General features: G+C 34.3%; 6 protein-coding genes, 1 long non-coding RNA gene and 1 pseudogene across 8 annotated transcripts; 5 read left to right on the top strand and 3 right to left on the bottom strand.

Annotated features, from left to right (window-relative positions):
- Positions 1–1,400, top strand: part of LOC114194817 (uncharacterized) — a 3,017-nt pseudogene extending 1,617 nt beyond the window's left edge.
- Positions 1,401–38,042: 36,642 nt separating this feature from the next.
- LOC146884123 (uncharacterized) lies at positions 38,043–39,368 on the top strand. Its single transcript, XR_014983956.1, has 2 exons — positions 38,043–38,587; positions 38,663–39,368. It is a non-coding gene; the product is annotated as an uncharacterized LOC146884123 (long non-coding RNA).
- Positions 39,369–44,241: 4,873 nt separating this feature from the next.
- On the top strand, positions 44,242–47,190 carry LOC114193211 (myb family transcription factor). 2 transcript variants are annotated; one of them, XM_028082931.2, is made up of 2 exons: positions 44,242–44,396; positions 45,211–47,190. In XM_028082931.2, the coding sequence occupies exons 1-2, from the start codon at positions 44,394–44,396 to the stop codon at positions 47,065–47,067; spliced, it is 1,860 nt and encodes a 619-aa protein (XP_027938732.2). In that variant the 5' UTR covers positions 44,242–44,393; the 3' UTR covers positions 47,068–47,190. The 2 variants fall into 2 exon arrangements, with proteins under 2 accessions (XP_027938732.2, XP_027938731.2); XM_028082930.2 differs by having other exon boundaries at positions 45,196–47,190.
- Positions 47,191–61,127: 13,937 nt separating this feature from the next.
- On the bottom strand, positions 61,128–68,652 carry LOC114194063 (receptor-like serine/threonine-protein kinase ALE2). Its single transcript, XM_028084106.2, has 8 exons — positions 68,186–68,652; positions 65,417–65,506; positions 65,242–65,340; positions 64,203–64,571; positions 63,853–64,119; positions 62,654–63,043; positions 62,309–62,549; positions 61,128–61,999 (listed from the first exon to the last, which is right to left on the bottom strand). Exons 1-8 carry the CDS (start codon positions 68,253–68,255, stop codon positions 61,339–61,341), a joined length of 2,187 nt encoding a protein of 728 aa, XP_027939907.2. The 5' UTR covers positions 68,256–68,652; the 3' UTR covers positions 61,128–61,338.
- A 14,500-nt stretch (positions 68,653–83,152) lies between these two features.
- LOC114194815 (uncharacterized) lies at positions 83,153–84,370 on the top strand. The gene is made up of 2 exons (XM_028085227.2): positions 83,153–83,608; positions 83,660–84,370. Exons 1-2 carry the CDS (start codon positions 83,153–83,155, stop codon positions 84,368–84,370), a joined length of 1,167 nt encoding a protein of 388 aa, XP_027941028.2.
- Positions 84,371–100,724: 16,354 nt separating this feature from the next.
- Positions 100,725–112,405, top strand: LOC114192990 (uncharacterized). The gene is made up of 7 exons (XM_028082675.2): positions 100,725–100,987; positions 101,062–101,155; positions 101,341–102,387; positions 102,713–102,775; positions 102,852–103,069; positions 110,895–111,013; positions 112,092–112,405. Exons 1-7 carry the CDS (start codon positions 100,928–100,930, stop codon positions 112,186–112,188), a joined length of 1,698 nt encoding a protein of 565 aa, XP_027938476.1. The 5' UTR covers positions 100,725–100,927; the 3' UTR covers positions 112,189–112,405.
- Positions 112,406–128,993: 16,588 nt separating this feature from the next.
- On the bottom strand, positions 128,994–129,449 carry LOC146884122 (uncharacterized). The gene has a single exon (XM_085665862.1). The coding sequence runs from the start codon at positions 129,447–129,449 to the stop codon at positions 128,994–128,996; it is 456 nt and encodes a 151-aa protein (XP_085521988.1).
- Positions 129,450–132,129: 2,680 nt separating this feature from the next.
- LOC146884121 (uncharacterized) lies at positions 132,130–134,141 on the bottom strand. The gene is made up of 3 exons (XM_085665861.1): positions 133,509–134,141; positions 133,121–133,434; positions 132,130–133,036 (listed from the first exon to the last, which is right to left on the bottom strand). Exons 1-3 carry the CDS (start codon positions 134,139–134,141, stop codon positions 132,130–132,132), a joined length of 1,854 nt encoding a protein of 617 aa, XP_085521987.1.
- Between the last annotated feature and the right edge of the window lie 10,038 nt (positions 134,142–144,179).

Here is a 144,179-nt window from a genome sequence, read left to right as displayed (position 1 = left end):
TTATTAGCTTTGCTTAGTAAGCTATTGAGTTATTTATTGTAAGCATGGTCAGTAATATACGGAGAAAAATTGAAAACTGTCACACACCAAATGAGGCGATGGAAGCCATTATGGTTAGTGTTGAAATAAGGGGCATATAAACTCTCTTGTACACACTGCTGCCATTGTTTGGATTATGAGTCGTAACATTTGTATTGAAAGATGCATTAAACATTTCCAAAAGATAACCTTTTAAAGTATCTCTCATGGAACAAAGCCTTTTATTGAATAGCACAATAAACCAAAATATCAAAGAAAGCACTACATGACTAAATTAGATTGATTTACATTTGATAGCCATAATATTGGCTCGGTTAAGTTGTGTTCCCTATCCTAAAAGATTGTAATTTACACATCAAATATGGAGAAAAATTCCAACCCATGTGTGTTTTAAATTTTAATTAATATATTCATTATTTGATTCATTTATTTGATATGACTTGGTAATCTAGAATTTTACTTAGATCTTCATTTTCAATATCAATTTAGTAGAAAATCATGATTCATGACATATCAACTAGAGTATTATTAAAACAGAGAAATAATTACATAACAAATAGTTTAATGGAGTCCATGAGGTCAACACTGATGCATAGATAAACTAAACATGTAATGCAATTGTAGCCTTATAGAAAGATAAAATATATCCTACTTTAAGCCAAATAATTTGATCATGTCATGCGAAGTTTCTATTTGTAAGTTGTTATATTATATATCATTGTATTGTTAAATTTCTGTTTGTAAAATGTCCCTAGTACTAAGTACTAATCTGCAACATACCAATAAACTTACCTTAATGTTAAATCTAGCCTGAACTACAATTCCATTTTTTGTAGGAAAAAATTGATGATTTGATGATGCAAAATTCAGAAACTGCATTAGATATATCTCCATATGATCCGATTGGTATTATATTTGGAAAAGAGCATGCAGGTCAAGTTAGAGGATTCTCACATGGAGCTTGTCCTACCCTTGCTTTTAAAAAGTCTACTACAAGATTAAGTGGTATGAATTTTGCTTCATCTAGTGGAACTTCTCCAAATACAAATGACAAGTTTGTGAGGATATAAAATGAGCTTGAAACTATGAAAATCCAAATGTAAGCATTACTTGCCTACATTGCTTCTAAAGAAGATGTTCCAGAATACCTAGCTTCTATTGCTGCAAGTTTTCCACGTACCTTAGTTAATGAGGTGTAATTTACTTAAGTAAATGACTTAAAGTTGTTTTATTTCTTTCTTAAGTTATTTCAATAAAACATTACTTATATGTTTTATTTGTTGCAGGTACCAGATATTGGAAGCAGTGTGCCAGCTGCAAATGACAATGTAGGATCAAGTGCAGCAAGCAAGACAAATTGATATTTTGATGTTGATAATGTCTTGATATGTGTATTGTCTTTATTTTGGATATTGACATATGTATTGTCTTTTTTTTTTGGATATTGACATGGATAAGTAATTGTGTTCAAATGATGAAAATACTTTGTTATCTAAAATCATCTATAAAATTAATTTTGACTAATTTTTTGTGTACTTTTATAAGTTTATATTTTTGTATTTATTATTGAACAGGCTTATTATATTATGAAATCATAAATGTATGTCAATAATTATAAATAATATATTATTTTTAGATTATGATAGTTGAAAATATCATAATATAATGAAATAATGGCATTTTAGGCACCACAATTTACATTGAGACTGTGCTTTCAATGAGCTAATTGCGACAGTTTTAAATGCCGTTATTTATGTCTACAAAATGCCATTTTATACAATGCATCATATGGCGGTTGCTACGGCAGTTCATTACAAACCGCCACAATTTACTTTGTGGCGATAACATGTACGACGATTTTTGGAACCACCACTAGCGTAAATTATGGTGGTTCAAAATGCCGTATGTAACAAAAAAAAAATCATCGTAACTTACATCATTTTTTGTAGTGTAGCAAGTACTAAACTTAAAGGAAGGCATAAATCCCTCCCGCAACAGATGTTATTTGCACCATCAACAACAAACATCTACCTCAACCTGGGCCACACTAACAATTGGACAACTCCCTACATACAATACCTCAAAACCGGAAACCCTCCACCCAACACCGACAAGGGATGGCTGGTAAAAGCAGCACGAAACACAATGATAGGTTACGAGTTATACAAACGTGGATATGAACAACCCTTGCTTAAATGTGTCACAAAGGAGCAAGTTGAATATATACTTAGAGAAATACATGAAGGAATATGGGGCTACCATTCAGGTGCGTGGACCATGACTACCAGAATACTTAGAGTCGGCTACTTCTGGCCAACCATGGAGGCGGACTGTCAAGCCTTCGTCAAGAAATGCATACCATGTCAGAAACATGGCAATCTCATTCATCAAAAACAAGAACAATTGCACTCCATACTCTCCATGTGGCCATTCGCAAAATGGGTAATGAACATCTTGAGACCATTCACCCTAGGGAAAGGACAAGTGAAATTCCTCATAGTTGGCATTGACTATTTCACGAAATGGATGGAGGCTAAGCCAAGCCATTGGCCACAATCACCAACAAGTCCAACAATTTGTATGGAAGGACATCATATGCTGTAATGGAGTCCTACACACTATCATAACTGACAATGGCCTGCAATTCATAGATAAGGAACTCGTCAAATTCTACACCGGATTAGGAATCAAACACATCACCAACTCAGTGGAACACCCACAAATCAATGGACAAGTTGAGGCCGCCAAAAAGGTCATACTGGTCGAGTTGCGAAAAAGATTAGATGTCGCAAAAGGTCGATGGCCACAGGATTTGTTGGAAGTATTATGGGCCTATAGATGCACCCCTCAATTTATCACCAACGAATCCCCCTTCAGCTTGTTCTACAGGGCGAAAGCAATGATACCAGTCGAGATTAGAGAACCTTCCTTACACTGGCAAGTATACGACCACAACCAGAACCAACAGAACCTATGCACCCACCTATACCTGTTAACTAAGTTACGAGTAAAAGCATAAATCCAGAGTATAACGGTAAAACCGAGGGCAGCCAAAAAATACAACTCAAACATATGTCCACGAACGTTCATCAAAGGGGGCCTAGTTTGGAGAATGGCCAGTAGTGCAAGAAAGAAGGATGGCAAGTTCTCAGCCAATTGAGATGGTTCATATCGAATACGAGAGGATGCAGGAGGAGGCGCCTACAAGCTCGAGCAACTATCAAGAGAAGAGATACCGAACACGTGGAATGTATCTCACTTAAAGTTCTACTTTAGTTAAATTCTGACAATGTAATGAACACAGTTTGTAACACTAGCTGTACTCTTTTTCCTCACCTTGCATTTTTTTCCCTAAGGAGGGTTTTGGCCAAGGAGTTTTTAACCAGGCACCCAAACTTCATGAATAAAAGCAAAGGGTTTTTCTTCCACTCAACAGATTTGCAGATTACTTCTTAAGTTCCCCACCACTTACCAAAGTAAGCGACTTGGGTCGAACACAACTTATTAAGTTTCTTTCTTAAGTTCCCCACCACTTACCAAAGTAAGCGGCCTAGGTCGAACATCAATTATTAAGTTTATTTCTTTAAGTTCCCCACCACTTACCAAAGTAAGCGGCTTAGGTCAAACATCAATTATTAAGCTTCTTTATTAAGTTTTCCACCACTTACCAAAGTAAGCGGCCTGGGTCGAACATCAATTATTAAGTTTATTTCTTTAAGTTCCCCACCACTTACCAAAGTAAGCGGTTTGGGTCAAACATCAATTATTAAGTTTCTTTCTTAAGTTTCCCACTACTTACCAAAGTAAGTGGCCTGGGTCGAACACCAATTCTTAAAATTATTTCTTAGGTTCCCCATCACTTACCAAAGTAAACGGCCTAGGTCAAACACAGCTTGTCATGTTTATTTCTTAAAACTCCCCCATCGCTTACTAAAGTAAGCGACCCTGGGTCGAATATCAATATTATTGCGTTGTTTTCTAAAAAATTGTTAAGTGATTTTCTAAATTCCCCACCACTTACCCAAGTAGGCAGCCTGGGTCGAACATCAACGTTTTTTACGTCATTTTCTCAAATTCTTGATTATTTTCTAAAAACTTTCCCACCAATTAATGAAGTACACGGTCTATGACGCCAATATCAAACAGTTGTAACAAGTCCAAATCAACATAATCATCAAACAACGCGTGCCTATAACACGAGCTAGTGGCATTATACAACGCGATAGGTACATAAAGCGCATTCATCCGACAAATATATATAAAGCATTCATCATATTAAAAGAACAAGAGAAAAATGTACGAATTATTACAAACTTAGGATGAAAAAAGAAAATCAAATATTCAGGTCCATAAATCCTAAGTCTATATCTAATCCATGTTCACTTCCACGGTCGTGGCCTCCTCAGGGTTCACATCGGGTTCATCCGCCACCTTTTCAGCTTCTTCCTTTGGGCTTGAGTCCATTTCGTTCACGAGTTGCCCATCAACCACATCTTTATTTACGTCAAACTTGGTGTCAGACACATCTATATCTTTGTGGAAGAAGGTAGCTTGCCTCAAACCCTTCTAGAAGCTTTTAATATGCTCCTGAATGACATGACCCTTCAGGTCTTCCAGTTCACTCTCAAGCCCATCATGTTTCTCTTTCAGTTCATTATAATCGGTCTTCAGGTCACTTATCTTTTCATTAAGCTTTTTCTCAAAATGTAGACATCTACCCTCCATGACCCCAACTGTTTCCTCTCCTCTAGCCACTCCTCCTTCTCCTTCTTCCAAGCCGCCTTCTTCTCTGTGTGCTTGTCGGCTTGGACCTTCACCTCCTCTTTAAGGTCCTCTACCTTGGACCAATTATCCTCCTTCAACTCTCTCTAATACAAGCTACCCACTCTGTGTCCCAAGATCAAGTCCTTACTGCTAAACTCTAGCATAGCCTTGACCATGGCATTGGGTTCCATGTTGTCGATAGAATTAACTAGAGACTTCGCCAGATTAATCTCAATATCATGCCGGACGATAGTCTCCGGCAACTCGATCAGCTTGACCTCAGGCTTCTTTCCACCAGAAGAGAATCTCGGCCCCAACATGGTAGCCCTCACCCTCTTAACATCTTTGCCACCACCCTGCTTGGCGGGCACCTCCGCCTTCCTCTTCGTACCTCTATGGATATGCACCTCCACCAGAGGATCTTGCAAGTTAGGAACCTCTGTGTTCCCAGCGCTTTTGGCTTTCGCAGCCTTCTCTTTCCGCAATGCCTGAAACAAATTCAAATTTTTCTTCCCCAATTGAGCCATATGACCTGTAGTAGCGGTAAACACCGGTTAGTTTCCTAAAAAACAACATAGCAGTTAAAACACAAAAAGATACCTTCTAAATCAACAATGGGATGCATGGATAAATAAACTCTAACTAAGCCCTTAGTGGGCATCTTCTCATTAAACTTCATCAAGGTCTCCACCACCTCCCTATCAACTACTGACAACTTCTCCCTTTTCATATCCTTATAACGTCGGGGGTTGTCGGTCCAACTGAATGGGAACTTCATACTCCCTTCGTCGTTATAAAAGTAGGAACATCTTGGCTCCTTTACTACCACTTTAAAGAAACCATCTTTAAAGTGCTTAAATGATTGAGTAAAAGCCTCCAATCTGCTTATTCCTAGCCGACTTATCAACAACATCCAAGTAGTTGGACTCTTGGGTCGAGTATCATAAAAATATAACAAAGATTGTGGAGACGGTTGCAAATACAATGACTGGCACAACACTCGGAAAGCCTGCAGATATGCCTAGCTTTTAGGATCCAGCTAGGTAGCGTCAACATTCAACAATCGTAATACCCTCATTGTGAAATCCTCAAAGGGCAACCTCACGTACATCTGCGTGAAGTGGCATATATACATGTAGAAAAACCCCTCTGAAGCTCCCTCCTGGTCGTGGCATATGCAGTCAATCGCGCACACCCTGTCTAAGGCCACAATATCCCGCCTAATATTCCTCTCTAAAACAGGTATGCAGTTTAGCCAATATTTTAGCAGCCGGGACTATCTGAACAAAGAATGCTAGGTTCTCACATCCTTGACCACCCAACCATATCTAGATCTTGCGGCAAGCTGCTTTCTACTATCTCCTCTGGCAGATCCTCCCTTGTCTCAATAGTCACCTCCATGGGGATCCTCCCTTCACCGGTCAACTGGCCATTAACCTCACTCCCTGACCGATCACTACCTACTTCTCCTGAATGTTCACTCCTACTACCCAGACTAGATGATGACACACTACCGCTAGCACTTGACATACCTTTTCAAAATTTAAGATAACGGTAGAGACAATGAATATATCAGACATATTTCATGCACACAAATCACTTTTCTCAAACTTTTGCAAATGAAACAAGATGAACAAATATTTCTAACCACCTGTATTTATAATCAACGTTTGAGCCACTATAAATTTTTCCCGCCCAAATAATGAGCACACCAAACGTCACGACGAATGCGAAGCGTCACAGGTCTAAAAGTGGCTGCGCAAATCCCTCTGATAGTACCCCTGACAACTGTCGCCACTTCACCTACCTCCATCACTTTTGACATAGTCTTAGCAATGTTCATCACATCTCAAGATTGGGGGACTACTATACCATACCATACCAAGAAGTAATTTTTTCTTGTCGAGAACTATGAAAACCAACAGACAGATTGTCACATAACTTGCATCACCAAAGATCACCAGACCGGCATGTTGAACATACATCACTAGCACTGATGCAACTCGTTACTTACTCCAAATTGATAAGCATCCAAACCTTCGACGTGATATATATCTCTCGCCAAAGGCTAGGGGACTGATGTACTATACCTAGGCGAACTTGGATAACCATACAACCTAAACCGCCTACCTATAGTCTTATAATAAAAATAGTAAATGGATAGTCAACTAAACAAGATTACATAGCGGCCTAGGCCACCTACTATAAAATGTCACATTGTAATATATAGTTTTTAACTTCGAATTTAGGCCTCTCACAGATGCTCAGAACTTGGGCTCAGCCCAGGTCATAGAGAATCTGAATATTGGCCCAAAATGAATCAAGAGGGGCCAAACCCACAAGAAGGGGCAGACACATTAATGACTTTATAAATATGTGTGGATCCCAACAATTAAAGGTATGCTTTCATTAATTCCCTAATCTGAGATTTGACTTTTGAGAGCCTTTTGCTGACTTGATCGTCAGAGCCCTTTCCGCAGGTAACCCCTTAAGGGTCCAAACCGCCTACGTTATGAGACGACATGTACAAGACAAGAAGGAGCCGGCTTGAGAGGTTAAGGATTAGGGTAAGGCATTACTTGTGTTCCCTGACATCTCTTATTTGTTTTCGCAGAAACAATAATTATTTCTTTCTCGAGAATATTAGCCATTTATAAGCCCATAAAAGATATATATACTCACTACCTAACCTTGGCAATGCCGAGTAGGTATCGGATAGTCCCAAGCAATGGCAGATCTTCATCAAAATTTTTGGGGGAGCCAAAATAATATACTCAAAATTTATATATTTAATATTATTGTGACTAATTCAATAAAAGTGAATACATAATCAAGTATATTTATAATTATCAAAGAAATTACACATATATAAAGGAATGTCTATCGTTTTTTCATATTTTTGAACTCATGGTAATTAAATTATAATTAAATTTTTCAGTTAACTTTTTTCGATGTAAATAACGATATTATCTGCAAAATATTCATCTTCCATTTTATTAACGTGCATTTGATTTAAAAAATATTCACAAGCTTTCATTTCATTGTTATGCAATAAACAACCATATTATCATGTTTTCATCTTCACTAGTAGTTTCTCTATCAATTTTAAAAAATAAATTTATTCTTTTGTTTTTCATTAATATACCAATTCAAAAAATAAGTTTAAGACTAACAAATAATTTATCATAATCTAATCAAAAGTTGAGAGACATAATTACTAAAAAAATAACTAACATAATCAAGTTACAATTAAAAATTGACTATGAAAAATCACATAGTACATTGTTTTTTCTTCTATATTAATATAAAATAAATATACAAAAAGGTCATGTGATAAAAAATAATGCTAAATGTTAAACAAATAGTTCATTATCAAGTGAGACAAAAGAAAGTTACCTTATTTATTTATTTAATACTGGAAGAAAAAATATGAAAAAATGAGGATAGAAATACTGATTTTATGTCTAACTTTTTTTTAGTAACAAAAGAAAATAAATAAGCATGAGAGAAGAATACAACGTATGAAAAACTCAAAAAACAATGAAAGAGAAAATAAAAAATATCTTAATAATTTTTTTTATATATTTGATTTTATATTTTATTATTTATTATTGTACTTTATAAAATAAATAAAAAAAATACTTAATTTAATTTTTATTAATTTTGAATATAATATTATTTAATTTTAAAAAAATACAAATCATTTAAAAAAATTTAAAAATTTATATAATTTTAAAAAATTAAATAAAAAATAATGAAAAAAAAGTAAAAAAAAATTGGGGGAGAGGGGGTCGTGGCCCCTACATGCCCTTCCAACCTCCGCCACTGGTCCCAAGTTTGGCCTATGAATGTCATAGTCCAATGCACTATTCTGAACTATCCATATATTCACATATTTGGTAAAACTTCCTTAAACCCCACCATGGTCCCTGCCTTTCATCCCGCAGTGTACCAAACTATGACTTCCCAAATACAAACACTCTAACACTGGTCTAATCTCAACTTATTGAAACCAGACTTAATTGACATACTCTTGGATATTTTCAAAGGTCATGAAATGTGGATGACTATCAAATCATGTCATTGTATAAACTATACACAAAGAATATAAAATGTACATGTAATTTTCTTATATCCAAGCTCACTGAATAAAATAATATTTACTTTTACTTTACATTTATTTATTTATTTAATTATAAAATAATGATAAAATAAGAATCAAAGCAAGAACTTTAAATAAATAATTAGATGAGGATTAAAAGGTTATAAATTAATATAATAATAAAAATATAAATTAAATAGGACACGTGCGTAACTAGAGATATATTAAATGAAATAAATAAAAAAAGACTAGTTCATAACTAGAGATAAAATAAATAAACAAGATTAGTGCATAATTGGAGATAAATAAATTAAAATAAATAAATAGGACTAGTACATAACTAAAGATTAAATGAAATAAAATAAATAAACAGATCAGTACATATTTGGAGATAAATAAAATAAAATAAATAAATAGGACCAGTGCATAACTAGAGATAAAGTAAATAAAATAAATACACAAGACTAGTGCATAACTGGAGATTAAATAAAATAAATAAACAAGATCAATGCATAACTGGAGATAAATAAAATAAAATAAATAAACAGAACCAGTGCATAATTGGAGATAAATAAATAAAATAAATAAACAGAACTAGTACATAACTGGAGATTAAATAAAATAAATTAAATAAACAAGACTAGTACATAACTAGAGATAGATTAAATATACAAGATTAGTGCATAACTGAAGATAAATTAAATAAAATAAAGGAACAAATCATTACATAACTGGAGATAAATTAAATAAATATAAGAGGATAATAAATGAAAATAAGTGAAATGAAAATAAACAAAATCATATATGATTCAAAATAAATAAGAGATTAATATAACACTCATGAGTTTATCAAGATTAATATAAAAAGAGTTTAACATCACTCCCCCTTGCCTTATTGATTCAAGGGCACACTAGTAATAATAATATTTGAAGATTTGAAGAGGACTAGGATCTCTTCAAATCTTTTGATCTAAACTTTTTCTCTCTATATTCTCTTTCTCTCTTTGTTTCTCTTTCTCTTTCTCCTTTCTTTCTCTCTCACTTTTCTTTCTCACTTTCTCACGTTACTTCTCTCATCCATATATATATATATATATATATATATATATATATATATATATATATATATATATATATATATAAGCCATGCATGTGCTCCTTCTTTTTTTCAAATCATCATTACTTTCATTAATGAAAAGATAATGTTTATCTCTTTGGCTTATCTTCCTTTTTTTTCCTTTTTCTTTTCTTTTTCTTTTCTTTTTTTTTTCTATTTTTTTCTTCTTCTTATCTTCTCTCCTTATCTTCTTATGTCTCTTTAGAAGATTTTTTTTTAATACACACACTTATTTAATAATATTTTAATTAATATTTTTTTTAATATATATACATATTTTATTAATTTTGTTTTCTTCTTATTGTTATTTTCAAAAAGTAAAAACTACATCATGATAAAATATATTTTTAATGTTTAAACTACATCATAATAAAATACGAAACATTAGTAAAAAGAGAAGATTTTCTAAGTGTTTTATTTAAAATAAATAGTACAATTTATTAAAAGTAGGGATGTTACACTATATGTGCTAAGATTAATTCTATCATGCATTCTATTTCTATTTCATTTGTTGGTGCAAACTTTTGTCCACAGTATACGATTCTGATAGTTATTGGCATGCCTTTATCTTTGGATGACGCTTTTATGGATGATGGTTCAATATTTCCATTTCAATATATTTAGGAACCATCTTCCTTAGAGTTTGAGCCTTGTACTTTTTTGGATACAAATCATAAGACTTCAATTATGATATCTGGTAACCTTTTGAGGATCACGAGGAGACGGAGAATTTGTTGCATGTTTTCAAGGAGAATCAACTCAATGCATGCATGTATGGATAAATTTGAGAACATTGTTGAGCAAAAGTTAAATGTTCTTCAATGTTTACTTCCTACTTTTGTTTTTAGTAATAATAGTAGAATTTCAATGTACTTTTTTGTATATCCTTTAATTAATATAACTTGGAGTAGTAAATACAGTATAATAAATAATATAAAATATAAATTGTATAAAATATAAATTGTATTACATAAAATTAGAAAGAATAAGCTTTGACAAATAGCCACACCAGTGCAGGAAGGGGCTTTGGCAGCGGTTGTTTTTAATATTCTACACCGATTCGGGAACCGAAGCATATTGGAGATAGCTTTTGGCCTCGGTTAAGAACCGAAGCCATAGAGCCCCTTTCTGCCTCGGTTCAATGGAACCCGAGGCCATAGAGCCCGACCTTTTGGCCTCGGTTTTGGTTCCACCTGAGGCCATATGTGCTTCTTTTCTTTTTTTATAAATTCGGTCCCCTTTTGCCCTCGGTTTTCGTTGCACCCGAGGCCATATGTGCTTCTTTTTTTTAAAAAAAAAATTGATCCCCTTTTGGCCTCAGTTTTGGTTGCACCCGAGGCCAAAAGTACGCTTTTTGCTTCGGTTCTGGTATGAACCAAGGCCTAATATGTTGTTTTTTTTAATGCAGTTTTTGTTTTGGTGTTATTCCGACATTTAAACCTGTAAATTTTGTTCAGCACCCAGCACAGACCAGAATAGACCAGAACAAAATATTTTATAGCACATCCACAATTCAAATTCATTTAAAAGACAATTACAAATCATTGACAATCAAGATACATTTCCTAATCAATAGTATTGTACATTTCAATTATATATTTGGCACATGCTATCCTACCAAACTTGATGGACTTTGCGGGAATTGTTGTACAACTCTTGAATGTCTACAAAATAATAGATTAAGTTAAGTTAGTATATAAAAAGGAAATATTGCAAAGTATTCATTTTAATTCAAATATATATTACCGTTTCCCAATTTGTTGTAATACGAGCACGCACAGTGGTTGTCATCCATTGCATTATATAGTAATCACACCCATATGAGCCGGTTTATCTATTACACTACATTATATTAACAACTTTACAATTAATTAAGGAAGAAAATCAAGCAAACAATTATGAAGATATGGATAGAAATATCAAACCTGGAGAGAACACCATACAAGACCTTTTGCCTTAGCCGTTGATCTCCCTAACAACATGTTATGTGCAACAATTGAACTATGATATAGGGAATAAGTTAGGATATTTTTATATAACATGTCATATTCATAAGATTGATATTGAGGTTCTTACCAATCTATCACTTGTCTAAGATGGTTGGGGGGAGGGCGATGCAAAGAGCAAAACCACACAGCAAGGTTCTCCCTTAGGCAAACCACAAGTAACTGCCAATGACGCCTGATAAGAAAATAAATTCATGGTTATGCATTAAAATGACTGATTATATTCATAAGTTAACAAAAATGACTTACCCAGCAACATAAGGGACAAAATAAATTTCTTTTCCACGTTGAAAGCATTTAGTCACATATGCTTGAATGTCATCAAACTTGTTGCCTTCATGGATGAGTTGGGGGTCTATAAACCCATATAGATCATTCAGCCCCATAGTTTCAGTGACACCAGACAGATACCTAAACCAAAAATTGATTTGATATAAGTAAATAGATAAATATATCAAATAACTATAAATAATGACTAAAAGACTTACATCATCCATAACTGAATAATGGTAATATTGAGTTCCTCTTGTCCCCGTGCAAGCTCCAAGACATCTTGGGAATGCAAGTAAAGTGGGATGTCAAGATCTCTCCCAAAAATGTTAGCATCCCAAGGAACCTGCATCGACTTATCAGTTATGATTTTTGCAAGTTGGAGCAATGCACCAAGAGGATCGTCCAAAGAGAAAAGAATCTTCTTTGATTGAGGTTTTTCCTATATTGATGCAATTTCAGTTAAAATGGAATATAATTTAAGTTTGAATATAGTAAACATGTAAACTTAAAAATGTAGTATATTTGTGGGTTTAAGAGTCTGTACCAAGGGGTCAGTATCAACCAAATCTATAGGCTAGGCGAGGAAACACTAGATTCCTGTGCCACAGTATACACCTCATCTGTTGGCACAGGAACTAAAACATACGACATAAGAACCTCCTCTACCGTGACCTTAACCTCATCCTCTGATAACTCCATGCCATGAAGAACTGTGGCTGCCTCAAATACTTTTTCACGAGCCATTAGTGTCTTCTATGTACCATCCCAAATATATAGCTGACATGGATGAGTATCATCCATGTCATCCCCGGGTGGAGCTGAACAACTCCCATTTTTGCTTCTACCTGTTAGAGTCAACGATTTATTAATGTTATTCAATTACTTTATTAAATATCATATATTCAATTCATAACTTATAGAAAACAAATTTACCCGTGGGAGGCACAAAATGGGTCTGGTTCTAGCGGATGATCCACTAGCAAACGAATGCCATAATGCTCAAATTGGCGCATTAGTTCTTCTCTCACCTGCGCCGTGATCATTTCCTTTAGTCTTTGTTCATAATCAGCACCATGACTGCATGAAGACTGACGAAAGGAGGAACCAAAAAATTGGCGTATGCCGACTTCTGATCCAGCACCACGCACACGTCCAAGGTGCTCAGGTCGTCCAATTGCAGCAGCAAGTATGTCATGACGACCTTCTGGAATGAATCCTCCTTGGGAGGTCTGCTCAACCAACGAATCCTACAATGCAACAAAAAAATTTATAAATAAAAATACAATATAAAACATGAATGAGCAATTTAGATAAGAATTGTATCTTACAATTTTCTCAGAGATTTCTCGTGCAGAGTCAGAAGTGTAGCTGCCCGTTGAGCGTAAACGGGCTAACTTCCACTTCTGATGACGTGATTGGTCATATGTATATTTCTTCATCGTGATCTTCTCGAATTGCATGTACATCATCAACTAGATGGATTTCATCAACATTTATCGTTCTTCTAAATGGGTGGGTGACAGCAATATTAAGATCACTCATATTCTCTTCATTAGGATCAATCTGTTTTTTTCCATGAAGAGTGACAAACCAATGTTCAGACACATGATCTTTAACATAGAAAACTTGAGATGCTTGTTGTGCCATGATAAATGGCTCGTCTTGATAACCCACCTTTCGAAAATCCACTAGAGTCATTCCTGATTCATCTATTTTGACACCACTCTTATTGTCAATCCACTTACATTTGAACAGTGGAATAGTAAACATGGTATAATCAACCTTCCATATCTCTTGTATTACACCATAGTATGTCATTGATCCTACTACGGGATTTTGATCTTTAGATGTAGAAAATTGTAGCGACTCAGCTTCAAGACTAACTCCACTATTTTGTACTGTGCTTTTATCATCAAGAGACTTTGTATAGAATGTGCAATTATTGATTTCATAACCTGTATAACAGATGACATCAAATTTCAACCCATTTGCTAACCACATCAAAGTCTCAGAGCATTGCGAATCTTTCAAAACCTCAGATTTAAACCAAGGCATGAATGTTCTATTATGCTCCATCAAACGTCATTTCTCTGATTGTCTTGGATTGTTCTCTTTCACAATGACTTTGTGTGCAGATAAGTAAGGCATTACCTCATTTATGTTGTTCAATATGTATAGGTGTGCTTGCATCAACTCTTCGCGATTTTTGGTAACCACACTCACACCTCGTATGCTGTTACTTATAGTACACTTGTTCAACCATGATCTATGAGGAACTCCTATCGGTTTTGCTTTTGCCATGTAATCTGAACAAAACTCGACACTTTCTTCAGTAATATATCTTTCGATCATTGAAGCTTCTGGACGATATTGATTTTTCACATACCCTTTCAAAATCTTCATGTAACGTTCAATGGGATACATCCATCTTAAGTATACTGGTCCACAAAAGTTGATTTCTCTCACCACATGAACAAGTAAATGTACCATGATGTCAAAAAATGATGGAGGGAAAAACATCTCTACCTGACACAAGATGATAACAATTTCGGCTTGAAGTTCATCTAACTTTAAAGGATCAATGACTTTGCTACAAATTGAAGAGAAGAATGCACACAAATGCGTTATAGTTTGTCTAACATTTTTGGGTAAAATTCCACAAATAGCTACAGGTAACAATTGTTGCGTTAAGATGTGGCAATCGTGAGACTTTAGTCCAACAAGCTTCAAGTCTTGCATGGACACTAAACTCTGAATATTTGAAGAGTATCCTTGAGGTACCTTGACACTCTTTAAACATAAGCAAAAACTTATCTTCTCTTGTCTGGAAATAGTGTAACATGCAGGGGGTAAATAAGTGCGCCTACCAACCTCCCTTGGTGCCAAGTCTTCTCGGATCTTCATTTCAACCAAATCCAAATGAGCATTTACTCCATCTTTTATCTTTCCCTGAATGTTGAGTAGTGTATCAATCAAGCTAACACACACATTCTTCTCTACATGCATGACATCTATGCAATGCCTAACTTCTAACTTCGACCAATATGGAAGGTCAAAGAATATTGATTTTTTCTTCCAAGGGATCGATGCGGATGACTTCTTGGACGTTTTACCAAATACATGATGTACTTTATTAACTTTTTCATGAATTTGAATGCCAGTTAATGGAGTTGGTGCTTTGTCATTCTCTTGATGTCCATTGAATGCTTTCTTTAACCTTCGATAAGGATGATTAGCTTGTAAAAACCTTCGATGGCGTAGATACACGGTCTTCCTTCCGTTTTTCAATTGATGAGATGCAATGTTTTCTTCACATATAGGACAACACTGTACCCTGACAAATTACCATAAGCTGGAAAGTCATTAATGGTGCAAAATAACATTGCATGCATCATGAAAGTTTCAGAAGCAACAACATCAAATACTTCAACACCATCAACCCACAACAACTTCAAGTCTTTAACTAGAGGATTGAGATATACATTTATGTCATTTCCAGGCTGCTTTGGACCAGATATCATCATAGACAACATCATGTATTTTTTCTTCATGCAGAGTCCAGGAGATAAGTTGTAAATGAATAATATAATAGGCCAACAACTATGGTTTGTACTTAAATTACCAAATGGATTCATTCCATCGGTAGCTAAGCCAAAATGAATATTTCTACATTCTTCACCGAACTTGGGAAATTCCTGATCAATATTTTTCCATTGTATTGAATCAGTTGGATGAAGAAGGAGTCTGTCACATCTTCTCTCAGTTGCATGCCATCTAAATTTTTTAGCGTCTTTAGGATTTGCAAACAAATGCTTAAGTCTGGGCACGATTGAAAGGTACCAAACTACTTTCAAAGCAGATCCTTCCTTCTCTATTTGACCATTATCTTCACTGTTTCTTTTCTGCTTGTAGCGTGATGACCCACACTTTGGACATTTTTTCAAATCTTCAAATTCTTTTCTGTATAATATGCAATCATTAGGACATGCGTGTATCCTTTTATACTCCATACCCACCGGACAAAGAATTTTCTTGGCGTCATAGTTTTGAGTAGGTAGAGTATTTCCTTCGGGAAGCATTTCTTCAAGAGCACGAGCAATTCTGTGAAGGTTTTATCTGTTCAACCATTGGTCGCTTTCAAATTCATAAGTCTTAAAACCGCTGATAATCGCGTGAACTTAGTTGAACCAACATACAACGGAGTTTCCGCATCAGTAGACATCGTCTCATACACATGCGCTTGTGCAAAAGTTTCTGCGCCAACATCCCGTATCATGTCCTCCATATTGTCTTCTACTTCTACTCGCTCTTCAAATTGCTCTTCCCGTCGCTCTTCCTATCGCTCTTTCATGGAGGAATTGGCAAGATATTTAGTCCGAGAAATAGTTGGAATGTGTATTAATTCGCCATGCCATGTCCATATTGTATAACTTCTAAGGAAACCATCACAAATAAGATGTTCCCTAACTTGAGTTGCATTCAATTTTCTTCCATTCAAACAGTTGACACAAGGACATCTGAACTTCACCTCATCATCACTTCTCTCATCATAACGTTGCGCAAATTTTATAAATTCCTCTACTCCATTCTCATACTCAGCGCTAATACGTGGTAAATTAATCCAATCTCGATCCATACTGAAATTGCGTGAACAATTTCAATAATCTTTGAATCAATGCTCACGTCGTAATGAAGGTGTGACCCTATCCCATTTAAGAAGATTCACTTTCTTTATTTTATTGGTACATATTACTTTTAAAATACATATCTTAAATTTTACAAAATTTTGCCAACATTTCGCATTGGCCTTCAGGATACACGAAATGAAAGTGATTATAAACCACAATCAAATATGCACCTGATGATCAACACAAAACACAATTGACAAATATTCATGAATTTTAAGATATGTATTTTAAAATATATATATATATATATATATATATATATATGCACTAATAAATTACTAGAAAGTGATTAATCTTCTTAAACTGTCCAATCGGACAATTCAAGATTCAATACATTTAAATTATTAGTATTGTATCCCCTTATATCTAATTTAAAAAAAAATGTAGTTTTTTGAAAATGAAAACTTGGGGACAATACATAATTTTCGTATTGAATCTCAAACGGGAAACTAAGGCTAACTCACAAATCAAACAAATATTTATGTAAATAATAAACCACATATATATAACATATTACTAATACATAATAGACAACAAAATCTTACAAAATAATAGAATTAGGAACCTGGGAGCATGAAAATTGAATGACAATGGAAGATGATGCACACCCACGATACTAAGGTCTTCAAGAGCTATAAGAGACAATAAAATAAATAAGAGACCGTAAAAATAGCAAAAGAACAACGCAAAAATCAACCAAAAACCTCATCAAAATGCAAAACAATTACCTAAATCATAAAAAAATATACAAAACAAAAAAAAAAGAACGCGTTTTGAATTTACCCCGGGCAGAATTGGCGGTGCAACGGTGGCTGGAAATGGCGAAGGAGGCGCAAGATACTCGCCGGAGCAGTGACACGGAGCAACAGTGCAACGTTTGTCGCCAAGTGGTGGCTGTCAGGGACCGTGGCGAAGTGGGGCGACGGAGGCACGACAGAGGGCGCGACGTATGCGCGAAAGAGGGTGTAACCAGGGCGCAACAGAGGCGGCATGACGGTGGCGCGCAGGAGGGCGCAACGGAGGCGCGACGTTGGCAGAATCTGCTTCCTTTTCGCCTGTTGTTCAGTGGCGGAGCAAGACCGTCGACCCTAACTTCGTGGACAGAGTCACAATCGGCGATGGAGGGCAACGAAGGGCGAATCGTGTGGAGGGCACGGTGGCGGAGAGGGTTTGCGAGAGAGAAGATGATGAACAATGATGGGTTCGCGCGATTTGGGAACCTAAATAAAGGATATGGCCTCGATTTTGTAAACACCCGAGGCATAAAGCATTATAGGCCTCGGTCCTTCGCCACCCGAGGCCAAATCGTCTGTTATAGGCCTCGGTCCTTTGTTACCCGAGGCCAAATCATGCGCTGTTAGTGGCAATTTTGTAATACTGGGGGCCACAGATGGGTTATAGGCTTCGGTTGGTTGAGAACCGAAGCATAAAACCGGTTATATGCTTCGGTTGAATTTGGACCCGAGGCAAAATGCTGAGAAAATTTTCAAAAATGCCACCGCCTCCTTATAGGCTTCGGTCCCGCAGTAACCGAGGCCTATAAGGCGAGTTAAAAAACCCCAATCTGCACTAGTGCCATATTGAATTAAATGTCATATTTAGTTTTTTGCTTTTTATCTTTTCCTCTTAATTATTACATTACTAATATGTTTTATTGAACTAATAAGCTTTAATTATTGAACAAATAGCCATATTACATTACTAATAAGCTTTGACAGACACAATATTTGCAGGTTTCAAGTATGGAAATAATGCTTAAGTTGCTTTTATTGTACCTCCTTATACGTAATCATGCAAAATATTATGTTTGAGATCATCCATATTTGTAACACTTTATAGTGATCAGATTTTTCGTAGGTATTGTGTTTTTTACAATCAATTCTATTTTATACTTCATTTATGTTTGGCCACATGTTGAGATTAGCCACACAATCAGATTTTAGCAGCACAAAGCAAGTTTCTTGAACTAGTAGCTAAAGAGAATAAGGCTAGGAAAATAAGAAAAACTAAAAAAAATTATACACAATTGCAAGAAAAAGTATTGAACAAACTCATAACACTAACACTATCCTTGGAAACAATGACAATATGGTGACAACTTTGTCACCTAAACTGTCTCAAACAAAACAAAACTAATCCTCTTACTAATGTAGTGTAAGGATTAACTCACCTCAGTCCAAGGATATAACTTTTGAATGCAAAAGGAAATATTTTGGGTTTTTTCTATTTAAAAGATAAATAGAAAGAGAATGAACTGAATTTCTAAGCGATTGCATCGTAAATAACTAGGAAATCTGATTCATTCAAGATGTAGGACAACTACTGGCCTAATCTCAATCAAATAAACACAACTCAAGACTAGAACTTAAAGCAAAAACAAAATTAAGCTAATATAACCAATTACTAATCACTAACTCGATTTATAAGCTCAAAGAAATTAAGCACATGCATTCTCAACTAGTCATAAAACGAAATAGATATAGAAAGGAAAATAAGTCATGAATTATGCAGAGTTAAAACTGACTAGTGCAAAGTTAACAAGGAAGATGAATGACATCAATTATAACATAATGAATGGCCGAGCTAGTGCTCAAAACTCATCAAAATTGTTATCATAAGCCAAATGGAAAGGTTAAATAGCACTTATAAACAACACTAGCTAGAGCCTTTTGATTGAGAGTATGAGGTTAACACACTAGAAATTGGAATGGGAGTTAAAGGAGTTAAACTCAACATTCTACCAAGCTGAAAGATGCAAAAGCTGAGATACTAAACCAGAGAAAGGAAACAATTGAGCACAAATAAGTTAGAAGTAATAAGACGATGAACAATAGAAAGAATAAATTAAGAGTTATCAACATATTTAGAAGAGGTAATATCTGACTCATCTACACATATTTCATAGCAGAATGGAATGGAAGCGCAAGGTGACAAGCAAAAGCATAAATATCACATCTACTAGAGCACTGATCATGATTTTCAGTCTACACAAGATTAAAACAAGACACATATTAGGCTAAAGTGAAAAAAGTAATCAACATTGATACAAAAAATGGACAAAAGAAGGATTTCTTACAATAATCCACCCGAAAATCATCCCCCTTAATTCTATGTTAGCTATTCAAAACATAAAGTTCATAAGACAACACCGAGCCTCCTTTATGCGAAAAACAAAATAAAAAAATACCATCCTTAATAAGTGACACTTAACATCTCTCTAATTCCTACAAAAAAAGGAGTTCCCTCTCTCCATTTCACGACTACTGCCCTATGCCCAAAATCAAGAGATTTTGAAAATTCCAAAAGGTTGGCAAAAGTTGTTTTCTTATTTGTGTGAGAGTGTGTATGTGTGTGTTGCTGCCCATTAAGATTTTGGTTCATGTGTTGTCTCCTGATTTGGTATGGATGGTTACATTGCCCTAGATCGACCTCATTTGGACCATTCCATGTGTAGTTCAATAGCTCGTTAGATTGAGAGGAGGCCTGCTTTAACTTTGCTAATTACACCAGTATTCAAAGTAGGGGCGAAATTGTTTATGCTCAAGTAACTACCTCCAACTTCCAAATGAAACTTCATCTCGCCCAAGGCTAAAAAAAATGTTATGGTATTCAAATTGAAGCTCTTTAAGTCTCAAATCCAACGCAATAAGAATCAGCTCAATTGGAGACATGTAGGAAAAATTATGACCCAAACAACTAGCAAACATTGTTGAGTTGTGCTGGTCATGCCTTTACAAGTCGTCTTCGTCTTCCAACATGAACTGCAACTAGACTAGAGCTCCAAAAATTATGTTCTACCACTCAAATTAAAGTTATTTGAGTCTAGAATCCAATGTAGTAAACATAAACTCAATTGAGAACTTGTGGAAAAAGTTATGAACAAAATAATTAGCAATGGTCAGAGTTGCCAAGATGAAATTTTTAGCATTAAGACTAAACCATTGTACCATTTTCAGCTTTGAATTAAAATTCCTAAAAAGTGTAGAAACTACATTAATAATGTAAAATAGAAGAAATGATAACCTAAAGGAGTGTAATGAGTCTAGATATGAAAGTATGTAAATTGAGTATCACCAAGTATAATATTTATGTGAAGAAGCATTTGTTTCCAAGTTATGGAACAACTTTTGAATGTCAGGATCAGGTTGGAGATTGTTGGTGATTCTGTTTAACATAGTGCTTTCAAGTGTGAGAGTTATGATTACTTTACAGTCTATTACTTCTTGGCTTGATAAAGAATTTGCTACTACATTTTCTTTTCTTTGTTTGAACTCAATTGAGAAATCAAATTCCATTAATTTCACCAACAATTTTTATTGGATTGTTGTAGTCAACCTTTGACTTAGAATATATTGCTAGATTATGTGGTTTGTTTTGATAATGAAGTGAGCATTCAATATATAATGCCTCCACTTTTGGACTATAAAGACTACTACTAACAACTCTTTTTCATATGTGGAAACTAGCTATTGTTGCATATAGAGAGCCCTGCTAATAAAAGCAATTGGATGGTGATTTTGCATGAGCATTGCAGCAATTGCATAACCAAAAGAATCTACCTCAACCACAAACATCTTAGAAAGGTAAAGTAATGCTGATATTGGTGACTTCATTAGACTATCTGAAAAAATCAAATGCAATTTTTGCTTCCTTAAACTAATGGAAATTATTTTTCTTTAGCATGTTAGTTAAAGGCCATGCAATACCACCATATCCTCTCACAAACCTTCTACAGTACCCTACAAGTCCTAAAAATCGCCTTAATCGCTTCAAAGATATTGGTAATGGCCAATTTTTTATGCCATAATTTTTTTGAGTCAGTTGATACACCATCTTTTGAGATGAAATGACCTAAATACTTCACTTTCTCTACACCAAAGTAACATTTATATTTTTTTTATCATACAAGGAATTCCTTCTCATAGTCAGCAATACCATATGCAAATGAGAAAGGTGATGTTGTGAATCCTTGGTATATATTAAAATGCCACCAAAAAACACTAAAAGAAAATTTCTCAAATATTCCTTGAAAATATCATTCATGAGACCTTGGAAGGTGGTTGGTGCATTGATTAGACCAAATTGCATGAACAAGTATTCAAAGTGGTCCCATGTGTTTTAAATAAAGTCTTGTGAATATGATTGTGCTTTATTCTCACTTGATTATAACTTGAGCGTAAATCAATTTCGGAGAACATCTCAAAACGATTAACTCATCTAACAAATCATCCAATAAGGAACCTATACTTGATGGTTTGGTTATAAAGGTCTTTGTAGTCAACACAAAGTCTCCAAGAACATCTTTCTTGCCAACTATGACAAAAGGGCTGCTACTTTTCTATATTGGACCATAATTAAGATCGTTTTGCACCAAATTGACAATAACATCTTTTTATTAGTTAGCATATCGATAAGGTCTCTTATTAATAGTATTGGCCTTGGCAACCAAAGGAATTTTATGATTAGTGAATTTTCTCTTAGGTAGCAGTGTGGTAGGTTTCTCGAAAATGTCCACAAACTACCCTAGTAATTCATCAACATATTCAGAAATATCTTGATTATGGACATGTATGGTTAATGATTATAGTAGGAAGGTATTATTCTTGTCACATAATTGGACATGGATAAATACTAGAAGCAATTGTTTTCTATAAGTCTTATGCCCTTTACTTGTTTACCTTGAACATAAAATTGCATGGATAACCTATCAAAATTGTAGGTAATGTCTCCCAAAGTAACCAACCACTCAATTCCGAGCACCACATCACAACATCCCAAGGGCAAAAGAAGCATACTTTATGTAAAATCAATGTTGTGAAGCATTCAAAGGAATTGGTTAATTGTTGAAGTAATAGTTACACAAGCATCATCTACTACTTCCACACCTAAGGTGAGAATATTTGTGATAGGACAACCCAATTTCTTAGTCACCTTTCATCTAGAAAATTATGGGTACTTCCATTAAATATCAATGAGTATATGCAAGGATTTTTTTCTTGTTATAATAGCTTATCATTCTCATGATTTTGAAGCTAGAAAATATGGGTGCTTCTTGTTGTAAAAGCTGACAAATCATGAACAAAATAGCACCTCCTAAGGCATGTATATTCATTACCCTTAAGGACTTATCCGCAGTGTGTTGTGCAAGTCCCTCAGAATACAACAAGAATTTCTCGGATTTTTCGATGGTCTTAAAACTAGAAAGGTACTATAAAAAGAATAAATAATTAAACCAAGATAATAAGATAAAGAGAGAGAAAGAAGAGAAGAATGAAAGCTCAAGTTGCGTGTTTTTGGAGGAGGCAAATGACATATATTTATAGATGGAGGAGGAGCATAGTAATGGGCCAAAATCACATGGCCTGCGAGGAACTCAACAATGGTTAAAAATTTGTTGTAAAGACCAAATCAAAACGGATGCAACAATAATGACCCAATTGAAACTGAAGTTGCGAAACTTTATGGTTACAACAATGTAAATATATTTTGAAATATATTCAAAACATTGTTTTTATAGCAATCCCTTACATATTGCAAAAGATAAGAAAAAAAAAAGACTGAAGAAAATAATGGGTCTCATATAAGATGTCATGCATTAGAGTTGGTATAACAAGTTATATGAACTAGTCCTAGATTGAGAAACTTAACACACATTGTGGTTGTTATAGCAAGCTATATAAACCAAAGAAACTTGATGTGCATTAATGGTTTATCAATCACAAAACACCCAAAAAATCCTTGTTGTTATCGTTGTGTATCACTTACTAGGTCATGCACGTGCTCGATATTCATGAGTACTTTAGAGATCATACCAAGATCTCATACAAGCGACCCCACTTGACACTTAGATAGGTGATTTCATCATGTGTATGCAACAAATCATACACCACCTGTAACGACTCAAGAAATTTGATTATACTACTTCCTTGGGTTCCTACAATTTAGTATTAAATAGTACCTGACCATGTGATTAAAGGGAGACATACATAACCATATAATAATAGTGTAATTACAGTCCTTACATAGTCACAGTCTTTCAAAACTACTTAGGTTTATAAATTTTTTTCAAAATACACTTGAAAAAAAGTAATTACATCATTTCATATACTTATATACATACTTCGAAAATATCCTTTCCTTTAAGGACCCTCAACCTACTGGTTAGTCACATCACCACCTATAGTCCTATCTGCGCACACCATGATAGCGATCATAGCAAAAATAACATAATAACCAACACACAAAGAAGGGTAACCTAATGATAAAATTGAGAAATCATAACACAATCAAATAAATTTGAAACAATAATATTAATCATACACTTTGCAGTTTAGACTACATTCATAAACACATAACTTTTAGACTTGATTTTATTCGGATTTATGCATCGACTCAAATATAAGAAGTTATGCACCTGTCATACAAGTGGATTGCAGAAAAGGCTCTGGCTCCACTTGGCCTAACTAACATCAATCAATTTCCTTTAGATAGGGTAAGTTACTTATGCCATCGCCAGATTAATGGTCCCACCACCCCTAATCCCGCCATAAGAACCTCCTTCAACACTCACCACCTAGGTCACTACACTCTATATGAGTTTGTAAACCTAGTAGAGTATAGGATAGCTTTTGACCAACACATATCCTTAGCCAATGCATAACAAACTACTAGTGAGGATTGCACTTCTTCCTTAGAAGCACAACCCTTATACAACAAACAATTCAAATAATCTTTTCTCATTCCATTCCATTGATTATCTTTTATACTTATAACCTCATCACTTCTCCATAAAACATGATCTCACACCAAGTTCCTCATACTAAACAACCATACACAACTTATTCATCATATTCACATATCATATTTCATAATTTCATGTAATAAGCACATTGAAACATCAATGTTCAATAACAACTAGTAAAACTTCATAAACACAAAGAAAAACACAAATATCACACATGACAGAGGGGAAACAAGAGTTCATGTTAAAGGTCGAGAAAGCAAACATAAGGTTCCACAAGTAACTTGTGGATATTCCTACAACTTGTGGATTTGGCTCCAGGATGCAGAATTCACACCAACATGTTCAATATGTAACTAGTGGATATTTCCACAACTTGTGGATTCAACTACGAGAAGCATAATTCAAACAACGGGATCCACAGGTAACAAGTGGATATTTCCACAACCTGTGGATTCGGCTACGAGAAACAGAATTCAAACCATACAAGCAAAAACAATCATACCCATCACAGATCAAATTCATCAGCATGCATTCATTAATTTTTAAAATCACTACAAAGTAAAACAGCACTAGCTTCCCTTACCTGATTTAGAAATTCCTCTTCATCTCCCACAACACTTAATCGCTATATTTCACGAAAGTTTTAAACAAACACAAGAAAGAAGCCAAATTCAAAATCTAATATGCTATTAGACTCAAAGCATACTAAGAAATCTTAGGAGACATTCTGATAGCACATGCACAACCACCACCTCACAATCATGATAATTGATTCTTGATTCAAGAAAAGAGGAGAAGGGAAACTTACTCTTTTGGAATGACCTAGCGAAAATGAAGTTTTTCCCCTTTTTAGAGTAGGGTTAAAGAAGATGTCTGGAAAGGGGATGGGCTCTCCTCCTCTATGGTGTTGTTGTGCCATATGAGAAGAGGGAAAAGAGAGAAAGTGAAAAAAGTGGGGTGGTACGGGGTTTACACCACCTATAACAGATATGAAAATAATTAAAATCTTTGTTTAAGCTAAAATTCTTACACAGCGTAGAATTTTAAATACAAAGTTTAGCCTCTCAATAATGTAGTTTCTAAGACTTTCACACAAATAATAAGAGTGGACATAATTGATTTAAAATCAATTTAGTGTTATCATAACTAACAAGTGACTTTTTTTTACCCATATGAACCTTATTCATGGGATCTCTAATCACAAAGGTTAGGCTACCCTCATTTGTTTGTTTGCAAGTGGCTTAAGTCTCATTCCCTTCAATGTTTTCAAAATCATATTTCTTTTCAGGGGTTTTGTTAGAGGATCTGCTAGATTCCCTTTTGACTTCACATAATTAACGTAAATAGTTCCACTCATTAGTAGTTGTTTCACCAAATTATGTCTCAATTGTATATGTCTATTCTTTCCATTGTAGTTCTGAATGTGTTAACACAAATGGGGTTGGTTTCATTCCTAGTGGAATATTTTCTAAGAAGTTTTTCAACCACTCATCCTCACTACCAGTCATTTTTAGAGCAACAAACTCAGATTCCATTATTGATCTTGAAATAATTGTTTGCTTGGCTGGTCTCCATGTAATCACACTACCCCCAAGTGTGAATACATGACAACTAGTGCGTTTTGTCTTATTTGAATTAGAGATCTAGTTAGCATCATTGTACCCTTCTAGTACAACGAAAAACCCACTATATTCAATAATCCATTGAACCTCTTAAATATTTCATAGGTCTTGCAAGTGCATCCTAATGTTCTTGATTAGGACATTGAGTGTACCTACTCAGTCTGTGTACTACATAAGCAATATTAGGTCATGAAAAGCTCATTAAGTGCACTAAGCTCCCAATTATCTAAGCATATTAAGGTTTAAAAACAAATTCTCCTATATTTTTCATTAATTTAGAGTTAACATCATAAGGGGTGCTCACTAGTTCGAAGTCAAAATATCCAAACTTCCTAAGAAGTTTCTCAACGTATTTTTCTTGGGATAGTAATATATTATCTCCCTTAAGTTAACTATACAGTACTTAAAATCACATTGGCTAGAATCACATTGGCTTCACGGTGATAACTTAACTGTACAGTACTTAAGTTAACTATACTGTTTTAAACCAAAAATAACTGAATTATTAATAGTAAAATGAAACTGTATTGTGTTTTAGTTAAAGTTTGAAAATTTGTACTGCAAATAGTTAACTATTCACATCCAGTGCACTGAACTGTCATTTTTTCTTTCTCTTCAATCACAATCGGTCCACACACACTTTTGATTCAATCACCACCGAGATTCAACCACGACCAAGATAGATCCTATCTCCGTCGCCTCGTCGCCGTCGAAGGTTGTGCCACCGTCGAAGGTTTCGCCGCCATCGAAGGTTTTGCCGCCATCGAAGATTGCTGCCGTCGAAGGTGATCTCTTTATATCTTTAGGTTTTCATTTCGCTTCTTCTTTTTTCTCCAATTCGATCATTCTAATCTTTTATTGAGATGAACTTGTTAGGGATTTTTTCGTCAACAACATGAAACACAGTCGAGAAACACAACCCTGTGCACTTCAGATTTTATTGTCTCCCAATTAGGATTTTTGGCTTCCAGTTTCAAGTCAGTGAAGTCGATTACTAGAATAGATATGCTACATATTAAAACATTTATGTTGTTCTATTCTATTTTTGTGATTTGAACATTCTATGCAATAATAACTTGTGATTTGAAACAACCAAACATATCAGGCTGACACATAAAGCAAAATTAGTTGGGTTTCTGGTTCAAGCTCTGTTTTAGGCTCATGTTATGGAGTTTCTTACCAATCAATTTGTTGCAAACATTAAACAAAATAGGTTGGGTTTTGGCATCATACTCTTTTTTGGGCTTATTTTAATGTAATGATTAGTATAAAAGGCAATGCTCATTTGTGATTTTGAGTTTTGATTGAATGGTAGAATTCTCATCAGACTCTTTGTTATTTTTTTTCACTCCTCTTTATCTTCAATCTATGTATAAAAGAGAAAACACAACAAAAGCCTATACTCAGTCCAAGCAAACACAGTTGTTAATTATTTGGTAAAAGGGTCAATATAAATTTCTTTTTATCAAGTCCCTTCAATGTTTTCCCATACCAGTTTTGTTTTCTTATGCTTCTAATGTCTCTGTTACCAATTCCATTTAACACATGCCTTTCCAAAAATTTCACCTAATATATTTTTTTAAGCATAAGTCTTTTAGCTTTGAAAGCCTTATACGTTCAGGTTGAGCTCATGAAATTCAAAAATTTGCAGAAAAGGTAAAATCAAAAGACATGAAAGCATGGTGTAGTTTAGACCACTTTTAACGCTAGGAATGTTCTGTTTTCTTTTTTCTGAAGTGAATAAGCGAGCACAAGGCCATTAGCATATATATATATATATAATATATATATATATATATATATATATATATATATATATATATATATATATATATATATATATATATATATATTATATGTGTTTTGAAAGTGATCATAAAAATCCCCATTCAACAGTCCTCTCCCAAGGTAGATCTCCATAACCTCAATCCCCAAGTGTTTCTTTCCCTGTTTCCTTTGGTGTTTGATTACTTTGGTTATTAGGTTGTTCTCTTTTCATTTCTTGCTCTAGAATAAAACCATTATTTACCCATGTTAAAAGAAGAGACACAAGTGGGCTATCTTGTGCAAATATTGTTTATCATATAACTTTTACTTCCTATATACATAAAATCAGTTCATTTCTCTCTCATTTTGGTGCATGATGGGAATTTAAACCTATAAGAAAATATTGTTTTTTGGGCTCATGAACTTTCAAGAAACCCATGTCTTCTTTAGTTAGGACAACTAAAAGAAAAAGAGAGAAATTTCCCTTGCATAATATCATCCAACTTTTTTTATCACATACAACATGGGAATAAAAACAAATAAAGGTAAAAGAAGCGTAACATAGACACTTAACAAGATATTGAATTGAAGTCTTTTATTTACAATAATTTGTTCTCTTTTCCCGTTGAGTGAGTATAAGCTTTTTTTTACTCCATTTATTATTTTTTGGTTCTAACGATTATACTCCAACCTACTCTAGCTTGCTTTTACGTGAATTTAGACCATACAAAAGTTAAATGGTTAAAGAAAAAATACTATAAATATTATGGCTGCTAAATCACATGCTATATGTTCTTGATGTTATTCTTTTATATTTAGAGAGTTAATAGCTACAAGTTTCACGTTTTTGTAGCATGGTTATATTATATGTGATTTATATAGTTTATTCAAAAAGTAGTAGTTATAAATTTACGCTTTATAGAAAAATCAGACATGGTTTTTTGCTTTTCAATCAGTTTCTAAACAATCATTTTATATATATACTATATACATCTATGCATCATGAACTAACTCAATTTTCTCTTTTGGGTGGGGATTGTCTAGTTTTCTTTCCTACCTCGGTATTCTACCTTTGTCTGCTATCTCCACTCATACTTTTTAATTTTCTACTTTTCTTTTGCTCCCACTTTTCATCATTCCCTTGTTTCCTTTATCTTTGGCTAACAAATTGATAAATACGTGTAATAGTGACATTGTCTCTCGCAGGATCCAAGAAATCCATCTCAATTTCCCACCATATTATATTCAGAGACTTTATAGACTATGCAATGCATCCTTTTCACCTGATGGACCTGTGTCGGAAGAGGTCATTGACAAAGTTCGTGAGAAGTTAGGTATATTTCCTTTTGGACTTGCTTTTATAGTAATTTTTATGGTCAACTTTTAGAATGTTTCATGTTATACAAAAAGAGGTAGTTCTGGATTATTGATTGTTCTATACTTTGTCAATAACTTCAAGTTTTCTTTGTTTCTCTCCTTTTTCCTCTGGATCACTTGTCTCTATGTTTTCGTTAAAATCAGTTTGAAGCATGTCTTTTTAAAGGAGTTATAAGCTAAAGGTTAAATTTTGAGGGAGACTGCACTGTTAGCCTGCTTGCAATCGTTTTTTATTCCTTCTCCTTTTTTATCCCTTTGAAAAATATATTCTTCTGTTGGTCAACTATTACAATCAATTTTTGTTGTGTAAAATTTGTTTAGGTCTGCAGCCCAATATATCCTTTTGAAAAATAGATGACTTTGATCCTGCAACCCAATAATTTTTAGGTCTAACATATATTTTATTGATAACCTTACATAATGTTTCTACAAAGAGAATCAAGCCATCACATGTAGGTCTTGAACAAGAACCCAAACCACCCAATTGAAGAACCATTTTAAAGTTTTTAGCTTTGAAACTTTCCATGTAGGAGAAGCTCAGAACTTCAAAAGGGTAAGATGAAGTGGCGAAGAGAAGCAAAAACAGAGGCAAAGAAACAGAGAAAAAGAGAAATAGATGGATTTTACATTGCTAGAAACCGTCGAAACTCTCACACCAACTACTTCTGGGATTGATCCTTTACCTCCTTGTATGGCTACATCGTCAACTGAGCATAGTAAAGGTCGATCAGATGTGTGGGGGCATTTTACCAAACAAAATCCTTATTTTGAGAAGGCTAAGTGTAATTACTGTGGTGATTTGATTACATATTTGGCCGGAACAAGTGGGAGGAGGAATCATTTGATAAGATGCAAGGAAAATCCTAATAGAGAATCATTCAAAAGGAAAAAATTGTCATCATCAACTACAGAAGGGGCTAGTGTTGGCCCTTCACCAACTATTTCTAAGTTTGACCAGAATGCATCTCGAATGAAGTTGGTGAAGATGTTTGTGAAGTCCGAGCTTCCTTTTCGATTTGTTGAAGATGAAGACTTCCGTGACTTTGTACGATCCTTGCAGCCACGGTTTGAGGTCCCATCCCGCACTACATTGAGGCGTGAAATGTGGGAACTCTATGAAGAGGAAAAAGCAAAGTTGAAAATTTTTCTATCAAAGCAATGTGGGAGGGTTTGCTTAACTACAAACACATGGACTTCAATCCAAAACCTAAACTACATGAGTTTAACAGCTCACTTTATTGATGAAGATTGGAAGCTGCATAAGAAAATTTTGAATTTTTCTCAAATAACAGGTCATTCAGGGGAGCTCATTGCTAAACATGTTGAGGCTTGTTGGAATAACTGGGAGTTGAAATAAGTCCTTAGTGTCATTGTGGATAATGCTACAGCAAATAATGTTGGGGTCCAATACCTCAAAAGAAGGATGTTATCATGGAATTGTCTTGTCTTAAAGGGAGAATATGTTCATATACGTTGTTGCGCACATATATTAAGTTTGATTGTGAAGGATGGGTTAAAAGAGATAAAAGATTCAATTTCAAAAATTTGGAGTGCAGTTAAATATGTGAAATCTTCTCCAGCTTGATTTGCTACATTCAAGGCTTGTGTTGAACAAGAGGGAATTTGTTATAAAGGTCTTGTTTGCCTTGATGTTGAAACCAGATGGAATTCAACTTATCTAATGTTAGAGGCAAGCTTGAAGTACAAAGATGCCTTTGTCTTGCTAAATATGCAAGATAAGAAATTTGGTGCTGAAATGGCCAAAGTAGTGGTATGCCACTAGAAGAGGATTGGGAATATGCGAGGTCTGTTTTACCATTCTTAAAGATGTTTTATGACTCTACCATGCACATTTCTGTTTCTTCTTACGTCACTAGTCATATGTATATGAAGGAAGTGTTTAGAATTGGTAAAAAGATTTGACAATATTCTGAGAGTAGTGATGTGAGCATAAGATTGATGACAATGAGGATGAAGGGTAAGTATGACAAATATTGGGGAAATCCCAATGGAATTAATATCTTATTACTGATTGCTGTTGTGTTTGACCCTAGGAGTAAGTTGGATTTTGTTAATTACTTCATTGACTATATATTTGAATCTAGCATGGCCAGTGGATTGAAATCAAAATTATTGTCATCTTTAAAAACACTTTATGATCAATATCAAGGGGTTGAGGAGGGTTCTCAAAGTAGCCAACAAGAATCTCAACTAGATGATGAAGATGATGATCCTCATGGCATGAGCTTCTACCTAAGAGCTACAGGACGTAGATTTGATTATATATCAGAGCTTGATAAATATTTGAGAGAGGATCCTGAACCTTATACAAAGTCAGTTGAGCTTGATGTTTTACATTGGTGGAAGGTTAACTCAACTAGATTTCCTATCCTTGCAAACATGGGTCGATAGGTGTTAGCCATTCCTATCTCTATCGTAACATCAGAGTGTGCATTCAGTACGGAGGAAGGGTGGTTAATCCCTATCATAGTTGCCTAACGCCTAAAATAGTGGAAGTACTTGTTTGCACACAAGATTGGTTAAGAGGAACACCTTTCTCTATACTTTTTAATGAGGATCCTAAAGAGCTTGATGAATTTGAAAAACTTTATATACTTTTTAGTTGATATTTTTAAATTTATTTTAAGTTTTCAAAAATGAATTTTTTTTTTTAGATATAACTTCTCAATACGAAGTGGGACCTTCAAGTGCAATTAATTTAGATGATTGAAAATGTATTAAGATGTATTAACATTTTGATGTTGTTTATAGGAGAACTTACTGGAAAACCTATTTTGATTTTGGTGTATTGAAGTATGATGCATATTTCAAGTATTATTTTCTACGCACTTTCAAATGATAAACATTATATTGTAATTATAAACATTTTGATGTTGTTTATAGGAGAACCTACTGGAAAACCTATTTTGATTTTGGTGTATTGAAGTATGATGCATATTTCAAGTATTATTTTCTAAGCACTTTCAAATTATAAACATTATAGTGCAATTCGGTTCAAAATAATGTAATTTAGTTCAAAAATAGTGCAATTCAATTCAAAATCAATGCAATTTGGTTCAAAAATAGTACAATTCGGTTCAAAAATAGTGAAGTTTATTCAAAATCAGTGCAATTCAGTTCAAAAACGGTTCAAAAATAGTGTAGTTAAGTTAAAAATTAATGTAGTTCAATTCAAGAATAGTGCAGTTCAGTTAAAAAGTAGTGTAGTTCAGTTAAAAAATAGTGCAGTTCAGTTCTGACATAGTGCAGTTCATAAAACAGTTCAGTTCAATTCATATATAGTGCAGTGCAGTTCAGTGCAGTGCAGTTCAGTCCAGTTTATTTTTAAGAAAAATAGTTCAGTTTAGTTTGTCTGAACTATTTTTCAGTTCAGTGCAGTTCACGCGAACTGATTTTTAGTTCAGTGCAGTTTTTGGTAGTTCAGTGCAGTTTGGATTATTTTGCCCAGCCCTAGCTTCACCCATGTCTTTCATTGCAAATTTAAATCCTATAAATAATTTAGTTCTAAATGCATGTACCAAATATTAACATGTCATCCAAATATAAACATATAATGACACATTCACCATTTTCATATTTAGATTACACACATTTATCAACATCATTAGGTGGAAAACCATCACAAAGTAAGACGTTATCTAGTTTTTCATGCCACTATTTTAGTGATTGTTTTAACCCATACAAAGATTTTAAGAGTTTGCACACCATATTTTCTTGACTAGGGACAACACACCCTTCAGGTTGAGTCATATAAATATCTTCTTGTAATTCACCTTTTAGAAAGCAGTTTTAACATCCATTTGGTGTATCACTAGCTTATGGGTAGTTGCCAGAGCTAACAATACTCGAATAAAGAAAACCCAAGTTAGAAGGGCAAAAATATCAAAGTAATCTATGTTGAGATTTTGAGTAAAACCTTTTGCTACTAATCTTATCTTATATTTATTTATGGATCCATCATGATGATATTTTTTCTTAAAGGTCCACTTAAAACCACTGGATTTTTCTCCTTTAGGCAAATCTACTAAGGTCCAAGTATTAATTTTCTCATTTGATTCAATTTTAGTCCTAATGGCTTTATTCCACTATTTTGCATCAAGAGCATTAGTGCCTCTTGAAAACTTGTTGGATCATTTTCAACTAGATAGGTATAAAAGTCATATCCAAAAGAAGTTTCCTTCCTCTATCTTTTACTTCTTTTCACATCCTCACACACGGCATCATCATCATCATCATCATCATCTCATCATCATCATCGTCATTATTATTATTATTATTATTATTATTATTATTATTATTATTATCTATAAGCACTACAAAAAATTGAGTTAAATATGGTGGTTTTAATATGACAGTTCTAAAAAACTACCATAATTTTCTTTATAATATTATAGTTTTATAATTGCTACATTTTGTAAGCAAAATATGACATTTACAACTATCGTTATTTTTTTTTCTCATCTCGTGCTTATCTTTCTCTTTCAATCATCTTTCCCTCTACATCAATACTCTTTTTTATTGAAACAAAAGTTCCCTCTTATTAAATTCTTGTTACCCTAAAAACAAAATTTCCTAATACTATCAATTCAACCATCACTAGACCTCCATTGGAGCCAGCATAACACATCGCAGTCAACTAGATCTCCCTGAAGCGCTCACTTGAACTACTACGACCAAACAAGCAGTACTCATTGGAGCAAAACCACAAGTATCTCCACGTGTGTGTCGCCGAAAAGCCTTATAACCACCATTGTGACCCACACAACAACAACAACCACGCACGACGACTTCGACGATATTCACACACACCTCTTTAGGCCATTCACATGTACCGCATCAGGCCATTCACGCGAACCTTGTCAAGACTCACCAAAAACTTAAACCATCGTCGACCTGCTCAAGCCATTCACACAAACATCATCCCTCATCCTGAACCATTCACCATGGTCATTCACCGTTCATCGAAACCCAAACAATTCATTGTCACCATCATCCTCATGCTAAACCCTCACTACAGAACCATCATCGTTAGGATATGAGGTTCGCCCATCAAGAGCAAGAAGAAAAGGGTAACCCTATATTCCTCTTTGTTTTTATCAAGCATTTTTTGTTATGTAAATGTCCCAAGGGATACCTTTCTTAGTGTGTGCCTTTAATGTGCTTAATAGTTAGTATTTAGTACAAGTTTATTTAGTTGATTTTGACACTCAATTTGAAAACTAAAAATTGGTGGCATTTTGATGTAAAAGTGCATGCTATGTCGTGGTTTAGAAAACCAAGGATTCCGTTTGAATTTAAGATTGTTAATAGAATTACTTGCAAGGCTCTCACTGTTATGGCCAAAATTTTCTACTTATATTTGTGCGTTAAAGTTTTTAACAATTGCTAGAGGTGTGTTTTGGTTTATGTGGAATTGTCGATACATATAACAAGATGTTGTAAACAAGAAAATTAATCATTAACTTGAGACTGTTTAGAAAAATAATTTGATTACTTATGATAACAAATTTTAAATGATCTTAAAGTGGAAACCTAATGAACATTGGCTAAACCTTGTTATTGTTCAAGTAATTTCTATTGATCCCTAATTTGACTATAGTATTTGCTTAATTGTATATATATGCAAAAGAACTTGTAATGATTTTTAAAATGTATGGTTGTGTTTGAATAGTGAAATTGAAGAGAATGGATACAATGTTCGAACTGCATGGATTAACCCAAGCAAACTTTATCATGATTACCCACCTCATGAGCTTCTATATCATGCCATTTATATTGTTGTTCGAGTTAGAGCAAGCATTTCATGAAGGGAGTGGTGCTACATCACAGAATGACGTAAGAAGGTGAAGCAAGGGAGATAAGACTAGTTAGGGACATAACTATAGAAATTTAGGAAAATATGTTATAATAATCTAAGATCTTATTCATTTTTTTCAACATGTAAACTTTTGGATGATGTTGGAAAATATGAATTACGAATGAAAAAATTTGTGATTAAAAGTTCATCTATTGTAATTTTTTTTTTTACTTTTTCCTATATTATGAAAAACAAGTTAAATAAACTATGAGAATATAAAATGGTTGAAATAAATTTACATTCAAATTACGATAGTTCTAAATGTCATATTATATTTCAATGAAATGCAAATAATGGTGCTTATAGGTGTTGCCCATTGGAATTCTTTTAAAATAAACAAATTATGGCAATTTTAACAGCCATTATTTGCGTAGTGCATTAAATGGTGGGTGTTGTCACGGTTCGCATAAGACTGCCATATTATACATTGTGGCAGCAGATTCTATGGCAGTACGTGAAACCACCACACGTGCAAAAGACAGCAGTCATAAGCGCTGTTATATACAAAAAATAACCGTCGTATTTAACACGATTTTTGTAGTGAGGTTTTTCAAATGTATCACTAACCTTTGAAGGAAATATATGTTCAAAAAACTCAATATTTTTTGTCTCCACAATAGTATTATGCTCAATCACATCACTTTTAAGAACAAAAAATCTATAGGCAACATTATGTTCAGCATAACCTAAGAACATACAATAAAAAGGGTTTAGAGCTTATTTTCCTTTTCTTAGGATCAAGTAACATTACTTTAGCTAGGCACCCCCACACTCTTAGATATTTAAGATTAGGTTGATATTCTCTCCATAACTCATAGAGAGTTTTACCAGTTTTCTTATGGGGTATTCTATTAAGTAAAAAGCATGTAGTAAGAAAGGTTTCTCCTCAAATGTTATCAGGTGCACTAGAACTAATAAGCATGACATTCATCATATCCTTACTAGTTCTATATTTTTATCTCAGCTATTCCATTAGACTAAGGTGAATATGGTGGGGTTACTTCATGGATAATACCTTCTCTAACACAAAAGTCATTGTACATATTGACCACCTCTATCTGATCTAATCCTTTTAATCGTCTTATTCAATTGATTTTCTACTTCCACTTTGTAAGTTAAAAATACATAAAAGGCTTCTCCTTATGTTTGATTAAGTACACTTTGGTGTATCTAGAATAATCATCTATAAATGTTACAAAATAATTTTTACCACCTCTAGACATAATTTGTTTTAAATCATCTCTATTAGTATGAATTAACCTTAACAAATCAGTTTGATGTTCTACAAAATAACATGTTTTCTTTGTTATTTTAGATTTTACACATATATTACATTTAGCACTTTTTTTATTATGCATATTTATTAATCATAGTCGTTGCAATTTCATAACATATGACGAATTCACATGTGATCTAGAATGCCACATATCATACTAGTAAACGATATAAGTAGAAAAACCTGATTCATCAATAATTTATGAAATATTGAGTACAAAGAGACCTTGATCACAATATCCCTTCCCTACTAAAATATTATTTTTTTGTCATTACAATATTGTCAAATTCAAATGACACTTCAACCCTAACTATTTCTAGTAATGCTACAAAGATTAGATTAACTCTGATAGAGGGCACTAGAGTCTACAACCCATTTGCTCATATTGGTCATCATATTTCTTTGTGAAATGATCGCTGATAACGCTGTCGTTGATGCGATCAAATTAATACTACTAACCTATAGCAACGTCAGTATTGCTAAGATAATAGTCAACAAAATAGATAAGGTAAAGTAACCCAAAGTCGTCTCCCAACGAACACGGAATTGATTTTCAACAAATTATTTCTTATAAATTCTATACAAAAGAGTTAGTCAAAAGAAATAATAAAAATATAGGAGGATTAAGATAAACAAGAAAGAAATAGAAGAGATAAAAAAGGATAAAAACAATAGTAAAGAAAATAGATTGATTTCACTGCTTTTTCAAAATAGATTCATCATCGAATATCTAAAGATTATTGCTCAATTAGTTATTGTTGTAGATTTACAAATTAATCAATGTAAAGTCTCAATTAATTTGTTGGCGTTCTCACTTTTAACCAAAGTACAGTCTCAATTAAAAGTGAGAACTTTTAGATTATCCACAGTAAATTCAACCAAAGTACAGTCTCAATCAAATTTTACTATGCCTAATCATGTCTATTCTTTTATCTCCTCACCAAATAAAAAGCTTAATTAATCAAAGTAAAGTCTCAATTAATTGTAGTTAGAGTAAATACCTTTAACCAAAGTAAAGTCTCAATTATTGGTAAAAACTCATTTAATCACATGAAAGTTTCTAAATAAAACCAAAGTAAAGTCTCAATTAAATTTAAAAACCCTTGAATTATATGATCAACATGCATATAGATTTCAAATCATTACTTCTTACGTGATTCAAAGATAAAAGACATAGATGAATTAAAACCTCAACAATAATAAAATGAACAAAGAAATTATTTCATTCTAACCTCAAAATCCATAATGAAATTACAATGGAATCAACCCAAGAAGTTAGCAATCCATGGAATACAAAATAAAAATAAAAATAAAAGAAGAATAGAGAGAAGAAAAGAGAGAGAAAGAAATTAGGCCCCCTTAAGGGTTCCTCAATTCCGATGTGCCGAGCTTCCTTTTCTGCTTCTCCCTTGGTCTCTTTATATAGGAATTGGATTGAGCTTTTCTGTTGCTAAAACCTCTCAAATATCTTTTAAAATAAAGATAAAGATAAATATTCAAAGATATTTGGAGAGATGTAGACTATTTAACAAATATAGTTGGTTAATAATTTATGATATAATTAAATAAATTAATTATTTAAAGATATCTGATAAATTATCACCAAATAATATTTATATTAATTTTCTAAATAGCCCATTTTCAATTTTGTAGTCCAATTTTGCAGAGACATCCAAAATTATCAATATTTGTAGTTAAACCCCTCTCCTTTGACCAGTCTTTGACTTTTTTATCAGATTTGACCAACTTTGCTGCTCCATTGACCAGTTGACCAGATTTGACCAGTTTGACTATGCAATCAGAGGCTGACACGTGACGTAGAGACTCTCTCTCCAGAATTAGGGTTTCTGACACGGTGGAAGCTCGTTGGTGAGAAGGCGGAAACGCCGCTGCGTTCGTGGCGCGGTTGACGGCGAGGTTCGTGATTGGCGCAGGTCTGTGTTCTTCTTCTTCTCCCGCAATGTGGTCTCCTTTTCTGACGATGCTACAGTGATTCTTGCGCGTTGCAGCAGCTGTTCGTGAAGGTTTCAGGTGAAGGTTGCGCATCCATGGCTGACGATGATGCTGCCATTGCAGATGCGTTGAAGATGCAGTCTGATTCGTGCAGATCAGTGTTGCAGATGCAGTTCCTGATTTGCTCCAACCTGGTGCGTGATGGAGATGGTGATTCCATGGTGGTGCAATGAAAGCTTGCTGGTGCAGCGTCTTCTGGTGTGGACCGTGAAAACTGCAGGTGCTGCTGTTGTGTGCGTCAATGGAGGAAATGGTGTGGAGGATAGAGCTTGGGTGGCTATGGCAGCGTTGACGGTCCTGATGGGATCTTCAATGGTGGCTGCCGTCGAGATCCATGGTGGTTGTCGTGAGAAGAAGGTGCCTAGGGTTTGAGGGAAGAAGATGATGATGACGTGGCACTACTTCATTGGCTGAATTTTTGAGTTCTTGGATCATAACACGTGTCACTCTCTGATTGTTTAGTTTAATAAGTGAAGGATTGTCACATGGCATGATCTGAGTGCATCTTAGTTTATAAGTGGAAAGAGGGGTGAAAAAAAGACAAAGGCATGGGTGTAGAAGTAGATTTTCTACAACCCATTTGGAAAAGGGGAGTGTATGTGTAATTTAGGAGGTGCAAAAATGATTTTCTCAGAACTTGCTAATTTCAGCCTTATTTAAAGGTGGTTTGTAACTTCAATCAATTTATTTTCCCACCTTGAATGAGCTTAATCTTAATTTCAGCTGCATTAACAAACGTTAAAATATCCAAAAATAATTTATACAACTAAAAATCACTTTTTAACACATTTTTATCACACAAGGTCAAATGGCCTAATTATCAAAATTATCAATTAAATCACTCTTTAAGCACACAAATTCAATTAAATACCCAGAATTAAACATTAAATGAAGGCAAAAATACGCACTCATCAATCGCAATTATAGTATCTTCCCCTTGAGCATTAAGGTGCATGATGGCTTGACTTCCCAGATACGAAGCAATTACCTTTTTTCTTAAAGATGTTGTTAGATCCATTGGGATGGGAATTTCAAAAATTATTTTTCCTTTTGTGATCAGGTTTGTTCTCGTACCTTTTCGAAGCGAGTTTATCTCCTACCATGTTTGCTTTTGCAATAATGTTGGCTCTTGTAGAGCACACTCCTTCCTGTTGGTATCTTCAATTATGATGTGTAATGAGCTTTTGAAGCGTCATTTTCTTGTGTCTAGTTTCAACTGTTACTTATTGTCACTCTTGGATGGTAATAGTTTCTCAATCAGGAGTTATGAAACAAACTCATTGAGCATAGTTATATTCTCTGGTTTGGTATCTTCAAGCATCTTGTGATATTCGTTGATTTGAATCTTAATGTCTTTATCTTTAATCATCTACAAATGGTAGTAATTCCCAATGATGAAGCTTTGTTAGACAACGTCTTCAACAATATATTTAAGAATCAATGAATCACAAGTATCTTTTGCTTCCTTATATAAGCAATGAGCATTAAACAATTCATTAGACAAGACATTAAGTAAGGTGTATCGGCATACCTTGTTCGCATGAGTCCAGTCTTCAATTTGTTTTGCAAGGTTACTAGAGTTGGGTTTTGAAGACGTGAGAGCAGTAACAACTCCATACATGTCTAAAAGGGTATACACACGTTCTTGCCAACGTCGAAAGTTCTGCCTAGAGAAGACAATTTAAGTTCCGGAAATAATGTTTTAATCTCTGGAGTAGGGTTGTCATTGTTGTTATTGCTATTGTCAGCCATAAGTCCATAAGATTATTGTAAAAGCAGACAAATTATGAATAAAAGAGCACTTCCTAAGACGTATATATTCACTGTCATTAAAGACTTATCCGTTGTGTGTTGGGCAAACTCCTATAATACAACAGGAACTTCCTAGATTTTTTAAGAATTTCAAAACTAACAAGGTACTCTAAAAAGAATAAATAATTAAACCCAAAATAATAAAGCAAAGAGAGGAAAAGAAGAACTAATAGGACAGAAGAGATAAAAAAGAAGAATAAAAGCTCTAAGTTGTGTGTTTTTGGAAGAGGTAAATGACATTTATTTATGGATGTAGAAGGAACATATTAATGAGTCAAAAGATTTGTTGTAAAGACCAAATCAAAACAACTACAACAATGATCAAATCGAAACTTAAGCTGTTAAACTTTATGACTACAATAATAAATATATTTTGTAACATATTGAAAACATTTGTTTTCATAACACATCGCCTTTCAACAAATACTTCCATTGTCCCAACGTTATTATAAGGCTTAAATACCTTTTTGGTCCTCATTTTCGTAGTGTTTGTTGTGGATGGTCCTTATTTTGACCGAATGTTAAAATGGTCCTCATTTTTACCGAATGTTTAAAATGGTCCTCATTTTTGCAATTCATGTTTTATTTGGTCCTTTTCTGTAACGTCGTCTAAATCATTAACGAAACATTGTACAATTGTACAAGTGACACAGTTTGTATTAGGGTACACGTAACACACCCTAATACAAACCGTGCCACATGTACAATGCTCCGTTAATGATTTAACGACATTACAGAAAAGGACCAAATAAAACACGAATTGCGAAAATGATGACCATTTTAAACATTCGGTAAAAATGAGGATCATTTTAAACATTCTATTAAAATGAGGATCATCCGCAACAAACATGAGGACAAAAAGGTATTTAAGCCTTATTATAAATATGAAATCTTAAAAGAAGAAAAGACGCATTCTGAAATTCATTCTAATTCCTCTATTTTTTTTTTCTCCCTAACCGTTTGTCATCATATATTGTCTTCTGACACTTGTGCTGCACCTCCTCAAGGAACATAACCCAACCTTTTTGGTCTTGACAAATTCCCTCTGCCGCCAAATACAATTTCTCACCATTTTTCTAAAAGAAAACATGATTTTGTGTGAATATTTAAAATCATATATAACGCAAAAGTTAAAATACTAATTTAATAATTTTCATTCAGTACTCTATATCTTTCAATTTATATAACATTGTAATTTATAATATGTTTTGTTGAGGTTTTTCATAATTTTTAATATAATAATGTAACTCAATTGGGGTCAATTTAAGATAAACGTAGTCCAAGATAATATGATAGTTATGACTACTCATGAAACAATCCAATTATCTTCGTATTATTAAATTATTAAATCTGAACGTATTCTAATTCATGAAAACACACAATTTTCTAAAAAGACGTTTTTAAATTTATTGGACCACTACTATGTTTATTATAATATTTTATGTCTTTACGAATATCTTTCTAACCTTATGTCTTTATTGAAGCATAAAGATATAATAATGTATCATAGTAGTAATTATTTCATTCTTTGCATCTATATATATTGCATGCTTCACAATTTTGAAGGATACAGAACCAAAGAAAGGGAACTTCTCTTTTAGTAATATTTTGGACCAATAATGTTGTAATCTGATAAAACTGATACTATTTGTTTTGTTTTTTTAATTTGGTTATATGGGAGGAGTTTCCTAACATGTAATGTTATAGTTAAGAGTTAATAATAGTATGTTATGTTTAAAAGGACTTGTGTTTGGAAGACCCTATAAACTTCTTTAGAAATAACGTTAATGGTTTAGGTATTGTTGAAATTTGTAAAGATTTAATGTGTAAAAGTGCTTTTTATTATAATTAGTGAAAGAAATTATATTTGTTTGTATATCAATTTTTTTAATATATTAAATGGATTTTTTTTATTTTATTTATTAAGAGTAAAATGACAAAAATATTTAATTACAAATTTTGATAAATAGTTTGCAATTTAATGTATTGTTTAATTTTACAACTAGTTTAAGAGTGAACTTTGAAAGAATTATTATATCATTGTATTTAGTTCGTTTGTATATATTTAGAGGTTAAATATTTAATTAATAGTTTTAGATAAAGTAATAGTACTATTTTTATTATGAAAATCTTATTCATCATAAATTGAAATGTAATAAAAATTAAAAGTTACAAAACTATAAAGTTTATATATATATATATATATATATATATATATATATATATATATATATATATATATATATATATATATAAAAGATTAATGCATTAAAAATTAATTAAAATTTTTAAGACAATATTATGATATAATTATTCTATTTAAATATTTAAAAATATTATTCAAAATTCTTTAATCAAACTTAATTATTTTTTTAATATAATACAAAAATTTAAATAATATTTGCTTTTTTCACTCCCCACAATTTATTGCCATATTAAAAAAGTTTATTTATTTTATTGACCAAAAATAGGAACAATATTATTGAATTAACATGGTATCAATTTTTTCTTTTATTCACCAAAAGACATGAGCAATATTATTGAATGAACATAGAAAAATCTCGTATTGATATATAATAATATCAATTCTATGCTAAAATAATGAATTAATAATTATATACAATTAATCCGATAAAAATAAACATTTAAATTAAATTTTTATTAATATATAATAATAATAAATCTATTTTAAAAATTAAAAGAAAAACAAAACAAAAAACATGGTCCGAGCGATTACACCGGTCTCTCTTTATATATTATTATATATAAAATGTTATAATTTTTAAAATAATATTAAGGATAAAACTGGAAAAATAAAATGTGAACACAAAAGAGGGTAATCTATTTATATATTTATATATTGTTATAGATATACTTTTATTTTTTATTTTTTAATTTTATCTATTATTATTTATTGAATATTAAAAACAAAATTAATTACTATAATACTTTCATATTTATTGTATTATGTTTAACTTTCATCTCACAATATGTTTGCAGTTTTTCATTTTTTTTAAGTTGATTATTCATATGTGGACAATATTTTTCTAGAGAATAAAAATTTACAAGACACTTGATTACTATACCTTGCCGCTAAAACCACAACCTTCAAATTTATTCTTAAATCTAATCATTTCAATATTTCAATATAAATTAAGTATAACTATACACTATGTATTGTATCAATATATAATGAACCTAATGATATTGGATAATTAGATAATGTAGCAGATTGTCGTAATTAACCAAAATCTAAATGATATATTTACAAATCCACATAAATTATACCAATAATAACAATATTTTTATTTAGTTTTTTACTAATATAATATATAATATTTAAACAAAATACCCACGATAACATTGTGATTTATAATATATTTTATTGAGGTTTTTCATAATTTTTAATATAATAATGTAGCTGGTCAACTTAAAAAAATCGAGTATAATTTTGTTTATGTTAATAAAATACAAGGGTCGTTTAAAAAACAGCAGAAATCGTGGCTAAAACAGAATAAATTATATTTTACTATTAACATTTATCTCTTAAAAAAATTATCTTCAATATACTCACATATAATCGTACAAGAATGAGTGGAACCGTGAGTAAAAAATCGAAAAATCAAATATCAATATATTTTTCGATTTGTTCAAATAATTCAAAGTTTGATGTCTTTTAATATAGAAGACGAAAATAGATAATAAAAATAAGATATATTGGAATAAAAGAGAGAGTATAAATTAACTTCCTTATAAACGAAACAGGAGTGGGGTCGCATAAGATTCAATTGGAACAGAAAAAGGGAGAGAGAGAGCGGGTGCACTGATTCAAAGTTTTTGAGTTAAATTGCAAAGAAACCAAAACAAGTGACGAGGCAACACTGAGAAACACAACCTTCAATCACCGATTCCGCCATGGTAATTTTCTCTATTAAAGTTTTTTCCTCTCAGCACTAACGGTAGTAATGATTGGATACCTAGATCTCGTCAAGTTCATTCATTTTAAGGTGTAAATTTTGTATTTGGTTGCCTTTGGTTTGTGTTGAGGGGAGGCTTGTGTATAGGGTTAGGTTTAGGAAACATGGCTTTCATACTAGTTGTAGGAAAGGTTTTGGTAGTGATGTTTGGACCAGAGGCTGATTCATACAATTTAGCCTATTGGAATGCCTTTCGTACATCATGAGGCTGAAACATTCTAACAGTCATTTGAATGTCTTTTTTTAATCTCCTAAAAGGCAGCTTAACAAATAAGCATCACTTAGGTTTAATCTAGAGGTTATTGCATCAAAATGATCATGGTACTCTACCACTCTATTAATATTTTTGGAAATTCAAGCCAATTAGGAAGGTTACCTCCTGGAAGATTCTTAACTATCAATTCCATAAATAAAGTTAAATTGATTTGCTGTCGCGGAGCTTCCTTATTTATCTTCCTATATCAATCTGCAACCTTATGCTAATCTCTGGTTGACAACTATTTTGCAAGAGAGTTTTAGTGCTATAAACTGGATGTAGTTGAAAATTTATCTATGTAAAATATTGAAAACAGTTTAGTGGTGCATTGGATGTGAAAAGTCGCATTAAATCATTTAATCTGGACATAAAAGATTGTGGTTCTTACTGTCATGTTTCCTGAATTATTTTATTTATATGCATTATGAAAGTGTTTTTCATACTGCCTTTTGGGACTTAAATATCCCATTTATGGTTGAAATAGGTGCTTGATATGCAGATGATGAAGAAGAAGAAATCAGATGCAGAAAGGCAGTATGACGACTACAATGAATTTAAGAGCAATGAAGATAAATATGATAGTCAATATAAGAAAGAGAAGGAGAGGAAGAAGAAAAAACTGAGTGAAGAAGGGAAAAGTAAGGAGTATAATGAATTTGAAAGAAATGAAGGTGAAGATGATACCCAAAGTAAGAAGAGGAAGAAAAAATTGAGTACAGAAAGCAAAAGTAAGGAGTATGAAGTCTTTGAAAAGAATGAAGCTGAAGGTGATGCCAGTAAGGAGAGGAAGAAGAAAAAACTGAGTGAAGAAGACAAATGTAAGGAGTATAATGAATTTGAAAACAATGAAGGTGAAGATGGTGCCCAGGGTAGGAAGAGAAAGAAGAAAAAATTGAGTAAAGAAAGCAAAAGTAAGGAGTATAATGTCTTTGAAAGGAATGAAGGTGAAGATGGTGTCAAAGATAAGAAGAAGAAGAACAACATGAGTGAAGAAGCCAAAAGTAAGGAGTATAATGAACTTGAAAGCAATGAAGTTGAAGACGATGCCCAAGGTAAGAAGAAAAAATTGAGTAAAGAAAGCAAAAGTGAGGAGTATAATGTCTTTGAAAGGAATGAAGGTGAAAATGATGCCAAAGATAAGAAGAAGAAGAGAAAAAAACATGGTGAAGAAGGTAAAAGTAAGGAGTATAATGAGTTTGAAAACAACGAAGGTGAAGATGATGCCCAAGGTAAGAAGAGGAAGAAGAGAAAATTGAGTAAAGAAAACAGAAGTAAGGAGTATAATGTATTTCAAAGGAATGGATATGAAGACAATGTTGAAGGTAGGAAGAGTAAGAAGGAAAAAATGATTGAAGACAGCAAAAGCAAGGACAAAAATATGATGACAAAGAAAGCCAAGGCAGATAATGGCGACTCTCCTAATCCTGCACACAGCGGATTATCGAAACCCAAACGGGTAACTTTCTCTGATGAAGTGGAGGTTTGTTGTGATGGCTTAGTCCGTGGGAAACGGTTCACACAAGAAGAAGACGAGCAGATTAAATTGGCTGTTTATAATTTTATAGAGTCTCGTGGTTTGGGAGATGAAGGTCTAGATATGGTTCTCCATTGCAGGGATCATCGGGAAGTTAGATGTTGTTGGAAGGAAATTGCAGCAGCCTTACCCCACAGGCCAATGTATAGTGTGTATACTCGTGCCCATATTTTGTTTGAAAGGAGTGAGAAGCGAGAGTGGACACCTGAAGAGTATGAATTTTTACGGAAGGTGAAGGAACAACATGGATCTAATTGGAAACAAGTAGCTGACGCATTGGGTAAAAATCGAATGCATGTAAAGGATGCGTGGCGTAGAGTGAAATTAAGAAATACAAATAAAGGACGCTGGACCCAAGAGGAGTATCAAAAGTTATTTGATTTAGTGAACCTGGACCTACGCGTGAGGGCTTCACAGGGTTATAGAAAATCAAAGCATGGTATGTTGCGAGATAATATTGGTTGGGAGGCAATTGGTGAAAAGTTGGTCACTAGAAACTCCGTGAGCTGCTGCCACAAGTGGTATGATAAATTAAGATCACCCATGGTTGCTACTGGTGCATGGAGCGATACTGATGACTATCGCTTGGTCGATGCTTTGTATAATTTGGACGCGTGCTGCATGGAGGAGGTGAATTGGGACGATCTGCTTGAGCATAGGACTGGTGAGGCATGTAGAAAACGGTGGAACCAAATTGTCCGATATATTGGAGAGCATGGAGGGAAGTCATTTGCTGAGCAGGTTGAAATTCTTGCAAAAAGATATTGCCCCAACTTACTGGAAGAAAGAGAGGCCTTTGATGCAAAACCGTTGGTATGTTGAGATTATTACTTTTAAAAATGTATTGGTTTATGATTATGATGTTCTGTGGGATCATCCATCACCTCAGAAACTGGATTCTATGTGCAGTTAGTTTTTAGTAGTGGTTTTTTATATTGAATTTTACCTTGCCGAGTTATTTGAGAATGTTTTTAGTTAAATTATTGTAAGCGAAAGTCAATAAGACAGCTTATATTTTACAAAAGTAAATAAAACATTTATTGATTGGCTGGGAACAGTAAAGTGGACTGTTAAAATCAATTCAACATTTCTGAACAACTGTAGGGTATTGTCAAGTGTCCAATTATGGATGTTGAATAACATGAAAAAAAGGTTTAGGGATTAATCTTCGGTGTCAAACACACACAAAGGATAGTTTATTTATAATGATAATGGGTCAAGCCTAGAAATACAAAATGGGCTGAGTCCAACTACTAAGAAAAATACTACATCATCTAACCCTCGCTCTCAAGTTGGTGCATATAAATCGTATGTACCAAGTTAGTTACAAAGATAGTAAATTCTAGGTCCTCGAAGAGACTTTGGTGAGAATATATGCTAACATGTGCTCAAAGGAACATATTCGGAAAGTGCTAGTTAACTTTTTCTTAATTGTTGCATGTGTTGAATTGCTCGAAATATGAATCAATATTCATTTAAGCTTAATTGAGTATATATTCGTTATAGGTTTGAAGAAGGATTGAGTTTGTGGTGGTTTTGCTTGAGTTGTTGTAACAACTCAAGGCTTCAAATTTTACTAATCAGCAAGAGTACATTAAGTGGCAGAAAAGAACCTTGAAGGTTCTTGAGGCTAGTTTGTTTTTTGCCTCCACAACTGCGGTTGTTGAATCATTATTGATGATAAGGTCATTGAAGTTTCAGGAGCTTTTAAAGGGTTAGAGGACATTGAACATTTGGATGTCATTGATTGATTCTGCATGAAATTTTTGTTTTTGTGGAATCTTTGTTGCTGCATTTCTAGCTTATTGAATTGAATTTGTTGCTCAATTAGTGTAGATGTTTAAATTGAGTTTGTTTTTTAAGTGGTGGACTTTTAGATTCATGGAATTATGCTTCCTTGTGATTGTGTTAAACCAAACAGAGATTGGGTTTAGGAGAAGGAGTTGGTTTTTCATAATGTAACAAACTCAACTCCAAATTTCTGTCAAGAGATGTGCATTGCCTTTGAAGAAGGAAACTTTAGGAACCAAAAAATAATTGCATCTCAGTGATGGGGATTTTTTTTTCTTTTAGATTTGTTTGAAATGTTATATGACTTTTTTTTCATTTTTGGTTGTTATGTAATTCAAGTGTATTTTAAAGGTTGGTTACATTTCTTAAATCTTGGTTTTAATCTAGCAACAAATTTGGTGTGTTGTTATTGCATAGAACTTTATTCCAGGGAAAGATAATTGAAATGGTTTCCCCTCTTTCTTGATTGAGATATGATTTTGGCAGCTTTTTTAGTAACTAGTAATCTGCTTTGTGGTTTCTTTCACTAAGTTTGTTTTGATGGAAAACGACTTATGATTCACATGGTCGGGTGCACGACACTAAGTATGTGTTTGAGGCAAAGACAGTTAAGGCAGATGCCCTCTCAACTGTTTATTCTCATCCATCACTAACTACCTTTGATAACAAAATCCAGAACATACACGGGAGGAAATTAGGAAATTACATAAGTAGTTAGTGAGGAGTGTAAAGACAACATTGAGATCATCAATGCCATTGAAGTTTAAAAAAAAGTATGCATACATATACATATATATACCCAACCTGGTGAAGAGTTAAAAGAACCTAATATTGACTTCATCATGGAATCAAAAGGACATCAAAGATGGTCCGAACCATATTTAAAGTATTTTAAAGTGTGAGGAGTGTCTTGTTGTAAAGGTCAATATACCTCTTGTTTAAAAAAAAAAAGAATTAAGAGTTTGTGTTTTTTGGGTTATTCTTTGCATAATACTACTTATAGTTTATTGTTTATTGGTTATGAAATGAGTGAAATTTATAACTATTATTATGAAATCTATAAATGTTATTTTCATTGAATTTTTTTTTCTTAAAGGATAAATTAATTAAAACTATTTTTCTAAATGTGTGTATGTAAACGTGTTTATGATATTTTATGCTTATATGAATATATAAATATTATAAAAGATGTGAAACACATATGGTCAATTAATTTTGATACGGAGGACCTTGGTCATGTAGATATTATTGTGGGTATTAAGTTTATGAAGAAATATGATGATATTACTTTAACACAAGCTCATTATGCGGAGAAATTTTTGAAGAAATTCAATTATTTTAATGTAAACCAGTTTTAATGTCTTATTACTCATCTATTAAATTAAAGAGAAATTTTGATGACGGAATTTTTTTCTCATAAATATTTTTAATTTATTGATTCTTTATTACATTGGACAAAATTTTGTAGACTTGATATTGCATATGATATTGGTAGATTGGATTGCATAAGAAAGGTTGATTAAATATTAGAAAGGAAACATTAATTATGACATTCGATATATAAAATGTTTTGTTGATATTGAAGGATATACTGATACTTTATTTTATGATTTATCATAGAACTACAAATTATTATTTTAGATTATGTTATTGTTGAGGCAAAATTTCTAAAATATTATTTGTCTGATTTATCATTATTAAATAAATGTATATATCTCATATTTCAATACATTATGATAGTAAGTTATTATATCTAAAATTTCTAGAATATATTTTTTTTAATTTTTGTGAGCATGTTAAATTAAGAATTAATTAATAATATTTGTGAGTATACATATTATATTTCATATCAAATATTCAAATTTAAATTTAAAAACTAAACAATGTTAATTATTTCATTTAAAAAAAATTATATTGTAATATATATATATATATATATATATATATATATATATATATATATATATATATATATATATATATGCACACTTATTTAAATAAGTATATGTCAAAATTAAAACATTACTATTTTTATGTTAGCACATATTAATCATGATCATTAATAATAGTAAATATTGTTGTGTACTTAGATAAAATAGGAAGTAGATAACTTTTGAAAATAAATTATTTTATTCTAAGTTATTATTATAATTATTATACCGACATAAATAATTTATATAGTTTGAATAGATTTTTTAGATGCACAATTTATATAACAAATTATAATTATAGTAACAATTTATTATGAAGTAAATACGTCTAAACATTTTTTTTTATCTATTTAAGTTCTTAGTGATACTAACTATTATTTGTAATCATAAATAATTTATACTAAGATAAAAAAAAATGTTTCGATTCTAAAAATTTATTTACTGTATACACAAATTATTTTTTTTAATTTTATCCTTTAAAATATAATTATTAACTTATATTTAAAAAAAATGTAATTGTTAATTGTTTAAAAATAAACGTTATTTTGTATAAAATTGTCATAATTTCTTTTTATCTTTTTTGTTTATTCATATATTTGTAATTTCTGACGTTCATGTACTTTTTTCTACTTTTATTATTCTTCTCTTGTATATTAATTTAATCAATTTACATATATTAAGTTATAATACAATTTAAATATTCAAAAAATTGTAAGCACACATATGTGACAATATCTTTGTTTACACGAGTATATATCAAAAAACATTTGTGAAGAACAGTTTAACCTTTTTTTTAAAATAGTTAACAATATTTAATTTGTTAATTTAAGTCTGAATAACTGACCCAAAAATAATAATGTTTTTACTCATTAATATTATTAGTTAATTTTTAACTTAGCATAATCGCAAAAATTAAAAGTATTGAAAAATATATTAGAAACATTTGATCAGTCTTACTATTAGTGGTAATGTAAAATAGTTATTAGTTATAATGTATATTAAGGAAGATGTGTAACACTCTCTAGTGTAGTAGGAATTCACCCTACTAATTTCAAACATTTTATAGTTGATACCAATTATAAACATATAAATATATAAAGTGTATTTATAAAATAAAACTTAAAGTTTTTGAAAGAAAAATAACACTTCATTAGGAGATCTATACAATACAAAAATTATATACTTAAAGCCATCACTATTCTTTCTTAAGAACCAACAACAAGCCTATTGCTTTACAACCCTCTCATATGCATTATCCTTTGTTCACGTATATTATACGGTCATTGCAGGTAGACAAACTACAACACAATAAACATTAGGGTAAGGTAGTGTAATTACAACAATTTATAATATTGAAATTAAAACAAGGTATATTGAAATTCTTTTCCTTCAAATCAATCATCAATATCATATAAATCCTGAATGAATTGTCCACACAAAGCATTCTTAAAATGGCTCATACAACGCTGACATTTATCTCTACTTCTGAAAGACATGTGTATTGAGTAGCATAGACATCTTGCACATGTCATCTCCCACCCCTGTCTCATAAGTGTAATGCCCTAACTATTATATTAAATAATTATTATTTGATAATTTTTTTACAATAAGATTTTCCTGAAGAGAACATTAATAATTACATAACTTCATGTCCATATATATGTCAATATTTTACATCTTTATAAATGTTCATAAAATATTACTAAAACATATATTTTGTACACTATTAAGAGTTCTACATCAGAATAGAAGATTTTATATATATAATATCTCCTAAGGATATTAACATAAATTATCCACGAGTCAATCTTTAGAAGATTTTCCAACAATTTTCCAAATAGCTCTTACTGAGCATGTTCTTCTTCCACTTGTACAATGGGTACATGTAAATGAAAAATATGAAATCAGTGAGGTCTTTGTAAGCCTACTAAACTAACAATACAGACATTGGGAGCCTAGAATTGCACCCACGATAACAAGACTCAATCTTAGTTTATCAAACACATGGGTCCATATTTCACTTTTGATGATCAATTATGAACATCGAAAGTTACTTTGGAAAGTGATTAGGTAGTTAATAAAAACATTTACAACCATAATCATTTCTTTCTCGAAAATATCAACCACTTATCGATCCTTACAAGAGATATATACTCACTACCTAACATTGGCGATGATGAGCAAGTATCATATAGTCCTAAGTTCGGCCTGTGAATATCCTAGTTCAGGGCACTATTTTTTACCTATCCAAATATTCACCTACTTGGTGTTGGGACAACCCTTGAGAATCACCCTATAACGTGGAAATCCCAAAACCAGAGAAAAACCACAACCATTGTCTAATGACAACTAGAGAATAACACCATGTGAAAAATTGTACAATACATATACCACTCTCCCAAGTACACTCACACTCTCCAAAGCAATAATTTAACCCAAACCTCACAATATTCTATTACAAGAGTATAAGAAATAAGAAGAGTCAAATACAAGCTTAAAGTGTCTTTGTTGGGACAACAACCATCATGAACTCATAATCCATTATATAGTCACCAACACCTGCTCCCTAATTTATACTAGGCGATGTGAGACTTTTCAAGACATATTATTTTCGTCAATCCAATACTTGCTAGACTCCACCATGGTCTTTGCCTTTCATCTCAGAGTGTATCAAATTATGACTTCCCAAACACAAACACTCTTACATCGATTTGATCTCAACTCATTAGAACCAAACCTAAGATTTGAATAAACATACTCTTGGACATTTTTAAGGATCACAAAAATGTGATGACTATCAAGAAATGTCATTCTTGACCAATAATATATACACCCTCCAAACAAACACAAAGTGTATATGATAACAATAAAACATATAGATAACTTTCTTTTACCTAAGTACACTAAACAAAATAATATTTACTTTTACTTTATATATATATATATATATATATATTCAAAATATAAAATAACGTTGTTTTAAAATAATAAAAAATAAAAGCAAATAAGAATCAAAGCAAGAACTTTAAATAAATAACTATATATGGATTAAAATATTATAAACAAATAATATATATATATATATATATATATATATATATATATATATATAATTAATATAAAGGACTAATGCATGACTTGAGACGAGAAGAATAAATAAGTTGGACTAATGTATAACAAAGATAAAATAAAATAAATACGACCGGTGTGTAACTAAAGTTAAAATTAAATAAAATAAATAAACATGACCCATGAATTTTACTTCTTTATTTGATTTATCTCTCTTTCGTAGCTTCATCTCTTATTGTACTTTTCTTTCTATCTCAATTTTCATCATCAATATCTTATTATTTTCATAAGCAAATTGCACCACGATAAAATTGAGAAGTTAAGAAACATTTTGGACTAAATAATTTTTTCTTTTAAGTGAGTTCATTTTTTACCCCTTTTTTTTCGAAGCAACATGTTTTACTCTTATATGTGGCTTTTCTATACTTTAGACATATTTCCATTTGTTAGAGATTATAAAATCATACTCTAATTGTTTATCAAATTTTTGTGTAAATAGAGCTATTTTAGGCTTTAAAGTTGGGTAATGGAAGAGCAATATTAAGAATATATTTTAAGGTAAAGGAAGTTAATCATTTAGAAGTGGTTAATTTTTTTAAAATATTGAATCTTGATTTTAAGATTTAATTTAGGGTATTCATAATTTTATCTTTTACTATATAAGACAGAGGCTGAACATTTAGCAAACACTATGATCATCTATATTGAAAGGGATATTGCAACAAGCTTTAGTTCTGATTAAATTATTGAAGATTTTAAGTTATTGAAAGAGCGTAGAGGAACACTCTGACTAAAGACAACTTTTACTTTTTTTAATATATTATTGTTGATGATAAACTTTATATTAAACTTTCACACACACACACACACACCCACGTACGCATGCACGCACGCACGTACACACACACACACAGGCACACACGCACGCACGCGCACACACACACACACATACACACGCATGTTGGCAAAAGCAATACAAGTCTAAATGTTGAAGCAAGATTTTGATGATGATAAAAGAAGCTTGAAAGCCATCTGGAAGTCAATATGAAGAACATGTGTTGTTATGTTTAAAGCTATCTTGTAAAGTGTAATTAGAATAGTTAGAATCAGTATTGCACAAAGAAAATTCTAGTATTTCTCGAAAAATCGAAGTGATAATCGATTATCACTTAGGATAATCGATTATCTGTTCAAAAATTTGTTTTTCATAAAATACACTGGAATAATCGATTATCACTAGTAATGAGTTTTGACCTAATTTCTGTTCAGCTTTTTGACCTAATTTCTGGAACCCCTATTTAAGAAACATCAGAGTTACTTCTCATTTACCTTTTTGAGAAGCTAGAGTGCTAGTGTTGTGACTGCAAGAGAGTTCTCTGAGTGTTCTCAAAAGAAGCTTTGAAAAACCTAGTGTGGGTAGAGCGATAACTTTTCCTGAGAGGTGTTCTAGGAGATTGAGTGTTGTTGTTGTTGCTGGTAGAGCGATAACTTTTCCTGAGAGGTGTTCTAGGAGATTGAGTGTTGTTGTTGTTGCTAGGAAAGCTAAGGTCAAGGTTCTCTGTGTGATTCAGAGAAAGGTGTTCATCTCTTGTGTGTTCAAGAGAGGTATTTTCTTTCCTTACTCTTTTACTATCTGATTGTAATATGTTATTTATTAGTGATTTAGTTAATCTCGTTTTTGAGAGATTAACAACTAGACGTAAGGTATTTTGATCCGAACCAGTATAAATACTTGTGTTCAATCTTCTTCTCTATCTCTTTATTTCATTTGTTATTGTGTTTACAGAAATTAATATTTGATTTAATCGATAAATTTTGGAAAAATTTTAAAGTATTAATTTTATTACTTAAAACCAATTCACCCCCCTCTTGGTTTTTGTCCAAACGCTTAAACATTCCGCTTCGTGATACCTACAACGCACACACGCACGCACGCACGCACGCACGCGCGCACGCACACACACACACACAGACACACACACACATATATATATATATAGATATATATATATATATATATATATATCTATATATATATATATATATATATATATATATATATTCTGGATTAGATTATCATGTGTGCTTGCTTTGAATAGAAAAAATGATGTCAAGAAATGAGAACTTTTTTTAATAAGAAAAAATAATTTAGGTATAAAAAAGAAAATTTGGCCCCTAAAATTTTTGTTCAAGTTCCCTCATTGTTCCTTCGATAAACCATCTTTGGGGAATGTGTTCGTCGAGGTTTTTATGAGCCCTAGGAAACGTCAATCAATAGCCGAGGTTTCTTATCCTTTGTATTTAACAGAAGTTTTAAAACCTTTGATAAGTGTTGTGGGTTTATAACCTTGATCACATAGCAACAGAGATTCACTTTGAGCACATTTGAGCCACATGCATTGCAGTACAACACACATGCAAACTCAAAGAGCAAAATCACCTCAAAAAGGGTAAAAAGTGAACTTATTCTATTCTTCAATCTAATCAAGTAGATGTGTAGGGATCTTTACTAGGAACAATCTTACAATCTTTGATCTTCAAAAAAATGAAGATTGAGGTTCGAAATATAAAGAGAAGGTACAACAGAATCTAGAAATAAAGTCTAAAGAGATGGTGACTTTTATAAAATAAACTTTAATTTATAGAAAATCTATTTATAGTTTCAACTTTTTATTTTTAAAATACTCTAATGTCATCTTTCGAAAACTATAGTTATTATTATTTGATACAGTTATGAATTAATAGTCGTCCATTGATTTGATACAGTTACTCATATGATTGATATGATTAATACTCATATGATTATTACTTTTTATGTAAATATTTGTATTAATTATTTAATTTGTATCCTTTATGGATTATTATGTTGTATCTATAGATAAGACTCTTCTTATCAGTAATGAGTTTGCTTCCTATTCTGTTATTCTCTATTCTTCCTTTCCTCATCCTCTCTTATTAGCTTTATTTTATAACAAACTTTCATTTATAGAACTTATAGTTTAAACTTTTTATTTTTAAAATACTCTATCGTCATCTTCCAAAACTACTATCCTTCTTAGACCATCTTCTAGATTCTTACAAGATGAAGAGATAATTAAATTATACATATAATCTAATTTTTATCGTCTTTGCAGACCTTTACAGAATTCAAAGTGATAGAACAAGATCCTGTAGACTCTATTTATTTTGATTAAATACTATTAAATAATAAATTATAAAGTATGAATATGATTCGTCTCTAAGGAGCAAGTTTTATACATAAGATTATGTGAGACATGGTATGTTGCACATGTAATTCTCTTTATTGACTATTGAGCAAGAGTCTCATAAGACAATTACACACGGTGTTGTGTGTTTAAGCTTGTTCGTACGCAAATCCACTAAGTATAATTTAATTTAATACTTACACAAGAAATGTATACTACTATATAATCTCATATTTCTTGCCAATTTTGTTTTGAAATTTTTTTCGTAGAAAATACTTACAAATTTTATTGTAAAAAAAATTGCTACTAATATTTTTGCAAAATATTTTGTAAAAAACACTTTTTGCAACAAATTTTATAGGAAATACTTACAAATTTTATAATTTTGTAGGAAATAAGTACACACGTAGGAATTACTTGCCAATTAAGATTCTTAGAAAAAATGACAGAAAAAAGTATTTTTTTTTTGCAATTTTTTTAATAAATTTGCAAGAAAAATCCCATGTAATATAATAATGTCTAGTAGTGGTATATTAAAATGAATATTGTTGGCCTTGAAGAGTAAAGTTAAGTCTTGAGAGAAGTTGTTTTAATGATAAAGTTTGATTTTAACGTTGAACATGTACTAGTGTTATAACTTTAATTGCATGTTTTTGAAAGTCTTACACAAATTACTCACAATATATAGTTTTAGTTCAGCACACAACCACTATAAAAATTAACCAACAAAAAATTGTTTGGAAAGATTAAAAATGTGAAAAATATTTTGTAATTGTATTAATCAATTAAGGTTTAAATAATTTTTTAAATTACTCTTTGAGATATTTCGGAAAGAATAATCTATTGTTTATTTTATTTATAGATTAAAACAAAAAAGTATAATAATGTGTTATTAGTTTCTAGAAATAATCAATTAACTTCTTTAATAATTGATTAGTTTTATTGTGAGAACTTAGAAAATAGTATTTTTAGAGTGATAGTGTTTTAAAATAATGAGATCCCATTATTTTAATAATAAAACATTTAACTACAAATAGAAATTTCATAAAGAAATCTCGTTACTTAAAAACATTTTATCTCTCTAGAAATCTCTTTCTTAGAGCTCTTCCCATCTCTCTAACATCTTTCTAAGTTATGTGATCAAATGATCATTTATTTGGAGATCAAAGATCGTCTGTGTGATCCTTACGACAAGATCTTCAAGTGCATCCGATCAATTTCTCCATTTGAGTAAGTTGATTTTCCAGCTTTTCCTTTTTGTAATTTTGAAAATCCTTGCATGTGTCTCTCTTTGAGGTCGCATGTTCTTCTTTAGTCTTCTGTTTGGTTCTCTATTAATCAATGGTCATGAGGATATGATCTAATAATCATTGTGGTATTTCTATGTGTTGATAGAGTTATCATGTGGCGTGGGGGAGGTTTTGATGTTGTTAGAGCCAATCGAGCTTTTCTCTAGGTAAGGGAAGCTAGTCATGACTTATTTTGTGATATTTTGCTAGTTAATGAATACAATTTGTTGTTAGGTCAATTTGAGGGATAAATTGCCTAATTGGATGAATTATGACATGATGTTTATTGCTGAAGTGATGTATGATTTGGTTGAAAACTTCATGTTATAATGATTGTGTTTGTTTAGTTTGATCTTGTAATGATTGAAGAAATTAGAATATGAGCAATTGACCAATTTGGTATGCACCTCAATGTTGTTAAAAGTTTTTGAACTAGTAAGAGACGAGTACCAAATTGAGCTATGAAACAAGTTAAATTTCTTCATAAAACATTGTGCAAATTTTGGATTTTTTATACAATGTTGAGCCTAACATGGTAATGTCAAGTGTCAGCTTTTACATGTCGATAGACGTTGAGCATTGGCCAAGTGAAGCTAAGTGCTGAAGACCTCTACAGATCTGGGAGCAATTTAATTCCTTAACGTTGAGCATTGTGTGCTAGCGCTGAGCGTTCATTTTTATGAGGCAAATGACGTTGAGCGTTGTATGCTAATGTTGACCGTCCGTTTTTACGAGGCAACTAGCGTTGACTGTCAGATGCTCTATTTTTTGTTTGATCTTCTGTTTAACTACTTTTTTTATGACCAGTAATTGGTAGTAAGCATATTTAGGGCTTCCTTTATTATAATTTGAGGTGAAAATGTGGTTGTGATTATATCAAATGTTAATTGGTATGTAATGATGCGTGAGCATGTGAAGTTGTGAGGTTAAATATTTTCAAAGGAAATTCTTTATGATGATATTGTTAGTATATGTCTTGATATGAGAGAATGACTAGAAGGAGGTATTCTAAGCTCTAATAATCATTCACACTTAAATATAGTAGAATGTGTTATGTGGTGAGAGTAGCATGATGTCCTAGTCTTGGAACATATTGGGCCCTAGGCATGAACAAGATTAATCTTGTGTGTGGTTGGGTGATAACACCTTGAGGCTAGACTCTGCAGAGTTTAGGAACCATCATAGGTGTATACCTCTCTTGTACCCTATATCAAAGGCATGTATCCGGATAATTGAGTTTAGTGTCAACTGCTTGTGTAAGTGTAACAGTGATATGACTTGTTTGGTAATTGTATTCTTTTGACATGATTTGATTATACATTTATATATGAATATGCTTTTGATACACTAGCTTACCTTATTTTTGTGTTTTTTTTTTATTTAGATTTGTTGTTTTTCTTTTGCAATAATCACCAAATGATGTGAACAGAGAAAGTAATAGGTGGGGAGACTCCTTTGTAATTGCGGTGAGACCGTTGAGTAGTTTAGGTTCCATAAGTTATGTTTAGTTGGTTTCCTTTGAAAAACCTGTTTTATTCTTGGTTTAGTTATTTATATTATATATTTAGTTATTTTTTTTAGATAACAGTATAAGTATTTTATACTTTCATAACTATTTGTTTTGTTTTATCGGAATATATAATGTTTTACTTAGTAATTTATACTATTAAATGATATATTACATTTATTTTCTGTAATAAATAAATTATTAACTCCATAATAATAGATTAAAACAAAAAGTACTTTTGACAAATATCAATTTTATTTTGGTATAGATATACTACGGTAGTCATTTTGGATCTTTACTTTCTTTGATATAGCTATTAGTAGAGTTATTTATGAACTAAAGAAGTAACATGTACCAAGATATTTTTAGACCTTTGTTTGCTATTGAAAGAATTTAATCATCATTCTTTTACCATGACTACTTGAATTAGAAAACATCTTAAAATTGATTTAAAACATGAAAATTCTTATCATTTGTGGTGAAATTTTATTCGAAAAATGAAAAGTAATTTAAGAAATGAACAAAATTATGATATCAAATTCTTTAAAGTAATTTAGCGTTTTATTAATCACATTAAACATCACTATGAAATATTAAGATACCTTATGAAAAATTATCATTTCAACTAGGTTGACATCTTAAAGTTTCATTAATCACAAGTCACTACATGAAAAATTTATAAAACCAGGAAAAAATATATATACAATATCCATGAGATCAAACCAAAATTTTGCACATAATAACCAACCTCCAAACAGTTAAATGATTTCTCAAAACAAAATCAAAACAAATACGGAAAGGTAAAGCATCAAATTAAAAAAAAATAAAAATCAAGTCTATTAACTAGACCAAAAAAGTTGTTAAAGTTACATTTTGAGATCAATTATGTCTCGGGATAAATTAAATTTCTTATTTTAATTTATTATTATTATTTTTTTAAAGTATTGATTATGGATTTTTTTAATGATTTAAAAAATATAAGAAGAATATTTAAATGATTAGAAAAAGTATACCCAGTACACAAATCTCAAACCCGTTCCTCCATAGATCTTTCAGGTTCTAATCGGAATTTACTTTACAAACGCAGCAACAGATTCCTCAAACAAAAATCCAACGTAGAGTTTCCTTTATTAACGAGAGTTTACTAAGAGGAGACAGCTGGAAATTGGTTTAGATTGAGGGTGAAGGAAAAACAGCACCAGATTTAGTTCTTCCCTGATTTGGCACATTCTGACAAAGGAATGAATGAATATGTATGTAAGTCCCACTTGAGTTAATGATCTGCCCATTTTGGAACCAAAGAAAACACTAAAAGCTTTATTTCCTGAAAAAGACTAGATACCCTCCTAATATTATATCACAGCGTTTTTTTATTTTTTATTTAAAGCACTTGTGTAGTTGATATAGATTTCTATAACACTATTTTCACACTACTTCAGGAATCCTGAAGAATGAAAAATAATATGTAAAATAAGTGAGAATAAGAGAGATTAAAAAACGAAAAATGTAACAAGTAGGGTAACTTGAAAATATAAACAAACGTACATGTAAAAACAATCATAGTTGAGTTGAATGCCGTGTACATTCTATACTTATTGTATGAGTTGAAATTGAAACTGAAATAACATTTAAATAAAGTTTAACATCAAATAATTTTAACCCTTTTGCTTTTTTCTCCAAAGAAATAAGTTTAACAGTTTGAAATTGAAGTTTTCTGGACACATATCTCCTGCTTGAAAACTACTATAATTAAATAAGGATAAAATATATTTTCAGTATTTAAATTTTGACATAAAATTAAAATTCATTTTTATCTAGAATTTTGATTATTAAAAATTAAAATTCATAATTGTCATAAACTTTGATACACCCTAAACTTAAAAAGTATAACTATTTTAGATATTGAAATAAGATGTCAAACAACATAAACAATTCAACAATTCTCAACAATTTAAATATCAGCATGAAAATAAAATATATGACACATTTAAAAAATTTAATATAGTTGAGTTAAAAAAGTTATATCATTATTTTTAAACTTTGAAAGTAAAAATAGAACGAAGGCTAATTTTGCGTTAAATCAATTCGGAATTATAACTAAAATTTGTCCTTCCCTGGTCTAACTCTAAAATGTAGGGATTTGAGGGCTTAACCCACAAAAGTCGGTAACTATGTAAATAAGCCCCTTTGGGCGGTTGTTTGAAACTGTACATTTCAAAATGCAAGAATTGTGAAACCTTAACCTATTAACCAATGATAAATATTATGAAAAGTTAAACCCAGTAACCATCAATTCATCATTACAAACACGGTTGGAAGGATACGACATGATCACTGCGACTTCGAGTAAGCTTAGTAAAGGATGGCTTACCCCGGGCTGTTCTCAAGGGGCCTGATCTATTCCCGTGCCTGATTGGCAAAGATGTCTCATCTGCATTCAAGCTTGATGTTCCCTTTTCCATTTCTAGCAGACCAGAACTGTACTCCATAGGGACGAGGGAAGATTCTGGTCCATAAGTTAATGTCGGGGTTACCCCTTCACCATCCAACCAACTGCTATCAGAAAACACAAGGTCACCTCCAAAATCCGATTCATGCCACAAAGACTCCTTCTCACTCTCATTGGTGTCGTTGTAGATCAACTTAAGAGCCTGCACAACTTCACCCATAAAAGGCCTTTGAGTGACCTCCGGGTGTACGCACATGGAAGCAATAGCAGTCACCTTTGCCATCTCATCCAAGTCATACTTTCCAGCCAAAAATGGATCCACCAGCTTTTCTAGATCTTCCCTGCATCTCAACAGTGGTCGAGCCCACGTTACAAGATTCTCCTCTCCTTGAGGTTGAGACATGTCCACTGATTTTCTGCCTGTTATAAGCTCAAGCAGCACAACACCATAACTATAAACATCACTTTTAACTAGTAAATGGCCTGTCATTGCATATTCTGGGGCAACATACCTGCCAAATGGAATAGTAGAAATTGCACAAGTTAAAGGCTAGGAATTTACGATGGCATGAAAAATATAACGTCAATCCACAGTTGAACATTATATAAGAATAAGACTCTCATGGAGAATAACTTTATGATGTTGATTGATGATGATGTTATCTAATATTAAAGAAATGGAAAACCATGCAGCACGAGTGTACCAGACACACACAGGACCACCCCCGCATGCTATGGCAGTCAGCTTCAAACCCAAGCCGTGAAGTGGAACTCAAAACAATGCTAAATCCAAATCCCACGGACAAAGTCTTAGAACATACCCAAAAGTACCCATGACCCTTGTAGAAATATGTCTATTTCCTTCACCTGCTTCTCTGGCTAATCCGAAATCAGAAATCTTAGGAGTAAAGTCATCTTCTAACAATACGTTACTAGCTTTAAAGTCTCGGTGAATTACACGAGGATTGGAATCCTCGTGTAGATAGGCCAAACCTCTTGCAGATCCAATAGCAATTCTTTTCCGTGCTTCCCAATCCAGAGGGCAGTTTTTCTTGTCAGCACCTTCAGGATCATTAACAAGAATTAAATTTGATTGATATAGAAAGGCATTATAAATTGAACAAATGGCACACCCCTCACAATTAAAGAAAATAAGTAATAATTACCATGCAAATGAGACTCAACACTGCCATTGCAAACAAGCTCATAAACCAAGCAACGCCTTCTCCCTTCTATGCATATACCAAAGAGTTTCACAAGATTACGATGATGCAAACGGCTTAGCATCTCAACTTCTGCAATAAATTCACGGTCTCTATTCTGACCATCCCTTGTTAGCAGCTTAACCGCTACTTCATTTCCATCATCCAATGTCCCAGAATAAACACGTCCAAATCCTCCTTCTCCTAATACTCTCTGAGAACTGAATTTATCTGTTGCTTTCTCAAGCTCAGAAAAGGAAAATGTTTTAATGGAGAGAATAGAAGCAGCAATAGTGGACACAAGGGACATAGATCTTGAGCTCATAATTCTGCCGGACAACATAGATTCCAAGCCTGCATAATCCATCCATTTATCACTTCAACTATGATACAGTTTACATAACGAAGTAAATGATCAAGACTCAAGAGTCCAAGACTACATAAAGAGGACTTCATTGTCTTGAATATGAAAAATGTTGACTTCACCAGTCTATTTGATTGCCGGTATATTCAATAGCCACCAAAAGTGAAGGGCATCTCACTAACTTATTGATCCAATAGAAATACTGGCGTCCTTTCAGTAGAAAATATGATATAGGGATATGTTACTTGAGTCAAAGTACCAATGACAGGCCTAGAATCCTTGAGGGACAAGCAGAGGACCACCAAAGGATTGCCTCCAAAGATTTTTTTTTTTTTTTCCAGTAAGAAAGATTACTCGACTAACCTTTGGAAAGTAAGTGCTATATCCTTTTGAAATACTAGTTATATTTATGGGGATAAGAATCTGTTTTACCATTATTATATAATGGTCCTCACGTAAATCACAAATATCTAATTTAATTGTGAGACAAAATTAACCACTTCATAAGCTAGGCAAACCTTTAAAAGCTAGTGTAAAATAATAATATATTTTACAAGTACTCTTTTCAAAGAAATAGAAATGACAATAATCTTAGTAAGCAAGACTTAGTGAACTGATAAAATAAAGTTGCAAATGGAATTGTACTCAACCTAACAAATGATATTTTAGGCATCAATTCAGTTGAGTATAATTTACAATAAATTGCTCACCAATCTAACAAATTGTTCCGATTCTATATAAGCATCTGAAAATTATTTTATGAAAATATTAACATACACAGTAAAGTAAAAAGCTATACCAGATCTCTTATTTAGATATGACGTGAGTGAAGGGCCGATGGCACTTGATGAGCTCCTAATTTTCCACCATTTCAACAAAATGAAAAATGCTCCAACCAAAACTAAAAAGGGTACAGCAGAACATAGAGCAATAATGAGTATGGTTTTAAGAGTCAATTTCTCATGCTCACTCATGACGGAAGCAGTGATTGGGAGAAAACCAACGGTTTCACTGGGCTGGGGACTACTCCCAATTGGATATCCAGGTGGCAGTGGTGATGGAATACCTGGATACCAACCGCATTAGTCTCATGCAGAAACATATGATAATGATAAAGTAAAATGTCATTAGAAAAAATGAAACTACTACCTGGATAAACAACGTACAATGTTGCATAATCACCAAAACGGCTCCTATTTAGGTGAACTTTTTTGTGCCAAAACCTCTCATACAACAGAAATGCAGTGGTATTGTCAAATTTTTCCCCAAGTGGAACCAAGTCGATATCAACAATGGTTCTCCACTGATTTTGATTGTCGGCACTGACACCTATTATCCTCACTTGGCTCTGCTTCAAAAATGTTCCAGATGCAACTTCAATCTCTAACTCAGCAATGACTGGGAAAACAACCAGAGGAGCTACACCCAGTACTAGTCTGACTTTCATGGGAAATATACAGCCACAAGGTGAACCAAAAGGAGTTGCAGTGAGTGGATCAGTACAGATTTGGCTACAAGCTGCAAGAAAAAATTTTGTATAGTGAGTGTATGGCTTTATGGTATAGTCATGTTAGATAACAAAGAGGTGGGGAATGCTGTTTCACAGAATTGTGTGCAATTTATTAAGAAAAGGGTTCAACTCGTCATTCATGCCAACTGAAACTTCGAATTTTCCATTATAGAATATCCAGTTCCACTCCAGTGTATTAAATATTTACTGAACCTTTCAGGCCAACCATACCTTAAGACAGAAGACTGAGAAACCTGAAGGCATCTTGAAATAACATTGAGAAACTAATACAATCCAAAATTTTCTTTTACCCCATTGCACTTTTACCCTTACGTAGTGAAGAAAACATCAAATATAGTAAATGTATTAATTTTCAAAAGAGTACTCAAGCATCAAAAACAAACTAGATCCGAAAGATTCTTCCAAATAATCCAAATTTTGACATCATGCCTATTTACACTATCTTACCATGTTTGACAGTATCATACATAAAAAGAAACAATTTTTGATTCCCTTCACCAACACACAATACAAAATATAGACGTAGAGAATTGTATGAAAGAAAAAAAGGACTATAATTACAGTATTGCATGAGCAGAAAAGCCATTGGGATTTTAGAAACCTCTGACCCTGGTAAAAGTAGTAGCAGAAGAAGAGTGTATAACATTCAGGAAATACCTGGGTCTTTATAAGGGGATGGAACCAAAGGATAAGGTTTACCACTGTGGTGATGATGGTCATCATGAAGAAGTTTTGGTCTTGGAGTCACAATAGGACCTACATAAGAAAACTAATTCTTAGTCTCGTAGTAAACATGAAGTATAATGACTTGTTGAAAAATATGACAGCTTACCTTGAGACAGAGATTGCCAAGAAGGTTTAAGTAACAATGTTTTAGCTTGTTCAGATGAAGCAAATAGGACATTCATAGAAAGCGAGTTCACTGCAAAAAAATAACCTATCACAGTGCTATAGATAGCAGCATAGTTAAATTTGCAGAGAACGTCAAAAGGAATCTCTTAAAATCATTTAAAAATAAATGAATTAGTCACACTCCTTCTCAAGTAGCCACCTCTGCCTAGTAGGCAAAAGACTTTCGTTTCCATTTAAAATCCTTTCCATGAATTCCAAAGTCATTTGATTTGAACTGGAGCTCAAGAATATAAAAGTAGCATAGGATTCATTTAGAAAAAAATCTATCCAATATTGGAAGGATTTTATACTACCATCTTATTTAATTTAATCTGGATTTAGTATTTTTCATGATCAAGAGCCTATACATTATGGCATATCCTCTAATTTCCTTTTCAATGCATTAATGGAAATATAATCAAGTATTAAATCTCCAACTGTCAGGTACACAACCAACAAGATGGTAAATGATCACAAAACACACCTATGAAAGGAATTTAGATAAATAACTGGAAGATCAAGGTGGCCTTCTCTAAGAAAATTGAATAAAACATGAGAGTATGAGACATAATTACAACCAATTTTAAGAAACTTAAATAAGAATACAAGAAGAAAATGAGAAAGTTTGTTCATAGGCAAATCTAATAATTTAAAATATATTCTGTTCAACAGCCACTGAATTACAGTTCCATCATTAAATACTCCAAAAGATGAAGCATTTTAAACATCATGTAACCATTGTCAAAAGATTAACTTATAATAGACTCGACATTCGAAAGGATTAGTGTTATTGAATACAAAGATATAAAACAATAGATTTCCTACATTAATTCACATTTAAATTTTCAAGTTTCCAGTGCTAAGTCATTGGTCTGCATAAAACACTACAGGGCAGATGTTAGCGAATGCATTTGTCAACTAATACTTCTTTGACTGACAAAGGTTGGTAGAGGCACATGACCGGAGAAGGAGGAAATTGTATGTTGACAAAGAAAAATGAGCCAAAATACAATGTGTCCTAAGTCTGTTCAACTGCACAGCAGATTCTGACACATCAACACAGACTTACAAGGCACACGCACACAACAGATCCCACATGTATAAGTCTTCTCCTAAAATTCCTAAATGAAAAAATAATACAAGGTGAACACATGCCCCATTAAGACAAAAACCACAAAAGACCATCGCAATATGTCTTAGACCAAATTAGAATTCAAATGGAATCCCTGCCCCAGAATGTATGACATTACATTCAGATCAATTTTCTCTAGAGAGAATGCCAGAGTTGCAAATGAAAACATTGAATTTGGAAATGAATTTATTTTTCTAAATATCTAATGCAGCAACATCGAACTGGTTTCAACTGGATACAGTCAGCTACATTCACCAAACCATAATGTTCCGTTGTGAATCATGGCTGCCTATTGACAAAAAATATTGCCCTTGCAATTCTTCTTAATGGTTTCACCTATAATTTTTCTCGGTCTTTTTCTACCTCTAGCAATAGGTAATTAGGGATACTCTCCATCTAATCTACTCTTCTAACTAGGCTTTACTTATGTTATGCACATGCACCCAATGATCCAACCACCTAAGCTGAGATGCTACCTTTTTTCAGCAACAGATGTATAGGCCAAATTCTCTCTAATGCATTCATCTTTAATCCTATCTCATGTCCCCTCTTCCAACTTAACATCTCATGGCTACTACGTCGGTTTTATTCTCTTGTAGGATTTGCACTGCCCAAGAATCAATTCCATGTAACAATGCAGGTCCCATAACAGGTACTTAATATATAACTAAATAGAATCCAAGGAGTAGGCATAAACAGTGATTTCATTTTAGTCTGGTCTATGAGAAGCATGCTAGAAATACTCTGACAAATTCTCAGATTAGTGGATGAAGAAGAAGCCAATATGATGAGAGATGGAAAATGAGCAGTAGGATCAGATAGAAGTGTAGTGGAATGCAGTCATAACATTAAAATACTCAATGATGTCCGCATGTAAGCCAACCCACACAGACCAAACTACTCTATTTACAAACATAGGCAACATTCAATATTCCCAGCAAAGCCTCATGAAAGAATTAGGTTTCATATATGAGGAGCAAGTATTACCTAGAACTACCGAATAATTAAATTATACAGCTGCACATCCAGTCTAACAAGAACTACATGTAAACACTAGAAAGCTGCTCAAGACAGAATAATCAAGAAGAAAAAAATTGACCAAAAGTTTGAAGAAACCAACTAATTATTAAACAAAACATGAACTCCCCAGTTAATCAATAGTAGTACTAATAACTTTCTGCTACAGTTTATTAGGTGCTGTCAACATCAACCCATTCAACGACCATCACCCTATAGCGAAAATACACTAGGTAACTTATTGTTACAATTCACCAATTTCATTGTCTGTCACATGTCAGCTAATGTGCAAATGTTAGCTTGACATGCTACGGCTCAACCTCAACAAATTAATTCCTCAATCTTCATAGATTTCCTTCCACTGTTATACACTCTCCCTGGTGTAACCATTCAAAGACCCTGCAAAATTGAAAACCAACCTCTCCAAGAAATTTCACGCGACAGAAAACGACAAAAGCTCGTGAAATCGTTGCTCGCTATTCATGAGAGGAAAATAGTAGCAGCATGCGAATTGAGCAGTGAGCAGCGTAAACAACAGGAAGAAATCATCGTGATTGATACCTTGGAAAGAGAGAATCAACACATGAAGGAGAGCAAGGATGAACACGGAGGAGGTTGACATCAAAATCATCGTCAGTAATTGAACTCGCAGAAAGTCTTTATCGTCCAGCAGTTACAGTGTACACAGCAGCGGCATTGGAGTGCGTAAGGATGTCGAAGGAAGCATCAGCATGTGAATTGGAAAACCTAGAGGAGAGAGAAGAACGTAGAAGACGACGGTGGATTGAGGAATGCGAGCAAAAATATGAGAGCACCGATAACACGCCGCATGTAGGAAGAAGAAGAAGATTGTTGAGGAAGAAAGGTAGAGAGAGAAATTTGAGAGAAAGAAAAATGGTGGAAGAGAAGAGAAGAGAAGAGAATTTTGTTGAAATGGTGAGTGAATGAGTGAGTTTATGCAATTGACGAGAGTTGATGGAGTAACACGAGTTTGTGTTGTGTTGTGTTGTGAGTGAGTGTTGGAGCCATAAACAACAAATGGAAAGCCGTTTCATGGCCTATTTGAAACAGTTGTACTTTTCTTCATAGGGTGACGCAATTCCCTAGAGAGAAGTGATCCAATATGACGCGGCATCATGGAAGAAGGTGGGCCTCTTTTTTCTCAACTCAAATGCATCTTTTTCATCTGATTAATCAAATCAAAATGCTCCCAATTACGAAACCATATGCTGTTCTTCCTGGTTTTGGCATATTTTAGAGTTTTTTAATATTATTTTCGAAGAAAATATTAATTACTCTTTAAAGCCCTTGTCTTTATCCTTTCATCTTTTGTATTAGTTTTATAATAATTGTTTAAGTTTTTTTTTTCTAACTAAAATAATTTCATTTAATATTTCTCATTGATTTGTAAATTTTCTGTTTTTTCGTTTTTTATTTTAATGTTTATTTTTTTTCTCTGCTATTAGAACTATTTCCGCTCTCCTTACATTTAAAAAATTTTATTTCATTTTGACAGGTAAAAAATATACATAAAGAAATAAAGTTTTATAAAGATACAGATGAAATAATTAATTTATATGTGTGCATTTATTATTATTATTTAAAATGATTGAAAAAATATATAAATATTTTATTAAAAGGTATAATTAGTGATTTAGTATTCCAACATTTTGATTAAGTTCAATTTGGTTCTCATACTTTTGGTTTGTTCAATTTAGTATCCTAATTAACTAAAAAAATTCAATTTGGTCTTCTCCGTTAGGTTGGAGTTAACACCGTGTCCGTCCAGGACACGTGTCAAGCCGTGAAATTTTTATTTTTTTTTATTTAAAAAAAAATTTATTTTAAAATTTTTAATTTTTTTTCAAAAAATTTAAAAACTCTCACGTGTCAGTTTACATCGTGCCACATGGCAGCTTACAATCATCACACATGGCAATGATAATAGTTGTTTTCAATTTAGTCCTTTATTTAAAAATTTTTGGTTCAAATTAGTACACTTGCAAACATTGTTTTGATTTTGAAAAGCAAAAATCATCACACAGGTGTGAAAATAATCTAGGTTTTTTTCCTCCTTTTATATTTACTTGTGATATTTATTATGAGATCATAGCACCGAACATATTGATTGTTTTTTTTCTCTCTTTTCCTTCTCTTACACTAAAGCTCGAACTCGTCATGGCACTGTATGTGCATGTTCTAACTATCATTGTTTTTATGAAATTGTCTCTTATAATATGGGTTTGTTATGTCAAAAGAAATGGTTGGTTGTGTAATATAAGGATTTGGGATGGGCTTTATTGCCATTAATATTAGATGCAAGTTGCATATGTTTTGTTGGCATAAAAGGTGTCAAATAAACATAAACCTTATATGTATATATAAATCTCTGCATTTGAAAGCTTTTTTTGGTACGTTAATTTATTAATCAAAATCTTTTATACTTCTTCCTTAATTTGTATCGGAATGCGAGTGTTAATTTTAATGGCTAATATCATATGTTGCTTGTATTGGATGTTTCAAAATAACGCACAAGATACACACTAAACATGAATATTGGAATAAAGAATTTTGAGATAGCTATTGAATAATAAATATGTCTACGCATTAACTGAGAAAATTTTATTTTTGTTTGGTGATATTCTTTTCTAAAAGAGATATATAATATTTTAAAAAAATTATCAATTATTTTTTTTATAGATATATTGCATGACATTAATTATCCTTTTAAACCTCAAATTTGCTTGATAATTAAAATTTCAAAATTCTCATTAATTATCATGTTGAGTCTTAGACTTGCTTGATAATTAAAATCTTTCAAAATATTTTCATAACATTAATTATCATGTCAAGTCTCAAACTCGCTTGATAATAAAAATTTTCATAACATTGATTATCATGTCAAGTTCTAGACTCGCTTGATAATCATTATTTTCATAGCTTTAATTATCATGTTGAGTTCCAAACTTGCTTGATAATCATTATTTTCATAACATTAATTATCATGTCGAGTCTCGCACTTGATAATCATAATTTTCATGACATTAATTATCATGTCAAGTCTCGGATTTGCTTGATAATCATTATTTTCATAACATTAATTATCATGTCGAGTATCAAACTCGTTTGACAATCATTATTTTTCATAATATCATGTCGAGTCTCAGACTCACATGATAATCATTGTTTTTTATAACTTTAATTATCATGTCGAGTTCCGAACTCGCTTGATAATCATTCCTTTTTATAATTTTTTCATAGTTTTAATTATCATGCCGAGTCTCGGACTTGTTTAATAATCAAGATTTTTAATAACATTAATTATCATGTCTAATCTCAGACTTGCTTGATAATCATTATTTTCATAACATTAATTATCATGTCAAGTCTCAGACTTATTTGATAATCATTATTTTTCATAATATTAATTATCATGTCGAGCCTCGGACTCACTTGATAATCATTATTTTTTATAACATTAATTATCATGTTGAGTCTCATACTCGTTTGATAATCATTATTTTTCATAACTTTAATTATCATGTCGAGTTCCAAACTCACTTGATAATAATTATTTTTCATAATATTAATTATCATGTCGAGTCTCATACTCGCTTGATAATCATTATTTTTCATAACATTAATTATCATGTCGAGTCCCGAACTTGCTTGATAATCATAATTTTTCATAACTTTAATTATCATGTCGAGTCTCGGGCTCGCTTGATAATCATTATTTTCATAACTTTAACTCTCATGTCGAATCTCAAACTCGTTTGATAATCATTAATTTTAATACTTTTTAGTTATCTTGTTGGGTCTCAAACTTGTTGTATAATTACTTTTTACAACTTACAAAACCTCTTCAAAATAATTCAAGTTTACAAACTCTTCCATCTTTTCTAAATAGTCTTTTATCTAGAACTATGTGATTCCTGATTCTCCATTCCGATTGGAGATACGTAGGAGCAAGGTCAATCCTTGTCGGGTTCACCTTCCCAAAATCACATCTTTTACAATAAATTTTTTTATCTAGAATTACATGATCCCTGATTCTCCATTCCGATTAGAGATACGTAGGAGTAAGGTTAATCCTTGTCGGATTCACCTTCCAAAAATCACATCTTTTACAATAATTTTTTTATCTAGAACTACGTGATCCCCGGATTTCCATTTTGAATGGAAATACGTAGGAGCAAGGCCAAGTCCTTGTCGGGTTCACCTTCAAAAAAGTTAAAATCTTTTCAAAATCCTTTTTCAAAGTCTTTTATTTAGAACTACATGATCCATGATTTTCCATTCTGAATGGAAATACGTAAGAGCGAGGCCAAGTCCTTGTCGAGTTTACCTCCCAAAAATTTAAAATGGTTTTAAGATCTTTTTCCAAATAGTTTTTTAAGAACTACGTAATCTTGATTCTCTATTGCGAATGGAGATACGTAGGAGCAAGGTTAATCCTTGTCGGGCCCAACTAAAATTTTTAACAATATTTTCTTTACCAATTTGTATTTGTTTGTCTGTTTGATTTTTTTTGGGGGGAAAACTAATATTTTAAAAGTTACATTAATTTTGCACACTTAATTAAAGGGAACCGTCTTTGGACGAACGATGTGGGGTGCTAATACTTTCCCCACACGTAACTGACGTAATTCGAAGACTATTCTTTTTAAGGTTTTTCTATAGTTTTCCTTAATAAACTATGGTGACGACTCCTCTGTATTTTAAAATAATTTTTTCGTCATCCCGTCGTGACCTCGGTTGCGACACTTGCTACATGCACTTATCATTCTTTTGTGTAATCACAAACATTTACCAAATCATCTTATCAATAAGAGTATCCAATTCAAAACATTTTAAATAGTCATTTATCAACCAAAATTCAACAACACAGAAGTCCAAGCATTCAAATGAATTTTCTATCAACCATAGTCCATGTCCAAAACTCAAGATATTATGACCACGTCACTTTCACATCTAAATCAACTATCTTAAGGTTGTATCAGAAGCATAAATAAGCTTCATTTACCTATATTGCTTATTTTTAAATTAGGTTTAATTATGCCTTTGTCCCCATTTTGGAGTCAAAATCTCAAAATGGTACCCAAATTTTTAAAAGTCTCAAAATAGTCCCCTTTTTTGTTGAAACGTCTCACGTTTGCCTTTTCCGTTAAGTCAAGGTTGACGCCATTAGAGGGAGTGTCACGTGTCAGTTCCTCGATTTTTTGAATTTTTTTTATTTTTATTTTTTTCGAATTTTTTTAAAAAAATCAAAAAATTGCCACGTGTCAAGATGTCATCGTGCCACGTGGCAGTGACAGAGTGGCAGTGACAGTGACACGTGTCAGTATTATGCCAGGTGTCATTTTCTTAGTCTCAATTTGGTCCCTTTATTTTAATTTGTCTCAATTTAGTCCTAATTTTTGTAAAAATGAGCAATTTTGTCCCTCTTCAAATTGAAACAAAATTTAATTTTATATAAATGTTATACAAATATTTTTATTAAATTTGATATTTTTATTCAAATTGATATTTTTATTATATATTTTTAACATAGCTAAGTTTATTTAAAATTATGTTTCATATTCAACTTTACTTAAAATTGTTTTCAAATTTTAAATTTATGTGTTTTATTGTAACATGAACTAGTTAATTTATGAATTTTTTTCTATTAACATTATTTTCTATTAACAACTTTTAAACTATTTTAAATAAAGTTCAATGTAAAATATGAATTAAATGAACTTAATTTGGTTAAAAATATTTACTTGAAATATCAATTTTGATGGAAATATTTGTGTACATTTATATAAAAATTAAATTTGATTTCAATTTGGAGGGGGACAAAATTGCTAATTTTTACAAAAATTGGGACTAAATTGAGACAAATTAAAATAAAGGGACCAAATTGAGACTAAGAAAATGACACGTGGCGTAATACTGACACGTGTCACTATCACTACCACGTGGCACGATGACAGCTTGACACGTGGCAATTTTTTGATTTTTTTAAAAAAAATTGAAAAAAAAATTGAAAAAAACGAGGAACTGACACATGGCACTCCCTCTAACAGCGTCAACCTTGACTTAACGGAAAGGGCAAACGTGAGACATTTCAACAAAAAAGGAGACCATTTTGAGACTTTTAAAAATTTGGGTACCATTTTGAGATTTTGACTCCAAAATGAGGACCAAAGACATAATTAAACCTTTAAATTAATTTCCAAAATTGAAGTAAGATGACTATTCCAAAATGAAGGAACCTAGAGCAAGGTATCCAAACATAACAAAATTTAAGTATATTAAACCAAGTTGAGAGGATCACCTTTCTTAATTAACTCCACTAAGATTGATGATAATTATAAGGAAAATTAGAGAGAAGGAATCTCTGGTGTAAGTAGAAACTTATTTTGTTTAAAGATTTGAACAGTTAGAAACAGTCCTTGGCTCCTCAACTATTGTGAGTTGCAATCATATTATATAAGAGATGAAGATTGGAGGTAAAAGTATGTAGAGAATAGGGGGAGAGAAAAAGGGAAATGAAAAAGGTTGGGGGAGAAAGAGAGAGTTATAATTATCCCTAACAAATCAATTCTTTGTCCTAAAAAATTATTTTAATAAGAAGATTAGGATGTGCATCATCACCTATAAAGAATTCTAAAGGTCTTCTTCTTTGATCTGTATAATATTTTTGTCTACTCAAAGATGTTTCCAATCTTTCTTGAACCATCTTAACCTTCTCATTTGTCTATTGTATTAATTTTGGTCCAATCAACACATTTTCACCATCCTGGAACCAACATAAAGGTGGTATGCATTTCAATCTACATAATGCTTCAAAAGAAGTCATCCCTATGTTTGCTTGGTAGTTTTTATTATAGGTGAATTCTACTAAAGGTAAAAGTTCATCCCAATTTCTCAAATGATCCATCATACAAATTCTGCGAAAATCCTTTTGTGATTGGATATTTCTCTATAATTGTCCATCAGTTTGAGGATGATATATTGAATTGAGTCTGAGTTTTATTCACAAGGCTAACTAAAGGATTTGCCAAAATCAAGAATCAAATCTAGGATCTTAGTTTAATAAAATGTTTGAGGTATACTATGTAATTTGGCTATCTCAATTATGTAAATCTAGGCCACTTCAAAATAAGAATTTTTAAATCTAAAGGTAGAAAATGTGCAATCTTCATCAATCTGTACACAATGATCCAAACTGAGTCATGGTTCCTCAAGGTACATGTTAAATGAGTAACAAAATCTATAGAGAAACTATTTCACTTCCACGCTAGAATGTTTAGTTGGGTTAATTCTGTCATTAATGATCAATCTTGAATTTTTGACAACTTAAACAAGCAACTAAAAACTTTGCTACATATTTCTTCACGTGAGGTCACCAATAAGATTTTTTGAGATCTTAGTCATATTTGGATGCAAACTGAACTTACTTTTATGACCCATAACTAACACCATCTACTTTAATTCATCATCTTTTGACACATATTTTGTTTCTAAACCTTGAGATATCATCTCCTCCTAAAGAGAATTGTTTAGTTTTATTAATATACAATGATATTCTTCAAATAGGTCCAGTAATTGCTTCTCCTTCGTTTCTCTAGAAACTCACTAGTTATAATAAGCATATTACAACTACGGTGATCTAAACAATACCTCCAAATTCAAACTACTAAAATTTTCAATCAACTCCATCTCTTTAATCGTATGTGTTCACATTTGTATCTTCTTGGGACTTAAAGTATCCATAACAAAATTTGTTTCACCCGAATGATACATTAGTTGAAAATCATAATCTTTTAAAATTACATTCATCCTCCTTTTCTCGCATTAAGCTCCTTCCAATCAAACAAACCCTAAGCTCTTATCAAAGTGAGATCCACAAAAAAAATGTCTAGATTTTTAAAGAAAAAATGACTATTGTCAATTCTAAATCATGAGTTAGTCAATTTTGTTCAAGTACCTTCAACTGACAAAAGACATACACAACATCTTTCATATTTTGCATTAGAATACATCCTAGTCCCTCCCTGATATGAAGCATCATATAAAACTTCAAAAGGTTGACTTGTATTAAGGATTGTTAACATATGGTTATTAGTTAGCCTTCTTTTTAAATCTTCAAAGCTCTTCTCACTTTGCTTTGTCTATGCAAAAGGATGCTATTTTCTATTCATTTGAGTCAAAGGAACCACTATTTTACAAAAATCTTCTTAAATCTCATGTAATATCTTGATAATCCCTTCTAAATTTTGTAACAATTTTAAGAAGTTGCCATTGAAGAACAACTTATACTTTAAAAAGATCCACTAATGTTTCTTAAGTTGAGATGATGTGCTTGAAAACTTGTATTTATAACATCTAAAAGTCACACTTTGAAAACTTGGCATATAACTATTTTTTTCCTTTAGAGTGTTCAAGACAATAACAAGATGTTTTGCTTGTTCTTCCCACGTACGAAAGTGTATCAGGATATCATTTATGAATACTACTATAGACTTATCAATAAAGGGCTTGAGGATTCAATTCATATAATCCACGAAGATATTTGGAGCATTGGTCATACCAAATGGCATAATTAGGAGTTCATGGTGACCATAGCTTGATTTAAACCTATTTTTTAACATCTTCCACTTTAACTAAAATTTTGTGATAACCTAGGTGCAAATCTATCTTGGATTGGAAAAGTCAATTGTCCCATACAACTAATCCATTACATAGATACTCAACCTCTCATACCTAGCTTTAGGAGCTTGTTTTAAACCATATAAAGCTTTATTAAGTTTATAAACATGATTTGGATGTTTTGAATCCTCAAAACTAGGGAGTTGTTCTACATATACGTCTTCCTTGATAAAAACATTTAGGACTGCATATTTTACATCCATTTGATATAGTTTTATATTACTATATGCAGAAAATGAAATTGATATGTGAATAACTTTTAATCTAGCAACATGAGCATAAGTTTTAATATAGTCAATACCTTGTTGTTGAGAGTAACCTTTAGTTACTAGTCTACCTTTGTTTCTCACAAATTTAGCTTGCTTATCAAGCTTTTCTTTTTTTTGTATATCCATTTTTCTCCAATGATGCTTTTACTTTGGGGAAGACTCACCAATGTCCAAACTTTATTCTTTTCGAATTGGTCTAGCTCCTCCTTCATTGCTAGTATCCAACTTTCATCTTCTAAAGCTTCATCTATATTTCTAGGCTTAATTTGAGATTAAATTGCTTCATGATTTTTGAGCTTTAATCTTGTTGTGACTCATTTTTGGGGATCACCTAGAATGTCTTCAATTTAATGGTATTTCTTTATGTGTAAGGAGGATTCCTTTTCTTTAGTAGGAGTGTTTGGTCCTTTTGATGAGTTATTTTCTGCATTTACTTCCTCCTCGTCAAGTGAGGGATCGCCTATTCGGGGAGCGTCTAATGCAAGATAATTTATAGTAGGTTTTATCACAATATTTTTTGTAATTTTCATGTTAAAACTAGAACATTCTTCTAGCTCTGATAATTTCTTATCAAGATTATGATCGTTAAATTTCACATGTATGGCTTCTTCCATAGTACACGTTCAAAAATTATACACTATATATGCTTTGGACGTGTTTGAATAGACAAGAAGAATACCTTCATCACTTTTGGAATCAAATTTTCCTAGATTATGTTTTGTATTTAATATAAAACATTGAACACCAAAAGGATGAAAATATGAAATGTTAGGGTTTCTATCTTTCCACAATTCATAAGGAGTCATTTTAATCAAAGGTCTTATGTAGACTCTACTATGTAAATTACAAGTTGTATTAATTGCTTCTACCAAAAAAATATTTAGGTGTGGAGTTAGAATATAACATTGTTCTAGCCACCTCTTGTAAAGTGTTATTTTTGCTTTCCCCTACACCATTTTGTTATGGTGTTTTTGGAGTTGAAAAATTATGTGTAATACCAAAACTTTCAAATAATTCACAAAGTTTTTTTTCATTTTGAAATTCTCCACCTTGACCACTTCTTAAAAAAATTATTGTTATACCTTTTTCATTTTTCACTTATTTAATAAACTTGTAAAATATTTTATAAGATCCGTCATTATTTCTTACAAATTTAACCTAAGTCCATCTAGTAAAGTCATCAACAATTACCAGACCACACCTTTTGTCATTTAGATCAATATGAACAGTTTTAAAGGTATTTGTATTGAAACATCATTTATGCTTTTAAAAGATCTTTTAACTGGCTTGGCCTTGACACATGATTCACACAAAAGATTGTCTTTGAATGATAAATTTGGAAAGCCTTTACAAGGCCTTGTTTCTTGTGCTTTGAGAATTGTCTCAAGCTTATGTGGCCACACATTTTGTGCATAGCTAGTGACCTTCCTGTGTGGTCATTAGGAAATACACCTTTTGAGTTGTCAATTCATCCATGTCAATCTTATACAAGTTTTCTTGCCCTTTTTACGATAAAAAGGTGTGTGACATTGTGTTTATTTATAATACATTTATCTTTATCAAATACTACATCACAACCATTGTCACATAATTGGCTTATGCTCAATAGGTTATCATTCAACCCATAAACTAATAATACATTAATAAATTACAAAGAAGGTTTAAGGCTCACTTGTCTAATTCCTATGATTGTACCATGTTGCTCTTCTCCAAACATAGTTGTCCTCATTTCTTTGGTTAAAGGCCTATGAATATAGATTTTTCTCATATAATGTGTTGTGAGCACCCACTATCAAGGTACCATGTCATGGTTTTTTTTTTGTTGGGTTGAATATATATGCAATGGGAATTATCTATGACTTAGGTACCCAAACTTCTCTACGTCCTTAGAGGTTAGTTCTTTTGCAGAACACTACCTTTACCAAAGTCAACTCTTAATTTATGCTTTATATACAATCCCTGTTTTGTTATGTGATTTTCTGGAGCTTTAACGAAGTACATTTAATGATTTTTCATTTGAATTAGCTCGTGTTAACAGTTTCTTTGTGGCTGCATTTTTCGCCTCAACTTCTTCTATTTTATTATTATCCATTTCTATGGGTTGTTTACCTATATTTTTCGAAGTTAGAACTAATTCCTTTTCTAGTTCCTCATTTGTTTTATCATGTTCAACTAGTTTCTTTTTTAGTTCTAACTTTTTACTACTTAGGGTACTATTTTCTGCCTTCAAATTCTCATTTATCTCATTTGCTACTCTTAGTCTGTCTTATAGTTCTTTACACTTTTATTTGGTATTTCTCTTTAATGTTTTATACATTTTTATGAGTTTAACATTATAAGAAAAAAAATCATTGTATGCTTGTCTAATAGAGTCAAGGTCAAAGAAATCTACCTCTTCATCATCAGAGTTGTCTCATATGTCATTATTCGCATTTGTCACGAAGTCGGTGTCTGTTTCTTCACCCTTTGATTCAAAACAATCCATGTCCTCCCATGTAGCCATGAGATTTTGTTCTTCTTATATTTTTCCTTACTTGTTAGGTCAAGACATTCTGATATGCAATGACCTGGTTTCTTACATTGATGGCATACCACCTTTTCTTTGTCTTTACTTTTGAGTCTCTTGCTTTTACCATAGTTAGGCTTTTTCAAATTTCTCTTAAATTTCTTTGTTAGGAGATTTAATTTGTCATCTCCTTTAGAGTCAAAATCAGCTAAGCCTTCGTCTAATGTCTCCAAAGCTTTGGATGACTTGCTTTTCTTACCTTTTGCTTGGTTTTAAGAGGTAGAGTTATACCTTCGACTTCTTCTCGCCTCCTTGTAGAATATACTTATGAAAAATAAGAATCCCTACAAGTTCTTTCAAAGACATCTTCTCAAGGCCTTTGGAAGCACTTAGAGATGTATCTTGGGCTCTCCACTTTGGTGGCAGAGTGCGCAAGATTTTATCATTTACGTCATAATTATAATATATTGTTCCAAAAGATATTAAACTATTAAGTAGAGTTTGTAAGAGTTCAATCATATATTATATTGATGCATTTTCTTCTATAATAAAATTTTCATAATGATGCATCAAAATGGTTAATTTACTTCTTCTTACCTCTTTGGATCCCCAATGAGACAAGGCTAAAGTATCTCACATTTCTTTAGCTAAAAACATTGCATGTACTTTAGTAATTGGTTCCTCAAACAAGACACAAATTCAACAATGCTTTAATTTTGCATTTAACTGATATACATACTTCTTAGCAATATCAAATTTATTTACCTCCTAGTAGTAATTATCCTTTATCATCTGATAAAGGGGAAATAACTTTCTCGATGATGTCAAGCAAGTCCAGATTCTCAGCTTCTAAATATGCTAACATTTTAATTTCCATAAATCATATTTCTCGCCTCTGAAAAGTGGAGAGTTATTCGTTTGTTGATTGTTTCCTTCCATCGAATTTGTTGGATAAATAATATCTTTTTTTAAGATGTTGTGGTTATAGAAGGGGGGTGAATAAAGCCTGAAAAATAACTTCAAAAACTATGCGCACAAATATAAAATTGTAAACAAATTACCCACTTAAAGTAAAGAGTAGGAAAAGAGAAAATGCACACAACAAATTTATACTAGTTCACCTCCACTTGAGGCTACATCCAATCTCTTAAGCAACCTGCTTAAAAAGTTTCACTAGCCAACAACTTTGATTAGTGGCGAGTATCACCATCTCTAGGTTACATAAGTTTCTATTTATCGATGTACTCCAAGTATCCTTCTCAATCTCCCCTTGAGAAAAAAAAATCTCAATTACAACACTAATAAAATGACACTTTCTTAGTAGGAGTGCACAATACATCTCACAGGTTACAACTTCACTAAGTGAAGGATATTACAATATTCAATCTCTCAATCCAATTTCTCAAAGACAATATTGGTATGAAAACTTCCTAACACTTTGTTCTTTCTCTTTTCTCTTGTTCGTATTCTTCTAGTATGTCTTGACATCCATTATAGATGTTGTTTTAGCTAGCAGTTCATAGTTCGAATTGCAACTCGTCATTGAAATCTTCCTTATATGGAATGACTTGATAACCTCTTTAATTTGATTCCTTAGTTTGAATCTTCAATGTCATTCTTCATGACTTCAATTCTGAATCAGTTGATGCTCATCAGGATATCTTCTTTCCCTTTATGATTGATCTCAAACTTGATTTGTCATGTTAAAGAAACTTTGCGCTACTTGATTTTACATTTTAATTGTTAGAGCAATAACAACATTTAGTCAATCAAACGATTCAATCATAGATTATTTCCTTAATCCTTATTGTAAGACTCGTGAAAATTAATTAATTAATTAATTAATACGAGTAGGAAGAGCCTTTATGGAATTAAATATTGTTTAATGTGACATGGAAAACTAGCTTAAATGGTTGAGAGTACTTTGTTTGTGTGAGAGGACTTGGGTTCGAGTCTTATGCATGTCTGTTGTGTGTTAATTGACTTATTAGTATTTTTATAATATAATTGTGACTAGTGGTTGATATTATAATCATAGGATTATAATAGCTATCATTAAATTTGAATTGGTGTAATGGTTGTGATTTGACCCTATGAGTGGAGTGTCATGGGTTCAAACCTTGATGGACATAAGGTAGACTTTATTTTTGCTAAATCATGTTGAAATTATGTGTATGTTTATATGGTTTGTGTTTCTGCGTGTTGTTCTCAAATTGGAATTTTATGTGTTGTGGTTTCTGGTATAATGTACACTGCAATTGAGAATTTGGCAAGAGAATATGGAGTGTAAAGTCTTTTGGGTATGAAACAAGAATGTGATGAGGATTTCGGGTACTGTTATTTGATTCATTGTCAATTTCTGTGTTTTGAGGATTTAAACATGTTTACATTGTGTTTTAGAGTTTGATTGATGATATAGATTGAATGAACATGATTGTATTGTTAATTTGCATTTGTTTGGTGTCTTTGGTGCACGAGCAATGGCGAAACTCTACAAGTTTCACCCAAGTGACTCCTTCTCGCCTAGGAGAGAGTTCCAGGAGTCAATTCAGTGTTCATACTCGAGCAATTCGCTCAAGCGACCAAGGTTGGGTTTGGGCAAAATACAATCTCGCTTAGGCGAGATTGGCTCGCCTAAGCGAGGTCGCGAGGAAACCTGGATGTTTTGAGTGCGACGTCTCACCCTAGCAAGAGGTTTTGGGGTGCTGAGCGACAAGTATGCTCGCTTAGGCGAGAATGGCTCGCCTAAGCGAGATTGCGATGAGACTTGGAGTTTTGTTGAGTGAATCCTTGTTCAGACGAGGAGCTTTGTGTGTTTTGAGCGACTAAAGGTCTCGCTCAGGCGAGGAGAGCTCGCCTAAGCGAGATGACGAGGTACAGACATTGTTACACGCTCGCTTAGACGAGGTGGACTAACCTAAGCGAGACCAAGGTTCTAGCTTGGGCGAACATGCGTGGCTAAAGCGAGAATGGCACGGAGCCATGTGTTTGTGCACTGTTTGGACTGTTTGCTTGTTATTTCCTAAAGGATAGGAATTATATGCTTGTGTTTGTGGTATTTGGGCTTGAAGGACTAAGTCCAATAGGGGTCTGGGATGTGCTTGATGATTGGACGCATGATGGGCATGGAACTGGTTGAGTTCCCGTCGGCTACTAATGGGCGAGGAGTCCTTAGTATGGTGATTACATGCGTCGGACGCACGATGGTCAAGGAACTGTTATGTTTCTGTCGGCTACTATTGGGCGACGAGTCCATAGTATGGTGGTTGCGTGCGTGTCAGGGTCTAAGTTAAGAAGGCTTAGATGATTTACTATAGACAAGGAGTTTGTAGGGCAGGACTATGAGAAGGATAGGCTCATAGGGATGGACCACGAATGGGTTAGTTTCGTGGAAGCACAATGAAGTCCCAAGACCTAGTTCATGTATATGACTCATGAAGGACTATGAGATCATGGATGGGCAATTTGAAAATAATGAAATAATTAGGCATGTTCTTTTTGGGATGGGTGGCATATTTATTTCATGTATATTTTTATATATGGTGCATAGCTCACCCTTTCTGTGTGTGTGTGACGATGATCGGATAACTTGTTATCTGGGAGCGGATGATTTGATAGGTGGGCCAGGAGATGCTTAGAGGCGGAGTGCAGGGGCTACCTGGGTTTTTGATCGGATTTTTATATTTAGACTTTTGAAATTTAATTTATTATGTGGAATTTTGATGGATTTTGTAATACTGTTATTGCGAACATATGAATTATGTTATATTAAAGTTCTTAATTTTTCGTGTTTTGGGAAATGATATCATATTAAATGAGGTTTATTTTCATTTCCTATTTTATTTAATTAAAATTAGTAATATTCCTTAGGGATGTTACAATTGGTATTAGAGCAAAAATTTTGAAAATATTTAAAAAAAATATTTTAGGGATTTTGGAGAGTGAGCTTACCGTTTGATTGTGTGTGATTTAATTGTATGTTGGTAAGAGATGAGTGACTTTGTTTAACTAAGTGAATTGGTTTTAACAGTTGTAATGTGGCGTATCCAGGCTATGGCTGCTAACAGGAGGAGAAGGAGTAGTGGTACTGATGACATCGCAGAGGCTATTAACCTGATGGTGGATGCAATGCAGACACCGGTAGCAGCACAACCTAGAATGGCAATTGCACCAGTTAGGGTGCCGACTGTGGAGGACTTCGTGCGCCACAAGCTAGCGGAGTTCACTTGCAAAGCCTCTCCCGATGAAGCGAATTTGTGGCTCTGCAAATGTAAGAAGATCTTCAAAGTGATGAACTGTGAAGATGAGCAGAAGCTGCTGTTTGCCACATATTTGCTGAATGAGGATGCAAAGTATTGGTGGGCGGGAATGCAACAGCAGATGCAGACTCGAGAGGAACTGATAGATTGGGCTAACTTCAGGACGCGGTTCCTGGAGAAATATTTCCCTAACACAGCCAGGCAGGACAGGGAAGCTGAGTTCCTTGCACTACAGCAAGGGGATATGACGGTGCTGGAATACGTGAATAAGTTTGAGCACCTAGCGAGATACTATTCATAGAACATTACTGAGGAGTGGAGGTGCTTGAAGTTTAAGCGAGGACTCAAACATGAACTGAAGAAGGTGGTGATACCTTTGAGAGAGATAAGGTTTTCAGTCTTGGTGGAACAGGCCAAGAGTGCTGAGCACCTAGAGAAGGGCCCTGGTCCTGTTGCTAGACATCAAAAAAGTGTCGTAGAGGCGAGGCAGATGAAAAAGCCTTATAGCCGACCACAGACATCTCAGGGTCCCATTTGCTACCAGTGTGGCGGACCCCATTTGAAAAGGAATTGCCCACAGCTGACAGGTGGAGTAGGAGGGTCAGGCGACCGTCGCAAGTGTTTCATATGCGACAAACCTGGACACCTTGCAAATAATTGCCAAGAAAAGAAGAGTCTGAGTGTGAAGAAACCAGCAGCATCACCCGTAGAAAGGGCTAGAGCGGTCGGTAGGGTCTTTGCCTTCACCTCCACAGAGACTACTCGATCAGGTAACCTTATCCTTGAGCCTTGCTTATTGTTGGGTTATTCAGTGTTGGTGTTGTTCAATTCTGGAGTAACACATTCTTTCATTGCTAATGCGTGTGTGAGGAGATTGAATTTGGTGAAACGTGATTTGGGGTGTGAGTTGCTTGTTTCAACTCCCTCCTCGGGTCAAGTAGCTACCAGTTCAGTTTGCGTTGGGTGTTCAATGGAAGTGGCACGTCACATATTCAAGGTGAACTTGGTGTGATTGCCTTTGGAGGGGCTAGAAGTAATCTTGGGGATGGACTGGCTGTCGAACAATCACATTATAATTGATTGTGGACGGCGCAGTTTGGTATTCCCAGAACATGATGGACTAGAGTTAATCTCAGCCCAGAGAGCAATAGATGAAGTGGAAGCGGGAGGCACCTGTTTTATGATAGTGGTTCATATAAAGAAGAATAGCACCGCCAAGAAGATTAGTGTGATTCTAGTAGTGGAGGAGTATGTGGATGTGTTTCCAGATGAAATACTAGAGTTACCACCGAGTAGGGATGTAGATTTCACCATTGATCTTATCCCTAGTGCTGACCCAGTATCCATAGCACCCTATAGAATGGCACCAGCGAAATTGGCCGAGTTAAAGAAGCAAATAGAAGACTTGTTGGAGAAGAAGTTCATCCGGCCGAGCGCATCACCTTGGGGAGCACCGGTACTCTTAGTAAAGAAAAAGGACGGCAATTCAAGGTTGTGTGTTGATTACCGTTAGTTGAATAAGTTGACCATAAAGAATAAGTATCCATTGTCGAGGATAGACGATCTACTGGATCAGCTGAGGCGAGCCGCAGTGTTCTCTAAGATTGACTTGAGGTTTGGATATCATCAGATCTTAGTCAAACTGGAGGATGTGCAGAAGACGGCGTTCAAGTCACGCTACGGGCATTACGAGTATGTAGTGATGTCGTTCGGGGTGACAAATGCTCCTGCTATTTTCATGGACTACATGAACAAGATATTTCGACCGTACCTGGATCAGTTTGTTGTCGTGTTTATTGATGACATACTGATATACTCTAAGAGTCGAGATGAACACGCAGAGCATCTGAGAGTGGTGCTTGGAATTCTCAGAGAGCATAAACTGTATGGGAAGCTGTCGAAGTGTGAGTTTTGGTTGGATAAGGTACATTTATTGGGCGATGTAATCTCAGCCCAAGGCATAGTAGTGGACCCAGCAAAAATTGAAACGGTGGTGAAGTGGGAGAGACCGCAGATAGTTACTGAGGTGAGAAGCTTCTTGGGTCTGGCGGGTTATTACAGACAATTTGTGGAAGGGTTTTCCAAGATGGTGAGTCCATTGACTCAACTCACTAGAAAGGACCAGCCTTTCTCTTGGACAGACGAGTGTGAAGTCTGTTTTGAGGACATGAAGATGAGATTGACCACTGCACCGATACTAGCTATTCTTGACACAACCAAGACGTTTGAGGTGTACTGTGATGCTTCATACCAGGGCTTAGGTTGTGTATTGATGCAGGAGAAACGGCCTATTGCTTATGTGATATGAATCTCATTGCACAAGGGCTGACATAGGATTTTTTTTTTCTTTTAGGGTTAGAACCAATTATGACCACGAGATGTTTTGTGGGCAGAATTAGATATTCTTTTGAAAATTGGGTGAAGAAGAAAGTAATAAGGGGTGAATCTAAAAGTGGAAGGAAAGAATCGCTCTTTCCAAAGGAGGCAACACACAAAGGATGGCAAAATCCTTTGATACAGCCAAGGGTTCTTGAATCACTCAAGAACTAGGAGAATCACTCTCACTATTAGATAGAAAATTGAATTTCTGAACAAAACTTAACTTGATTTCATTGATAAGAAATGGTTCAGCTTATATAGAGGCTTTAACTATTAGGGTTACAAAAAGACCATTAATTGTCATTATATCCCACTAGTGCTAATAATAAACCAATCAAGCTAATAATTGTCCACTACCTAATGGCTAATTATAACTGAAATTGGGGCAGCCAAAAAGTCATCCAAAATTATTCAGCAAGGTCTTCTTAGTCTTCCAAGGCTGGTTCTTAAGATGTCAAATGAGCCTTTATTTAAATAAAAGAAACTGCATTAATCTGGCGCGTTAGTCCTCTTCCATTTGGACCGCGATGCAATTTACAACTTTTGTCTTTTCTCCTTCAAACTTGGGCTTGTACTCAAATAATATTGACAACACTTGTTGTAGAGCTTCTTTTGCTTTCTTTGCTCTAGACCTTGTCATAGGTCCTCCAAGTTCTTCAAGTGGATCCTTGTCTTTGCTCATTGTCACACCTTCATCATTCTCTCCCTCTTGAGAAGGATTTGTCCTCAAATCAGATTCTCCCTCTACATCAAAAAGGGATAAGTCAGACACATTGAATGTGAAACTAACATTATACTCACCAGGCAGATCAATTTTGTAAGCATTGTCATTTATTCTTTCAAGCACTTGGAATGGACCATTTCCCCTTGGTTGAAGCTTTGATTTTCTTTGTTCTGGAAACCTTTCCTTTCTCATGTGCACCCAAACCCAATCTCCAGGTTGGAAGACAACCTTCTTTCTACCTTTGTTAGCTTGCCTTGCATAGCTTTCGTTTTTCTTTTCAATTTGACCCCTTACTTGCTCATGTAACTTCTTCACATAGTCAGCTTTAGCCTGTGCTTCTTTATGCTTAAACATGGAAATGTTAGGCATAGGTAGCAAATCAAGAGGAGTTAAAGGGTTAAATTCATATACAATCTCAAAAGGTGAATAATTAGTTGTGCTATGGACAGCCCTATTATAAGCAAACTCAACATGAGGCAAACATGCTTCCTAAGACTTAAGATTTTTCTTTATAACAGTCCTAAGTAATGTGCCTAAAGTTCTATTGACTACCTCAGTTTGACCATCAGTTTGTGGGTGACAAGTAGTAGAAAATAACAATTTAGTACCAATCTTACCCCACAAGGTCCTCCAAAAGTGACTAAGGAATTTTGTATCCCTATCACTCACAATGCTCCTTGGTAGTCCATGAAGTCTTACTATTTCCTTGAAAAACAAGTCAGCCACATGACAAGCATCATCCACCTTCTTGCAAGGTATAAAGTGTGCCATTTTAGAAAATCTGTCAACAACAACAAAGACAGAATCCTTTCCATTCTTTGTTTTAGGCAGCCCCATAACAAAGTCCATTGAAATATCAGTCCAAGGATATTCAGGAACAGGTAAAGGAGTATATAATCCATGAGGCTTCACCTTAGATTTAGCTTTTTTACACACAATGCAGTGATCACAAAACTTATGTACATCACGTTTCATATGAGGCCAAAAGAAGTGCTCTTGCAAAATTTCCAAAGTCTTTTGAACCCCAAAATGACCCATCAAACCTCCTTCATGTGATTCAGTCACAAGCAACTCTCTAATGGAACACTTAGGCACACACAATTTATTTGATTTAAACAAGAATCCAATATGCCTATAGTAACCATTTTCAGAAAACTTTTCACATGCAACATATATTTCAGCAAAATTTGCATCATCCTTGTACATGTCTTTCAAAGATTCAAGACCAAACAGTTTAGTTTCAAGCATAGAAAGCAATGCATGCCTCCTAGAAAGTGCATCAGCCACTATATTTCCTTTCCCCTTTTTATACTTGATTACATACGGAAATTGCTCCAAAAACTCTACCCATTTAGCATGCCTCTTATTAAGCTTACCTTGTCCTTTCAAGTATTTCAAGGACTCATAATCACTGTGAATGAAAAATTCTTTGGGTAACAAATAGTGTTACCAAGTCTTTAAAGCTCTAACCAAAGCATACAATTCATTATCATAAGTAGAATAGTTAAGGGCAGCCCCACTTAACTTTTCACTAAAATAAGCAATGGGATGTCCATCTTGCAGCAAAACAGCCCCAATACCCACATTTGATGCATCACACTCAATTTCAAAAGATTTTGCAAAATTAGGCATGGCAAGAATAGGTGCATTAGTTAGCTTATGCTTGAGGGAAGCAAAGGCCTCCTCTTGTTTCTCTCCCCATTTAAAACCCACATTCTTTTTAACAATTTCATTTAGAGGTGCAGCCAGGGTACTAAAATCCTTAACAAATCTCCTGTAAAAACTTGCTAAACCATGAAAACCCCTCACCTCACTGACAGTCTTAGGTGTAGGCCATTCTTGGATGGCCTTGACCTTTTCCGCATCAACTTGTACACCTTTAGCACTCACAACAAAACCCAAAAACACCACATGATCAGAATAAAAGATGCATTTTTCCAAATTGGCATACAATTTTTCTTTTCTAAGAACAACCAAAACAGATTGCAAATGCTCAACATGCAACTCAAGACTGGTGCTATAGATCAGAATATCATCAAAGTACACCACAACAAATTTACCAATAAACTCTCTTAAAACATGGTTCATTAACCGCATAAAAGTACTAGGTGCATTTGTCAAACCAAAGGGCATAACCAACCACTCATACAATCCATATTTAGTTTTAAAAGCAGTTTTCCATTCATCACCTTCTCTAATCCTAATCTGATTATAGCCACTTTTAAGATCAATTTTAGAAAACACACATGCACCATAAAGTTCATCAAGAAGATCATCTAACCTTGGAATTGGATGCCTATACTTGATGGTGATTTTGTTTATTGCTCTACAATCAGAACACATCTTCCATGAGCCATCCTTTTTGGGCACCAAAATCACAGGTACAGCACATGGACTCATGCTATCCCTCACCCAACCTTTACTCATGAGTTTAGTAATTTGTTTTTCAATCTCTTTGGTCTCTTGTGGGTTGCTCCTATAAGCTGGCCTATTGGGCAAAGCAGCTCCCGGAATGAGATCAATGTGATGCTCAATTCCTCTCAAAGGTGGCAAACCATCAGGGACACTTGCTGGAAACACATCTTTATAATCCTGCAAAAGGGACTCAATACTAGAGGGCAATTCAAATTTGCCAAATTGGTCAGAATTTGAAATTTGATTTTGACAAAACAATAAGTAGAGGGGCTGTCTTGCACAAAGCACCCTCCTTACCTCTCTTTCTCTTGCTAAATAAACTTGCTTACCCTCAAATGTTTCATTTTCTCTCATTTTCCTGTCAAGTGTTTCACTCTTTTTCTTTTTCCTTTCAAGTGTTTCACTCTTTCTCTCATTTGCTAACTTTTCTCTCATTTTTATTTGATCCTCACACACCTCTTTAGGAGACAAGGGTTTGAGGACCACTTTTTTATCTTGATACATGAAAGAGATTTTGTTAGTGAAACCATCATGAATGACTTTAATGTCATACTGCCACGGTCTTCCCAAAAGAATATGGCTAGCCTCCATGGGAACCACATCACATAAGATCTTATCTTCATATTTCCCAATGGAGAAAGAGACTTCAGCTTGTTGTTTCACTTGGACTTCTTCTCCTTCACTAAGCCATTGAAGTTTGTATGGCCTAGGATGTGGTTTAGTGTCCATGTTCATTTTTGACACTAATCTTGAACTCACCACATTGGTACAACTTCCTCCATCAATGATTACCAAACATACATTACCATTAACTGAACATCTTGTATGAAAAATATTCTCCCTTTGAGATGCATCCTCGGCCTTGACTTGACTTCCCAACATCCTTCTAATCATGTATAACTCTCCTACATTAGGTTTCAATTCGCCATCACTCTCTTCTACCTCTCCACCATCACCATCAGAATCGCTTGTGTACTCCCCATTATCCTTAAGAAGAACAGTCTTCTTTGTAGGACACTCATAGGCATAATGTCCCATGCCCAAACATTTAAAACATTTCACTTCTCTAGTCCTCTTTGGTGGATGTTCAGGTTTCTTTTGAACAATTTTTCCTTCATTAGAAAGCATTGAATTGCTAGAGGAGGCAACACCTTCTTTCTTTACTCTATCTTTTCAGTTTGAAGAATTGAAATTGGTAGAACTCTTTCTTGTTGTACTCTTTCTTTTAATTTGTTGTTCTACCTGTATGGCTTTATGCAATAGATCCTCCATCCACAAACTCCTGCAACTCAACAACATCTCTAATATCATGATTTAATCCATTAAGGAAACGTGCCATAGTTACCTCAGGATCTTCTTCAATTTTGGCTTGGATGATAAGAATCTCCATCTCCTTATAATACTCATCCACTCCCTTGCTTCCTTGAGAAAGTCTTTGTAGTTTCAATTTTAAGTCCCTATGGAAGCTAGAAGGTACATACCGCTTCCTCATGACCCTTTTCATCTCACCCCAAGTGTCCACCAATGGCTCCTCATCTCTAATCCTCTGTCTTTGCAACTTGTTCCACCAAATTAAAGCATAATCAGAAAATTCAGTTGCTGCAAGCCTTACCTTTTGCTCCTCACTATAATTATTGCAAGAAAATACATGCTCAATTTTGAGCTCCCACTCCAAGTAAGCTTCAGGATCACTCATCCCCTTGAAAGGTGGCACATTCAACCTTACTCCTTCTATTCTCCCTTCATTCCTTTGTGGCCCTCCTCCTCCTCCTCTTGGTGGGGTTCTATTCTCTAGTTGGTCCAACCTATCATGAAACTCATCTTGTTGTTGCTTCATCAACCTCTCCAAATGTTGAGATAATGCAGCAATTTGCATCTGAATATCATTCCTTTCTGCCATGATTAACAAACAGATCAAGGTAACAAGAACAAAATATATATATGGTGTTTGAAAATTTTCTCACCCACTCAAGTGTTTGCACTCACAGATTGGCTTTTACTAAAAATAAAACACTCTTGCCTTTTACCACTCAAATTCTCCTTGGTTCCTTAGGCAATTCAAGAGATTATGGCCATAACAAAGAACAATTCTCCAATATGTGCAGCGAAACGCTTGTAAGTAGACAAAGAAAGGTTAACAAAGAAAAAAAGAAAAAAAAAGACAAGAAAAGTAGGTAAAAAGAAGGAAATTAGCAACAATCCTTCAATAACACCAATATATTACCTTATAAAAATTGTTACGAAGCATGAATCATTCGACCCAATTTTTTTTTCACAGTTTCAGTACAATTACGAATTGCTGTAACTATTTTCTTTTTTTAATTTTTAGAAGGCCCTAACTTTTGCAATGATTCAGCACACACATAAATAATACAAGTAATAAGGTAATGAATTGGTAAAATAAGAAAGAAGGAAGGATGTTACCAATTTGACGTTCAAACACTTAAACCGAAGCTCTGAATACCAAATGATATGAATCTCATTGAACAAGGGCTGACTTAGGATTTTTTTTTTCTTTTAGGGTTAGAACCAGTTATGACCACGAGATGTTTTGTGGGCAGAATTAGATATTCTTTTGAAAATTGGGTGAAGAAGAAAGTAATAAGGGGTGAATCTAAAAGTGGAAGGAAAGAATCGCTCTTTCCAAAGGAGGCAACACACAAAGGATGGCAAAGGAGGACATGAAGAGGAGATTGACCACTGCACCGATACTAGCTATTCTTGACACAACCAAGACGTTTGAGGTGTACTGTGATGCTTCATACCAGGGCTTAGGTTGTGTATTGATGCAGGAGAAATGGCCTATTGCTTATGCCTTTTGCCAACTGAAGGTACACGAGAAGAACTATCCTACACATGACTTGGAATTGGCTGCGGTAGTTTTTGCTCTCAAAACATGGAGGCACTATTTGTATGGGGCATAGTTTCAGGTATTCAGCGATCACAGGAGTTTAAAATACTTGTTTGATCACAAGGAGTTGAATATGAGCCAGAGGCACTGGTTGGAATACCTGAAGGATTACGAATATGAGCTGTTATACCACCCTGGTAAGGCTAATGTCATAGCAGGCACTCTTAGTAGGAAGAGGGCTCATGTTTCAGCCATGATGATTAAGGAGTTGAAGCTAATCGAGAAGCTGAGAGATATGAATCTGGGATTGGATAGGGAGGCAGGTCATATACGGTGTAGCATGTTGAGGATATCTAATGAGTTCCTGAATGAGGTTCGGGTGGAATAGGGTAAGGATCACGAACTGCAGCAAATTATTAATGAGTTGGGAATAGAGAAGAGAAAGGACTTCAGGATGGTATCTTGCGATTCAGAGAGAAGGTGTGTGTACCCAGCAGTCGAGTATTGAGGAAGATGCTCTTGGATGAAGGGCATAAAAGTCGTCTTAGCATACATCCAGGTATGACTAAAATGTACAAAGACTTGAAGGCGACCTTTTGGTGGACTGACATTAAAACCGATGTGGCAGATTATGTAGCATCTTGCTTAGTGTGCCAAAAAGCGAAGATCGAGCATTAGAGGCCAGGTGGTACGTTGGAGCCTCTTGACATTCCTCAGTGGAAATGTGACAACATTTCCATGGACTTTGTTACACATCTGCCAAGGTCAGTGAGGGGGCACGATTCTATTTGGGTAATAGTAGATAGATTGACAAAGTGCATTCATTTCCTGCCAATCAATCAGAAGATGTCCCTGGATAAACTAGTAGAGTTGTATGTTAGGGAGATAGTCAGGTTACATGGTGTGCCTACTAGTATTATCTCAGATAGAGATCTGAGGTTCACATCGAGATTATGGCAGTCATTGCAGAACACTTGGGCACTCAGCTGAGAATGAGCTCGACATATCATCCTCAGATTGATGGCTAGTTTGAGAGAACCATACAGTCTCTGGAGGACTTACTGAGAACATGTGTCCTGGATCACCTCGGGACGTGGAGTGATGTGCTACCGCTGGTGGAGTTCACTTATAATAACAGCTACCATTCCAGTATTGGAATGGCACCTTACGAGGCCTTGTATGGTAGGAAATGTCAGATACCTTTGTGTTGGCAACAGGATGGAGAGTCTGTAGTACTTGGTCCAGAATTCTTACAATAAACTACTGAGAAAGTAAGGGTAATACAGGATCGGATGCAGGCAACTCAAAGTCGGCAGAAATCCTACACAGATAAGAGGAAGAGGCCACTTGAGTTTGAGGCTGGTGACCATGTGTTCCTCAGGGTTACACCTACAGTAGGTATTGGGAGAGCATTGAAGTCAGGGAAGTTGACTCTTCGATTCATCGGGTCGTATCAGATTACGAGGTGAATTGGACTAGTGGCGTACGAGATTGCATTGCCACCTCACATGGCAAACCTACACAATGTCTTCCACGTATTATGGTTGAGGAAGTACGTGGCGGATCCTACTCACGTGCTGGAGCAGGATGATGTCCAAGTGCGTGAGAATTCGACGTTGGGAGTTGGACCGATGAGAATTCTAGATTCTCAAGTCAAACAACTCAGAGGGAAGGAGATTCGGACTATGAAGGTTCTCTAGGATGAGACAACCCAAGAGATGACTTGGGAGATGGAGGATCTCATGAGGAAGTCTTATCCTCACCTATTTGCTGGTAAATCCTATTTTCGAGGACGAAAACTTTTAAAGGTGGAAGAAATGTAAGACCCGTGAAAATTAATTAATTAAATAATTAATAAATTAATAAATACGAGTAGGAAGAGCCTTTATGGCATTAAATATTGTTTGATGTGACATGGAAAAGTACTAGCTCAAATGGTTTAGAGTACTTTGTTTGTGTGAGAGGACTTGGGTTCGAGTCCTATGCATGCCTGTTGTGTGTTAATTGACTTATTAGTATTTTTGATAATATAATTGTGACTAGTGGGTGATATTATAATCATAGGATTATAATAGTTATCACTAAATCTGAATTGGTGTAATGGTTGTGATTTGACCGTATGAGTGGAGGGTCACGGGTTCAAACCTTGATGGACATAAGGTAGACTTTATTTTTGCTAAATCCAGTTTGGAGTGGATGTGAAAAGGTAGAGGGAGGGCAGCCAAGAGGGGCTGGAAAACCATCAAAATGAGAATTTAACACCCCATTAAGCCCTTTTTCGTTTTAGTCTTTAAACCCTTAATTAAGACACATATAAAAGGGCCAAATTGGGGGAAAAGAGGGGTTTTGACAGTGGTGATCTTTGACTCTGAGAGAAGAACGAAAATTGGGTTGTGAGTGGTGAGTTTAGGTGCGCAAAAGGTGAATTGGAAGGAGGCTTGAGGAGAAGCATTCTTCTCTCCCAATTTTGATCAATAATTCCAGGTTAGGGGTGCTGAAATTATGTGTATATTTATATGGTTTGTGTTTCTGCGTGTTGTTCTCAAATTGGAATTTTATGTGTTGTGGTTTCTGGTATAATGTACACTGCAATTGAGAATTTGGCAAGAGAATGTGGAGTGTAAAGTCTTTTGGGTATGAAACAAGAATGTGATGAGGGTTTCGGGTACTGTTATTTGATTCATTGTCAATTTCTGCGTTTTGAGGATTTAAACATGTTTACAATGTGTTTTAGAGTTTGATTGATGATATAGATTGAATGAACATGATTGTATTGTAAATTGGCATTTGTTTGGTGTCTTTGGTGCACGAGCAATGGCAAAACTCTGCAAGTTTCACCCAAGCGACTCCTTCTCGCCTAGGCGAGAGTTGCAGGAGTCCATTCAGTGTTCATACTCAAGCAATTCGCTCAGGCGACCAAGGTTGGGTTTGGGCAAAATACAGTCTCGCTTAGGCGAGATTGGCTCGCCTAAGCGAGGTCGCGAGGAAACCTGGATGTTTTGAGCGCGACATCTCGCCCAAGCGAGAGGTTTTGGGGTTCTGAGCGACAAGTATGCTCGCTTAGGTGAGAATGGCTCACCTAAGCGAGGTCGCGATGAGACTTGGTGTTTTGTTGAGTGAATCCTTGTCCAAGCAAGGAGCTTTGTGTGTTTTGAGCGACTAGAGGTCTCGCTCAGGCGAGGAGAGCTCGCCTAAGCGAGATGACGAGGTACATACATTGTTACACGCTCGCTCAGATGAGGTGGACTAACCTAAGCGAGACCAAGGTTCTAGCTTGGGCGAACATGCGTGGCTAAAGCGAGAATGGCACAGAGCCATGTGTTTGTGCATTGTTTGGACTGTTTGCTTGTTATTTCCTAAAGGATAGGAATTATATGCTTGTGTTTGTGGTATTTGGGCTTGAAGGACTAAGTCCAATAGGGGTCTGGGATGTGCTTGATGATTGGACGCATGATGGGCATGGAACTGGTTGAGTTCCCATCGGCTGCTAATGGGCGAGGAGTCCTTAATATGGTGATTATATGCGTCGGACGCACGATGGGCAAGGAACTGTTATGTTTCTATCGGCTACTATTGGGCGAGGAGTCCATAGTATGGTGATTGCGTGTGTGCCAGGGTCCAAGTTAAGAAGGCTTAAATGATTTACTACAGACGAAGAGTCTGTAGGGTAGGACTATGAGCAGAAATGGCTCATAGGGTTGGACCACGAATGGGTTAGTTTCGTGGAAGCACAATGAAGTCCCAAGACCTAGTTCATGTATATGACTCATGAAGGACTATGAGATCATGGATGAGTAATTTGAAAACAATGAAATAATTAGGCATGTTCTTTTTGGGATGGGTGGCATATTTATTTCATGTATATTTTTATATATTGTGCATAGCTCACCCTTTCTATGTGTGTGGCGATGATCAGATAACTTGTTATCCGAGAGCAGATGATTTGACAGGTGGGCCAGGAGATGCTTAGAGGCGCAGGGGCTACCTGGGTTTTTGATCGGATTTTTATATTTAGACTTTTGAAATTAAATTTATTATGTGGAATTTTGATGATTTTGTAATACTGTTATTGCGAACATATGAATTATGTTATATTAAAGTTCTTAATTTTCCGTGTTTTGGGAAATGGTATCATATTAAATGAGGTTTATTTTCATTTCCTATTTTATTTATTTAAACTTAGTAATATTCCTTAGGAATGTTACACTTATATTGTTTGAATGTTTGATTTTGAAAACTTTTTTCTTCTAAAATACAATTATTATAAGATAATTTTTTTTGAACATTGCAATATTATAATGTTAATTTCTACCATTATCTAAGTCCTGTTTTATTAACAAAATCAACTCTTCCATAGGCTTTAACCTACTCAATCCTCAATTTTACCTTGATTTTGTAAATAAATAATGTTTGGGTTACATTGATCTAATTATACCACTAATCTCCAATTTTTGTGTCTGATTCAGTAATATGAAGCTTTTTCCTCAAACCAAAGACGTTGGCAACGAAAGAAGAAAGAAAAAGAACTAATTTTGAAGATCTGAGCCATGCATCCAACGTTGTGCCACCAGAAGACAAAGCTTTGAGCCATTTGATTCGTAAACTCCAATGTGGTGCAGGATAGCGCTGGGTGTTAGCCTGATTCCAGAGAGTCAGCACCTGGTGCCACCTAAAGGGCACCAAGCGGCAGACGACGCAGATCCATTTATCTTCACCTTTTGTTGATCGTGCCTAGCGGTGTACAACTTACACCGGATTCCACTTTTGTTGATGTGGAAATTTTGCCCTATATCTTCTTGATGTCTCGAAGGAAAGCCATCTTTGGCTAGGGAGAAACGCGAAAACATTCATTTGGAGTTCTTGGAAGGCTATTAGGGTTTGTAGGAACTATCCCTTTTTCCTTTTTGTATCTCCTTCTTCTTTCATCTTTCATTTTGTAAGCTTGTGCTTTCCATGACAATGGAAAGCTAAACTCATTTTGTTGGGATAGATGTAACTACTAAACTATCTTGTATTCCACAAATGCTTTGAATATATATATATATATATATATATATATATATATATATATATATATATATATATATATCCCTCTTCCATTAAATGCTAGTATTCTTGTTTCTTTGCTTAATGCTTCCTTGGTTTAATAACCCATAACTTGATACAAGGTTCATTAGGTATTGGAAAATATCTTTTGAAACCTAGAAATGAAACAAGATACATAATGGAGCTTGTGTCTAGGAATGGAGCTTGACCCATTGATTGTCTTAAACCCTAGTTCATATAGTGGATTTGTTTAGTAAGGGTTCAAGGGATTGACTCTTAATAAGGAAACTTAGGCTTATTCTACTAAGGGATTAGGGTTTGAGTACGTGTAGGTTGACATTAATATATTAATGGAGAGGGTGTGATTTCTTTTATATGCATGAGAGTGAGGTCGGTGAAATATAACCCCAACAATACCATTCCATATCATTTCTCATCTTTTCCACTGTCTAAGCGTTTTAAACGCCAAATTTCACCTCTTACTTGTTCATGCACAACTTTACTTTCTTGCACCAAAACTCAAATTATGGATTCATTATTTAGTTTAAATTAGTTATTAATTACGTGATTAGTTAGTATTACACGTGTCTCTTGGGAAACAATATCCCGATCTTACCGGTTACTACTTGCACGACTTGGTACACTTGTCAAAGTCTTAACATAATTCATAACATTTAGTCTCTGCTTCAAACAATTTGATCAGTATCTCAATTCACATGAATAATCAAAGATCAAAACATGTTTCAAACGATCAAAGCGCATTATAAATGTTGTAGCATTAAAGGTCACTTGACACTTTGGTCATCTAATGACTTCACCTGCCTTAGGTCGTCTAACCATTTGGATTGTCTAATACCTTAGTCATCTGATGACTTAAGATACCTTAGGTCATTTAACCCTTGGTCGTTTAATGCCTTAGTCGTCTAACACTGACTTAGGTTATCTAAAGACTTTGGTCATATAATGCTTTAAACCTGATGGTTACTATTGTTAGACTCGTCGAACACTGTGAGTTGTTTAATCCTTAAACTCGTCTAGTGTTAAGACTTAGCCATTACATTAATCAAATTTCTTGCTTTCATCGACACATTCAATGTATGAATATTAATCATTTAAGTACATGCAAGAACCAATACACATAATATATTTTGATCATCGAACCACATTGATCAATTCCTTAATCTTATTATCTTAGTTAGACGTTTTCTTTGGTGTTTTGATGAGTTTTAGTTTGTTTTAATGTATTTATGTTAAGGAGAAGTCTGGCTCCCATGATTTTGATTTATTTTTGAAAACAACAAAGTATGAAATATGATCGTACTTCGTTTATAAGACGTAAGTACTTTTAAAAGCAACAAATAATGAAAGATACAATACAATCTTATGTTTATGTATCAACATTTACATGGTTAGGCGATATCCACATAGTCTTAAGCTAACATTTTATTTCATGAATACTTATATGTTTCTTTTATTTTGTAGGGAATATGCGTTTCTTATGTATGACCAAGAATATCTACTTTAAAGCTTTTATCACATCAATAATCTATTGGAACTCACATTAAAACTATTTTGCTTTATTAACTCGATCAGGCTTGCTTTGTTAACTCTAGAATGAACTTTATGAATCTATGCTTTACTTAATTTAAAGTAAAGTCTCTATGATCAAGACTTGATAAGTCTAACCAATTGTTCATTTGTTGCTAGAATAACAGAAGTGCATTTAATGCATGTATGTAGTGCATTTAATGCATCTTCAATGCCAAAGCTATTTTGACACAAGAAAGTCATTCAAGTGATTCTATAGTTGATTCTACGACCAAAAAATAATTTACAATGACCATTTTCTTCCAAGCCTATACAAAGTCATCTTTAAAAAAAAAAGAGTTTGAATAGTAAACGTGTTGAATGTTGCCAAAACATTTATAGGTGTAAATAGTTTTGTAAAGAGCATTGTTTGTGTTCATTTAACAAACTAATAAAACTTGTTTAACCCTTTAAATGTCAAAAAAAGACAAACTTTCTTTAATGAGGGAAACTTGTGGTTTATTGGTCGCATATTTTTTTTTTTGTCTTTAACCATGAGTGACTTATATAAAGAATATTCATGTTAAGCTAGAAATAACCTATTGTTTAAAGAATACTCACGTTAAGTCATAAATGTGTTATTGTTTAAAGAATACTTATGTTATGCCATAGGTGGCTTGTTATTGAAACAATACTCAAGGTTTTTGTCTAGAAGTGACTAAGTGCCAAAGAATACTTAACATGTTAGCCAAGAGTGACTGTTTTGAAATAATACTCCGATGGAGTTAGCCAAGAGTGACTATGATATGAAAGAATATTTATTTGTACTTCACGACAATAATCAACCTAATGGAACTTTTGTAGTTGGTTGAGAACTACACTACAAGAAAAATTGATATTACCGATGGTCAAAATCTATCGGTAATGTTTAAAATTCGTTGGTAATAAAATTTTTAAATTATTGATGGATTTTACTGAAAAATTTTAAGTTATGTAATTATCGGCAAATTTTATCAATGGACGTCGGTACTTAAAATTTGGATTATTGACGAATTTTAACGATGAATTTTTCTGTTGATAACTAAAATATATATTACCGACAAATTTTTTCATCAGTAATTAAAATATTAAAATCCGTCAGTAATTCATATTTACCAACGAAAATATATTTGTCGATAAAATTTTGTCAATAATTTTAAATTTTTTTTTAGTGCTAAACATATTTTTCATTACTAGACGAATTAGTTTAAAAATACTAAGCAATCTTTTACTCCTTAATTTGTTTTTTACATGTTACTTTGTCTATGTTAATCAAAGAAGGAGAGCATCCATCGCTTTTTTCTTTCAAAAATTTATTGATGGACATTTGTCATATAAACCACCATCTGACTACCTAGTATTTGACAATACTTTGCAAAACAAGTTTTTAAAAAGATTTTGAAACACAATTCAATTCCCTTATTGTGTTTCTCCTATATTTCATAGTTTTTTTTTTGTTGAAGTTGATTTTCTTGATGTATAAATGATTTTAGCCGACCAAAATTTAATTTCAATAAACTAAACTTGTAAACTCAACGAGATAAGAACATTTCAACAAATTTAAAACATTTTTAATCAATAAAAAACTACTTAATTTTTATTAAAGAATTCAGATACTCCGAGACAAATTTAAATTAATCATGATCAACTCAAAATCACTTTAAAAAATAAGATTAATCTAACAATACATCCTTTATCAACTTCATATAAATGGAGACATCAAATATTAACGAGTTAAACTTTGTTTGACGATGCAATTTCGACAAATTTATATTTTCTCCTTAGATTTTATGTCTTTTTTTTTTTCCTTTTAAGTCTTGCTTTGTATATGAGGAAGATATCTTGTATGTTCTGATGAATTTGAGTTTGTAGTAATATATTTATTTATTAAAGTTGATTTTCTTGAGACAATTTATAGGACTTTTGAGTATTCTTAACTCATTATCTTCTTTATATCTTTAATTTTCATAATATCTATTTAAAATTTAAAAATATTATTTTTCACACCAAAAAAATAAATTCCAAAAAGTATGAAATCTTAAAATCATAATTACAAAAATAGTTAGAATATATTTTTATCACAATGATATTTTCATAAGACCAAATTTGTACGTAACACAATAATCATTTCAATTTTTTTAAGTTGAAAAATAAACACTCTCATTTTCCATGCAAACAACTCTTGTAGTTAACATATTAATATTCGTTCACAGAAACATAAATTTTTTTATTGATATATCATATATCATATTTTTCAAATTTAGAAGAAATTACAAATCTTAAATATTAAAAAAACTATTTTTTTATTCGGAACTACATAACAACAAATCAATCATGGTTTAAACATCGAGATCTTTCAATTTTTGAATGTTTGAAAATACATTGGTGCGCGTGTCTTCTCCACATAGTTAGTAAGCATGTAAAGCCCAGGACACACGGGAGGGAACGCGCGCTCACTTATCTGCGAATTCAAACTTTATTCTCTCTTTCCCTCTTCGCTATCACACACTCTCACCCCTCAGATCCATCTCCACAAACCCTAAATTTCTCCTTCCGACATTCGGATACTGCAACCTTTGTCTCAGCGTATGAACGAGGATTGCAATTCTGGAACAGCGTCGATGATGTCCTCCCCCACGAATTCCAAGGTCAGTTTTTTTTTTTTTTCTTTCGATTCTTCCTTTCAAATCTAAAATCTTCTCATTGGACCTTTGCGTTTCAGATCGCGGGAGAGAAGCGAGGAAGCACTCACGCCGAACACAACACTCGTAAACGAGTCAAGATAAAAGATCTTGACTCCCTTGTTAACTCAGCGGGTAAATTCGCGTTTCAGCCAAACTACGTCGTTTTAAGCTTTTCAAAGCATGCGTTTTTATCTCCAAAGGATTCAGCTTTTCATCCAAATATCGGATTTAATTATTGTTTTTTTCAGTAAAATTCAACCCACATACTTATATTCTAGTCTGAATTTTAATTTGGGATTTCAATTAATATTGTTCAGAAACTAGTAGCGGTTATTCGGAGTTTAAAACCATCAAGGAAAACAATGTGCAATGGTCGTTGGGTGCCTCGGAGTCTTCTCAACAAGGGAATATAGGAAGGAACGCGTGTCCGGAAGTGGTGAATTTTGCGGCTAGTCCTTTGGATCTTAACGCTGAAGCATGCAAGAGCGGGGGCAATGTTGAGAATTTTTCCGAAGAATCTTTGACTGAGAAGCAAGGAAAAGGACATGATAATTTAGTAGTTTCAAGGGGAATTAATGTGGATCTGAATGCAGAAGATGTTTCAAGCTCAGTGAATTTGGAACCTGCAAGTTCCTCTAGAGGGCGCAATCCTCTTAAGATGAAGGATGTATCAGAGAGTGGAAGCTGTGTGGGACCTTTGGAGGAGAAAGATCCAATGACGAAATGGCAGCAAATGAAGGAGTATGGATTTTGGTCACCCTCTCACGCAGGTATTCCAAAGCCGAAACAACGTGGGAGGAAAAGTAAGAGTGAAATTCTCAAGAAAAAGATGGAACTTGCAAAGAGGGAACAGGTTAACCGGTTTACCAAGATTGCTGCTCCAAGTGGACTGCTGAATGAGTTGAACCCTGGAATTATAAATCATGTGAGGAATAGAAAACAAGTGCTTTCAATTATTGAGAATCTTGTAAGGTCTGAAAAACATGAAAGCACAAGCATGCCGAGCAAGCAAGCAGCACATCGAATACATGGAAGTTTAGACGTTAGTAAGAGGGATCAAGACAATGTGGCAGATGAGGAAGGGGTCCTACATAGCTCTTCAGGGCACAAACAAGCAAGAAAGTTTCCTGTGACAGCGAATGATTCTTCTTCCCTGATTTTGGAGGGTAAAGTTCGTGATCATGACGCTAGCACAGTAGAGAAAGGGAGTCTTAAAAGTTGTATGACACAGTCAACAAATGTTATGGAGGATAATGTTTTGGCACTGAAATTGTCATCTGAAACTAGGGCATCGACGAGTTCTACCAATTTGTCAAACGACGAATCTTCTAATGTCACAACAGTTTCATCTCTTTCTCTAAAAGGCTTGTAACTGTTTCCCTCATGCTTGTGCATTATTATGCTCAGTTTAGTTTTTCGTCTCCTTTTATGCTTGCCTTTAAAGCACTTCATGTAATGCATAATGATGCAAAGCATCAATTCTCTCATTCTTTTTAGAGTTTAAAAGCTAGCAATGAGCTGATGTGTTCTGAAATTAGTTTTTTACACTACACTTGAGTAGAAAATGGAAAATGTTATACATTTTAAAATAGAAGTTGTTCAGTGATAGATTGGGATACTGAAGAAAGATTCCTCAAAACAAATGGTTCCTTGAGCCTTTGCTGATATGGGTGGTTCTGTGTTTTCCAGCTGCTACTGTTGCTTCTCAATGGTTGGAGCTTCTGCATCAAGATATCAAAGGACGCCTTTCAGGTAAAGCCATATCTATTTCATTTTGCCAGGTTTTGGAGATGAGCTGCTTACATGTTATTTTTTGTACTTTCTTCAGCTTTGCGACGAAGTAGGAGGAGAGTTCGATCTGTTATCACTACTGAGTTACCATTCCTTATATCGAAGGAATTTGCTAATAACCAAGATTGTGATCCTTACATTATGAAAATGTTTGCGGGACTACCCACTAGCCAAATTGCAGATTTGCATGGGGCAAGATGGACTGCTTTGTTTAATCATATGGATGAAGCACTTTCAAAAGAGGAAAAACAACTAGTGAGTGCAAAAAGACATAATATTTTTTTAATCCTTTTATTGTTTACTCTATACTTTTGGGTCAGTAAATTCTATAATATATGAGAAATTATTGGGGAAGGTAAAGGTGTTCATATAAGCAAAGAAAAGTTTTACGGGGGATGGAATAGGTGTGCATACAAGAAACGTAAGGTGGTTGTTGGTTTTTTTCAGTTTATGTTTTTAGCTAGTATGCTTTAAGTAGGATTTGGAAAATGTGTACAGGTTTCAAAAACTAGTTTTTACCCTTGAAATGACTATAAATAGCTTTGTTTTAGGTATTCTCCCCCATTTTTTCTAATGCATTTTTGTTGATTCAGAAATATTACAGAATTTGAAATCCTGCTTCCTTGACTATTTCTACAAAATATTACCATTGTTTTGATCTCTGTTCCTTCACACTTTACAAGTACAAGACTTATTTTTCTCGTCTTAATGATGGCTGCAACTTTGAGTTGGATTGGAATTTATTTTTTTACCTTTCATGGGTTTGTTTCTGTTGATCATTTTGCTAATTTTGGCTGCAACAACAAACAAATACTTACAGTGTGAATCTGGCTAAACATTCAGAGGGTTATTTAGTTGCTAGATTTTGGCATCATTCCTGCAAAGGGTGAGGAACAAGATGAAAATCTGGCTTTGGAGTTTCCCTGCAGATAATTAATTAGGCATATGCTATGCATTGACTCGCATATTTGCTTATTTTTATTTATTAGGGAGTGGGGGGTGTAAGTATTTAATTTTTTTTTAGCTCTTAGAATCAGAATTAGGACTGCCCCATTTGATTATCTCTTTTCAGTTTAGTGCCTTCGACCTTTGATAATGTGTTTTCTAAATTTCTGACTGTATCTCTAATTATATTTATGTCAAGTAAGAGAAGCAAATCCTTATTAATTTCTCTTTCTTATTTTAGGCTGCTAATGGAAATCAATTTATGTTTAATCATATATAGTTTTTCTTTCTTAATTGTTTTATTATTTTAGTTTTCACTTCTACTTTCATATTTTGAGATATATTTTCTATTTCTATAATCAGTCATTCATTTCATAGTAATGGTCTTGACTTTAAATATTGAACTTATGAAATGCTATTTTGTGTTAAGGTTTTTGGGTAATTTTTAAGCTACATTTTTTTATTTTTCTTATAAATTTAAAAAAGTGAAATTCCTGGGATGAATTTCTCAATCTTAAGTTTTTAATGTATATATATATATATATATATATATATATATATATATATATTATGAATTAATATATACTAGTTTACCGGGTGACTAAATGGTTTAACCTTTTATTTTATTTTCAATATTATCTAATACAAACAACTTATGACATGGTGAATGAATGATAGTATGTAGGCTTGAATCTAGTAACGGTGTCATGGAAGAGTCTTATATGACCTGTACTATATACTCATGAATTGTGGTGAGGACTTTGCAATAATTTTAGTAACGATGTTGATATGTGAGAAGAGGTTTTACTATTTGAGAAACATCATGGTGTGCCATAGGGTTACCCATAGAAATAGATAGAAGTGGAACAAGAGTTGGGAGACTAGGTGTGAAGGAAGACCACATTTCATGAGAAGAGTGAGTAGTCTTAAGATGAGACTCTAGTGGAAATGAATTATGGGATGAAGGGCAGGTGAGTAGTGATAATAACCTTCTTGGGAGCAATGATAACCTATGAAGACAAATTTCATGAACTGTGTTGAGAGTTTTCAGGCACAAAGTTAGATTCTAACACAAAATGTGGAGCTGAAGAAATGAGGACAAAGAGTATGAAGTGGTGAATGAGGAATTTAGTCATTTCGGACAAAGAATGATATGTGATTAATGTGGTCATTGGCCATGCATACATTACCTTAGAATCGTGAGGGAATGTTGTTGTGGAAGAAAAGAGTCCTCATAATGAGATGCATGCTCTTGTGCATATACATTGTGTTCTGTTGAGGGTTGTGGAGAGAATGCTAATAAAGAATGTAGTTGGATGCCGTAAATTGTTGCATTGATGAGGTAAGTATTTTTGTGCTTTATTATTGTGAAGAAATCATATTGGTAGAGTTTTTATTTCATGATAAAACTTCATAAAGAGAAAACAATTCGTACATATATTCCATCAAACATAATCAAGTACAACAAGAAAAATCATCAATAAACATGGAAAAATGTTTAAAACTAGATACCACATGGTGATATCATCAATGGTGTTGTGTAGAATTGTGAGTGGTGAACTGAGTTGTGGTAGTAAGAGAAACTTGCTGGTAGCGTATTGTAAATATTAGATATTGTTTAACAATGGTAGGCTAGTAGTATAAGAGATCTTTACTTGAAAAATATGTTGATCAAGCACAGGGCGAAATGGATATACAATGATTTGCTAAAAATAATGTATTTGAGGATAGTCGGTCCACTTGGCAATCATGGTCACAAGATATCAATGTAGAGAAGTCACTAGGGCAACCTTGATGGCTGCAATTTTGGGAGCGTACCGATTGTTTGGATAGGGCAACTCTAATAGTGGAGTTGTTGACTAGAAAGTTCACGGTGATGTCGAAAATAAAAGGAACACAATTTTTGGAAAGATTTTAGAACCAATGGATGGTGGGTTCACAGGGAATGCAAGATTTTGACTAGGCTTTCGGTACTATGTAGAGATAAAAGATAGAATAATAAATCAAGCACAACAACGAAACATATTATATATGTCATGTACATTGGATTATATAGAGATAGGCCTAGTTCCATATAGTAAAATACAATTAAGATAAATGAAAGAGACTATATTTAGGAGTAATGGAGAGAGCTTAAAAACTCTCCCATATGCTCTCATTTATATTGGTAGGACCCTGATACAATGTGTATAGGGAAGGTTAAAGATCAATCACAGATACACAGATACAAAGATAAGATAGGTATGGCTAATAAGTATATAGCATTTTCCCAATACAACTACTTCCTAACTATATTTAGTGCCTATTTTAACACTCCCGCAAGTTGGAACGTACAAATTGTATGTACCGAGCTTGAAACAGATAAAATCAATTTGAGATCTCTTTAATGATTTTGTTAACACCATCTGCAAGTTAATCATTGGATCTAAAAATTCAATACCAATTTCCTTGCACAACAAATTTTCCTGGACAAGTGATAATGAATCTCAGTGTGTTTAGTTTTCTTATGGAACCCTGGATTGGAAGCAATGTTGAGGGCAACCTAGTTATCACAGCACATCTTCATTTGTTGAATCTCACAAAAGTTAAGTTCTTGAAGGAATTATTTCACCCATACAAGTTCACAAGTAAGAGACACCATTACTGTATATTCAACTTCAGTTATTGATTGAGCAACTACATTTTGTTTCTTACTTTTCCAAGAAATAATATTTCATCTAAGAAAAACAAAATATCCTGTAGAATATTTGTCCGTAGGAGATCCTGCCTAATCAACATCACAATACCTAGAGATTTGGGTATTTTTTTATCTTTATGTAACAAACCTTGTGATGAAGCCTTTATGAGATATCTAAGGATATGCATGATAACATTCCAATGACCAATACAAGGAGCTTGCATAAACTAACTAACCACACCAACTATGAAAGACAGATAAGGTCTAGTGATATTAAGATAAATAAGTTTTTCAACCAATCTTCTATATCTTTCTAGATTAGGGAAGGATTCACCTTGTTCGGGCATTAATTTTTGATTTAGGTCCATAGAACTATCCACTGACGTACAGTCAAACATACCTGTCTCTTTTAGGATGTCTAGAGCATACTTTTAAGAGATTGCTACACCTTTTGACCGAGCTATTTCAAAACTCTAGATTCATATCTTTCTCCAATCAGCACATTCATGTATAACAAAGGAATTGGCATAAAGGTTATTGAACAAGTGAAAGCCATTGTTAGGAAGGATGCTCCTAATTCAGAGGTTTTCGACAAGAGTAGAGGCAGAGGATTGTGGTTGACAATGACAAAAGATGGAAAATTTTCCGAATACAAGACTAGCAGAGCGGGATCAACCCGCACTAATACCAAGTTAAGATAATTAAAAGAGTAATTGAGAGAGCTTGAAAACTCTCCGTATATGTTCTCATATTTATATTCATAGGATCCTGATACAATGTGTATAAGGAAGATCAAAGATCAATCATGGATTTATATACAAAGATAGGGACTGTACCACTAATAAGTATGTAGCTTTTTTCCAACACAACTACTTAACTATATAATTATATATGTTCTGAATGTATTGTGTGTCTAATGCAGGATACAAAGTATGTATTTATACTATTTTACAAAATCAATTATAATAGAAATACCTAATAATTAGGAATCAATCATCCTAACTTTTGAAATTACGTAGTGGTTAATTTCCTAGAAGTTTGTAACAAATTATCACATTCTAACATTCCACCTCAAGCTGGAACATATATGTCATATGCACTAAGCTTGTTACAAATGTACTCAATTTAAGGGCCTTTAAGGGACTTGGTGAGTATGTGCCTTTAAGGGACTTGGTGAGTATGTCAGCCAGCTGAAGTGTGGTGAGCCTATAGCCCATAGGTGCTTGGATCGAACCAAGCTTTGATAATATAGAATTGTATATGTTCTAAATGTATTGTGTGTATAATGCAGACCACACAATATGTATTTATACTGTTGAATAGTATCAATTACAGTAAAAATACCTAATAATTAGGAATTAATCACCCTAATTTACGAGATTATGTAACAATTGATTTCCTAGAAATCTATAACCACTGATTATATTCTAACAGATACCATATAGAATTGTATATGTTCTAAATATATTGTGTTTTTAATGCAAACCACACAATATGTATTTATACTATTTAATAGAATCACTTATAATAAATACACCTAATAATTAGGAATCAATTATTCTAATTTCCGAGATTATGTAACAGTTAACTTCCTAGAAGTCTATAATCGCTGATTACATTTTAACACTAACTATATTTAATGCCTATTCTAACAAATACATTGAACAATAACTTTGATTTTTGTTCTCGACAATTTTGGAATTTAAAATATTCGTCATCAACAAATAAGCAAAACAAAGTAAGATTATCTAAATTTTGTGTTACCTCATAAAATTCTTATAAGCTCTTGAAGGGACTCTTTCACTAGAGCTTTCATCTTCTTAAATGTTTGTAGTTGATGTAGCTGGTGGGCTAGTAGGTTCCTATGTTGCTTGGTTTATCCTTAAATGCTCTTAGTCATCTTCTTCTAAACATGGAAAGAAGTTGTAGTTTCCATCATGTGGTCCCCAATCCCATTCTCCTTTGAAATCATGTTGAATTATGATTGTCTTCCTTGTGTTATGATTGTAGAGCTTGTAGCCTTTGGAATTTGCGTCGTAATCGATGAAATTGTTATTGATTTTATCATCAAACTTGCTTCTTTTCTCATGGTATGTGCACATGAGCAGTGCTTCTAACAACTCTTAGATGGGAAATGTTTGACTTCCTTTCCATTCTTCTTGTGGTTTTTTTCCTTATACACTTCTTGTTGGAGACCAATCTGAAAGGTAAATTGCATAATCCATTGCTTTTGTCCAAAACTTCTTTGGTATTTTTTCATTCATCTTTTTGTCACTCCATTTTTGTTGAGGGGATCTAGATATTGTTAAGAGTCATTGGATTTGTTGATCTTAACCATACATTTGAAATTCTTTTGATGTGAATATCTCATGCCTTTGATATCAAGGCAACTTTACTTCTCAATAGGGGCATTGAACTTCTTGAAATTCTCAAACACCTTTGATTTATACTTTAAAAAATACATCCATGTTTTGTTGAAAAATCATTGAGGAATAGAAGGACCTCTTTGTCCTCAATCTCCTAGCAACCTTGTCCGTCCTTGTTGGCTTTGATTATTGTGACCATTGTCTTTGTGGGTTGAATCAACTTGCATCTTAAGTAGTTGCTCCATGGTAGTAAGTATCGTATGATTCACTATACGAATCGTACGATATGATACAACTGCCCAGTGATATGAATCGTATGGTGTATCGTTTATGTTTTTGAATCGTGCTTGAATCGCACGATACAAGTGTGAATAGCGATTTGATTTGCAATTCGTTTTAGCTCTTCTCTTGTTCGTGCATGCCTCTGTTCACTTGTTATATGCCTTCGCGACTTGAGCTCGCGGTGGTGGTTGCGTGGTGGTGCATGTCTTTTGGTCTGTATAGGATGGTGTGTGCTTCTGATTTTAGGGTTGATTTATTGCAGCTGACAATGGCACAACCTGGACTCCTTAACTTTCATGAGTAAAGACAGAAAATTCTAGGGTTTTTCTTGTGGGTTAGAAGTGGATCTGTTCTAAACCTAAAATTTAAGCCCATTTAGTAAATGGTCACTCCCTCTAAAGTTACTACTAGAACCAAAAGAAAAATATGACTATGAAAACACTGAGTGCACCCAAAAACTTATTTTATTTTGATCAAATATTTATGAACCCATATATTTCTTTTTCATTTAACAAAGAAATTGGGTCATATAAAATCCAATCATTATAATATTAACTTAGTTTATTACTATATAAACTCTTTTTTTTTTTAATGTGATCGTTACTATTAATTACATCTTTACATGTTTATATGTTTTGTATATTACTTTTTTAATTGTTCATGAATCGTACGATTCATGATACAAAACGATTCATGATATGAAACATAGACTCTCTGATACACGATACGATTCACGATTCAACTACCATGAGTTGCTCCATGATTCCTCCTTATTTTCTTCGTAAGTTTGTAATGAGCCCAAGAGTTGCTCAATAGTCATAGCTCCAAGACTTTTGTTTCTATGATGACACAATAACTTCAAACTTTGTATCTAATAATCTAGAATTTTTTTTTCCCATAAGGTTTACATCATCAAACTTCTCACCATTTTTCTTATGTTGATTAGTGACCATTAAGACTGAGAAATAGTTGGATATGGCTTCATATTCTTTGTATGAAGTTTGAAGCTTCTCTCATGTTTCTTTTGTCAACTTTAGTTCCTAAATCTTCACAAATTCATTTTACGCTAATCCTTGATATATTAGATAAAGATTCTTTTTGTCTAGAAGTTATCCCCATTCTCTGACTCGATATGACCCCTCAACTAACTCCCAAGCATCTAGCGCACCACGGAGAACATTCATCTTGATGCTCCATTTGTCATATTTGATCTCATTGAGAATTAGGACTTATAATGAAACCATGTAGCTACCTGCCACCATTTGTTGCTAGTTCCTCAACATGTCATCTTCACACCTGCACCAAATTGATGCAGCTTCGTCATTATTAACAATGTCAGCTTTAGTGACCAATCGATTGATTTGTTCAGTAAGTCTCTCAGAGGTTGTGTTGATAACATTTGTAACAAATCTGACTTAGATACATATGTTCTAACTTGAGAGGGAGTGTTAAATATGTGATTACATTAAATAGGGAAATATGATATTTGATTACATCAAATAGGGAAGTATCTTAGCAAATATTTCTCATTTATTGATTTTGTTACTTGTTAGTGTATCTCTTCATTATATATAAGGATTACATGTGTGTACAAAACATACAATTACAAGTAATTCTTTCAATAAGGTTTTAGCAGTGAAGAGAATATTTTGGAACGGGAGAAATTTGAATTTTGGAGGAAGAGGGTACTTGTACAATTGATCACGTATAGTTTATTTGACTTAATACAGAGTCTAGGACGACTACCCATTAATACTAGTGGTTTTTTTTTTTCATCCAAATCTGAACTTTTCCTTGTTGGTAATTTCAGGAGTGTTGGTTGAATCAAGTGAAAGAAAAGCAATTGCTGTGTGACCAGGGCATTCAACATGTAAACTGGAGTGTGGCTTTTGGTTTACAACAGCTGGGAAATTCTGAAAACAACTCCAGGTAAATGTGTTAATCACCTATCATAAAATTATGTTTTATCGATGTTGTGGACTTGTACTTTTGGTTAGGTTTGTCCCTTTAAACTAGAAAAACACGAAGATAACCTACCACCAATATGGTTTTTATCAGTATTTGGAATTTAGGATAGAACTAGACTTCTGAAAAAATAAAGCAAATTTAATTTGTTGTTAGCCATCTGTTCATTATAAATTAGTGAAATAAAATTGATATAATATTTTAATGGAATAAGAATAAGATTGAAGTCCATAGCATTCTGTTGAAATTTATTTCAAGTTTGTAACTAATCCAACATAAACACTTTGTAAGGAAGGTAATTTTATTTTTAATTCATATAGCTTGTGATGCTGTAATTAATCATTGTGCTTATGTAGTGAATCGCTGCATTAACATAATGGAAAAAAATCTTAAACTATTCGTTGCTTTCCTTCCTTTAGTGTCATGAATTGTACTGTGACGAAGAATTCTTTAAGCAACCTGATAAATGTTTGCATATAATGGCTTTTTGATCTCCATTGAGTTACTTTTAGAAGAGATTGTGCATTGAACTGAAACAGCTTTATGAATTTTCAAGAAAGACTACTGGATCTTTTGTTCTTGTGAAAATTATCACTTTCTACATAGGGTTAGCAATTACGTATCTCAAGTTTGTTACTCTATTATGCGTTAAATTTTCCGTTTAGATAGTGAAATGACTGGATTTCCCTTGTCTTTTATCACGAACGTTTGGTTCAGTTTATATTGTGTTCAATATGCATTTTACCCATGTTTAATTTCCCTGGCCCTGAATTTGATGGTAATCGTATATTTGATTTGGAAAAGTTAATCTGTGTATCTTTGAAAATGAGTGTTCGAAACACATTTTTGAGTGCTTTTGTGAATACTATCTGTGAGTCTGTGAAGTTTAGAAGCATTAAGCCATTTACAGATTGTATTTTTGTTCCTATTTTCCCCGTAATCATGCATTATATATTTTCCAGAATTTTATACCAATGTAGAAAATCTTATTTCTACAATAACGGTCAGAAATTTGACAATTTTGATATTCTACAATGTGTAGAGCATCGACATTTAATAGCTCCGAGAAAGAGTTAGCGGTGAATGCGGCTGCAGCTTCCATATATTCAACATGTAATTTTCTACTGTCCGAGAGCTAACCTGTATCTGACTTAGAGTTCATGCATCTTCTAATTATTTCATATCTTTCAATTTTTCGTAATTTATGAATTACTATCAATTGCTAGAAAATGTCATGGACACGTAGAAAAACTAAAATATAGGCCCCAGTGTATGAAAGAATCTTGATAATTATGATTGTAATTTAAGTTGTGGAATATAATTTATTTTGCTTGTCAGTAAATTTGAATTTTTATATCTCATTACTGACAGCCATTTTCGTTAATGATAAGAATGTCCCTCATTTAATACAAATCGTTTAGGTTCTATTTATTTACTGAAAATTAAAAAGTGATTCTATAAATTGAAGTGAACTCAAGGGTATTTTATATAACATCAATTTTTTTTTAAAATTTTTTATAGGTTTAATTATTCGGATGGTACTAACTTTAGTATAAGTGTCAATTTGGTATCCGTTTTTAAGAAAGTATCAATTGTATTCCAATTTTTGAAAAAGTACTTCAATTAGGTCTTTTTCAGACGAAGTTGACTAAGGTTGTTAGTTAACATGTTACGTGTCAGTCTGTGGTTTTTTTTATTTCTTTTTTGTTTTAATTTTTAAATTTTTTTAAATTTTTTTGAAAAAAAAATAATGTCATGTGTCAGGTCTCTGTGTGTTACATGTGGCATTGTCAGTGTCATATGGCATTGTCAGTGCCATGTGGCATTGTAATGACATGTGTTAGTGTCATTATTAAATGTCATTGTGTTGATTTTGATTTAGTTCTCGTATGTCTTTTGGATTCAATTTAGTACTTATGTATATATGATTCAATCTTGACCTAATTTTTTTCTAATAATTAAAATTCATTTTTTATAAAATTAAAAGTAATTAAGTATAAAACTTTTACAAAAATTAAGTATTTGATATTTATATTAAAATTTAGTGATAAAAGTCATTTTATTAAGTCATTTTAATAAAAAAAATTAGTATAATATTCAAACAAATAGAAATTTTGGTTCAAAATTAATAAGAGACAATATTATTCTATTTTGGAAAAAAAATAATTAACAAAATATGAGTACTTAATGAAAAATTAATTAATAAAGTAATATATTAAAAAGTCATTTTTAATAAAAAATATTAGTAAAACATTTATACAAATAACAAAATTTGGTCTGAAATTAAGAGAAAAAAATATAAATTTTAGTACTTAATTTTGTAAAAATATTTATACTTAATTAGTTTTAATCTTATAAAAAATGGATTAGAAAAATATTTTATTTATTAAAAAAATTGGGACAAAATTGAATCAGATACACATAAGTAGGTATTAAATTGAAACAAATAGACAATATATAAGGATTAAATCGAAATCAACACAATGACGTCTGATAGTGAAACTGACACGTGGCATTGCAATACCACATGACACTGACAATGCCATGTGTCACACATAGGGACATGACACGTATTATTTTTATTTTTTTTTTCAAAAAATTTAAAAATTAAAAAAAATCAAAAAAAAAATAAAAAAAACTATATGGTACTAGATTGACACTTTAATTAAACCTTTTTTATAATGTTTAAAACTTAAACCAAACCCCTCAAGACCCAAGTGCATCTTTGAATATTACAGATTTTGGATAGTTTCGTAAAATCGGTGAAAGGAAAACGGAAGGTTTTGTATCCCAAATTGAAATTTTGCCATAATTAGGTTTCTTTATCAACTAAATATTTCTTTAAGCCAAATAAATTATTATTTGTATCTCGGTTTTTTATTTTTTATTCTGAATTAAATCTTGAATTACCGAGTTTGTGATGTTTCTCTTTTGAAAGGCTTTTGATGGGCTACTACTTTCTGCACTTCCCCTTTTCTCTTCCTGCACCTCCTCTTCTTCTTCCTGCACCCTATAAATTATAAAATCCTCATTTTATCTATTAAAAAAATATTAAAAGCCCTAAAATTCTAATTTCACATTCCCTTTCCGTTTCATTTTCTCCCTCCGTTTCATTTTCTCCTTTTACACAAAGCTGTGGAGGATTGAAGGCCAAATTAGCACTTAATGTGTGATAGGAGGTGAAAGATCGAAGGAGAAAGGAAAGTCGGAGAAAAATAAGCATAGGGAAGTTGTTTGGGTTATTTAAAAAAATAATAATTCTGAAATGGGCGTTCTAGAAGTTATCTTGAGGTTCAAAAACGGGCGCCTTCTCCCTGCACCTCCAAGAAATCTCCTGTACCCCCAAAATTTACGTTTCTGTCCTTATTTAATATCCTGTGAGAATGGGTGAAAGTTGGTACGGACGCAGTAAATTTCATTTACTGCGTCAACGTCCCTGCACCCCCCAAAACGTTACTTACGTTCCTTGTACTCCGTCTGTTCTCCATCATCCATTCATTCGTGCTTCTTCAGTCCTTCTCTGCAGTGGTCCCTCTCATTCGTGCTTCTTCAGTCCTTCATTCTCTGCAGTGGTCCCTCTGTCTTCCTTCGTTCATTCTATCTGTGGTGGTCCCTCGAAGAGGTTTGTATTGTATGACTTTGATTTATGTTTTTTTAAGTAATCCTGATTTGTTTATCCTGCCTGAGTATGCATTTCATTATTGTTTTGTTTATTGTGTGACACTGAGTATGGATTATTGTGATTATTATTGTGATTGAAGGTTGATTCTTTGAAGGAACTGAGTAACTGCGTTAGCTCCTCCAAGTGGTATTTCCATCAATCAATCCAGGTTAGCCTTCATACCCATACCCATAAGTTTGTAAATGGAATTTGTTTGAAGGGATTGTTTGGAATTCATAATTTATAGGAAACGGAATACAGAATCCGTTTCAAAACTGTATGAAACGGATTCTGTATTTCGTTTCTAAAAAAATTTGCAAATTTTTTTATGAAACGGAATACAGAATCCGTTTCATACAGTTATGAAACGGATTCTGTATTTCGTTTCATAAAAATTTTTTTATGAAACGAAATACAGAATCCGTTTCATAACTGTATGAAACGGATTCTGTATTCCGTTTCATAAAAAAATTTGCAAATTTTTTTATGAAACGGAATACAGAATCCGTTTCAAAACTGTATGAAACGGATTCTGTATTCCGTTTCATAAAAAAATATGCAAATTTTTTTAGAAACGAAATACAGAATCCGTTTCATACAGTTTTGAAACAGATTCTGTATTCCATTTCCTATAAATTATGATTTTCGTATCATTGCATATGTATCATGGTAGAATTGAATAACTTATTTCGTTGAAATTTCCGCTCCTTATTCCGTTTCATAGTATTCCGTTTCATACTTTGATTTTGTGTGTTGGTGTGTATATTGTGTTATTGGTGAATTTTTAATGTGAGTCTTTGTGATTGGTGAATTTTGTAACGTAAATTATGCAATGAATGCAATTAGTTTTCAATTTTTGAATATCAACATGCAATTAGTTTTGATACGTGTTGCATTCACTCGTTTGTCGAGCAGCTCTATGTGCTACATATGGGTTCCAAATCATCCCATCATATGTCAAGCCATCCAACTGGACTCTAACATCAGCTATAGCGGAAATGGCGCGTCCAGTGACATAACGTAGAGCACGGGGTTCGGTCTCCACATATGTATCCCGTACTTGCTTCCTTCCCAATGTAGGGAAATGCTCGTATATCCAAGCCTGTATCAAATAAAATTTCATTTAACCATTGTCATATAAAACTAAAAACAAGTGAAATAAAGAATAAAATGTTATATAAATGGGTACCTGCAGAAGAGGTAGATATCCAGCTAATTGCTTTGTATTTGCAAAGCTAGCATCTCCTAGCTGCTCATATAAGTGGACAAGAGCAGCAACTCCCCAACCATATGTACGACATCTGGAGAGATCTCTAAATAGCTCGAGATAATGTGTACGAACATAGGTCGCGCTTTTGTTAGCAAATATCGTGCACCCTACAAGGTGCAAAAGATATGCACGTGCAGCAAACTCCCATAGCTCGTTTTCACAACAGCTGTCATACAACTCTCTCAACCAGCTAAGTCGGACCTGTGCACCCCGACTTTGATTAAGCTCCGCACAAGCCATGGCCCGGTCAACACCAAGAAGTATCGTCAAAATCTCAACAGACTCTTCATATTCAAGATTTTCAGTGGAGCAAAAGTTTCCACTGATGGAAAGATGGAGAAGTGACCATACGTCATCCAAAGTGATGGTCATCTCCCCAATGGGTAGATGAAAAGTATTAGTCTCGGGATGCCATCTCTCCACGAAACCCAATACTAACCCAAGATCGATATATTCATATAAAATATCGCACAGAGGCGATAATCCAGAAGCTAACACAAAAGGTGCAACAGAAGGATGAGGACGTCCTAATTTCTTCACCTTTTTAATATGAGAGACCACTTTCACAACTCGATCCTAACAAAAGAAACAAAAAAGACTAAAAATACTTAACAACAACAAAATTAAACCTATATAAAAACTTCTTACTGACCTGACCATCCCATATCATGCGTGCAACATGATCCTGGTATCGGGTCAATAAAGATGTATCATATGGACCCCCAGGAAATCCTCCACCATCGTTATCAATGCCGTGCTCGTCCTCCTGAGGAACGTCAGAAACCTCATTCTGAACAATATCATCCTCAACCACATTAGCCTCATGCTGACCCCTTCTACGAGCCGAAGCTGTGGGTCTCTTCCGTGTACCACCCTGTCTAGAACTCTCTGGTGCATCATTTGAACCGCGTCTAGCTAAATTTCCTCGTGTTCTAACCATATCTGTAATTCAAAGTTTGAAACATTAGAATCCAATATAAATTTCCTGGAAAAACAACATGATTTTAAATTCCGTTACCAAATGCAATTTCTGTCTAATAATAGGAAAGGTAAATTATTGATGCTGATGAAGGCAATTTCCTCTACTGGTTTGTAAATTTTACATGCTAGACTTGGAAGAAATGTTTGTTGAATTTAATGCTTAAATTGGTGACGGACCAGTTTAAAGTTAATCATATAGTTATTAGTACCAACCATGAATCACCTCATTTTAATGCGAGCTACCGTGTGTTCTCTTCTTTATACCTCTCTAACCATTCTTTCTTTTTCCATTTCACACACACATAATCTCCAAAGACTCAGCCTTTAATTACATTCAACAAGTAACTGGATTTCACGAAAAAAACACTAAAAAAAACACAAAACGAATACTAAAATCCGTTTCACCAAAATTAAAAACAAAAAAAACAAAAAACGGAATGCGTATTCCGTTGTATATACTTACCTATATACTATTTTTTTAATAAAAAAAACAGTGCTTAATGTGCGTAAATTTTGCTCCAAGGTTTAAATTCTCATTTTCAGAATATTTTTAAATTAATGCAAAAATTACAGATGGATGAAACTAAAAAAAAAATGGAGTGGAACACACTATATTGCTATTTGTTGATCTTTTTAAACTTTTTTAAATTTATCCTAAATATTAGCTTTTGTATTTTGCCTCACTTCCCTACGTATGCATTTGCTCCAATCATATTTGAATTTCATTCCATTTTTTACTTTATGGTTTACCAAGAATCACCATGGTGACGTTTTTTCTGCCATTTTTGTTGGGACAATTTCTTAGAACCATCCTTTACTTCTTAAGCACGTCGGGAATGGGTTTTTGAGGCATTGTTTACTCGACACGGCATTCAAAAGCCATTTTTGTTGGGACAATTTCTTAGAACCATCCTTTACTTCTTAAGCACGTGGGGAATGGGTTTTTGAGGCATTGTTTACTCGACACGGCATTCAAAAGCCGTTTCAATAAAATTGAAAAAAAAAATGAAACAGAATGTGTATTCCGTTTCATACACTCCCCACACGGCTTACAAAAGCCGTTTCAGTTAAATTTAAAAAAAAACAAAATGCCAAACGGAATGTGTATTCCGTTTCTCCCTTCCCACACGGCTTACAAAAGCCGTTTCACAAACAATTTAAAAAAAAAAGCCCAAACGGAATGTGTATTCCGTTTCGCACTTCCCACACGGCTTACAAAAGCCGTTTCACAAACAATTGAAAAAAAAGAGCAAAGCAAGTGTGTTCCGTTTCACCATTCTGGAAGTTCACTCCTAAAACGAAACCAAGATGCAAAAATCAATTAAAATAAACCGACAACATTCCTGAAATTAATTATAAATTTCAAAACATTACTTGGAGAAGATGCGGGTGCGTTTGTGGTGTTGCGCAAGAGAAGACCAGAAAAGGGAGGCAGCAGAGATGAAGACTGTGTTGTCCACGCTCGAGAGAAGAACTGTGTGGTGGAGGTGGAGGATGTGTGCGACCAAAGTGGGAGAAGACCAAATGGGAGAAAACCAAACGGAGAAGACTGAGGAAGAGTGTGTGGAGGCTGTGTGGGAGAAGTGGCTAGGTCAAAGATTCCTGATGATGGGTGCAGGGAATCAGATTCTCTCTTGGGGTTTGTTTTGGGGGTGCAGTGGTGCAGGGGTATGCGTTCTTGGGGTTTTATTAGGGGGTGCAGTGTCAGGGTTTGGGGGTGCAGGGGTATGGGGTAAAAAACACACAGTAAATTTATATTTAACCATGGGCAATTATGGGAATAAAATTGGTTTTGGGGGTACAGACGAGATTCTTGGAGGTGTAGGGAGAAGCCCCCTCAAAAACGCCTTTCGGAACATTTATTTTGGAATATAATATTTCTTATATTCAGAAACATTCAAAAGAATTTTTCAGAACAAGTGTTCTAGAAGCTATTTTTTGTATTTAGACGATGGCTTTCAAAATATTTATTCTGAATTTCTTTTTATATTATGAAATGATTTTTATAAAAGGTATTTTTGAGTCTTGAAATATATTATGAAATAGCCATTCTGGAATATAAAACAAATATCGAAATAAGTATTTTAGAATGCCTGATCTGAAAATACTTTTCAAAACACTATTTTGGAAAAATATTTATATTTTAGAACCATAAATACCCTTTCAGAATAATGATTTTGGAATATAAAGAAGTTATATTTCAGAATGGACGTTTCGAAAGCTATATTCGGATTTGAAAATACTTTTTGGAACACCCATTTCAAAGTTTTTTTTTTTTTTTTTTTTTTTTTTTTTTTTTTTTTTTTAAATAATCCAAACAACTTCTTCCTCATGATTATTCTTCTCCAAATTTCCTTTCTCCTTCACATCCCATTACACATTGAGTGGGGATTTCGTCTTCAGTTTGACATGACTTTGTGTAAAAGAAGAAAATGAAGCAACATGAAGGTAGGTGGAGGGCATTTTGCGGCACAAGGAAGGAAGGAAGGGAATGTGAAATTAGGATTTTAGAATTGTGAATATTTTTTTAATAAAGAGTAAAATGGGGATATCGTAAAAGATAATGATATTTTGATCTACTTTTAATCCACTACTTTCAATCATCCTTAGATTATCACATCACACCACTAAAAAAAAATAAAAATATATAATTGAAGGATGATTGGAGTGGTGGGTTAGAAATGGGTCAAAATATCATTATCCTAATATTAAATCAATGGTGTTAATCCTCATTCTTAAAATTTTCTAATTTTAAGCCAACTCTAACCCTAAACAAAAAATATTTAATAAAAAAATGTGAATTTTAACAAAACTATAAGTATTGTTATGAAAGTTATGATTGTCCATTTAGTTGCTGATAGTTAGTCAGCTTGATTACTATTGATAATATTTACATTATTTACATTAAGTATGTAACCCTTGAGTTGTACCCTTTGAGTTGTCTTTTGTACCTATAAATAGAGACTTTTTCCCTTATGACACACATAAAACTAGTATTTGATACTCTATTCTTTCTCTTTATTCTTCTTTATATTATTAACTTTGTTTTATATAGTGTATAATGAACATTTAATATTTTATATATATATATATATATATATATGTATATAATATTATATATATATATATATAATATTATATATATATATATAATATTATATATATATATATATTATAGTAATTGTTATAAATGTGTGAATGTATAATATTGATATTTTTCTAATATTGGATGACACATGAATAATATTATTAAACTTGAATTGATATTACCTAGGGAATATGCATGGTAATTGAAAAGTCTTCCCTAAAAATTATATATAATGTCCCATGATAGAAATATAAATGTTGGATTTTATTTATTGCATATTTTTAAATGTTGAATACAAAAAGTCATCACTTGTGTATTTACGTGTATAAATTAAATGGAGAAAAACATTGGATTTACGGTGCATTAATTGATTGAAATTGTATTGGTGGATGCAACTAAATTTGTGCAGCCAATTAACGTAACAAGGGACAATGAAGTAACTTTTAAATAAAATTAAATAAAAGGGACCATGCATTTTTGGGTGCAGGAAATTTAGGTTTTAAAAAGTAATAAATTTGAACTTGATTAATATTAAAATATAATGGGTAAATTAAGATTGCATTAAATGATATATTAAAATATATATATATATATATATATATATATATATATTTATATATTTTGTAAGAATGTGAAGAGTTTTGATATGGATTTGTGGTTCTAATTTTATTATACTATACATATATAAAGGTTCAAAGATTTTGGATATGATATTTTATACTTAGTTTTAATTGATATTATTTGATAATATATAACTTGCGAAGTTGATTAATTTTTGGTGGTACGTGCAACAAGTTGAGGTTATTAAGTTCATTAAAATTTAATTTATATATATATATATATATATATATAAGTAATATTGGATAGACTAAATATACTGTATTTTGCTGATAGTGCAATAATTAAACTCTCAAGATTATTAATTTATTTTTCTCTTGTTTGATCATTCGAGAAGTTAATATTCACATTTTATATCACAAATCATGTTTTGAAGACTCCGGAAGAGTTACTAAGCTTCTACGAAGAAGTCTAATAGAAACTTATTAAGTTCTAAAGATATTTGACTAAATAGATATCACATTGAGACAAACAACGAAGGAGATATGAAATATCTTTCTATTAATGGACTTGGGTTGAATAAAAATAAATAAAATGCATATTGGAGAAATTGTCAATCTTCTCTTATGGCTTGTACTAAATATATATTAGTACAATTGAAATGCATGCCATTGTAAACATAAAGTTTACGAAATCAAAAATGAATTTCTTGTTTGACATGATTAGTTGGGTCATCTTGGATCTATCATGATGCGAAAAATAGTTGAAAACTCTTGTGGACACTCACCTAAGAGATCACTTCCCAGATTATCCGTTTAAGAAAATTTGTCTTGATAATGCTGGTGAATTTACATCTTATGCTATTCATGAGTATTGTATGTCAATTAGAATTGAAGTTAAACATCCAGTAGAACATATGTTCATGCTCAAAATGGACTTGTAGAATTATGAATAAAACTTCTAAAGCTGGTTGCAAGACCATTACTTATAGGAGCTAATCTTCCAATGACTACTTGGAGATATACAATTTTACATGCTACAGTATTGATTCGCATCAAGCCAATAAGTTATCATAATTACTCTATTATGCAGTTGGTTTTTGGTCAGTAACCTAATTTTCTCATTTAAGAGTTATTGTATATGGTCGAATTTCCCCACCAAAAGGGACTATGATGAGTCTTTAGAGACGATTGAGAATATATGTTAGATATGATTCTCAAATCAATAAAAAAAATCTTGATCTTTCAAGAGGAGACATATTTATAATTTGATTTGTCAACTGCCATTTTTGATGAATGAGGTTTGCCAACATTAGAGGGAGAAAGAAAACAATTGAAAAAGGATATTGGTTGGAATGAATTATCATTGTTTCTCTTGATCCTCATACAAAAGAATGTGAACTCAAAGTTCAAATGATCATTCATTATATTCTTAGTCAAGCAATTATCATATGTTTTTACTGACACAAATAGGGTAATTAAATCACATATACCAACTGTTAATGCTCTAAATAGAATTAATATTAATTCATTACACGGTTTAAGTGTGGCAAGCTTATTGGTTCCAAAGATAAAACTCCTCGATTGAGAAAAAGAGCTAAAAAAAGGCAAGATGACCTAATCGATGAGGTGTAAATTACAAAAGATTCATTTGACATAATTAATAATTGAGTTCTAGAAGAACCTCAGGTACCTGAAATTGTTAAAATGATGAGATCTCAATAAATTATGTCATGAATAAGATAACATGGAACCAAAATAAAGTCAACGTTGACGATGCCTTAGCATATAATATAATGATGAATGTTATGAGTGATAATGAGGATCAAGATTGTCGACAAAGAAATGATTGGCCAAATGGAAAGATGAAATAAAAGCAAAATTAAATTTACTTGTTAAACAAAAGGTTTTTGGACCTGTAGTCCGCACACCTGAAGGTGTAAAACTCATTGAGTACAAATGGATTTTTGCGCAAAACAATAATATAAATAATGATAATTATATGAAAATCCCTGAAAGATTTTATTTACCCAATAATGGAAATTCTAAAGTGGATTATTCAATAAAATTGAACAAGTCCCTTTTTTGGGTTAAAGCAATCAAGACATACATGATATAATTGTCTTTGTGAGTACTTGTTAAAAGAAAGGTACTTATCCATGTATTTATATGAAAATATCAGAAAATAAATTTGTCATAATTGTTGTTTATGAATATAACATAAATATTGTTGGAACTCCTAATGAGTTCACAAAGACAATTGATTGCTTAATGAAAGAATTTGAGATAAGAGATCTTGGAAGTACAAAGTTTTGTTTAAGATTACAAATTGAGTATTTAAATACAAGTGTTTTTGTACATCAAGATGTTTATGAAGGTGCTTAAAAACTTTTATATGGACAAATTATATCATTTTTGCACTTCAATTGTGAAACTGTTAAATGTTGATAAATGTCATTTTAGACCTCACAATGATGAAGAACTTCTTGGTCAAGAAATATCATATTTTAATGTTATAAGAGCACTAATGTATTTTGCTTATTATACTCGACTAGATATAGTATTTTCTATAAATTTGTTAAGCAAGATATAATTCTTCACCTAAAAGAAGACATTGAATTAGTGTAAAACATATATTTCGTTACCTTAAGGGTACTTTGAATATAGACTTATTTTATCCGAATGATTCAAAATCAAATGAGTTATGTAGATGCAGGTTATTTATATGATCCTCACAACGGTTGATCACAAACAAGATATTTCTTCACATGTGGTGGCACAATGATTTCATGGCGGTCTGTGAAATAAACCGTAATAGCAACATCATCAATCATGCAACTTTTAACATTACGTGAGGAAAAATGGAATCAACAACCATATATGAAGACAACCGTGCGTGTATTGATTAATGATATATTAAAGATTTATTTACAAAGTCCTTGCCAAGGAGAACTTTGGAGCAATTGTTTCACAAGATTGGGATTAGATGAGAGTTTACACGGGGAGGAGAAATAGAAGAACATTATATCAAATAATTAAGAATGATGTACTCTTTTTCCTTCATTAGGTTTTTATTCCAAAGGATTTTTTTTCTAGTAAGGTTTTAACGAGGCACGTTCTTTGATCAATGGACATCTAAGGGGGAGTGTTATGAAAGTCATGGATTGTCCATTGAGTTGCTGACAGTTACTCAGCTTGATTACTATTGATGATATTTACATTATTTACATTAAGTATGTAACCCTTGAGTTTGTCTTTTGTACCTATAAATAGGAACTTTTCCCCTTTGATAATGAGACATGGAAAACTAGTATTTGATACTCTATTATTTCTCTTTATTCTTCTTTATATTATTAACTTTGTTTTATAACAAGTATAACATTTATATAATAGTTAAATTTGGTATCAATTTGGAGAGGGATAAAATTGTTCCATTTAAAAAAATTGGGACTAATTTGAACAAAAATAATGAATATGCAGACCAAATTTAATATAAATCATTGGTCTTGACATGTGGCACTAACCCTTACACATGGCACGATGTTAGCTTAAACCATGGACATTTTTTTAAAATAAAATAAAAAAACTAAAAAAAAATCATGAATTGACATGTGGTAGACACTTTTCATGGTTCATTAATTATTTAACTAGTATTAGTAAAAAGAACCAAATTGAGCAAAATTGATGAAAATTGGAACCAAATTGAAAAAAAAATAAATTATGATTAAATTGAATAAACTCAATGAAAATAGGGACCAAATTAGTATTTAAACATTCTATTATTTATCTACTTTAAAAAATGACCTAATTTATTTTAACAATAAATATAATAATCATTTATAACTGTTATTTTTGTTATTGTTGTTTCATATAATCCATTTCTCCTCTAATCATTTAATTCCTTATTGATTGCTGGTGGCTATAAAGGAGCAGTTCAACTAGGTGTTCTAATAGGCTCCCATTTTACTTGATAGATAGAAGGATCCTAAAAAAAATCTATATATATATATATATATATATATATATATATATATTGGTTAGTAAACAACTATGGTTGCCATATAGTTCATGATATTCACATAGATAATCTAAAGATAGAAACACAATTGCAAGTCATTAACAAACCCTCTATCAAGAGTATTCAAGTACATATTCTTATAAATACACCAAATTTCGATCCTTTTTATGATGTAAAGGGATCAAATAGCATTTACAATCCAAGACTCATGAAGAAGAATCAAGAAAGCATTTCTCATATATGGGTCGAGAACGAAAGCACTAACAAAATGGCTTTCGGGTGGTATGTGAGTTTTAATTGATATAATTATTTTTAGGTTAATTTAATATATTTTTCATTCCTAGACTATTATACAAAATTTTGTTTCGTTGTTAAACTAAATTTGTTTCGGGTGTAGGGACCAAGAGCCTACCAAAGAACCTCTTCAAGCTTACTCCACTTCTCACTACAGCGATAACTTCTTCTCCAAGAAAATTCACTCCTTTGCTCGATCGGCTGGGATGACGATCGGGGGTACCTGTCTATAGGGCTCCGATGCTTAAGTCAGTAATGAACCGATCGGGGTATCAGTGTAACTGCTGTAATAAATGCGAATTAAAGATCCTTACCAACCTACCTTTGGGCCCTATTTATAGTTTTCGGTGTGGGCCTATAATTAGGGGTCCTTAATCACGGCCCAATGATCCTTTAATCAAGATTACTGACTCGTTTAACGTTAATTAACCTGATTGACTGGTTGTTCGACCGTGCGACTGATGGCCGCTTGACTGGATTAGTTATGCCCTGTTTTTAACAAGTGAACGATTCGTGTATGGCTGATCGACCGACGGACGCATGTAAAGGACTACGTGAGTCTAAAGAGATGGATCCACCGATGGTTGATCGACCGATGGTTGATCCACCGATTGTCATTTGTTATGTTTAGGTGCTGCTCGTGCTTGTCCGATCGACCGATGTGCCATTAGGGATCAAAATCACTCGTTTAGGTGTTACCGATGGAACGATGGGCCTGAACGTGGTTGGCTTGTGACTTATTTGTATAACCGTTTGACCAATGGTCCAATAGTTTATTTACCAGGCCGTTCGACCGATAGTCTTTTAACGATGCTATGTGGTTAGTTTGTAGAACCGATTGACCGATGGTCCTACGCAGTTTATTTACCAGGCCGTTCGACCGATAGTCTTCTATGTACAAATTTTTCTAACCTTGGCCGATGGGCCTTGGCCGATGGGACATACAGTACACAAGCCCCCCCAGCCTCGAGCGATGGAAGTGAAGCGAGGAGGTTTACCAGGACCGTCGTGCCGATTGACCCTCGGCGTCTCTCAACGGTTATCTTGCATCGTAGATTGTGCCTGACTGTTATGATTTGAAGCATCGCGAAGTATGGGCCGTTGATCTGCGCGTGATCGTATGGTTCTGAGGCTGCCACATGTCACTGGGTCCTCCTATAAATAGGTCTGTGTGGATGTCGTTATTTTCACGTTTTCCTCTCTCTTTCTAGCAGAGCCACCGATCGATTTCTTCTATTTGCAGGTAAAAAATGTCCTCCAGTGCATCGAGTTCAGATGGTTTGTCGGGCAGGACGGTCGGGGTGTCCGGGGGCGGCGGGTCGATCTCCGCCTTGTTCAGCTCTTCTGATTCAGGGACTTCGCTCGGGGGAGTATCGAGCTCAACGGATTCTCCCATCCTTCTCAACGGCAGCCCGAAAGCCGAGCAACCGGTCGCCGAGGCGGCGGATCAGGTCGTTGCTTCGGATGAGAGTGGGGACGTCATAAGCATCGACGTTCGCGATGAGGGGGAGCAAGCTAATCTGCCAGAGATACAGGGGTACGATTGGGCCCCTTATGAGCCGCGTACGCATGCGACGAGGTTCCGATGGGGCAATGACCTTGGGGATCTGGTCGAGCAAACCAAGGTTTTTGGCGATGAGGTGGAGGATGGGTTCCTTCGGGTCAAGGTGTGTGCCAGCAACGAGAGGGTCTGCCACGGAAAGGGAGCGGCAAAGCTAGAGTTCTTCTACGTCTACGCCTGTCTCTTCCACGACTTGGGTCTGACTGTGCCGTTTGCCGATTGGCAGATGGCGATCCTCCGTCAGATCCAATGTGCGCCGACCCAGATACATCCGAACGCTTGGGCGTCGATGCAGGCGTTCGACGTTCTATGTCGAGTGGCCGGTCTGACAGCGACCATGCCCTTGTTTCTGCACTTCTACAAGACCCGGCCGACGGCTTCGAAAGGCTGGGTCTCTTTTCTCGGGGCGAACAAGAGCTTGTTTACCTTTTACCTCGCTTCCTACAAAGGTTTCAAGACTGGCTTTTTTAAGGTCGCGATTCCCGGTCGAGGAAGGAAGTACATTTTCGATGAGGAGGGTCGGCCGAAGTTCCCCTTATACTGGACGTCTTTTCCCCCTCCTACCTCCTTGGGCTGAAGACCGCTTGACTCCTGCCGAGCGGGCCGACCTGGCCGTCCTCAAGACCCTGCCCGACAAGATCCCCCGCGGCCGCTGATCCAATGCCTCCGCTCCCCGGATTTGCCGAGGGTGGTTTATGGTTAGTTGTTCTGATCTTCTCGGTCGTCTTAATGGTTGCAATTGATTTACCTATTTTCTCTTGTTTCGCAGATATTATGGCTCGAACAACCGTCTCCAACGCTGAGTTCTTGGCTCGCGCTAAGACTTGTCGAAGAGAAGAGGATGCCGCTGAGGAGGTCGCCCCCCTCCAGAGCATCCCCGCTGCCCCTTCGACAGCTCCTACTCCTGCTACCACTACTCCGACCGGCGCCTCGGGCGTCGCCACCAGGCCCCGCTTCGTCGTGAAGCCCCCCGGTTCCGCCGCTGCTGGCGCTGTGGTAGACAAAGGCAAAAAGTCTAAACGGGATGACTCTCCCACCGGCCGGTCGTCCAAGAAGAGCAAGAAGGCCGAGGCTTCTGGGTCATTGGCTACTGCCCTCCTCGACAATGAAGTTTGGCTCGACGAGGAGGTCTCCTTTCACTTGGGGCCTCGCGTCAAGGATATGCTGAAGGACGTGTCGGAAGAGGAGGCTCTCCGAACGGCTGGGGAACTGACCCTTAGGCTTGCTGCGATTTACACCAAGTTTCCCCGTCCCGACCGGAGCAGGATGGAGAGCCTGGAGAAGGAGCTCGCAGCAGCGAAGGTGGAGCTCCGGGAGGTGAAGGCCTCGACATCGGACTTGAAGATTCAGTTCGACCGGCTGAACGGCATCAAGGCTGAGCATGCCAAGTGCGCTGGTCTACTCAAGGCTGCCGATGATCGGGCAAGGGAGGAGCAGACTAAGGCCAAGGAGGCGGCCGAGGAACTTCGCAGGCTTCAACGGCGCTTCAACGACTTGACGTTGGAGCATCTGGCCGCTACCGGATCGACCACCAATTGGCAAAAGAAGGCCAAGGAGTACCAAGCGGAGCTACGAGTGGCCGATGAGCAAGTTTTTGCTCAATATGAAGCGAGCTTTCAGAGTGCCGTTGATCAGGCCGCCTTCTACTACAACTGCTCCCCCGACCGGTTCGATGTGCACTTGGGGGTGGTAGATGGGAAGCTCGAGAAAGTCTTCGAGCGGCTGGACAAGGTGAATGAGATAGTTAAATTTTAATTTTGATTGTATATTTTGACATAACCGATCGCGTCCGATTGGCCGCGTGGTCGATCGCATTCGATCGATTATTAGGCCATTTTTTGGCAAACAATTATATGTAAATATTAGGCGCCTTCTCCTTATTTTGTTTGTTCGCTTTTCTTTCGATCAACTTTTCTTTTGTTTATCGTTTCGCACTGGCGATCGGCCATTTTTCTTTTATCGTTCCTCGCTGGCGGTCGACCATCTTTCTTTTATCGTTCCTCGCTGGCAATCGGCCATTTTTCTTTTATCGTTTCCCGCTGGCGATCGTCCATTTTATTGTTTAACTTGTAAGTTATTTTCGTCAATTAGCTGCACCTGGTATCGAACTAGTCGGACGATCGGCACGCAATTTTCAAGTTTCTTGCAATGTTCTCTTGATTATTTGACCCGAACGATTGACCTTTGTTTGCGCGTTCAATTTTAATTGTTTAGATCGTAGGTGTAGTACCTCGATCGGCTTGGACAGCTCGTGTCACTTATGTACCCGTGGGGTTAATTAGATCGCTTGGATCAGTGCTGACCGAGCGGGACTTCCTCTTGAAAGTCTGCGCCTTGACCGGTCAGGCTTTGTTCGGGTCCCGTAGGGAGCCTCGTCGGTCAGTCTGTTAAATGAAGTTACATGAAGCGCTCATTTTATTCACAATGTCAACTATAGTACATTTTTAGGTGCGACGCGTTCCATGTATTCGGTATTTCTCTGCCACTCAAGTATTCTAGCCGATAGGCTCCGTTCTACAGGCTTTCGGTCACGCGGAACAGACCCTCCCAATTTGGCGCTAGCTTTCCTTGTGCTGACTTTTTGTGCGCTTCGTTGGTCTTCCTCCACACCAAGTCTCCTCGGATGAAGCTCCTTGGTTTAACTTTCGTGTTATACCTCCTTGCCACCATCCTCTTGCACGCTTCAGCTCGCACGATCGCTCTCTCTCTATGCTCGGTCGTCCAGTCAAACTCCTCGCGCAGGCGTCCACAGTTTACGTCGAGATTTTGCATGTCTCGCCGAAGAGTCGGCTCTCCTACTTCAACTGGCAGCATAGCATCTGTTCCGTATGTCAGATTGAAAGGTGATTCTCCCGTTGTCCCGTGCGGGGTGCACCGATAGGCCCAAAGGACCTGCGGGAGCTCGTCTACCCACGCTGTTTTGGCTTCTCCCAACCTTTTCTTCAACTCCGCCACTATGACCTTGTTCATGGCCTCAGCCTGTCCATTGGTCTAGGGATGCTCTACCGAGCTGGTCACATGGCGTATCCCCACTTGCTTGTAAAAGTCCTTCAGCTTCTTGTCGATAAACTGACGGCTGTTATCGGTGATAATCGTGTGGGGAAGGCCGAAGCGACAAATGATGTTTCGCCAGACGAAGGAATGGACCTGCCGAGCGGTTATGTTGGCTAGGGCCTCTGCTTCGACCCATTTGGTGAAATAGTCCACTGCGACAAGTATGAACTTCTTCTGCGCTCGGCCGACCGGGAAAGGCCCGACGATGTCCATACCCCACTGTGCGAAAGGCCAAGGGGCTGTCAGGCTATGTAGCTCGGTCGGAGCCCTCTTGACATCGTTTCCATGGGCTTGGCAACCTTCACACTTGCGTATCATGACTTCGCAGTCTTGCTCTATGGTCGGCCAATAATAACCCGCCCGGAGTATCCTCGCTTTCATCGTCCTCCGACCGGTGTGCATACCACAAATGCCATTGTGGACTTCATTCATAACATACTCGGCTTCTTCTCCCGATAGGCATTTGAGGAGCGGCAGTGTAAAGCCCCTCTTATAGAGGTCTTCTTCGATGACCACGAACTGGAGTGCTCGTCGTCTCTCTATCGGTTTCACTTCTTCTCTCGCGTCGCACCTTCTTAGGAGTTCTCGGACCTCCCCCATCCAATCTGCCGTCGCGCATTCTCCTGCTGAGGGTCTCATCAGGGTTTGCCTGATGATTGTCTTCAGCTAACCCTTCTCTTTTCCTTCCGCCAACTTAGATAGCCTATCGGCTCTGGTATTTTCCGCTCGGGGAATGTGGTGGATGGTAATTTCTTCGAACTCCTTCATGGCTTCGACTACCTTGTGATAATACTGAAGCAGCAGGTCGTCCTTAGCCTGGTATTCCCCCTGTACCTGCCCGACAACCAGCTTTGAATCGGTGTTGCACTTTAATCAGTGCTTCGTATTCTGCTTGGTTGTTCGAGGCTTTAAACTTGAACTGCAAGGAGTGCTCAACCGTGAAACCGCTCGGTCCTTCAATGACGATTCCTGCTCCAGCATTGCGTTTGTCCGACGATCTGTCGACGAAGAGAATCCACATTTGCTCCGACGAGGGGATCGGTCCGTGGAGCTCGGCCACAAAGTCTGCTAAATGCTGTCCTTTGACAAATCCTCTAGGTTCGTATTTCAATCCGAACTCGGATAACTCGACTGACCAGGCGATCATTCGTCCGGCCAAGTCGGGCTTCCGGAGTATCTTGGCTATGGGATGATCGGTACGGACGATCACCTGGTGACGCTGGAAGTATTGGCGCAGTCGGCGCGCGGCTGTCAATAGCACCAAGGCTATCTTCTCAATTAACTGATACCTCGTTTCCGCACTTTGCAACACACGACTAATGAAGTACACCGGCCGCTGCTCTGGACTCTCCTGTACCAAGGCCACGCTGATCGTGTCGTCCGACACTGACAAGTATAACTGCAAAGGCAAGCCCTCTATCGGTCGGCTCATGATAGGGGGACGGCTGATCATCTCCTTTATCTGCTGAAACACTGTCTTGCACCGATCATCCCACTTATCCGCGGTCTGCTTCTTCATGATCTTTAAAATCGGTCGGACCTTCTCCGTGAGTTTGGGCAAGAACCGTGCGAGAGGTCAATCGTCCGACCAATTGCTGGATTTCCTTCAAATTCCTGGGACTCCTCATTTCGGTGATGGCGGCGCACTTGTCAAGATTGGCCTCGATGCCCCGGGCGGTCAGCATGAATCCCAGAAATTTTCCGGCCGGCACCCCGAAAACACAATTCTCCGGGTTGAGACGCATGTTGTATTTGCGCACTTGATGAAAGACCTCCTTGAGGTCGCGCACGTGGTCCACAGCCGTTTGCGACTTCACGACCATGTCGTCCACGTACACCTCCATGGACCGATCGATCTGCCCCCTAAATACCCGATCCATCAGCCTCTGATAGGTTGCCCTTGCGTTCTTCAGGCCGAACGGCATGACCTCGTAGCAGAAATTTGCCCGATCTGTGATGAATGCCGTTTTGGATTTATCTGGACCATACATAGGGATTTGATTGTACCCTGAGTATGCATCCAGAAAGCTCAGGAAGTTGTGCCCTGAAGCTCCATCCACCAGCCGGTCGATGTTGGATAGGGGGTATGCGTCCTTTGGGCAAGCCTTGTTGAGGTCGGTGAAGTCTGTACACATCCTTCACTTTCCGCTCGTCTTCTTTACAATGACTACGTTAGCCAACCACGTAGTATACTTGATTTCTTTGATGAAACCAGCTCCCTCCAACTTCCTCACCTCCTCCTCGACCGCTCTCCTTTGCTCCTCTCCCATTTTCCTTTTCTTCTGAGCAACCGGGCGGGCTTCCCAGAAGATGGCCAACTTTTGAGACATGACGTCTGGATGGACGCCTGGCATGTCGGCGGTCGACCATGAGAACAGATCTTTGTTTTCTAAGATCACCGCCCCTAGGAGCTCTTCTTCTTCCGGTTTCAGGGCTCCCCTAATCTTGGTGATTTGTTCCGGGTGCTTCCCGATCGGGATCTCCTTCGTTTCTCCTTCTGGCTGAATCTGATCCTCCGTGTTCGTTCGGGGGTCTAAGTCTGTCATGGCTACCTCCGAACGGTGCTGCTTTCAGGGACGGCTATAAGGAGCGATCTTCAAACCTGCGGCGTAGCATTGTCTGGCGATTTGCTGATCTGCATGCACGGTGCATATTGTCCCTTATCCGATGGGAATTTCATGGCTAAGTGTAGAGTGGAGACGATCGCTCCGAAGGCGTTCAGACAAGGTCTTCCTAGCAACACATTGTAGGAGGTGTTAGCTTCAACTAAAAGGAATCTAACCCTTACCTCTCGGCCGTCCTTCCGCGAGCCGATCCTGGTACGAAGATCCAAGTAGCCCCTCGTGTCAACTCGCTCGCCCGAGAATCCGACGATCTGCTCGTTATAGAGGACGATCAGGTCCTCGGAGAGGTTCATCTTCTGGAAAGTCTTCCAGTATAAGATGTTGACGGAGCTTCCCTGGTCTACAAGCACCTTCCCGATCCCGTATTCGGCCACCTCGATTGAGATGACCATCGGGTCATCATGATCAGGGTCGGGTGCCTTGAAGTCCTCGTCCGTAAACGTGATGGGGGGCATCGACTGGACCTTTTTCTCCACCAGATGAACCGATTTTAGTGCTCGAACATGTCTCTTCTGAGCAGCTGAGCTCGATCCTCCTCCAGCGAAACCTCCGGAGATAGTATTGATATAACCCCTCAAGGGTTTATCCTGGCTCCTCCTTGGGCTTCGATGTGTCCGTGACGGTCCTCTCCTTCGCCTCTCGGGCTCCAGCTCTCTCCGTTTCTCCCACCAGGCCGGGGGGTCTCTTCGTGCGGGACTTCTGTTCCGCACTAGACTTCGCGGAGGGCGATCCTGCCAAACATACTTCTTCAAATGCCCTTGTCGGATGAGCTCCTCGATCTTGTCACGGAGCGTGTGGCACTCTTCGGTGGTGTGACCGATCGTCTGATGGTACTGGCAGTGCTTGCTCCCATCGGCATCGGGAGGTGGGGGCTTCTTCCTGGCCACGGGAAGTGAGTCGACATTAAAGGCTTATTGCAGAATCTTAGCCCGAGGGACGGCCAAGGGAGTATACGTCGTGAACCTAGGTGCTTTTCTCTCATTGGGTCGGGTCAAGGGTTTGTTCGGCCGAGGGGTGGTCTTCGGGACTACAACATCCTCCTTCTCCCTCTTCTTCACCCGGAATTCTTGCATATCCTCCATCTGTATGAACTTGGTCGCTCGTTCCCTCATCTCCTCCATCGTCTTCGGCTTTTTGCGGCTTATCTTGTCCGCAAAGACTCCCGGCTGGAGCCAATACAAGAAGTGATGCCGAGCAATCTCGTCGCTGAGATCCTTTATCTTAACAGACATCCGATTGTACCGATCAAGATAACTCCTCAGCGATTCCCCATCTTCCTGCCGGATGTTCACCAGGTTGTCGATCGTCAGAATGGCCGGCTTCAGGGGTGCGAATTGCGGCTAAACCTTGCCTTCAGAGTGGCAAAAGAATCAATACTACCGACCGGCAGCTCAGAAAACCACTCCAACGCCTCCCCCGTGTGAGAAGTCGAGAAAACACGGCACCAGATGGGGTCATTAACTGCGTGGAACATCATCTGGTGCATGAAGACTCGCATGTGATTGTCGGGATTCGTCGTGCTGTCGTACTTGTCGAATGTCGGCATTTTCCACTTCTCCGGTAGTGGCGTCTCCAGAATGTACGGGGTGAAGGGGGAGAATCCCGACGCAGGGATCGGTTGACGTGACGGGCGGCCTCCATCGTTTGCTCCCGAGCTTTCAGCCATCGTGTGCGACAGATTTCCCCTCGACGCTTGCGTCTTCTCAACCCGAGCAAGCTGTGATTGCTCCTGTCCTGTTGGTGGAGGGCGACTCTCCACCCGTTCGGCATCTCGATGCTGCTGCACCCGACTCAGTCTGAGCGGGTCGGGTACGGTAGGCGTCGACGAGATTCCTTCTTCCTTTCGCCTTAGGGCGGCATTCTCCTCCCGCAAGATCTGCATCTGCACTTCATAGTTCCTTTGCATCTCATCCATCCTCTGCTGCATCGCCCTTATCATCTCCCTAGTGTCTGCTTGATCATCTACCATTCTTCCTCCGTCCATGTTGCTATTTCGATTTCTTGTGGTCACCATAAGGGTATACTGTCTTAAAGAAGACTGCTCGGCCCCACGGTGGGCGCCAAAATGTTTCGGGTGTAGGGACCAAGAGCCTACCAAAGAACCTCTTCAAGCTTACTCCACTTCTCACTACAGCGATAACTTCTTCTCCAAGAAAATTCACTCCTTTGCTCGATCGGCTGGGATGACGATCGGGGTACCTGTCTATAGGGCTCCGATGCTTAAGTCAGTAATGAACCGATCGGGGTATCAGTGTAACTGCTGTAATAAATGCGAATTAAAGATCCTTACCAACCTACCTTTGGGCACTATTTATAGTTTTCGGTGTGGGCCTGTAATTAGGGGTCCTTAATCACGGCCCAATGATCCTTTAATCAAGATTACTGACTCGTTTAACGTTAATTAACCCGATTGACTGGTTGTTCGACCGTGCGACCGATGGCTGCTTGACTGGATTAGTTATGCCCTGTTTTTAACAAGTGAACGATTCGTGTATGGCTGATCGACCGACGGACGCATGTAAAGGACTACGTGAGTCTAAAGAGATGGATCCACCGATGGTTGATCGACCGATGGTTGATCCACCGATTGTCATTTGTTATGTTTAGGTGCTGCTCGTGCTTGTCCGATCGACCGATGTGCCATTGGGGATCAGAATCACTCGTTTAGGTGTTACCGATGGACCGATGGGCCTGAACGTGGTTGGCTTGTGACTTATTTGTATAACCGTTTGACCGATGGTCCTACAGTTTATTTACCAGGCCGTTCGACTGATAGTCTTTTAACGATGCTATGTGGTTAGTTTGTAGAACCGATTGACCGATGGTCCTACGCAGTTTATTTACCAGGCCGTTCGACCGATAGTCTTCTATGTACGAGTTTTTCTAACCTTGGCCAATGGGCCTTGGCCGATGGGACATACAGTACAAAATTATAAAACATCTCTCTAACAAATAACATGTGCATGTTATATTATACTTTAGAGTAGAACTTTGTATTTCAAACGAGAAACACCGTACACTACATGCTGGTTACGAGGATGATGTTTTACAAAACTTTCATAAAATATAAAGACTAAATATTTTATAATTTAATTTAGAGACAAAATACAACTTTTAACAATATTTAGAGACTAAAAATAAATTTAACCCATTATTCTTTTATTAAAAAATGCATAAATTTTTACATTTATTGAGTTTTAATTAATACTTATCATTTAATTTGTGATAAAGGTGGCTTCACTAATACACAATGGTAATCCTGCAACTTATTTCTACTAAGCATAGACAATAAGAAGAGACTTATTTACTTGTTTTTAATCTTTACTTTCTTTTTTCTAGTAAAGATCCTCACTAACCTTGTAAAATGATATACTATGTTGTATGATAACTTTATTTACTTAATTATTTTATATTCTTAAATGTCACAGTCAAATAATTTTTAGAAAATGGGATGTTACAATCTCTGGTCTTTAGGTTTTGTCCAACACATCTATCTACGGATGGACAACTGTTGAGCCTTTATTTTCTATTACTTTGGTGATGTCGATGTCCATACAACTTCACAATCAACTATATACAACTTTCACTATGAAATTTAAGAATAACATGTAATTGATAATAATGATATACATTTTTAGGATCGAGAAACTCAAAATCGGTGTTTGAATCTCCTTGGGCATGATATTGGATATTATCTTGGGACATTATTCTCAAACCTGACTTTAGCAGAGAAAGTCAGGTGGGGTGGGAGAACAATTACTCCTCTTGACACTATCAATTCTCAAATGGGATTTGGATATTTTCCAGGTAACAACTTTGTTCATTCCTATTACTTTAGGTATATCTGTAAATTAACGTGTAGTTTTTCATACGATTAACTCATTCTAGAAAGCTACTATAGGATCTTAAGATTCATGATTCTTATATATTCACATACATAAATCATAATAGGATACTAACCTAGACCCATGAGAGATCCAATTAGAATGCGATCTTCAATCTCTGTTCTTCAACCTTCTTTTTTCCAATCTATCTCTTTACCTTTCTTTCTCCTCTCACACTATCTTTCTTGATGGCTTACTATGAAAGAATCTTATGGCCAGAGACAAAATCCTAATCCCCTTTTATAAACCAACATCCATCAAGTTGGGTTGAACTTTATTTTATCTTTATTTTACTTTATTATAACTTCACATAATAACCAATAGGTCCTTATATTTTACTAAATCACATTTGGACCCATCATAATATTTCAAATGAGTCACAATAGAATTAATTCGTCAATTAATTTTAAGATTCTGTCACTTGACTCATATGATGTCATAACATTTTGTGATTTAATACATAAACATAATGCACATTAATGGACCTTACATAAATTGGTTTTATCACTATTCATAATCAAAGATACAAAAATAACAAGAGTCATGACGGTTGCACATCATTCAGTCGATATGGTCCCTTCCATGCACTACTTTCCCTTTCTCCTTAATATAACTTTAGAATGAGAAGCCCATAATCGGTTCAAACATAATATCATTTCAATAACAATAATAGTAACAATAACATAATTTGTTTTCTTCATCATAATTTGGATGAATAAACATAAACATAAAGAAGAAAACACAAATTTCAAAAACTCATACATCAAAGAGCTTAGAATGTCACATAAGCGTTAATAAAATTACCATTAAACATTTAACATTCACTAATAGACATAATGTCCATATTCTTTACATGGCCAACAAATAATTTGGGTGTTAACCCTTTTGTCAAAGGGTCAGATCATAAGATCAATGCTAATATGTTTTGTTGACACTCTACATTTCTAAACTTCTTCTTTAACAACAAAGTATTTCAATTCCATATGCATAACACTTTTGGAATACTTGTTTTTCTTGGAAAAGAAGACTGTTGCGAAATTATCATACTAAATTTTCATCGACTTAGTAATACTGTCGACTACTCCAAGTCTTGAGATAAAGTTCCTCAACAAATTAGCCTGAACCGTGGCCTCAAAGCATGCCACAAATTCATGTTCAATGGTGGATGCAACAATGACAAACTTCTTTACACTTTTCCATGAAATCGCTCCTCCAGCTAAAAGATACACATAACCAAATGTAGACTTTCTTGTATCCATGCAGCCGACAAAGTCTGAATTGTATAATCGATCACCTCAAGGTGATCATATTTCCTATAAGTACGCATGAGATTCTTTGTTCCTTGTACGTATCTTAAAACTTTCTTTGTAGTTTTTCAATGCTCCAATCCTGGATTACTCTGTTATCTACCAAGCATGCCAACTACAAAGCTAATATTTGGTGTCATACATGTTTGAGCATACATCAAACTCCCAACAATAGATGTAAGGGATATCTTCCATCTATTTCCGTTCTAAATCTTTCTCTAGACATTGCATGAGGCTAAACTTGTCTCCTTTCTGTATTGGAAGGGGAGATGTTGAACATTTTCCATTATGAATCTCTACAAAGCATTATTAATATATGCTTTCTAAGACAAACCTAACAGTCCTTGTGATCTATCACGAAATATTTATATTCTTATCACATAGTATTGCTCACTCATATCTTTCATTTCAAAATTGTTAGAGAGAAACATCTTAGTCTCACTTAATAGACAAACATAATTAGTCGCAAGCAAGATATCATCAACATACATAAACATTTTATTCTAAATCCCCATTTAGAAAGGTAGTTTTAACATCTATTTGGTGCAACTCAAGTTCATATCAAGCTACTAATGCCATGGTAATTCTAAAAGAATCTTTCTTAGAAACAGGAGAAAATGTTTCTTTATAGTCAATGCCATCTTTCTGAGTACAACCTTTGGCAACAAGTTGAGCCTTATAATGTTCGATATTGCCATGAGAGTTACACTTAGTCTTAAAGACCCATTTACACCCAGCTCTCATACATTCTTCTAGCGATCCCACATGGTTCTATATGTCATTCTGTGCTATTGGTTTAAACTCATCTTTCATAGAATCTAGCCACTTATAAGAGTTATCTCCATTAATGGCTTTTGAAAATGAAACTGGATCATTATCAATACTTAAGTCATTTTTTGACTCTTGCTGATAAACCACATAATCATTCGAAATAACAAACTTTCTTTCTCTCTTAGATCTTCTTAATACTATTTCTTGTGGTTGTTCTACTACCGACTGTAAGACCCGAGAAAATTAAATAATTAAATAAATAATTATTTAATTTAAATGCAGGTAATGGAATCTTTATGACATTGAATGCAGAGAATTATGATAAGGAACAATGATAGCTCACATGGTTGAGTGTGTGGAGTTATGTGGAGAGGACTTGGGTTTGAGTCTTGTGTATGTCACTAGTGTGTTAATTTAATTGTTTTATTATTTTCATAAGATGTTTGACCATGATACATTATAATATAATCTTATATGTGTAGGAATTATCAAGAAACTTGAATTGATTGATTGGTTATGCAATTGTTTGATAGGTGTATGGACGTGGGTTCAAAACCTTGTTGGCGTGAACCATATTTCATCCTTTTGTGTATATCGTCTATACGTTGTGACCCTATTCTTGCTGTTAAATATCTAGTGATTTTCGTTTGGCTTTACTTGATGGTTGTCTTATTTTATGTGATGTTTACGAATTCCTATTTACGAATTTCTAGGCTTCCTATTTGTCTAGGCATATGGTCCTCATTTACTTTGGCTTTTGCGTGTGAAAAATATTGTGTTTTGTACGTGTGCTTCCTTGAATTCTATCATGCCTTGCATTTTAATGGCCTATATATGAGAAAGCATGGTGATTTTCTTTTCTCCTTTTTCTTCTGAGGGTTGTGCTTGTCAGGTGGTATCAATTAAGAAGAAAAAAAAGTCATGGAATCCAATCCTCACGATGGGACACACAGTGATGCAACCAAAGTGTTATTTGGAATTTAGGCTTTGCTCGTGGATTTGGTACATTGGAGGGACCCACAAAATGCTTTGATTTCTTTTCTTTTTGTTTCACGTGGTGGTGCAGACACGCAACCTACGTTAGCTTCTTGTTATAATGAATTTTAGGTGGATATTATACTGAAAGATAATATCAAAGTGAAAATGTTTTAGTTTAGATCGTCAGTAGAAAAAAAAAAGATTATATTTGTAGTTATTTTTATGATTAGTTGCTTGAATTAAATATGGATATATTATAGGTAAATATAATGTATTGTAAATTTTGTAATGGGAGGCTTAAATGAAACAATATCATTTTTATATTACTAACGTTAATCTTGGGGTTGTTTTAATCGGGTATAGGGAAAAATTTAACAAATTGGTGAAAATGAAGAGAAAGAAAGGGGGTGGGGGCTACTAGATTATTTAATTGGAAACGAATGATAGGGTCACCCTTTAATTAATTAAAAGTTGGCTTGCACAAAATTAGAGAAATGGTGCACTAGTATTTCGTACAAGGTGCAAGTTCTATGACATTAAATACTTTAACATATGATTTAATTAGAGATAAATGTTAGATTGAATTAGGACCTATTCCAGGTGCATCTTGAGCAAGATTAAAGGTTACGAGGAATTTGGAGCAGTAGGTATTTTAGATGAAGAGATGGAGAGTAGTAAGAAAAAAAAAATTAACAGTGTAATAATTGGGTGTTTTAATTAGAAGTTTTCTATTTTGGGTATACGCTAAATAGGGGTTTTAGTGTGAGGCATGGGAATAATAGGACTCTTGTATGTACTATTTGAGACCTTGTATGATTATATGAATGAATTGGTTGTCGGCTTATAAATTCTTATAAGCATCGGGTAGTCTTGGTCATACTCAAGTGTTGGCATGATTTCAAATCGTGAATGCATGTGTGCTTATACATGATTGATGCATGTGAGCTGTGATGATGCAATTTTGGGGCATGTTGTAGGGTATGTGTATGCAATTGGTATTTTGGATATGTACCTGTGATAATTGGTGTGTTAAAAAGGGGCTCTACAATGCTTAAATTAGTAAGAATCGTGTTACTAGTGTAGCGCCTAGTAGTGCGGATTGGACCACCAAGCGATAACTATCAGCAGACGCCTATTTCCTGGCGGCAAATTGGGATCGCTAGGCGGTTTGCAACACATTTTTGCCTAGCCGCGCTTAGGAAGCGCCAGACGATAGCACAAAGAGTTGTGTTTTCTTCTGGCTTGCGTTTTGCGTAGTTATGGTGTTGAATCTGGACCAGGAGATGCTTGACAGTGTCATGAGCAGGTAGGTTCCTAACTGGTGATGAAAACGTGATTAATATGAGTAGGGAGGTTCATATTAATGATGCTCTCGTGTGAGGATACGAGCGGGGAGGTTCGTATGTTTTGTGCTCACACTTGAGGGCTGCTACAAGCGAGGAGGTTTGAAGTTGGATAGATCATGTGTGTTGGACTACGGGCGGGGAGGGCTTTAGAGTTGAACTACGAGAGGGGAGGTTCGTAAAGGTGGACCACAAACAGGCAAGTTCGTGGAAGCATGATATATCCTGGGTCCATGGTCAAGTAATTGTATATGGTGTTTGGATTAGTAGTTTCAATTGCATGAGACGATGGTTGGAAAAACCTTGGGGTAGTAAGGTTCCGAATAGGTATTAACTAAAATAAAGTAGTTTGGGGTGGATCTCTATTTTATTAAATTATATGTTTATATTGTTACGAGCTCACCCTTTTTGTTTGTGTTTCGCAATGATTGTGTGACTTGTGACACATGAGCAGATGATGTTCCAGGTGAGGCTAGAGACACGTAGAGATGGAGAGTGGGACACTATGAGACTTTGTTATGATTATTTACTATTTTAGTATTTACTTTCAGTTGATTTTAAACTTCTAAGAAAATCATTGACTATGTTAATTTTAAATTTCAACGCGTTGAACCAATATTTAAATTTTCCTGCGTTTGGGAATAATAAATTATGACGATTTGAATTTCAATTATAATTTATATATTTTATTAAGTGATTTCCAGTAGGGACATTACACCGACTCATTGTTAAATCTTGAGGAAAAAGTACTAGCTACAAAACTTGTACTCTAACTTCCTTAATCTCCACATTCCATGAAGCTTCACTCTCACTAGTTTCACCATTCACAATGAATCAAGCATTTCCAGTTACATTGATTCTTGTAGTATGGTTAGGACAATAAAACACATAACCCTTTGATTTTTCTGGATAACCAATGAAATATCCACTGATTATTATTTCATCCAGTTTATTTTGATGTAGATTGTATATTTTTACTTTTGTCTGACAACCCCCAACATGCAGGTGTCTCAAACTGGGTTTCCTAATTGTCTATAACTCAAAAGGAGTCTTCTGAGAAACTATATTAGGAACCATGTTAAACAAATAAATGGTAGTCTTTAAAGCATACATGCACACCAATATAGGTAAACCTCAATTACTTAACCTACTCCTAACCATACCATTAAGGTTTAGTTATGCCTTTCTGATACACTATTTTATTGTGGTGTGCCTAGCATTGGGTATTGAGCACAAAATCCACTTTTCTCAAGGAACTTAGCAAACAGACCAGGGTATTGTCCACTTTCCTAATATCTTCCATAATATTCACCACCTCTAGACCTTACGATTTTCACCTTTTTGTCTTATTGTCTTTCCATTTCATTTATATAAACTACCAAGGCATTCATTGACTAACATTTCATGCAATAGATAGACATGTTCATAACGCAAAAATCATCAATATTTGTTGAAAGAATTTACATCAAACAAACCATATATATATATATATATATATATATATATATATATATATATATATATATATATATATATATATATATATATATATATATATATATCGGTGTGTATGATTTCAAGAAGTTGAGTGCTTCTTGTGCCTCCTTTCTTTGTATGTTTTGTCTGTTTGCTTTTAATACAATCCACACACACATTCAAATTAGTAAAATCTAAATCCGGAAGGACTTCATTCATTACTCATCTTTGCATTCTTTCTTTAGAAATGTGTCACAAACGCTTATGCCACAAGTAAGAAAATTGTTTATCTAATATTGTGATGCAAGATCATAGGACTAACCAAATTTATCATGCTAATTTCAAATAAATAAATACATTTAATTACTATAAACCATACATAACATTCTCATTAGTTTTTAATTTAGAAATAATATAAGATACACATTATTGAAAAAAAAAACATTATTCATATAGTAAAATAAATCAACATTAACGCATGAAACGTACCATGCATATTGCACGCTCTCAATTAAGCGATCCTTCAACATTAATTGCAATGCAACAATAATAAACCATACTATTAGCACATTGGATATTCATTACATTGATGCACATGGAGAACACGTAACCAAATAAAAAAAACTTTCATCATCATGCCATTGCATTGCATTAAAGCATAAGAGAAAAAACATTAAATTGAATTAAAGCATAAGAGAAAAAACATTAAAGAAATATATTCGTGCAATTCTTCAATCTCTTTAATGCATTTATTCATGCCACATGCACATTCTCATAAGGGTTCAAATGCACGCATATAAATAGTTCTTGATTCATTCGAAGACAAAGACAAAGCAGAAGCTTCAATTAACAATAAATCACTAAATCTAATAATTAGTGTTCATAAAAAAAATTAGGGAAAATATAAATTAGGATTTATGCCAATTTCATAAAAAAATTCCTAAATTTATAATTAAGGTTTATCATAACTTGAGAAAAATACAATTCGAGAAAAAACATCATAAGATAATCATAACTCTAGCAACTCATGCTCTGATACTGCATGTAAATTAACTTGTAGTTTTTCATACAATCAACTCATTAGGATCTTAAGATTCATGATTCTCACATATTCACATACATAAATCATAATAGGATACTAACCTTGATCCACTTGATCCATGAGATATTCAATGAGAATGCATTCCTCAATCTTTGTTCTTCAACCTCATTTTCTGAATCTATCTCTTTGCCTTTTTTTCTCCTCTCACATTCTCTCTCTTATAGCTTACAATGAAAGAACCTTGTGACCAAAGATAGAACTCTAATCCCCTTTTAGAAACCAATGTCTATCAAGTTGGTATGTGTTTTATTTAATCTTTATTTTATTTTAACTTCACATAATGACCAATAGGTCCTTATTTATTAAATCACATTTGGGTTCATCATAATATTTCAAATGAATCACGTAATTGATTTAATTTGTCAACAAATCCAATTATTTTAATGTTGAACACTACAAAGATCAAGGAGGATATGTATGAAATTGTCTCCAATGTGAGGGACCGGTGTAGGGGCAGACCATAAGTTTGACAAGGGAAGCCATGACTCCCCCAACAATTTTTATTTATTTACTATGTATTTTTTTTAAAAATTATATATTATTACTTTATTTATATTAATCCTAACGATTTTTATTTTATTTTATTTTCTATATATTTAAAAAATATATTTATATATTATTACTTTATTTATATTAATTTAGTTTGAAAAAGATTTTTTAAAATTTAAAAATCATGTTTTCCCTCTCTAGTATAATTTCTTATACTTCTTTATTTGGTTTCTCTCTCATTCGTGCCTCCATCTCTTTCTCTTCTCTTATTTCCATCTCAATTTTCACCATCAATTTCTTATTATTTTCAAAATCAAATTGCACTACGGTAAGATTCTGGACCAGACAATTTCTTCTTTTGAGTTAGTTCATTTTTTACCTTTTTTTTTTCAAAGCAATATGCTTTCCTCTTGTATGTGGCTTTTCTACGCTCTAGGCATATCTCTATTTGTTAGAGACCATAAAATCATGCTCTAATTGTGATCAAACTCTTCTTGGTGTAGATAGAGCTATTTTAGGCTTTGAAGTTGTGTAAGGGAAGAGCAAGATTAGGAATCTACTCTAAGGTAAGGAAAACTAATAATTTAGAAGTTATTAGTTTTATTAAAATATTGAGTCTTGCTTTTAAGATTTAATTTGGGGTATTCATAGTTTTATCTTTTTGTAAATAGG

This window comes from Vigna unguiculata, chromosome 8 (genome assembly GCF_037176805.1).
Source record: "Vigna unguiculata cultivar grain cowpea cultivar isolate G323 ecotype 2 chromosome 8, ASM3717680v1, whole genome shotgun sequence".
Classification (NCBI taxonomy): Eukaryota; Viridiplantae; Streptophyta; class Magnoliopsida; order Fabales; family Fabaceae; genus Vigna; species Vigna unguiculata.
This window is presented reverse-complemented; position numbering and strand designations above follow the sequence as displayed.

Excerpts from the sequence above, each read along its gene's own strand:
- LOC114192990 (XM_028082675.2), top strand. The coding sequence starts at position 100,928 with ATGAACGAGGATTGCAATTCTGGAACAGCGTCGATGATGTCCTCCCCC. Across the intron at positions 101,156-101,340 it reads CTCCCTTGTTAACTCAGCGG|AAACTAGTAGCGGTTATTCG; the intron begins GTAAATTCGCGT and ends AATATTGTTCAG. Across the intron at positions 102,388-102,712 it reads TTCATCTCTTTCTCTAAAAG|CTGCTACTGTTGCTTCTCAA; the intron begins GCTTGTAACTGT and ends TGTGTTTTCCAG.
- LOC146884121 (XM_085665861.1), bottom strand. The coding sequence starts at position 134,141 with ATGGACGGAGGAAGAATGGTAGATGATCAAGCAGACACTAGGGAGATG. Across the intron at positions 133,435-133,508 it reads ATTCTTTTGCCACTCTGAAG|GAAGATGGGGAATCGCTGAG; the intron begins GCAAGGTTTAGC and ends AACATCCGGCAG. Across the intron at positions 133,037-133,120 it reads AATGAGAGAAAAGCACCTAG|GAAGAAGCCCCCACCTCCCG; the intron begins GTTCACGACGTA and ends TCCCGTGGCCAG.
- LOC114194815 (XM_028085227.2), top strand. The coding sequence starts at position 83,153 with ATGGCTGCTAACAGGAGGAGAAGGAGTAGTGGTACTGATGACATCGCA. Across the intron at positions 83,609-83,659 it reads TACAGCAAGGGGATATGACG|AACATTACTGAGGAGTGGAG; the intron begins GTGCTGGAATAC and ends TACTATTCATAG.
- LOC114194063 (XM_028084106.2), bottom strand. The coding sequence starts at position 68,255 with ATGATTTTGATGTCAACCTCCTCCGTGTTCATCCTTGCTCTCCTTCAT. Across the intron at positions 64,572-65,241 it reads ATCCCCTTATAAAGACCCAG|CTTGTAGCCAAATCTGTACT; the intron begins GTATTTCCTGAA and ends TTTTTCTTGCAG. Across the intron at positions 62,550-62,653 it reads TGTTGAGTCTCATTTGCATG|GTGCTGACAAGAAAAACTGC; the intron begins GTAATTATTACT and ends ATGATCCTGAAG.
- LOC146884122 (XM_085665862.1), bottom strand. The coding sequence starts at position 129,449 with ATGAACAAGGTCATAGTGGCGGAGTTGAAGAAAAGGTTGGGAGAAGCC.